The 142,691-nt window shown below is 46.2% G+C and overlaps 5 protein-coding genes across 18 annotated transcripts in view; 2 read left to right on the top strand and 3 right to left on the bottom strand.

Moving 5' to 3' along the window:
- The window catches only part of RNF115 (ring finger protein 115), a 79,726-nt gene extending 68,937 nt beyond the window's left edge, over window positions 1-10,789 (top strand). For 3 of the 4 annotated variants that reach the window (XM_080648136.1, XM_080648138.1, XM_080648137.1), the window contains 5 exons: window positions 1-16; window positions 1,391-1,463; window positions 2,571-2,664; window positions 5,665-5,780; window positions 6,427-10,789. The exon at window positions 1-16 is cut by the window's left edge and continues 53 nt beyond it. In XM_080648136.1, the coding sequence (XP_080504262.1) occupies window positions 1-16; window positions 1,391-1,463; window positions 2,571-2,664; window positions 5,665-5,780; window positions 6,427-6,558 (431 nt within the window). In that variant the 3' untranslated portion in view covers window positions 6,559-10,789. The remainder of the gene's footprint in view (window positions 17-1,390; window positions 1,464-2,570; window positions 2,665-5,664; window positions 5,781-6,426) is intronic. The other variant, XR_013959428.1, reaches the window with a different exon arrangement.
- A 1,001-nt stretch (window positions 10,790-11,790) lies between these two features.
- Window positions 11,791-30,099, bottom strand: CD160 (CD160 molecule). Of its 2 annotated transcripts, XM_080648140.1 has the most exons (5): window positions 30,008-30,099; window positions 20,815-21,008; window positions 19,839-20,165; window positions 15,917-16,069; window positions 11,791-12,898 (listed from the first exon to the last, which is right to left on the bottom strand). In XM_080648140.1, exons 2-5 carry the CDS (start codon window positions 20,879-20,881, stop codon window positions 12,891-12,893), a joined length of 555 nt encoding a protein of 184 aa, XP_080504266.1. In that variant the 5' UTR covers window positions 20,882-21,008; window positions 30,008-30,099; the 3' UTR covers window positions 11,791-12,890. The 2 variants fall into 2 exon arrangements, with proteins under 2 accessions (XP_080504266.1, XP_080504265.1); XM_080648139.1 differs by lacking the exons at window positions 11,791-12,898; window positions 30,008-30,099 and having other exon boundaries at window positions 15,801-16,069; window positions 20,815-21,002.
- Window positions 30,100-45,263: 15,164 nt separating this feature from the next.
- On the top strand, window positions 45,264-75,857 carry PDZK1 (PDZ domain containing 1). Of its 2 annotated transcripts, none has more exons than XM_080649066.1 (10): window positions 45,264-45,440; window positions 46,294-46,375; window positions 63,023-63,234; window positions 64,142-64,391; window positions 66,219-66,355; window positions 67,148-67,343; window positions 69,933-70,129; window positions 72,838-73,041; window positions 73,690-73,980; window positions 75,258-75,857. In XM_080649066.1, the coding sequence occupies exons 3-10, from the start codon at window positions 63,025-63,027 to the stop codon at window positions 75,309-75,311; spliced, it is 1,539 nt and encodes a 512-aa protein (XP_080505192.1). In that variant the 5' UTR covers window positions 45,264-45,440; window positions 46,294-46,375; window positions 63,023-63,024; the 3' UTR covers window positions 75,312-75,857. The 2 variants fall into 2 exon arrangements, with proteins under 2 accessions (XP_080505192.1, XP_080505193.1); XM_080649067.1 differs by having other exon boundaries at window positions 45,369-45,440; window positions 46,299-46,375.
- GPR89A (G protein-coupled receptor 89A) lies at window positions 72,590-126,686 on the bottom strand. Of its 9 annotated transcripts, XR_013959484.1 has the most exons (16): window positions 126,489-126,686; window positions 107,944-108,003; window positions 105,931-106,034; window positions 102,428-102,534; window positions 101,978-102,079; window positions 97,089-97,209; window positions 96,392-96,472; window positions 87,510-87,619; window positions 85,171-85,259; window positions 84,000-84,092; window positions 80,647-80,742; window positions 78,223-78,312; window positions 77,079-77,144; window positions 76,092-76,940; window positions 75,180-75,291; window positions 72,590-73,835 (listed from the first exon to the last, which is right to left on the bottom strand). XR_013959484.1 is itself a non-coding variant. In XM_080649070.1 (15 exons), exons 1-14 carry the CDS (start codon window positions 126,528-126,530, stop codon window positions 76,734-76,736), a joined length of 1,368 nt encoding a protein of 455 aa, XP_080505196.1. In that variant the 5' UTR covers window positions 126,531-126,686; the 3' UTR covers window positions 72,590-73,835; window positions 76,707-76,733. The 9 variants fall into 9 exon arrangements, 8 of the variants coding, with proteins under 8 accessions (XP_080505196.1, XP_080505197.1, XP_080505198.1 ...); XM_080649070.1 differs by lacking the exon at window positions 75,180-75,291 and having other exon boundaries at window positions 76,707-76,940; XM_080649071.1 differs by lacking the exon at window positions 72,590-73,835 and adding an exon at window positions 105,079-105,310 and having other exon boundaries at window positions 74,717-76,940; window positions 126,489-126,677.
- Window positions 126,687-135,754: 9,068 nt separating this feature from the next.
- GJA8 (gap junction protein alpha 8) lies at window positions 135,755-137,071 on the bottom strand (the record flags this gene model as incomplete). The annotated part of the gene is made up of 1 exon (XM_080647582.1): window positions 135,755-137,071. The coding sequence occupies one exon, from the start codon at window positions 137,069-137,071 to the stop codon at window positions 135,755-135,757; it is 1,317 nt and encodes a 438-aa protein (XP_080503708.1).
- Between the last annotated feature and the right edge of the window lie 5,620 nt (window positions 137,072-142,691).

Below are 142,691 nucleotides of genomic sequence, written 5' to 3'. Positions count from 1 at the left end.
GATCCCCTTTTACCTGGTAAGTAACTAATTGCCTTTTTTATTCTGCTGGAGTAGCATCATTTTAGCTACTTTAGTATCTGTGCCATGGTAAGAAAGAGGAAGAGCTGCATAGGTGAATACACAGATGCGATTGGCAGGCTGTCAGACTGCTATTATTTGCTGAGCCCAAACTTAATTAGAACTTTTAAAAAAACAACAACAAAACTTTATTCATTTTTAATCCTCACCCGAGGATATTTTTTCCATTGATATGTAGAGAGAGTGGAAGAGAGAGGGAAAGACAGAGAGAAATAGCGATGTGAAAGAAACACATCAGTTGGTTGCCTCCTGCACACCCCTGACCAGCGCCCGAGCTGGGGAGGATCCTACAACCGAGGTACATGCCCTTGACCAGAATTGAACCCGGGACCCTTTGGTCCATAGGTTGGCACTCTATCCTCTGAGCCAAACCAGCTAGGGTGAATTAGAACTTATTTTTTATTGTTCAGGCACACAAGGGTCATTCTGGTCCCCAGGTTGTGTAGGCATTGGATGTGTCTGATTCTGGAGTGTGCTGAGGTAGGGAATGAGTAGGGGGCAGTAGGTCCCTTCCAGGCTTGGTAACTATCTGATTTGTGGGTTTCTCCTAATCATATGGGAAGCTTTTATTCCTTAAGAATTTCTGAAATTGAAAACATAATGTTTTTTTTTTAAGTAAGAAGGTTCATCAGAAGAAATAAGACTATAATTACGTATGGTTGGTGTTGTCTCGACAATTATTTTGCTACTTCTGACTCTGCCCCCAAAAGCCTTTCTTTGCTTAGAGTGACCTCAGTTCATCCACACAGTTATTCCATTTTCTAACCTCTAGTTTCTCTAAACATATTCCCTCCATCAACCAGGGCCATGCACCAGCAGCTCCAAAGAGAGATACTGCCACATCTCTTTGGTATTGTTTTAAGTTGTGGTTCAGAGAGACTGCGATGGCCGCTTCTACTTGAAAGCTCCTCATTGTTCAGAACCACGGGTGAGGTCTGTTCCAGATTTTGTCCAGTCATGAGGGAAAAACTCTTAAAAAGCTGTTCCATCTATGTTTAATGTAAGTGGGCACAGAGAAGGTCAACTTTTCTTCAACAACAGGCAATGCATCCTTTTGTTCTTGTGTGTCATGTGGTATTTCAAGTGGCTTCACATTTTATTCCATTCAGTTTAGGAAAAATTCCTAGAGAATGGGGGACTATCTGGATAATCTGTTTGACCTTGGAAATACTGAGAACTTTTTGCCCCTTGATTTTAGAGAACTAGTGACTGTGCAGGTCTGAGAGAGCAGGATCCCTCTGCCAGTTTTCCTGTGGTGTAAGGCGGAGCCTGGTCACTTCATCTAATTCTGTCTGTCTCATCTCCTGTATAGGAGCGGGATGCTGCACTCCAACCCTGGGGACTATGCCTGGGGTCAAACAGGGCTTGATGCCATTGTCACCCAGGTGAGGAGCTGCCTGTTGAAGGTGTCTGTTCGGTGTGTCTCGTGGTTCCACAGACTTCCTGCTCTCCTTCTGCTACTTTCTGAAATGGCAGTCACTCTGTGTTCCCTCATATTTGAGCTTGTGGGTTTGCATTTTACTAATGATTTGCTAGTTTAGCTCAGTACCCATGTGTCTTCTAGATCTTAAGACCTTTTTTGAAGATCGCTTCACCTCCATAGGAAGAAAAGATTTTTCGCCCTGGCCGGTTAGCTCAGAGAACATCGTCGCCATACTCCGGGGTTGTGGGTTTGATCCCCGGTCAGGGCACATGGAATAATCACCCAGTGAATGCATAAATAAGTGAAACAACCAGTTACGTTTCTCTGTCTCTCCCTTCCTCTCAAAAAAAAAAAAAAAAAAAAAAAAAAAAATCAGTTAAAAAAAGCCTTTTCTTATAACAGTATTTTGAGTTTTTGGCCTCTTGTTCAGGTCTGTGAGGATCCTATTAACAAGTTACTTCACAAAAAAGGAAGGTCTAGTGCTGAAGCAGGGATTTCTGTCAGATGGAGCAAGTAGGGGAAGGAAGCAGAGAAAAAGGTATTCCCATACCATGGATAATTGTTTCCACTTGTTAATGTTAATTTTAATTTAATTGTTTTTTTCATTTCCCTTGTGGATTGCTGAGAATAGAAAGCATGTTGTTTATATCCAAATCTTATAGGCAGTATTTACCAATTTCTTGGCTTACCTTATGCTACTTTCCATACTCCCACCCTTTCCTTCCTTCCAGCAGAATGAATTTTTTGGATCAGTTAAGTATTGCTTTTTGTTAAGCTTTAGTTTTATTCATGATGTCACAACCCTTTTGCTGCTTCCAAAGTTGCTTTGTGCCCAAAGGTGGGCCTTGCAATGATAGGGTCTGTCTGTAGACTTACACAGATGTCACTCTGAAATTGTAAAGCATTATGAGTGTTATGGCGGCAGGAAAGAGGAAACCTGTGCCTCTCAGAGCCTTGTAGAAGTAAGAGCAACTAACATTTCTAATATCTGCACTGTTTGTTCTTGGCTAGAGCAACTCGTTACAAAGGGATAGTTAGATGTTCACCACTTCTTTTTCTTTTTTTGTAGCTTTTAGGACAGCTGGAAAACACGGGGCCTCCCCCAGCTGACAAGGAAAAGATCACATCTCTTCCAACAGTGACAGTAACTCAGGAACAAGTTGGTAGGTTCAATTTCTGTCATCTTCTGTTCAAAATTCCAGCACTTCCTGTACTAAGGATCTTCAAGTGAACCTATGGCACTCCTGCCATGGTGCCGTGTAAGGAAGGTGCCTATTCTTCATTAGGTACCATATGAGCAATCACCATGTGGTACAAAGATACATAAGACTTGATTTCTTAAAGAATTTACTAGGGGAAGCAAAACTCTCCAAATCTATAATAATAAAAGCATAATATACGAATTAGACCAGACAGCCGAACGATCTTCCTGACGAAGCCAGGGCCGAGGCAGCAGCTGTGGCTGCGAGGGCCAAGCCCCTTGAACGAATTTCATGCATTGGGCCTCTACTAATTAGATAATAGTGTAAAAAATACTGTTGAGCAGATGCTACTTACTGACTCTGGGGAGATAGGAAAAGATATAAATGAGAGGCTGGGAATTTTTTTCATATCAACTCTATAGTAGGTACATTAGAAACAGATATTCTATTTGTAAAAATTGGAGGAATTTTGATAAAGGACATTATTTTGGACTAGGAGTTTCTTTCCCCACATATTTAGAGTCAGATCTTAAAGGTAGGACGGGCCACCTTCGAGAGTCATTCTATTTCAGGAAAAGTATGAACCAATGTAAAAATGTTCACATGGCTATAGTGTCTGAATCAGATCTGACCTTATCAGACCTGAAATAGAATCTGGTGTGGGAGGTATGATTGGATAGGAAGGGTAGGCCTTGTTAGGCTGGACATTGAAGCTGTGGCAGAGTAGTGAGGGGTGAATATTCTGAGAGGAGGTAAGTTTTGTAGATCCTCAAATGGAGGGATAAGGGAATTTAAGTGGTCTGCAGAGTAGATTAATTTGGAGGTGGTGTCTAAAGTAGATTGGAAGGGGAAGAAGGCAGAAACAGGAATGTGAGGGGCTGTTGCAGTATCTAGGTGGGGTTCAGGTGATGGTGACAAGGCTGACAGGAAAGGGTAGATACAGAGGAGAAAGGCATTCATCACTGATTGCATAATCGATTGAAGGAGGGGAAAGGCTCAAAGATGATTCTAAGATTTTGCAACTACAGAGGTGGTGCTGGCATTATCAGGAATGTGGGATTGTTAACAGGCCCTGATTTGGTAAGGAGGTGATAGAATATTTTAATTTTGAATTTGTTGGTTTTTGAGGCACGAGCTGAGAATCTAAGTGAAGATGAGCTGGAGAGTGCTATGGAGAGTGCTATGGAGCTGGTATTAGGGGAAATGAGCAGGTACCAAAGTGTAGTATATATTTGTAGAGTTGAAGACCTGGGGTAGGGATCCTACCTGGGAGTCTGTTCCAGTAGACGAGGCATAAGATGTAAAAGCTAGAATTAGTCCACAGGTGGTAGGAACGGAGAGGAAGCAGTGTGTTTAAGTGGAAAGTCTTACTCCAACTGCCTTGAGTGCTGTGGCACACGGAGCGGATCCTGCAGGGGAAATAGACTGGCTGGTGCCCTCAGAGAAGGGGGCTTCCTGTCTCTGGACTTGGAGCCTGAGCTGCCCTAGAGCTTTGCAGTTCTGCAGCACCACCTCCTGGTACAGTTTTTAACTACAGCTTGTTCAGAGGGCTTTGGGCAGCTGTGTTGGAAGAGGATGCCTCATGTGGAAAATAGGGTAAACATGGCTTGAGATACTGAACAGGAACAGCTAAGACAACTGAGATGAGTCCCTTGATTGTGGTGGGCAGATTTCCAGTGTTAGGTCCTAAGAAGAAACTGCCAGAAGTCTTATCACACATTGGGAAGATGTTCCTGTTTTACCTAACAGTTAACCTAAGCCCTAGTTTATTTCTTCTATCCTTTTACATAGAAAAGTAGGTCTTACCAGAATAGGCCCATTCATCAATCCTCCTTTTTATATCCCAGTCTATTACCCGAACCCCATCCTATCTAATAAAAGAGTAATATGCAAATTGACTACCACTCCAAGACACAAGATGGCCACCACAAGATGGCCTGCAGGGGAGGGCAGTTAGTGGGCAGGTAGAGGTGACCAGGCCAGCAGAGGAGGGCAGTTGGAGGTGAGCAGGCCAGCAGAGAAGGGCAGTTGGGGGAGACCAGGCCAACAAGGGAGGGCAGTTGGGGAGGACCCAGGCCTGCAGGGGAGAGCAGTTGGCGGGGGGGAGGCCTGCAGGGGAGGACAGTTGTGGGTGATCAGGCAAGCAGGGAGGGCAGTTAGGGGTGACCAGGCTAGCAGAGAAGGGCAGTTGGGGAGACCAGTTCAGTAGGGGAGGGCAGTTGGGGGGTGACCAGGCCTCAGTGGAGGACAGTTGGAGGGACCCAGGCCTGTAGGGGAGGGCATTGGAGGGAACCAGGCCTGCAGGGGAGGGCAGTTGAGGGGGACCAGGTCTGCAGGGGAGGGCAGTTGTGGGCGATTGGGCCAGCAGAGAGGGCAGTTAGGGGTGACTGGGCTAGCAGAGGAGGGCAGTTGGGTGAGACCAGGCCAACAGGGGAGGGCAGCTAGGGGCAATTGGGCCAGCAGGGGAGGGCAGTTAGGGGCAATTGGGCCGGCAGGGGAGGGCAGCTAGGGGCAATTGGGCCAGCAGGGGAGGGCAGTTAGGGGCAATTGGGCCGGCCAGGGAGCAGTTAGGCATTGCTCAGGCTGGCAGGAGAGTGGTTAGGGCGTGATCAGGCTGGCAGGCAGAAGTGGTTAGGGGCAATCAGGCAGAGGCAGGTGAGCGGTTGGGAGCCAGCAGTCCTGGATTGTGGATCGGGCCTAAACGGGCGGTTGGACATCCCTCAAGGGGTCCCAGATTGGAGAGGGTGCAGGCTGGGCTGAGGGACCAACCCCGCCCCGTGCACAAATTTTGTGCACCGGGCCTCTAGTTTTGAAATAAAACTCATGCTACCTACCTGTCTCCACCTTGCATGCCTTTGTGTCTTTTCTTTATGCATTCCTTTGGTTGGTAAAGAAATTTGGCTCGTATTTTCTTCCTTCTTTTTGCTTGTTTACTTTAAAAGGCATTTCCTTCTCCAACAGATATGGGTTTAGAGTGTCCAGTATGCAAAGAAGATTACACAGCTGAAGAGGAAGTCCGGCAGTTACCCTGCAACCACTTCTTTCACAGCAGTTGTATTGTGCCGTGGTTGGAACTGGTGAGTACAGACAACACTTACCTGTGACAGGCATCTACGCCAGTCGCATCTTGTCGGGAATGCTGAAGCCTAAGAGTGTAGTTAATAGTTAATGAAGATTAGATTTTAGTCCCCGGCTAACTCTTAGTAACACCATTACTGTTTCTTAAATTACTGTCTGGCTATAAGTAGGGGTTAGCAAACCTATAGCCCACAGGTCACTGTGGCCCGCCATCTGTTTTTGTAAGTGAAGTTTTATTGGAACACAGCTATGCTTATTTGTTTACAAATGGTCTCTGGCTACTTTCATGTGGCATCACTGAGTAGTTGCGACACAGGTGGTATTTAGCCTGCAAAGCGTAAAATATTTACTCCCTGTCCCTTCACAAAAAAAGTTTTCTGGCCCCCGCTCTAGATCATCTCAGGTCACTGATTCTGGTTAGTTCTGTTGGTGGTATGTGTTGGCTGTTGTTACAAGCTCTCTCTGCGTTTAAAGTTCTGTTTGGGAGATGTCCTGGTGTTAGTATCTCAGAACCCAGTGTGCACTGTGTGAGAATGCAAAACCTTTTTGGTTTTCTACCGGCCAACTCTCAGGATTTTCTAGTGTTTAGTACCTGCAACTTCTCAGGTCAAGCTGTTTACATGGACTGATATCTTTCTGTTTCAGCACGATACATGTCCTATATGTAGGAAGAGCTTAAATGGTGAGGACTCTACTTGGCAAACCCAGAACTCTGAGGCCTCTGCAAGCAACAGATTTAGCAGTGACAACCAGCTACATGACCGATGGACTTTCTGAATCTAAAGACCACGTCTGAGCCAGGGCTGTGGTAGTCTTCTTACTACAGCTGTGAATTGTATCAAAACAAAATAGTCGGTGGATTTAGGAATCGTGTAAGAAACCCCAACCCATAATATTAATGCAGAGTGTTTTCTTTAAATTTCAAGTTAGCATCTATAGATGGAATTGTATCTAAAACCAAATGCCTCTTATTGCTGAATTCAGAGTGATAATTTTATAAGTGTGAAACTTAATTATGTGGGTTTCCCCTGCCAGAATAGAATTAGCTCCTTAAAGTCTAGCTAGGGTCCTGCTATCTGCCATGTTGCCCTGTAATGGATGTTTTCACCCCCTTGTCCAGCCTCCATCCTACCATTAGTGTATTTTATGGTAAATACAGTGGAACCAGAGCCCGAAAGTCCTACTGATGAAAGTCCTTCTGTTTTAATTATACAAAAGCATGTACTCTTGGCCACATTAGCTATGAATTAAGGTCAGATTAGTTCAGAAATCTAAGATTAATGACTGATTTTTCTTGAACCCTCAGCAAATCAAAGAAAAATTACATTTGGAAGGAGTAAATGGCTTATCATTATACTCTGATTTCTCTTTTAATTTTTAAAGACTACTTCAAAAACTGCAGTTTCTGCAGAAACCAGCTAACATGACTTAAGGGTCTTCTGTTGGTAGGAATCTAATCCTGGTTCCTTTTTGCAAAAGAGCAGAGCAGCATACAGGCAAAGAAGGACACATGTTTGAAAATCTTTGGTTTGACGTTTTTTAATGATCCCCATCTCGCTGTTTACTGTGTTTTGTCCTGGCGACTTTAAAATAATTTCCCTCACAGAAATAGAATGCCTTCATTGCTGCTTCTTTTCACTGTTTTTTAGTAATCCATTGGTATTTAGGAATTGAGATTTTTACATTGTCTTATTTTAATTTTTTAAGCCCTTTGATCATCTCTGAAACCTTTGTTAACTTGGTTCTGGATATCCTCGGAATCAAACTGATTATTGTGATTATGTCCAAAACAGCCTGGTCTAGGAGAGGTAGGCCTTACTTTTTTTTAGCCTGTGTCCCATCTACACGCATATGCTGTTAGGTGCATTTGAAAAAGATCAGCAATGTCTTTGGAATCTCAAAGTCTCAAAGGGAAATGATGGGTACTGTTGGTACACCCAAAAGGGTTACAGAGAGGCACTGTCAGTGTGGTCATAGTTTGGAATGATCAGAACAAGAAGGCCTCTTCTTGGTGAGTCTCTTTCTTGGCTCCTGTCTGTCTTAGTTTTTGTTGACTATCATGCACTATACTCTGATTTGGGGGGATTAGGGAAGGGGATTAGAGATATAGATGATATCTCTAATGGTAGATGATAGGGGAGGGAAGAGAGAAAATAGAAAAGTAGCCTGCTGAAGTAATAGCCTGCCTGTAAAAGTTGTGTCCATAAGGTCTGATTCAGGTTGGACCAAGAGGAAATAAAAGATTTTTTTATATGCCTCTCATGTCATACCTCTGTAGAGTTTGTTTCTTCGGAGAATGTGAGCTATTAACTAAGCCTATTGAAATCTAGCCTCCAAATAAACATTGCTTTTGAGGGGAGGTGAGAAGCTGGAGGGAGTGTGAGGTTTATTATGAATATTTAATGACCACTATTCAACTGTCTCAGAAGAATTGTGACAGCCTGGAAAATTTTGTCTGCCTGTTAAGTGCCTGGAGATGCCAGAACAGGCATTTGTGTTTTTACTTACAACCAGAGAACTAGAAAGGATCTGAGTAGCTTCCTAGAAGGATGGAAACAAAGTGCTGGAATAGGGATTTACTTTCTCAGTACACAGAGTAGCCAGTAACAGTCTCCATTATCTGAAAATTTCTTCACTTTTTTACTCTGATGGAGGACATGCTGTTCCCCAGACTCCTCCCACTTAATGAATCTGAAGTGCTTCTTCCTAGAATAGGAGGCATCTCAGACTTCAGGTTAATTTAGGTTAAGCAATATATTTGGGTTTTATAAAGCAGCAGAACTAATAGGATATGTGTGTGCTTGTGTGTATACATGTATAGCTTTATAATGAATTTGCTCAGGTGATATGGAGGCTAAGAGGTTCCAAGATCTTTCCAGGCTGTCAAAATTTTTCTGAGAGACAACAGTGGCATTCGAATTTGATTCCAAACACCTGATCATAGGTGATTTGATGGAGTACGTTCTAGTTGAAAAGCCGGATGATTGGAAACCCAAGGAGAGCTGATGCTTTTTTTATTTTGAGTTCAAAGGCAGGACAGGGCTGATGAACCAACTCAGGCAGCGAGGCAGGAGGAGCTCCTCCTTGCTAGCAGGACTGTCAGCCTTTTTGTTCTATTCAGGCTTTCAACTGATTGGATGAGGCTCCCCCATGTTAGGGCGGGAAATCTGCTTTATTCAGTCTACTGATGCAGGTATGAATCTTATAAAAAATACCCTCATAGACACACTCAGAAATAATGTTTGTCTAGGTATGTTGACATCTCATGGCTGAGTGAAGTTGACACAAATTAACCATCACAGAAAAAAATAGAAATGATGCACACAGTAGAATGATCCTTATCCCACTTAAATTTAGCCAAATTATGGGAATATATGTCTTGTTTAGAGACCTTAGTACTAGGGTTAAACAGTAGGAGCAACCTTCATGGGATGAGGACCAGTTTGCTGTGTGCATCATAGCTATTTTTTCTCTTCAATTTAAATCCACCTGGAAATCTGAGATACCTCCCATTCTAGGGAGAAACATTGCAGATTCATTGGCCTAACACCACAACATGTCTGGGGTTGAGACATGCAGAGTTTGTTTCTAGGAATGCCTTGCTCTTAGATAAGATGCAGTGCTTAAGGCAGAGGGCTACGTAACCCAGACTTTTCAGGTGTTTCATTCCTTTGTAACTGGAAGGCTTACAGACTCAGGAACCTGGAGCAGTAATAGGACTCGAAAGACGACAGCTTTCTCTGATTGTCAAAGAAAAGAGAAAACTGTTGCAATTTCAGATCTTGAGCCCTTAGATTTGAGGCTTTTATATTCATATTAAATGTAATATGAGTCCCAGCAGAGCTAAACATATTGTTTTTTTATTTATTCATGAATGTCTTTATCTTCCTTTGGTCCATTGTGATCTGAAACAGGAGGGAAGAAAACTAGCATGTAAGTCAGAGACATGTCCCAGAAACTGGTAGACTTGAAAATTGAGAGGTTATATAGGGCAACTCCTTTCTGACCTCTATTAGGTAGTTTCCAGATGGGTTAGTCTAAGTCATGTTCCTCTGGATTAATTCTGACTGGGCAGAACTGGGCAGTAGAGTGGGAAGGGCAAAGTGGTGCTTTTAGCTGGTAGAGCTTCGACATCTTGAAAGTTTCTAAGCTAATGAGTTTGGAGCAGAGAGAAGGAATAATCTTGGTACAAACATTACTTTTCCTTCAAAGTTCCTATTGTCAGTTCTCTGAAGAGTTGAGAAACTTGCAGAATCCAGAATGACATTTTGTCCCTATTGGTATAGCTCCTTGATTCTTTCCTTAAAGTACTAATTTATAAGAAAAAAGGATTATTCTAGGTGAAGGATATGGAAATGGCTATAAATCAAATAGCTTCCTTAGCTTATTATAAATTTTAGTTGTCAATATTTACTATATAACAGTTGAGCCAAGTACTTGTCAGATATTTCCTTGAGGTAGTACTCTTTGGTCCAATAATTAACTCTCAACTTAGTTAGAAGGTTTTTGGGGAACATTCTCCCTGCCCCCCCCCCCCCATAGGTATCACTTTGATTAAGTGGTTATTAGGAGAAAAAGTTTTTGTTTGTGTCTTTGTATTCGTATATATGTGTGTGTATGTATATATGTATATATTCACAGAGACACACACACACATACATGCACATTTTACTGTAGAAGAAAGGATGTGATTGATGGGCACTGAGGTGCAGGGAGCAGTGGCCCGGCAGAGGCCTGGACCCCCACAGCCGGTTGCTCTCACTGCACACCTTGGCTCCTGTGTTCCTGCGGTTCTGTTTTGGGACACTGTTGGCCTGGCAAGCGCCCTGTTATCTGGTGTGGTGAAGGGATTCAGTAGAAGTAAAAGTGTAGTCATTGATGAGGTTAAGAATAAAGGACTTTTGAGAAAAGGGTGTTTATCATCCATTGCTTCTGTATGATATTAAGTTGAACTCAAATATAATTTGTTTTTAAAATTTTTTCTTGATAAATTATTGTTGCCAATTGACTTCTCTCATGATTTGCGTGCTTCAGTTTCTTTCTTCTTGGTGTCTAGGTGCTGCTTCCTCAAGGAACTAATTAAATATATCAGTTTAACGAGGGGGGAATGAGTCTGTGTCTGTTAAAAACAATAATACAGCAGCATCTGGGGTTTTGGAGGTGAAGGGCACTTCAGGGTTGCTAGAGCTGATCTCGGCAGGCCACTGACATCTGTGAAAGACGACAGGCTTTAGGAGGAAAAGGAGGAGGGTGGTAACAGATGATGCTGGGGGAACCTCTGTTTGACCCCTGGTGGGGAGGTGGGAAGACCAGAGTGCTGTTTACAAGAATAAACCAGTGGGGATTTGGGAGTTAGGGGGACCAACTGGACAGACTTCTCTTACTGTGAGTTTCCAAAATGAACCTTGCTTGAGTTCTGGTACAGGGAGTTGGGGGAAAGACGTGATGGGGTAAACATTCCAAATGGCTATCCTATGGGAGGAAATTGTAGCTTGTAGTAATGTCAGAGTCTCAGCACTTGGTTGGGCACCATAGGCCGCTCCAGGGATTTAAAATAGAACGGGCAGAATGCATTGTGTACAACTGGAGAGGTTTTCCAGGGCCAAAGTAGAGCCCTTCTCTTATCCAAAGGACATACCTGCCAGACAACGGAGTTACATGCATCCAGCTCTACGATCTTACACATGAGAACTTAGTCTTGCTGATTACACTTAGAAGGGGTCCACGGAAGTGGAGTCCACATGTTGCCTTTCCTCTTTCAGCTAGGATACTTCTGTCTGTGAATTACGGGATGCAGGCTTGTGGTTCTTTACATTTTCTAATAAGATGTGCTATTTTTTAAGGTCCAAGAGTTACTAGTTTCCTTCCCAACGAGATGATAGTTGTATTTTCAGTATCTTGGTGAATAAATGCATAACAAAAAGCTGCTAAGATTTTAGTAATACTTATAAATCAATTCGTCTTTAGTGGTCACACCAGAATCGACATCCAGTTGAAACACAGTATTTACTTATTTGAAAGCTATATTTCAGAACTTCACTTGCCCAAGTACACATAGCTGGTATGTTGCAGAGCCAGGTCTTTTGACTCCATACCTCGTTTTTTTACCTTCATAAAACAAAATCCAAAATCCTTTGAGTTTGAGGTTCAAGACCATCACTAATAAGGGTCTTACCCATCTCTTTCAGCCTTCTGTCTGTGTTCCCACAAACCTTAGCTCCCACATTTGGCAGATCCTGGCCAAGGATTGCAGGTAAGGTGTTTCCTTTTGATGGTTTGCTATTTATATTTAGCTACAGTTAAATTGTCTGTGTTCGCACCTCTCTATTCATGTAGTTCTTCCTATCAGGCATGTGCTATCCCCCCCCCCACCCCCTCTTTGCTTAACTATGACAAGAGGTCATCTGTTTAAGGAGAAAGAGGATTTGTGAATTTAGGAGAAAAAAGGATGCAAATATTGTTTTGGGCATTTATATAAAAAGAGAAATGACCAGAGATGTTGATAAGTACTTCACTGAAGGTAGACAGTTGTGATCTGTGGCACATCTGGTCTGCACAAATCTTCCTCCATCAGTGCTACGTGGATTGCTGTCGAACACCAGCGCTCTCTTCATTACTCCAGGTTCATGCTGAGTCGAGACACTGGGTCTGGGTCTGTCTCTCTCCTCTCCTAACTCTCTCTTGCTTATTTCTTCTTCCTTCCCTTTAGTGGTAAACAACAATTTCTTCCCCAAAAATTGGTGTTCTCACTTGGTTTGACTTGCTTCTTTTACTGTGTTTGGGGTGGGGAGGGGAGGAAAAGTTCTTCTGGGGACCCAAAAACACACGTACGTATCCTGTGTCTGAGTGGGCACTGTACCCAGCCACTTGTGAGAGCTGCTCTTTACTTACTGTGACTGAGCTGGGAAGAAAGGCAGGCTTGCTCTGGCAGTGAGTAGGGGAGGTCAAGGGATCCACTCATTTGTCCATTTTATATTCCCTAGATTCTTGGAATGTTCCCCTGTGCCCTGTGTTATTTTCCTCTGTACATATTGTAATGTGAAAGATACCAAGGTAAACATATCTATCTTGCTGTGATTTTAAAAATGATTTCTTCTGGCAGGAAGCTCTTACAGAGCTGTAGGAAGAAAAAGGAAAGTTTGTATTACTGCCACACGACTTAGAATAGCAACAAAATACCTCATGTAAATTCATCCTGGGGTGTGTGTGTGATAGGCGCTCATGGCTAGAGAGGGAACAGAAAAGGAAAAATGGAATGCATGGTATGTGTTGTGTCTTACTACTAAAGTTGCATTTACAAATGTCACATTCTGCTGGAAGTGGGAAGGAAGCTAACCACCAATCTCTCCTTGCCGGAAGGTAGGGCAATCAAAGAAGTAGATGCCACTCACAGTTCAAAGTAGGTTTTCCATGTAAAGCACTGAATGGTTGGCATGGTGATAGGACAAGGGTACTCAGTGAAATTAGTCATGAACTGAGGAAGGTACAGACCTAGGAACCTCCCTCATCCTTTTTGTCATGTGTAAACATGCTAACTTGATCTATGTAATTCCTCTAGGCCTGAGAAAACATGTACTTTTTTTCCTACTGAATGCTGCCTCTTTAATAATTCTGGTAAGTCTTGTTGGGGGAGGGAGAATAAAGAAAAGGAATGAACTGTCAAAACTTGATTCTCTTCATCTGACTGGAGAAGGGAAAAGAGTTTAGAGATTTTTTACTCTGGCATAACTTGGGACTCAGGTAGTAAGTGTAGTAGATTGAATGACTAGACTTATTTCCTCTACTTTTTTTAGGGCATTTATTCTATATGAAGGAGTAAAATTTATTTTACTAACAGTAACCTAACCACCTGAGAGAATTTAGATTTAATCCTTTTCTATCTAATAAAAGAGTAATATTTAAATTGACCATCACTCCAACACACAAGATGGCTGCCTCTATGTGGTCAAAGATCCTGCCCCCATGTGGACACAAGATGACCGCCACAAGATGGTCAGCAGGGGAGGGCAGTTGGGAGGGACCAGGCCTGCAAGGGAGGGCAGTTGGGAGTGATCAGGCCTGCAGGGGAGGGCAGTTGGGGGGGACCAGGCCTGCAGGGGAGGGAAGTTGGGGGGGGGGGGACCCAGGCCTGCAGGGGAGAGCAGTTGGGGGGGACCAGGCCTGCAGGGGAGGGCAGTTAGGAGCAATCAGGCTGGCAGGGGAGCAGTTAGGCATCCATCAGGCTGTCAGGGGAGTGGTTAGGGGGTGATCAGGCTGGCAGGCAGAAGTGGTTAGGGGCAATCAGGAAGGCAGGCAGGCGAGCAGTTGGGAGCCAGCAGTCCTGGATTGTGAGAGGGATGTCCGACTCTCCATTTAGGCCCGATCCCCATTTAGGGTTCCAGATTGGAGAGGGTGCAGGCTGGGCTGAGGGACACCCCTCCCCCATGCACGAATTCCGTGCACCGGGCCTCTAGTATATAATAAAGAGCTAATGTGCTAATTAGACCAGATGCAGAATGACTAGAGGGTGGGGCTGGGAGGGCCTCCTCTTGCATGAATTTCGTGCATCAGGCCTCTAGTAAAGAATATGTCTACAAGGTCAGACTGCTTGATGGCTATTCACCAGCTGCTTCTTGGAAACTGGCACAGGCTTACTAGTACGTTTGGCAGGTCCTCACCAAGGATCACAAGTAGAGTCACATTTCTTTTGATGGTTAGTAGGTAAAGAGTTGGACTAAGGGAGTGTTAGGTCCTGTTTCTAGAAAGGTGAGGAGGCGGTCTCAGAATGGGGAGGTAAATGAAGGAATTGAGATTATAGTAGATAATTACTGAGGGCACAGGGTGTTAGTGAGAAGGACCTGTATTGATTCCTGTGAACCGGGCAACATTTCACCTCTTTGTACCCATTTTCCTGATGAGTAATCAGGAATCTGCCTGAAAGGGTGGTAGGAGGTTAGAATCACTGTGTAAAGCCTAGCCCATCATGCAGATTCTTCAAACAAATTTATTAAGAGCCTATATGTGCCTGGCACCTTTTTTGTTTGTTTTGTTAGGGTAAACAAGACAGTCCCAGCATTTATAGAGCTTACATTCTGTGACAACCAAGTGGTGGTTATTTATTGATTTGAAGAATGCCTAAATAAAATGGAATTAGAATGCAAGGACAGACAAAACCCTGCATCTGATTTATGCAAAAATGTAATGGCAAAGCATTGCAAGTTCGTCTATTAGGGAAAACCTTGATTCCTGTTGATAAAGGGTGCGCAGAGGCCTGGGCCAGAAGTGCTGAATATTCTCAGTCTGGCATCAGCCTTTGCTGAGCAGCTGCACTGTTCAAACCTCACCTCCGGACCAAGTCTGTCTCTGCCTGTAGAGGGCCCCCTGGGAAGGCACATGGGCATTTCTTTAATTATTGTCAGCTGAACTCAGGGCCATAGGCAGAGCCACGCCCTGGGAACATGCTTCCCCAAAAAGGCTGGACATGTTATCAGCTTGGCCTTCATATCAGCCCAGGTGTCATCCTAGCGGACTTTGATATGTAAATCCAGGCAAGCACCAGGAATGCTAGGGCCTACTCAAGAATGCAGATAAGCTCCTTTGATCCTAAGTTTTGGTGATACTTCCTGGTATTTGGGGATGTAAAATAAATGTGCTGTGTGTGCTCCGGGGTCCCCTGCCTCTCCATCAGAGAGGATGGCGTCCCACCTGGCTCCCAGCTTTGTTTCTATCTTTCTATCTGGTCTCTTTCTCTCTTTTATTTCTTAATCCCCAGCTCCTCCACTCAGAATCGGACCCGTTCCTTTTCCGTGCTGACGCGGAAAAGAGAGAACACCTCTACACTGCCCTTGTTCATTTTCACATGATAGCCTCAGCATGTAGCCCTCTGTTCATTAGTGAATACAGGCAGCTGTATTTAATGGCCTCTCCCACAGGCCTTTGCTAACAAGTCTGACCTCCTACCCAAAGGAGAGCCTGATTCATCCATGTTTCCCTAGTTAGTCCCTTTGGGTCAGTTTTGCTCTCATTGGTTCGATGTTTTCCTGTGGACAGTGGGGGGTTGCCAAGCATTTCCCTTCCCCACTCGGCTTCCTTTCCATCCTCTGGATCATAACATAGATGTCCTTGCTCGGGGTGTTTAAGCTTCATCTGAACATACCTTGAAGGACCATCAGGCTGGTGGCCAGCATCACCCAGACCTCTTGCAGGACGCTTGGACTGAGAGGGCCGTTACCGTGGAGAGGGCCATCACTATGGCTGGACTCCTGCTGTCCTGTTACTTTCAGTCCCGTCACTGTGTAGTTCCCTGTCTCTGGTTCAAAAGAGAATCGGGAGCAGGGAAGGGTTTCAGAAATTAATCAAAAACGTCCTTTTGCATCACCTCATCATCTTTTGGTCTCCAAGTATCTTAGCATAATTCATTGCCCAGATAAGTTTTTAAAAAAACTTTTGTGGGTGGTGATGATGATGATGATGATGTACATTAGCATCAGTAAGTAAATATGGAATCTACTGTTTGTCACACTGGGAATGCAAATAAGCCTGCCTTGAAGGAACTCTAAATTCATACCAGAGAGACAGACAGTTAAAATAGCTTAGTCACCTTGGACTTGGTCTCATCTAAAAGCTATCTGTGGGGTGGGTTAAGCAGTTCAGCCTAAGTTAAAATCTGGGCTTTGGAATAGATCTGGATTTTTTATCCCTCACTTACTACTAGCTGAGTGAATTTACACAAATTCCCTGTGAGCCCGAGTTGTCACATGACAAGAATAGTGGCTTTCTCAAAAGATCATGAAGATTAAGTGAAGTATCACTTAGCACAATGCCCGGCACAGGGAGCACTCAGTGAATGGTAGACATTGTTTATTGATACTGTTACCTGTCTGGCCTCATTTCATCTTCCAAAAGGAACCTTATTTCCACACTTGGTGAGTATCCACATGAGCTGACCGTGGTACTTATGTATTAGAACATGAATGCTAGGTTACAAGGAACAATGACTTTGTTGTACCCCCATTCTGTTATCTAAGGCTTGTGCCTGGGCTGTCCAATACTTACTTGTTCAGTGAATGAAAGGAGGTTCCACTAGTGAGTGAAGTTAACTGGAATAGTGCTAAATAGTAGTGCCAGGTTAAGTAACTTAGGTTTTGTATCAGAGACAATGAAAAGCCATTAAAACCAGATGGTGGTGCATCATGTACAAACTAAAGGCCCGGTGCATGAAATTCGTGCACTGGGGGGGAGGAGGGTCCCCTCAGCTCGGCCTGTGCCCTCCTGTGGTCCAGGAGCCCTCAGGGGATGTCTGACTGCTGCAGAGGTGGGAGAGGCTCCCGCCACCACTGCTGAGCTCACCAGCTGTGAGCCTTGCCTCTGGCTGAGCTGCGCTCCCCCTGTGGGAGTGCACTGACCATCAGGGGGTGGCTCCTACGTAGAGCATCTGCCCATCGTGGTCAGTGCGTGTCATAGCGACTGTTCGTTCTGCTGTCATGCTGAAACTGGCTCTCCGACATCCCCTGAGGGGTCCTGGATTGCGAGAAGGCGCAGGCCAGGCCGAGGGACCCCACCAATGCACGATCAGGGCCGGGGAGGGACGCAGGAGGTTGGCCAGCTGGGGAGGGACTGCGGGAGGGCTCCAGGGCATGTCCAGCCCATCTCAATCAGTCCTGATCGGCCGGACCCCAGCAGTAAGCTAACCTACTGGTCGGAGCGTCTGCCCGCTGGTGGTCAGAGTACATCATAGCAACTGGTCGACTGCTCAACTGTCTATCCCCTGGTGGTCAGTGCACATCATAGCAAGCAGTCGAGCAGCCTTAGCATATCATTAGCATGTTATGCTTTGATTGATTGAACGGCCTACCAGACGACCAGACACTTAGCATATTAGGCTTTTATTATATAGGATTAGCATTTTAGATGGCGGGTGGCAGCATGGATTGGAGGCAGAGACCATATTTTAGAGCTGATGGGCCATTTATTAGGCAACAACTCAGTGCCTGGCCCTGCGGTTGGTGGGAGATAAAGATGAGTAAGACAGTTGGATCTCAAGGGGCTCACCTGTTAGGAGGCTATTGGGATGTTTTAAGAGAGATGATGACCTGGAGAACACCAAAAAGAAAGGAATGAATGTGGCAAAGAACCAGTAGTACTTAGTAACTGAATGGGGGAAGGGAGTAATTGGGTGCTGGAAGGGAAAAAGGAGGGACCAAGGTTTAGACTAAAGTATGGACAGAAATACAGTCTCAGGAGGATGGGTTTGAGTTTGAGGAGATGGTAGGGCATTCAGGAGATGAAATCCAGTTGTCAGTGGAAATGTTAAACTGAAACTTAGGGAAGAGTTGAGAGCTGGAGAAGTTGATTTGTGGGTCAGCTGCAGGGAGGGGCAGGTAAGAGGGTGGATGAGAACTTGGGGGAGAGAGAGCGTGAAAAGATGGAGGGGGAATGAGTCGGGGAATGAATTCCCATGTTTGAGAGGAGGAAATACAAGCATAGAAGGAGAGCAAAGAAGTCAGAAAGGTAGAAAAAACTGGGGGAGCACAGCCACGGAAGTCAATGGAGATGGGAGTTGATCGGGGAGAATGGACGTGCTGAGTGCTGTAGCTAGGTCTAAGGAAGACATACCAGGAAGCAAGGAAGGGAAATACAACTCAACCTTGACTGAAGTAGAAGATTTGGATTGACCACTAACCACAGAAGAGGATGAAAATATTTGTTAAAAGGCTCTGGGCCAGGTTTCTGGTTTGGGGGTGTGTGTGTGATTTATACCTAGTTTTCTTAAAGTTAAAAAGTAATTATTTGGAAGTTCATAAAGAATAATAGCAGTGCCCTGGTATCCTCAGGCTTATTCCCCAGAGACCATCACTCTCAATTCTTTGAAATGTTTCAACATATTTCTAAATAATATGCTCATGTTACCACTTTTTGATGATAAAGTTTAGGTATTATCTATTGACTTTGATTGAAGTTGAGGATTTAAACCTGTCACAGGCCTCCTGAGAGCTGATCTACCAATCTATTTGTCCTATAAAGTTTCTTCCAGAGCCCTCTTTCTTTTGCTCTCTGCTGGACTAATTGCTCTTTTGGGTCCTTTTCATTCTAGAATTTCCTTATCATCTTTTCTGTTAGGTTCCTTGTTTCCGGGATCCCATTTTGTCCACTCTACTGATTCACTTTCTAGTTTTCCTAAAGCACATTCTCTGGTAGCTTCTTAATGAAGATCACATAGAAGACAAGTTTTGAGCCATTGCTTGTCTGATGGCGTCTTTACTCCTTCCTCACATTTAATTGGTGGCTTGGTTGGGCATAGACTTCTAGGTAGAATAGAATTTTCTCTCTGCAAGGCTTGCCCCTTTGGGCATGTAGGAACAGAGTCGCTCTCTGCTGGGCAGATGAGGAAGCTGTAGGTACAGCTGAGGCTGGAGTGGTCATATTCAACCTGTGCCAAAGTAGTAACAGCAGGGAGCAGAGTGGAGGAGATCTGTAGGGATGAGAGGCTTTGCTGCCTCAGTGAGATCAAGGCAGGAACTCGGCTTCTGCTGGCTTTCTGGTTTCTGGAAACGAACTCATAAAGGCCAGCTATACTTCTTGCTTTATTGTCTCCCTACCCCCACCCTCCCTAATCTATTGCAGCTGGAATGGGTTTCTGTTTCTTACAACTAAATGGTCTTTAAGACAGCCATCCATTTTATCTCAAATCTCTGTCCCAGCCTGAAGGCTCAGTGCCAGCGTTTAGATAGACAGCCACATCTCTGAGAGAGCCCCATTGGGGAGTGGGAGGCCTACATCCGCCTGCATTTACTGGCCTGGTCAGTGAGTGGCATCGGGTAAGTTGCTTTACCTACTCGTGACTCAGTGTCAATAAAAATGGGATGGCCACCTCAGTAAGATTTTTTGAAATTGAAGACAAAATGAGATTACCTACTTAGGAAAGCAGCGTTGGCCAGTGGGGGAGAGGGGAAAGGATTGGTAATGGGAAGGACTCTTCCTCGAGGAGACTGCCTGGTCAGGACCTGAAATACCTACTGTCCCCAGCTGTTGACGCTGCTGGGGTCCCGTCTGTGGTATTCGGGGTGTTAGGAACTCACCTGTGACTGAAACAGAGAAAAAATGACCTTGAAGGAGGATTTCTGGCTTCTGGCTTTTGGCACAACACTGGTAGGTCCCACTGGCCGATGGTGTGACTTCGTTTATGGTGAACACCAACTGAGATGATCTTTCACTGACACCATCCGTCTCAGGAGAGCGTTTCAGTCTCAGTTGCTCCAAGCTGGTCTCAGGAGAACAGTCCGAAGGCCTGTCCTTGCACAAAAACACTATGGCCCCCTCAGCCTCTTCATTCTTATGCCGCAAGGTACAGATTAAGCTTAGTCGCCTTCCTTGCTGGGAAGCTGAGTTGAGGATTTGCATGCATCCTGAAATGGGAAGAGAAGAATTAGCCGTGGGAGGCTGGGAACACATGGCAAATGAAATTCACTTTATTTCTAAGTGTTGAGGCAGAGATGGGGGCTGCCCCAGGCTAATAAATGCCATCCTCTTAGAAGAGTTGTCTATGAGTTACACCATGTCTGATGGAGACCTGCAGTCCCAGCTACTCATTTATGGAGGAATGGTTTGCGATTGATCTTTACTGTCCATCTGGAACCTATAGGCCTTTAACTTAAAGTGCTTGTTTAACATACCTCATCCTTGAAATAGCCCTACAGACAGGTGTTCCCATTTTACAGATGAACAAATAGGAAGCACAGAGTGGTTAAATGGGTTTTTGGAGTTGGCAATGTGGTACCTGGATTTCATGAATTTATCGAGTTTATGAGCCTGTAGGAACCTCAGAGGGAGGGCCAGTTTACCAGGCTCTTTGCAACACACAGCACAGATGCAATGTCTGATGGGTGCATGATAGGGTTCTAAGAAAGAAAAGGAAACTCTGTCACCCTTGCGTTAGCCTCAAGAAGAGCGGGTCCCTTCCTCACTAGGGAAAAACAGTGGGAGCCATCCCCCCCAGGAACCCAGGGTTCCCCCGGTGGCTGCTCTGCTCTGGACTTTGGGATGGGCTGTCCTCACCGCCAAGCTGGATGTCCACAATTGCCAGCAGAGTGGCCAGGGCCAAGCAGCCTCTGCCAGATGCCATCGGCGTCCTGCAGGTTGTCAGCAGCTCAGGGACTCGAAGCAAGTGGCTCTGCTGATGTCCTTGGCCTCGCTTTCCTGAAAGCGCAGAGGGAGCCCTGGTCAAGGCCCTGGCTTCTGTCGGCTCGACTCTGATGGAGGTGGAGGGGTGGTGGAGGAGAGAGACACGAAAAGCTGTATTTTCAGGTTTTTTTTTTTAAATTAAATTGGATTTCTGGGTCAAAGAATATGAACATTAAAATGTCTATATATTATCAAATTTCTCTTTAAAAAGTAGTTGAGATTCAGATGTTCAACAATAATATTTGAAAATCTACATTTCTTTATGTGCTGGCCAGCACTAGACATTATATCTTTTACATTTTGCCAATGTGAGGGATGAAAAATTAGTTTTATTTGGCATTCCCATGACTGGTGAGGATGAAGATCTCATCAGATGTTTATTGGTCATTAATATTTCCTTCTGTATTAATTGCTTGTTCATAGTATTAGCATTTTTTAAACTCAACTTTTAGAAATTTTTTTGTATTAGGGATATTAACTTGTCTGCCATTTTAAAATTTAACTTAAATTGTAATATATTTTTATTGATTTCAGAGAGGAAGGGAGAGGGAGAGAGAGAGAGATGCATCAGTGATGAGAGAGAATTATTGATTGGCTGCCTCCTTACACGCCCCACACTGGGGATTGCGCCCGCAACCCGGGCATGTGCCATGACCAGGAATCGAACCATAACTCCTGGTTCATTGGTTGACCATTTTTTTAAACAAATATTTCCTCACAATGTGTTGTCTCTTGACTTTTTTTTCCATAGGAACAATTTACATTTGTATCTTTTTAAAAAAAATCATCTATGTTTTCAGTGTTAAAGTTTCCCTCAGGCTCAGATTATAATTTTCTTCATATATATGTATGTATATATATTAAGTATTTTAAAATACTGATTTAAAAAATGTATTTTATTGATTTTTTACAGAGAGGAAGGGAGAGAGATAGAGAATGAGAAACATCGATCAGCTGCCTCCTGCACACTCCCAACTGGGGATGTGTCCACAACCAAGGCACATGCCCTTGACTGGAATCGAACCTGGGACCCTTCGGTCCGCAGGCCAACGCTCTATCCACTGAACCAAACTGGTTAGGGCTAAAATATTGATTTTTAAAGGGAGAGGGATAGAGAAAAAGAAACATCAGTCAGCTGCGCGCACGCGCACACGCACACGCACACACATGAACAGCCCACAACCTGGGCATGTGCCCTGATGGGGAATTGAACCGTAAACTTTTGATGCACAGGGCAATGCTCAGGCATCTGAGCCACACCGGCCAGGGCTCCAGGGCTCTTCCAATATTTTTATTGTTTTACCTTTTATGTTTATGGCTTCTAATCCTAGCTAAGAAAATTTATTGCCATATCAAGACAAACCCAAACTGAATAAAAACCAAGACCAAGAAAATACCTGAATTTTCATCAGTAGGGAAATGAGTGAATAAATTTTGACTCATCCATATAATAGAATATTATTAAAAAATGAGTTCTATTTTTTTTATGGACCTGAAGGGATGGGTGTCCATAATATACCATTATGTCAAAAAAGACATTTCTGAGCTATGTATATAAAAAATACATTTTTATTTTTAAAAATCCTCTGTAGATGTTTTAAAAATATATTTAAATACTTTTATAGTGTTTAACTTTTTGACTAGATAAGTACATTCACAGGGTTCAAGTTTCAGAGAGGGGTATGCAGTTAAAAGCTTCCTTGCAGTTCCCACCCCTGAGTGACCTACCACCCTTCCCCACAGCCGCCCAGCGTTGCCTGATTTTGTGGCTCCGTCTACAGATAACCTGTGCATATGTAAACAGTTCCATATGTGCCCCCTTTTAAAAAGCCAGTAATAAGGAAGAATGATGACATACAATACACTTTGTCCTACAGTTTGCTTTTTTCACTTGCCAATATTTTCTGGAGACCATTCCATATCAGTACATGAAACTTGCTGCACAGTAGTCTTAATTATGCAAATATATTGATATAGGTTCTTGTTAGTGAGCCTTTTGGGTATTTCCAATTTCTTACAAACCCTACCGCAGTGAATAACCATGTTCATACATCATCCTGCAAATGAGGAATCTCTGGGAGTGGCATTGCTTGCCCACGGGCATGTGCATTTGCTGTTTTGAGTGATGCTGCTATGTTGTCCTCCGGAGGCTGCATTCCAGTGCCTCCCCCCCAGCGGCCCGGAGAGTGGGTCCTGGGGTGTTCATGATGGATGTGTAGGAGCGCTTCTATATTCAAAAATTAGTTCTTCGTGATGGGAGGTGGAGATACTTTTCTGGTTCGTCATTTGTTTTTTTACGAATTTTTTTCATATCATTAAACTGGTCACCCTGTTCTTTTACTTTGATGGCTCTCAGGTTTTGTGACATGCTGTACAGGCCTTCTCTCCCGAAATTGAAAATACTCTCCTATGGTTTCTTCCAGTACTTTCATTTCTTCCTATCTTACGTTAACTAACATATTTTGGTCTTTATGAAATTTATTTTGGTGGAAAGCATGAGGTACATACCTAATGTAAATTTTTTCAAGCTAACCACCAGTGATTCCAGTACCTTTATTTGAGTAAAACTTCTTTTCATCATTCACTTGAGATGCGTTGTCATATACACTTGTGTATGCATGCCTATTTCTTTATATTTATTGAGTTTGTATACATGCCTGACAAATGTTAGTAGATTTATATTTTAATTCTTAGAAAATAATGTATAGACTTGATATTTTATTTTAAAATGTTTAATCATTTTTTGTAGATTTAGAATGGTTGCCACCCCAAAATATGTCCATTTGGAATATTGATTATTTTGGGCTGGTTAATTCTAAGGGAAATCTCCATTTGTAAAGGCGTTTCCTTCACTGGACCAGGCCTCCCTTCACTATCTGTGGATAGTGGAGAAGGCTTGCACTTAAATTTGCAAACAATCTAAACCTTGTTTACTGTGCTTTTCCCTAACGGACTCTAACCCAGCATCATCTTCTGTCTTTAGCTGGAGGTGGTATTAAAGGTGCAGGCTTGCACCACTGGGGGGAGTTAGTGTTCCTGGGCCTATCCCCGTATCCAGGAGTTGAGCATATCATTAAACTTTGTTTTTCCCCTGCTAATCTGTCTTGTGTTCATTTGGTTATTAGACCACCAGCCAGAAGAACCGTGAAGGGTAGAGGATGAAATTTACTCCTTGACAGTTGTATATAGGGTAGGGCAAAAGTAGGTTTACAGTCATGAGCACACAAAACAGTTTGTTGTTATTTATTAATTATTGTATTATTTTCCATATGAACAACTGTACGCCTACTTTTGCCCCACCCTATATGTTTATAGATTACAGAGTATGGAGTACAAAGGTACATAGCAAATTGTTTATATTTTTACCCTCAGAGATGTGTTGTGAGGGAAGTGTGAAAACCTATTATTTTTCATTATACCACTAGAGGCCTGGTGCATGAAATTCATGCATTGGGGGTGGGGGACAGGGTACCTCTCACAGTCCAGGACCCCTCGCTCCTTACCACCTGGCTCGCTGCTCCTTAGCACTGCCACAGAGGCTGGAGAGGCTCCCGCCACCACGACTGCCCTCGCCAGCTGTGAGCCCAGCTTCTGGCTGAGCGGCACCCCCCCTGTGGGAGCACACTGACCACCAGGGGGCAGCTCTTGTGTTGAGCGTCTGCCCCCCTGGAGGTCAGTGCGCATCATAGAGACTGGTCGTTCTGGTCCTTCTGCCGTAATGGTCACTTAGGCTTTTATTATATAGATTTTAAGTTATTTGACTTGCTAAGATGAGCTTGTAATACTTTGATAATTAAAAAATTGAATACAGCCCTAACCGGTTTGGCTCAGTGGATAGAGCATCGGCCTGCGGACTGAAAGGTCCCAGGTTTGATTCCGGTCAAGGGCATGTACCTTGGTTGCAGGCACATCCCCAGTAGGAGGTGTGCAGGAGGCAGCTGATCGATGTTTCTCTCTCATCTCATCGATGTTTCTAACTCTAGCCCTCTCCCTTCCTCTCTGTAAAAAATCAATAAAATATATTTTAAAAAATTGAATACAGAATATATATGTGTGTGTGTATGTATATATCTGTATCTACTTACCTTTCTGTCTGTCTACACACAACACATTTGGAAATGTCACAATGTAAGATATTCACCTTGAGAATGGTATGGGGAGTTTAGGGACCAAAGGGACTTACGGTATGTTTTTTATATACTACATATTTTTACAATGAAAGTTTTAAGAAAACCTAGTCACACTAATCTGAGGTTAAATTTAAAATGTGTCTGTTTGTGGGACAGAACTAAAATGCTGGATGTGAAAAGAATCAAGAAGGCAGTCAGAATTCAAGTTCTAAGGTAATGTCCTTAAAACTGAATGCATAGCCTTGGAGGCATTAAAGACTTTCAAAGAGGTGTGTGGGCACAATTAATTAAATGAATTAATTTTCAGATCCTTAACTTACAGTGGTATTTCTTCCTAAAATGGATTTGCATGAGAAGATACCTGTGCTGGAGGCCTCCTGCTGATTCTCCTTTCCCACCTTCACTTTCCCACATTAGAAACGGAAGGCAAGACCCCTCACTCATCCTGGCTCTTCTCTGGGACATTGTCATGGGGTATAAGGACCGTCAGGGAATCCCAGGGATGATTTGAATTATCAGGCCTAATGGAAGTTAAAAAAATCCATTTGTAAATCAAGTGGTTTCGAATTCTTTGTTTTTAACAAATTGAAGAGATGGCTAATGGAATTGTTAGCCAGGGATAGACTGGAATTTCCCCCCAGTGTCCATTTCCCCTCTGCCTCCCTTTTTGAGAAACCCTCCTGCCCACCTCCACTGTGTTTTAGCAGAGAACATGCCTGCCTGCCTGGAGACAACCTTTCCCAGCCTCCTTTATAATGAGGTGTACCTATGTGACTAAGTTCTTGTCAATGCAAATTCAAGTAAAAGGAAGTGGTACTGATAACATTGTAATTAACCTAGTTATTAATGTTAATAGAGCAAAAAAAAGTCAATATTCTGATCAAATCTTATATTCATTCCCACTAAAATCCCAAGTGAAATGGCAATGTATGAACATTAGTCAACATAATAGAGAAGTATATATCTCAAAATTCTAGCATCATTCAATGATAAAATATAAGGTCATTTCTATTAATACAAGGAGCCAGGTAAAGATGCTCCATACTACCTCTGTTATCTTACAGTGTTCTGGAAGTATTAGTCATTGCATTTAGACAAGAGGGTAAAGTGAGGGATATAAATATTGGAACTCTTGAGGCAGAATTACTATTACTTGTACATGATCTAACGTACACCTGGAAAACCCAAGAGAATTAAGGATATTAGACGAAAGGTGGAATATATGAATAGACAGTACACAAAAAAGGAAATGCAATGAAAAGTTGTTCAGTCTTACTGGTCAAATTTTTTTAAATTCAGAGTTCAGAATTTCAGAATTACCATCCAATAGACGAACAAAAATAAAAATGGATAAATCCAGTTCTAGTAAGGGTGTGAGGGAATAGGCACAGTCATTTACTCTGAATGAAAACGTACCCTATGCCTTTGAGCTCATGGTACAGAAGTAAAAGCAGGGTGTGCTGAAGTGTAGGTATGAGGACAGTCACTGCCGCAGTGATTAGAATACCAACAAATTGGGAAAACGGTGAAGGCCCATGGTTAGAGAATGGTTGAGTGAATTATGGCATATCCATAGTATGAATTATTATGTAAGCACAACTCACATAAAATAATGTATAAACATAGCAAAAATAAAATTTCATAAGGTATCTATAATAATAAAAGTGTAATATGCTAATTAGGCCAGACAGCCGAATGACCTTCTGGTCATCCTTCCGGATGACCTTCTGTACGAAGCCGGGGCTTCAAGGGCTGAGGCTAGCCACCACGGCTGCGAGGGCAAAGCCCCTTGCACGAATTTCGTGCATCGGGCCTCTAGTTCACTTATAAAATGAATACATAAAATAATTTTTCCTACATACAATTGATAGAAAATATGATAGAAAGAAAAATCCCACACATTATAGCAACAACAATAAAATACCCATAAAATGCCCAAGAATTTAAAATGGGTTTAAAATGTAACAAGATTGCTATATGGGACTATAGGATAAACAATATAAAGTGCTATTAAGGAACATAAAAGAAAATGTAAATGGAGACAATTGCTAATTTTCTCTATATTTACCTATAAATTTGTTAGAATCCTAATAAATCCTAGCAGCAGCCCAGTGGTCTGGCCCCTGATGCTCCCCTAACCTTGACCTTTTGCCCCCCTCCTTGTGGTCACACTGAATGCTGCACCATGTCTCCACTAGAACATCCTGCTGACTCTTGAGACAAAGCGTTGGAAGTTAGCGATACGCTTTTGGACTAAGCACATGGAGGCTTACTAGTACACGCAGTGTGACCAGCTTGAAATCACAGCTAGGATTCCAACTCCAAGTTATGCGGGTCTTTGAGAGTTCCATTTCCTTTGTCCCCCTTCTCACGCCTATCCAAGCCGTTCAGGTAGGGTTACAACACGAGGACTGTGATGATAATAATGAGGCCGTGAGTATCATAGGAGCCGGCAGGAGAAATCTGAATGAGGGATCTTGAAAGGCCGCGATATGGCCACGGAATTAGGCGTTGGCAGATATTTGTCGGCGCTGGGGGCCGGTGCCCATGAATACAGTGGTGACGGAAGGTGGGGAGTGGGCTGGGGAGATTCGCTTCCAGTCTCGGCTCCGCACTGGCTAGCTGTGAGCCCTGGGGGAGGTCAAGTCCCTCCTCTGGGGTTGTTCCAGGGTGGGAGGGGCGGGGGCAGGGACTGCTTTCAAAAGGAGGGCGGCACACAGGCTGGTGGGGAAAGGATGCTCCTCGAATCTGTGACCTTGGTGCCCGGCGGACCAGGCACTGCTGGTTCTGCACCCTGACCGCTAGAGGGCGCCACCTTCCAGTTGAAGCCGGAGATGCACCTCCACCCCTCCCCACAGTCCATCAGCCCCAAATTTGCAAAGTGTGATTCCTTGAGCCTCCGGGGGTTTGGGGGGTGAGGGTGGGGGTGGGAGGATGCGCTCGGGTCGGCCTTGCGCGCGGCTAGCTTGGGAAAACCTAAACTAGTGGTGGGGCGTGGGGAGTGCAAGATCAGGTCTGATGGGTTGATGAGTCCTGGAGAGAAGCTGTATTACAGTTGCAACTCGCCCTCTACGGCCCCAAGAGGCGGGGGAGGGAAGCCTGGGGACTTTCTGGCCTCTTCTCCCTCGTAAGTCGTGGCGAACCCCTCATCGGGCAAGAATGAGGGTGCACATTAGGCTGACATTCCCCCTTCTGCCCTCCCCGAGGCTAGGCTGGCTGCCCAGGTCGTCTCCTCGCCCCGACCTTTAAAGGGGAGGCACCTGGAATAAAATCCAACGTTACCGACCTCGCTCAGCCTCACATCCACGCGAATGTTGTGACAGTTAAATGGCGCCTAAAGCTGGGCCGGGGTTCCCGCGGAGTGTGCACTGCTGGTGGGACAGCACTGCGAGGAGGAGGCGCCCAAGCCAGACCAGCCTCGGGGCTGGGAGTTAGCAACCGGCTGCACAAACACCTGTCTGCGGATCTCCCACAAAATTAAAGGCGCCCAGGACCCGAGATGGGGCCGCCACTTTGTCACAACCCCGACTCCCTAGAGTAGAACCGTTTGTTGGTAACCCTTAGGGTCCGGAGGCCCTGGGGCCTCGTCTGCTCTGTCTCAGCTCCCTCTCAGCACCCCAGAGCAGGCCTCACCCTGACCTCAATGTGCCATGGGCCCTTTAGGTTGTCTGGTGACGCCTGTGGATCCTCTTCTCAGAATAACATTTAAAATGAATAAAACAAAGCACAGAGGATAACAGAGCTGGAAGAATGTGCGAGAGAGGACGGCGCGTGCTCCTTTAGACCCGCCATCAGCCCCGGAAGTGGACATTTCAGAGTGACGGCCGTCATGACATCTGCGGGGTCTGTCACAGCTGTAATGAGGTTTGATCTGTGATTTCTACTGATGGCCAGTTCTGTGGAGCCTTGTTGCCTGTATTCATAATGGAAGGACGGGCTTTCAAGTAGAGACCAGTGAACGTGAGGATGAATGTTTTCCCCAAATTCACAAGTCCCATGAACACACCCACGGCCCCAGGTAAGAAGCTCTGCTGGCAGCTTCCTCAGTTTGCAACGAGGGAGACTGAGGTCTCCTGATTCCTACCCAGGTCAAAGGTCTTCCCGCTAACGTGCGTAACTCTGAGCCTTGGGGAGAACTATCTGTACACCATTACTTTCACCCTGGAATTCCCAGGTTTACGCGGCCGAAAACATGCCAGTGGCCTGAACCCCCCTTGCTGGCATCACCCCCAGAGCACACATCTGGGGTGTGTACCGCCCTCAGAGGTGCCTCGCAAGGCCAGCTCCCAGCCCAGGCAGCCCAGTGGCTTGTCCCAGGCTTTGAGGAGTCCAGTGGAGAGCTGATCAATGCTGGTAACTTGCCTTTAGTAACTAGCTCCTTTTTAAAAATATATGTATTTTTATTGATTTCAGAGAGGAAGGGAGCGGGAGAAAGGGAGATGGAAACATCAACGATGAGAGAGACTCATTGATCGGCTGCCTCCTGCACTGTGGATCGAGCCCGCAACCCGGGCCTGTGCCCTGACCGGGAATCAAACCGTGACCTCCTGGTTCACAGGTCAACGATGCTCAACCACTGAGCCACGCCGGCCAGGCGGAACTATCTCCTTTTTGTCGATAAGAATGACCTTTGTGATTTGTCCCCCATGAGTACTGAACAACACAGAGTGGCCAGGAGATTTTAGAGCAGAAGGAAGGATTTTGGCTCCATCAGGTTGGTTACTCCCAGAGCTCACCCCGATTTCCCTCCCATAAACACCCCGTGTGGTTCTTTCCCACGTGAGGAAAGTGTCCGAATGCCTGAGTCCCTGACAAGCGTGAGCTTCTCTTTCCTCGGCCCTGAGAGAAGGGACCCCATGGAGCCTGTCTTTGCTTGAGCAGCTCTGTCACCGCCCACCCCGCTCCCGCTCCCGGGCCAGGCCCCGCGGCCCCGTTACCTGCCGACGAAGCTTTCCTGCTCTGGCTGGTGGCTCTGGTGGGAGCACTTGAATGCGCTCTCAGCTCTTGCCTGGTTCTTCGTCTTGTTAAAACCCCCTCTCACTTCCGGCCTTGCTCTGCCTTTATTACTGGTATCTATGATCTTTGAAAACCACAGAATGGGTTTTTGTGTTTTTTTAAGCAACCAGGGGTCTTCCTGCTTCTCTCTTCACCGCCACTGTGACGTTTTTTCTGTCCTCCCTCCTTCTCTGTTGCTTTCTCCTTTTCCTCTTCCTTTCTCTGTGTTAGAAATAGACGACGGGGCTGCGAGGGCTGAGAAAACCACCCTTGGAAACTGTCTTCTCACCTTGGGAGCCAGAGATTTTTCACGTGATAGTTCGTGGGGCTAAGACTGATAATGGAGTAACTAGAAGATATGAGGACATTCTGTGCTCTTAGTTCAAAGAAAGGTGCCAAGTCTTTTCCTGAGAGAAGGTTTTGCTTCCGAGTAGGACATAGAGGGCAGGGCATGATCCAAGGAGGACAGGGAGGCAGAAGGGTGGGGGGGGGGGCGCACCCAAATGGTCCTGTATGGAGCGTGAGCAGGGCATGACCTGTGACCCCTCACCCATGTCTGTTCTGTCCTCCTCCTTGGTAGTCAATGGCTGGGAGGTGGCGGGGACTCTTCCTGGGTTCTAGGATTGTACCCTTTGGTGGAACGAGTATTGATTTGGATCTAACTTCATGAGACCCGGCCGGGCTCAGTGCCGGCGGGGACCCAGCGCACCAGGGAGCAGACCCCTGTCGTGAGCGCCGACCCGTGCTGGGTCCCTGGGAGCCCGAGGGCTGTCCTGAAGGGGGCTGGGGAAATGCTCCTGCCCGACCTAGAGCCACTCTCCCCCTCGTGTGGAGGGGGCCTGCTCTGCGCTTCCCTGTGGCCCTTACACACGGCGCTCCGGCCCCTCCCAAGTGCTGTCGGGGGAGGCAGGCACGGGAACATCTGCTCTGCCAAACCATTCAGCTCCACCAGCGGAATAATCAGTCCAGGAGCCGGGGGAGGGAAACGCGTGTGGGGAAGGGGCGGGAGGGCTTTCACTCCATTTACACGGCCCTCACCATCCTGGTCCCGGGGCCAGGCCCCTGCAGGGCACGTGGCCGCATAGACATCAACTGCTAAGCGGGCTGGCATCTGGTAACCCGGGTCCTTATTGCTGCCCCTAAATGGTCACATGCGTGACTTCTGTTTCTCGTCACCCGGAGGCTGACTGCCATGAACATGAAGGGAGCTGAAGCCACAAGCGCTGTCGGTGCGGAGGGTGGGGCCGCTTGAGCACCTCAGGCGTATGTGTGTTCTCACTTGTGATTGCAAAACCCTCACAGTTTTGCAAAGACCTCAGGGCTCGAGACGGAACCACAGCGGCTTCTCAGCCTTGTGCAGCACCTGTCCATCTTGCCACAGTTGCAGACATGATTGTTGAAACGCTGCTTTTGATCATTCCTCGTTGAGCATGAGTGTTAGGGATCGTGTGGTTGGCATGACCGGGCTCTGCAGGAGAGCTCGCTTTGTGGAGAGAGGCCCCTCCCCAGCGACCAGGCAGAAGGCTCCCAGGGCCTGAGCACCCAGAAGCGAGAGAACGCGAGAAAGGAGGGGAGGACGGGGAGAGGGGAGGGGGCTGCGGTGTGTGCCAGACACTGTGAGGTCTCAGGGGACAGAGTGACTTTTGAGTTGAGCTTTGAAAGAAGGCAGGATTCCAGACGGCCAGGGTGAGCGTTTTTCTGACCTAAGAACAATATGTACCAACAGGTACAGGGACGCACTGGGCTTTTGGAAAGCAGTGCAACTACTGACGTGGCTGGGACAGAGGGTGCTGGTGGGTGTGCTGGAGGGGCAGCCGCTGGCCCCGAGCCCCCCAAGTATCCTGGCAGCCGTGGCTGTCTAGGTATCTGAGTCTGATGACACAGTTTAGAAATGGACATGTTGTTTTCAAGATCTTACGGGTAAATGTTCCACATTAAAAGGAACTCTGCTTGGATGTCAAATCATATATTAAAAAGTATTTTTATTGGGTTCAGAGAGGAAGGGAGAGGGAGAGAGATAGAAACATCAATGATGAGAGAGAACCATTGATCGGCTGCCTCCTGCACGCCCCACACTGGGGATGGAGCCCGCAACCTGGGCATGTGCCCTGACCGGAATCAAACCGTGACCTCCTGGTTCACAGGTCAACGCTCAACCACTGAGCCCCGCCGGCCGGGCTGACAGCCTGTTTTCATCTGACTGCTGTGGAACTGTGAGGGCTCAGCGGGAAGGACGGCACAGCTGGCCCATGCTGGCAGGTGCAGAGGCGTCTACGCCAGCAGCTCTCACCCCTGAGCGGGTATCGGAATCACTAGTGGTTGTTCACACACACGTTTCCGATCCACTAGGTTCCTGGCGGGTGTGCATTCCTAACAGCTTCCCATGTGCCTCGAAAGCCGTCTCTGCGCCCTCTGCTCTGCCCCCTGCAGTGGTGTGCGGCTCCTCCCCCACACCACCCCCTGCTCTCCGTTGAACACCCCCAGGTGTGGACACCTGCTCCTCGTGCTGCCCTCCCTCCGTAGCTTCCACGCGCCGCTCCTCACTCTGGCGAGGCCCACCGACACGCGTCTGGGCCGCACGGGAGTCGGGCCGCCTGGTCACGGACTCCCCCACTTACGTGGTCTTGGGCAAGGCACTGAGCTTCCCTGTGGACTGGGAAGAACAAACGCACTTACACAGTAGGACTGACGTTTAGCATGAAATGAAAACGTATGGAAAGCAGTGAGCATGGTGCTTGGCACATAGTAGGGACGGACTCCATGCTGGCTGTCACCGTTGCCTGGTCTTCCTGTCTGCACAGCCCATCCTGTCTCTGCGGGGAGTTAGTCCTTCCGGCTCAGCCCTCCTTTCCGGGCTGGGTGTCTCGGCTCCTCCAGCTCCTCTTTGTGGCACAGTTTCAACTTGCCCTTCATCCGGCCGCTCTTCCCGACCAGAATCTGTTGTGTCCACCTCCTTCGTGGGGCGGGACTGGCCTCGGCACAGTGAGTTTTGTGCGTTCCCTGCAGCCAGAGATCACGTTGCTTTTGTGACTGGTTCCCACTCCTCACTCACCACGCAGGCTTCCAGGCCACGTCTGCAGCCGAGAGCTGAGCTAGTGCCGTTGCCCATGGGGCCCCCCCCGGGCTGCCCCCCCTCCCCCCGTGGCTCTTGCTGTGTGTGTGTGTGTGTGGGTGTTGGTGGGGAAAGCACCTCTGATCCTTGGTTCAGTTTGGGGCGTACGGCGCCTGTGACTGATGGGGCAGTCGGGCTCCGTGAGGAAGCACATCGGAGGCCGGAGGAGGAGAGGCTGGGCTACCCTCCCTGCCGGCCTGGCCCCGCCCAGCTGCAGGTGTTTCCCCCGAGGGGTGAGTTGACCTGTGGCTCAGCCAAGAGTTTTCTGGAAGGAAACCAAGCCTCGGGCCAGAGGGCACTTGGAGCAAAGCTGTGTAGGCATTTCCATTCCCACTCCCAGCTGCGGCGCCCACGGGCCTGTGCCCGGGGTCATTGGCAAATCATCTGAGGAGGGAGTCAGGGCGGTTTACTGTGGAGAAGGGGCGGCAGCTTCAGGGGTTTGAGTATCAAGATGACAGGGCAGATCTGGGAAGAAGGCCTTTCTTAGGCTCAGTCCTCACTTCCTGTCTGTAGTGAATGGCTCACAAGGATTATTGACCTCAAGTTCCATCTTATTTATTTATTTATTATATTTTTATTGACTTCAGAGAGGAAGGGAGAGGGAGAGAGAGATAGAAACATCAATGATGAGAATCAATGATTGGCTGCCTCCTGCACGCCCCCTACTGGGGATCAAGCCTGCAACCCCGGGCATGTGTCCTTGAGTGGAATCAAACCCAGATTTTGGTCTGTGGGCCTATGCTCTATCCACTGAGCCAAACCGGCTAGGGCTTCCATCTTATTATTTTTATTTATTTATTTTTTAAATCTTTACTTTTTTTATTATTTAAAATATTACACATAGTAGTACATATATCTCCTTTTTTCCCCCATTGACCTTCCCCCAGCCTCCCCTACCCCCTGTCGCATGCCCTCATCCCCCCCCCACCCCAGTGTCTTGTGTCCATTGGTGTGCTTATATGCATGCATACAAGTCCTTTGGTTGATCTCTTTCCCTCCCTCCCCAGCACTCCCCAGCCTTCCCGCTGTAATTTGACAGTCTGTTCGGTGCTTTACTGCCTCTGTATCTATCTTTGTGTTCATCAGGTTATAATGTTCTTTATTATCCATAAATGAGTGAGATCATGTGGTATTTTTCTTTCATTGCCTGGCTTATTTCACTTAACATAATGCCCTCCAGGTCCATCCATGCTGCTGCAAATGGTAAGAATTCCTTCTTTTTTTATAGCAGCGTAGAATTCCATTGTGTAGCCGAAACCGGTTTGGCTCAGTGGATGGAGCGTCGGCCTGCGGACTGAAGGGTCCCGGGTTCGATTCCGGTCAAGGGCATGTACCTGGGTTGCGGGCACATCCCCAGTGGGAGGTGTGCAGGAGGCAGCTGGTCGATGTTTCTCTCTCATCGATGTTTCTAACTCTCTATCCCTCTCCCTTCCTCTCTATAAAATATCAATAAAATATATTTTAAAAAAAAACAACAAACCATTTGATTTAAAAAAAAAAAAAAAAAAAGAATTCCATTGTGTAGACGTACCACAGTTTTCTAATCCACTCATCTGCTGATGGGCACTTAGGCTGTTTCCAAATCTTAGCCATGGTGAATTGTGCTGCTATTGGGTGCATATATCCTTTCTGATTGGTGTTTCTGGTTTCTTGGGATATATTCCTAGAAGTGGGGCTTCCATCTTTTTAAATAGAAGGTGGAGAAAAAGCTGTCTGTCCAAATCCCTGTGGTTCCCGGAGAGTCTGTCCATCCCTGCTCATAGGAGACGCCAGATTCCCTGCCGCCCGGCCTCCCGCCGGTGCCCAGGCCCGGGCTGCTGCCCCCTGCTTCACACTGCCCTGTGCGGGGCGGGGGGGGGGAGGGGCGCGGGCAACCTGAGCGTCTCCAGGATGCACCCGCCTGATGGCAGAAATGCGTCAGGTGTGGCTCCGTCTGTCCTCTGGGCGGCCGCCCCTCACCACGCCCAGGCCACACTGCGCTGTGAGGACACACAGGGACAAGGCCCCTCTCCCCTCCCCAAGGCCACCCTGCCTCCCAGACACAGTCACAGGCACAGGGCCTGTGGCTGAGCCCCTCCTCCGCCGCCGCCTCCGCAGCCACTGCCCCTGCTGCCCCTGCTGGGCTCCATCCTTGGCCGAAGGGGTTAAGGAAAGGAGCCTCCCATGCTCCTGCCCTCTGCCTGCCCCCCCCCGCCCCCCCGCCCCCCCGCCCCCGCCCCTGCCCCTGCCCCCGCCCCTGCCCCTGCCCCATCCCGCCCCGCCCCTGCCCCCGCCCCTGCCCCATCCCGCCCCGCCCCTGCCCCCGCCCCTGCCCCATCCCGTCCCGTCTCCCCACACGGCGCCAGGAGTCCCAGCCTTCCCGGGCCTGATCGTTTTCACGTTTCATTCCAGCAAAACCGCAGCGTGAAGCCAGGGCTCCTGCAGGATGGCCGAGGAGGAGGGGGCTGGGCCTCAGGTGCACCTGCCACAGGCGGCACGCTCAACGTCCGCCCGAGAGGGAGGACCTTCTTCTTTTATTTTAAATGTATTTTTATTGATTTCAGAGAGGAAGAGAGAGGGCGAGAGAGAAAGAGAAACATCAATGATGAGAGAGAACCATTGATCCGCTGCCTCCCGCACACCCCGCTCTGGAGATGGAGCCTGCACCCTGGGCACGTGCCCTGACCGGGGTGGGTGGCCTTTCCTCCGCGCCCCAGGCCTCTAGGGTCCTCACCCGCCTGTAGGGACGAAAACCAGGAGATGGAGGCCTGATTCTTTGAATCAGAGACTCAACACTGTGCCCTCCAGGGCGTTTTCTTTCTTTCTTTTTTTTTTTATTCTTACAGTTTAATTTTTGTGCACACATTTGCTTAACAATCCCTGAAGGTCTAGGCCAGGTTCAGGTGACTGAGGAGCCTTTAGAAGTAGTAGTATTGCCTGGAACTAAGGAATGCTGAGAAGCCAGTCTGGAGCAAACTGGGAAATAACACCTAAAAGCAGGTTGGGAAATTCCGACCCAGTAGGTTATGATGTTTCCTCTCTCTGGTAGCCGGGCTGAGGCATACCTGGCTGCTAGACCACAGGAAAGGCCGAGAAAACGGGGTACAGACCACCCAAAACAAGCTCAGCCGATCCACCGCGTGTTACGGTACAGGTTTCCCAGTTCACGTCCCCTGCGGTACAATCCACCGCGTGTTACGGTACAGGTTTCCCAGTTCACGTCCCCTGTACTCAGTGGTGAGCTTACAAAACTTTTGTAAGATACGCCCGCTGTCAAAAACGGCATCACTGCCATGGTAAACCAGCAGCTATACGAGCCGGTGTCACATTTAAGCCGCGTCGAAAAAGACTGTTTGGCCACAGAGAGCAGCATTACGTCCAACATGCCAATCCATGTTCCGGTAGATCCTTTCTGCTTTTGGAAGTTGGCTAATTTCTCTGTGTATGATGTCCAAAATGTGTTCTTTCTGGAGAGTATCCTCATCTGATTCCTGGTTTCCATCCTGGGCTCTCCCTGCAGCCTTCCATGCTTGCTCGGCCTTCCTCGGCCCTGCGGCGCACTGCAACCTTCACTTCGCTCATGCAGCACAGACAGCCATTTTCCCAGGGTGTTTTCAACATGATCCGGGGAAGAAAAAGAGAATGTTTAGCAAAGGAGCCGCTGACGAGGGTGGGCTTGCAGGCACTCCTACCGCTGGGGGGGGGGGGCGCGGGGGGGGCATAGCTCGATTCTACCTGAAGGCAGCTCGATGGTCCATCCTCATTGTGACTGGGCTTCCGAGAAGAAATTGCACCGCTCCAGTGGACACTGAAAGCAAGCATCACCCCCCGCACCCCGCCCGCCCCATCCCCTCCTGCATTAGAGCAGGGGGGAAAGCAGGGGTGCACGGGTAGTTTGCTCTCCGAACAAGCGTGTCAGGGAGCCCAGCCGGTTTGGTTCAGCGGATGCGTTCCAGGGTTCCAGGGCAGGAGGACTAGGGAAACTGAGCAGGAAAGTTAAAACAAGGCCCAACAGTGTGGGCGACATGCAGCCAGCTTGTCACTAACAGCCCTATCTTCCCCAGCCCAGCACTCAGAGCAGATGGTTAAAAAAACCTCCCTGAGGAGAGAATGCAGAAAGGGAGAGGGGCGGGGAAAGGAAAACCCGGCAGTGCCACTCCCTAAGCGGAGCAGCCAGCAGCCTCAAGGCTTGCCAGGTGCTGCTCGGACTTCTGGGAAGGCTACATACAAAGTAGAAAGGGGCCTTGAGAATGAATCTGCACCAAAACAGTCAGCAGCGGGATTGTGAGGCCTGTGGACAGGAGGGTGTGTGACGCCCCGGACCCCCGCCCAGCCTGCTCTTCACATCAGTTGCTTGTTTTGCTTTTCCAATAAAGGGGCATGCATGCTTTCATAAATGGGCTTTTCACCATGCAGTCACGATCTCTCCTATAAATTCATTTATATGAGAAGACAAGGATCGAGGTTGGAAACAGCCCTCTCCCACGGACTCAGGGGCTGTCCGGTAACACCTCTCTGGTGTCAGTGAGAGGTGCCTGTCACAGATACAGCACTGGCCCCGAGGACTGAAGGGTCTGGGTTTGATTCTGGGCAAGAGTTCATTCCAGTCAAGGGCATGTACCTTGGTTGGAGGATCGATCTCCGGGCCTGTGCGGGGGGCCACCAATCAATGCGTCTCTCTCACATGGATGTTTCTCTGTCTCTCCCCCTCCCTTCCACGCTCTCTAAACATCAATGGGAAAATATCCTCGGGGGAGGATTAATAACAAGAATGCCAGGGGACACGGGGACCACTCGGAGGGAGGGGATACTTGGAGGCAGGGGTGTCTTGTAGATCATGCCACAGGCTTCGAACCACTGGGCTTGATTCTCTTTCACTGGCCGTGGCCCCAGCTTGGTCCTGGATGGGATGGTTCCCAGTCTCTTTGTGAGGGGTGGAGTCGGTCTGCAGTGTGGTCTTCACTGGCACTTTGTTCTCCTGTCCCCAAGCTTGTCCCTCGGGGGCCCTGAGAAGTTGACCCTTTACGACAGGGTTCAAACTTCTAGATACAGAGAACAAACTGATGGTTGCCAAATGGGAGGGGGATTGGGTGAAAAAGGTGAAGGGATTAAGACCTACAAATGGGTAGTTACAAAACAGTCATGGGGTGCAAAGTACAGAATAGGGAATATAGTCAATCCTAGTGCAATAACTATGTATGGACCAGGGGGTACTAGAGTTATTGGGGGAGTCACGTCATAAATCATCACTATGCTATTCACCTGAAGCTAATCCTATATAATAAAAGCCTAATATGCTAAGTGTCTGGTCGACTGGTCGGCTGTTCAACCAATCAAAGCATAATATGCTAATGATATGCTAAGGCCTCTCAACCGCTTGCTATGACATGCACTGACCACCAGGGGGCAGACGCTCCAACTGGTAGGTTGGCTTGCTGCTGGTATCCGGCCCATCAGGACTGGGCAAGACGGGCCAGACAGGCCCTGGAGTCCTCCCACAGTCCCTCCCTGGCTGGCCAACCTCCCGCATCCCTCCCTGGTCCTGATCGTGCACCGGTGGGGTCCCTCAGCCTGGCCTGTGCCCTCTCACAATCCTGGACCCTTCGGGGGATGTCGGAGAGCCAGTTTGGGCCCGATCCTGCAGGCCAGGCCAAGGGACACCACTGGTGCACAAATTTGTGCACCGGGCCTCTAGTATAAAATAATATTGAATGTCATTGGAAACACGGGCAGGAGGGGGGGCAAACGTCCCAAGGACCACCGAGTTTCTCAGAAAGAGGCAATAGAGACTAACCTGTATTCTGAGTGCCTGGACTGGTACCCACAGGAACCCGGCGCGGCCTGCTCCTGCCTGCGCCTCAGCTTTGCTCGTGGTGGAAAAGGATTGTGTATTCTGACACCTCAGCTGGGAAAAGGGAGAGGGAGGGAACACACCCGAAGTATCCTTTGCAGACAGCTTGCAAGTGTTATAATTCGCCGCTCTCCAGGGGTTCTCAGGCCGCCGCTGACCTGCTACCTGGTGGGTGAAAGACTAGATCAGCAGTCATGTAGGGCCACAGTGTGTGAAGCAGCAGAGGAGAGCGGCTTTGCCCGCCCCCACCCCGGCACAGCTGTAAGCCATGACCTCAGGTCTGCATGTGGACCCCGGCCTAATACATTTCTCCAGAGGCTGCAGACTACACAGCCGGCTTCTGCAGGTGGTGGGTGAGGCCGGAGCAGCAGGAGGGTGAGTGAAAGGGGAGACTCAGGACAGGGATGGAAAACCCCTGGAGCCTAGAGTGCCGGCTCTGAGTACGTTAACGAGCTGCTAAAAAACGAGGTGATGCTATGGTGATCAGATCTGAAGTTGGAGTGAAAATTGGGGGCTATCAGAGATGGATCTCAAATGTGAAGGTGGAGTCGGGGAACCTGTACCGAGCCAGGCAGACGATGGAGTGGGAAGGGCTGGCCTCGCAGTGAGAGCAGAATGTAAGCCACGGCTCTGCTATGAACTCGAGTGCCTTTGGCCAAGTCACTTTATCTCTCTGGATCTTTGTTTCACAGTCAAAAAGTGAGGAGGTACAACTCAACAAGAAATTGAGCTGCCGGATTCAAAAATGGGCAAAGGACGTGAGCAGACATTTCTCCAAAGAAGACATACAAACGGTAAATAAGCACATGAAAGGATGCTCCACCTTATTCATTTTTAGGAAAATGCAGCGTAAAGCCATCAGATGTCACCTATACCCATCAGGATGACTATTATTTAAAAAGACGCCACAGAAAAGAGTAAGTGTTGGTGAGGATGTGGAGAGACTGGACCCCGGTGCATTGCGGATAGGAATGTAAAATGGTGCAGCTACTGTGAAAACCAGCATGGCAGTTCCTCAAAAAATTAAATATAAAATTACCATGTGATCAGCAATTCCACTTCTGGATATATACCCCAAACCATTGATAGCAGAGACTCAAACTGATAGTTGTACACGCATGTTCATAGCAGCATTGTTCATAGTAACAAAAGGTGGAAGTAATCCATTTATTGCCAGATGAGTGGATAAATAGAACGTGTTGTATACATACAATGGAATATTATTCTGCCTTAAAAAGGGAGGAAATCTGATGCGTGCTACAACACGGATGAGCCTTGAAGACATTTCTAAGTGAAATGAGCCAGCCACAGAAGGACAAATATGCACGATTCCGCTTACCTGAGGTGAGTAGTCAAATCACAGGCAGAGAGGAGAATGGTGGTTGCCAGGGCCTGGAGGGGCAGACCATGCGCAGGGGCTGCTCAGTGAGGGTGGAGTTTCAGGTCGGGAAGATGAGAGAGTTCTGGGGATGGATGTGGTGCTGGGTGCATGGGACTGTACTGAATGCCTCTGCACTGTATACTCAGAAATAGTTAAGATGGTAAACGTCACCACATTAAAAAGCACTGAGGTAACGGGTGGGCACAAGTAGATTTACAGTTGTGAGTACATGAAACACAGTTCATTTTTTTTAAGTATATATTTTTTATTGATTTCAGAGAGGAAGGGAGAGGGAAAGAGAGATAGAAACATCAATGATGAGAGGGAATCATTGATCGGCTGCCTCCCGCACATCCCCTACTGGGAATCGAGCCTGCAACCCGGGCATGTACCCTTGACCGGAATCGAACCCGGGACCCTCCAGTCCACAGGCTGATGCTCCATCCACTGAGCCAAACCAGCTAGGGCACCACAGTTCATTCTTGTATTATTATGTATTAATTATTGTATCATTTATTAGTATTATTTGTCTTCTCATTATTATTATTTCATATCATTACTTATGACTTATCGTTTAGGTACTTATAACTGGTAATTTAACCTACTTTGCCCCCCCCACCCCTTTATAAGTGGAATCCCAGAATGAAAATAAACAACTGCACATAGCAACATGGATGAATCTCATACATATCATATTGATGAGATAAAACAGCCCAAGAGGAATATATCAGAGCCAATTATTGAAAAAAGAAAACACACACCACTCTTCCCTCTGTTCTTTGTCATGAATCAACTGTTTTATTTGAATGAATGCGTCTGTGTTGAGGCTTTCTAGAATATTCCATTGGTCCATTTGTCTGCTTTCTGTCCATCCCAGACTGTAGCAATTACTGCCACTCTACTGTCTTGTTACCCATTAGAGCAACTCGTTCCTTCTTCTTATTTTTCAGAACTAGCTCATCAAGGTCAACCACAAGCAAATAACCAAACAAACCCTGGGGGATTTTGATTGTAAATACACTGATCTGTCAATCCATTTGGAGAGAACTGACATCTTCACAGTGCTGAAGCTTCAATCCACGGATATGGTATAACCTCCATTTATTTTAGTTTTCTTTAGTTGCTCTCAATGATGTTTGATCGTTTTCTAAAAGTATGCTAGAGTATTGATCCCCTCAACCTTTGGTAGTCTGGGCAGAGCCTGGCCCGAAGCAGGTCACTCCCGCCTTGGACAGACAGCTGTTTACCCTCGTGAATTATACAACTGTGATTAACTTCTCTGTGGGACACGGTGGGAAACATTGGGAAGCACCGAGAAGTCTTTCCAGGTTTCTGTTTCTGACCATTTGCACAAAACACTGTGTTGTGAGTGGGCAAGAATGCCACCAAACACCCTGAACTCCTAAGTGGCCAAAGTGTACTTCTCCCGTTCACTTCTGCGAGCCTGCCTGTACCATACGTGCCCATAAACGAAGGGGCTTGTTCTTACAGAAACACTGCTAATGCCATTCTCTACTGAGCACTTTCCTGGTCCTGGGACGTGCACACGCCTTCTTCCTTAAGGCTTCAAGAAACACTATGAGGCCCCGGCTGGTGTGGCTCAGTGGATAGAGCGTCGGCCTGCGGACTGAAGGGTCTTGGGTTCGATTCCTGTCAAGGGCACATGCCCGGGTTGCGGGCTCGATCCCCAGTGGGGGACATGCAAGAGGCAGTCAATCAATGATTCCCTGTCATCATTGATGTTTCTATCTCTCTCCCCCCTCCCTTCCTCTCTGAAATCAATAAAAATGTATATAAAAATTTAAAAAAAAAACACTATGAGGTCGTTAGTAAGATTTGTATTTTACAGAAGAAAAAGCTGGAGCTTTGAGAGGCAAAGTGACTGCGAAATGGTGGATCCATTTCCTCCAACATGACAGACTAGATCATCTGAACACCCTCCCTCCACAAAGTTGGTAGAAATACCGGGTGAAATATAGAAAGCCATTTTTTAAAAATAGATAGTTACACTTGGAAGAAGCTTTCTTCACGGGGTCACTGTGGGACAGGAGAGGAGACCAGGAACGGGGACCGGGCAGAGCTGAGAGCCTTAAGCAGCCCATTCGCAGGGGAAGGATGTGGCGAGGAGCGTCAGTCGCTCACTCGTTAATTCGAGAACGTGCTGAAAGCTCGCTCTAAGCTGGACTTGTGTCCCCGGCATGTGGGCCACAGTGACAACACATGGATCTCCGCGCCGGGCGCCTTCTGTTTTGGTGAGAGAGACAGAAAACACTGAGTGAATGGCATCAGTGTGATAAAAGGGGGTCTGCTTATGGAAAAAACAGAACAAGGGAAACGGTCGGGGAGAGAGAGGACACCGCGAGGCTGGCCTGGACTCGGGAAGAAAAACAAACTCCGTCCTGCAAGTTCCCAGCCTCGACGTGCCTTTCGGAGGGGCTGGGGCTCTGGCTGACCGGAGTTCTTTGACGATCTGGAAACACTGAGGCAAGTAACTAACACATTGGCTCTGGGTTGTTAGTCCTTCCCTCCTCACCTTGGGGCCGGGAGAGCTGCTGCCTGACGAAAACAAAAGGAAACCCTCCAGCCGGGCTGCCAAGCGTTCCCACCGATAAGGCCCAGACGAACTGAGCTCACAATAAAAAACACAGAGCTGTGAGTGGCAGGTTTAGGATTCAGTACAGCGCTGCTGGACGCTGACGCCGCACCCAGAACTCTGATCTCGGTGCCTGCGCGCAAGCTACGTGAGACCGAGCTGTTCTCTGCAGTCACTGTCCGGCCTCACATCTGAGGGCAGTTTCTGTTTGACGGTTTCCTTTAAAAAAAAAAAAAAATGTTTTTATTGATTTTTAGAGAGAGAGGAAGGGAGAGGATGGAGAGATAGAAACATAGATGAGAGGGAACCATCAATTGGCTGCTTCCTGCACACCCCTCCTGGGGATCGAGCCTGAAACCGGGGCATACGCCCTGACCCAGAATCGAACTGGTGACCTCTTGGTTCCTGGGTTGATGCTCAACCCCTGAGCCACACCGTCTGGGCAGTTTGTTTCTTGACGGAGGGGCTGGCCAGGCTCCCAAGGCCGGTCCCACAGTCTGCTCACCGATGGCCTTCATCATATCCCCTCCGGATGGGAAGGGAGCTGAGGCTTGGGAAGGGGCCCATGTTCCCGTTTACCATACTGAGGCCGAGTCTGAGAAATCGCTCTCTCTCGCTCTTTTTTTAATCCTCACCCGAGGATATTTTCCCCATCGATTTTTAGAGAGAGTGAAAGGGAGAAGGAGAGACAGAGAGAAATACCAATGTGAGAGAGACACATCGATTGGTTGCCTCCCGCATGCCCCTGACCAAGGCCGGGGAACCTGCAACCCAGGTCTGTGCCCTTGACCAGAATCGAACCGGGGACCCTTTAGTCCACAGGCCAACACTCCATCCACTGAGCCAAACCGGCCAGGGCAGGGCTGCCTTTTCTGTGTGTGTGTGTGAGTCATACAACTTTTTTGTTTTTGTTTTAGAAGTTTCAAGAATAAATATTACTTATGCTCCTTAATTTAAAAATTATGGTGCTATTTACATGTAATAGAATCCATCTGTTTTAGGGGTACAGTTTGGTGAAATTCAATGATTGTAGACAATTGCATAGCCACCTCCACACTCAAGCTGTAGAACAGTTACCTCACTTCAAAGGTTCCCCTTCAGGTCCTTGCTTTTCGTTGTTACTACTCACCCGAGGATATTTTTTCCATTGATTTTTAGAGAGAGTGGGAGGGGAAGAGAAAGAGAGAGAGCGCAATATTGATGTGAGAGCGATGCATCGATTGGTTGCCTCCTGCACATGCCCTTGACCTGGAATCAAACCTGAGACCCTTTAGTGCATGGACCAACACTCCAACCACTGAGCTACACCAGCCAGGGCTAGGTTCTTGATTTTTTAAAAAATATATTTTATTGATTTTTCACAGAGAGGAAGGGAGAGGGATAGAGAGTTAGAAACATCGATGAGAGAGAAACATGTATCAGCTGCCTCCTGCACACTCCCCACTGGGGATGTGCCTGCAACCAAGGTACATGTCCTTGACTGGAATCGAACCTGGGACCTTTGAGTCCGCAGGCCGACGCTCTATCCACTGAGCCAAACCAGTTAGGGCTAGGCCCTTGATTTTAAGAGGGACATTGACAAATTGGCCAGGGTCCAGGGCGAGAAGTCCTGAAGTCACGGCATAGGCAGACCACCTTGAGGAATGAGGTTTATGGAGAATGTCCAGTCTTCCAGTATTTAAAGGCTGCGATGTATATAAAGAGTGAATTGGGGCAGCTCAGAGGGAGCCGTCAGGACCTGTGGGTGGGAGTGGGAGGTGTTTTGACTCAATATAAAAAAGAAATCTCTAGTCCTGGCTGGCGTGGCTCCGTTGGTGGGAGCGTCGTTCCGTACACTGAAAGACTGCAGGTTCCATCCCGGTCAGAGCACATTCCCAGGTTTCAGGTGTGGTCCCTGGTCTGGCCGTGCAGATGAATTACTTTAGGTCAAACACCTGGGAAGTGGTAGCGTCAGAATTTGCACCCAGGTGTCCTGATCTTAAGTCCAGATTTCCCGCTCTCCCCTTTGCTTTGGAAGGTTGCGGAGGCTCCGGGGCATAGGGTCCAGGTGGGGATGACCTGACCAGAGTCAGCTGCTCACATGGTCGTCATTTGTGAGCGTTTATTTACCCTCAGGCTTGGCCATGCCTTTGCTGGGGGCAGCCCAGGCCCAGCGAAGACCAGGGCCTTTCCGGTGTGGGTAGAGGGGGTTACCCCCTCCTCAGCCTGTGGCTCGCTTTGCCTCACTGCCTGGAGCCATCTCTTGCCCTGATTTCCAGTGTGGGCTGAGGATCCAGGTCAGCGAGGAGCTGGGAGCTGGGTTGGCCTGTGTGGGTGCTGCTGATCGGGATCAGCTGCTGGCCTGTCTGGGGCCTGGGGCTGAGAGGAGCTCATAGAAAGGCCTTCCACCTACCTGGCCGGGTTTGTCTGCGAGGCTCTGAGTGTGAAGGGGAGACAGCTGAGAATAGAACAGCTCTCAGGTGAGAGAGGGAGTGGGAGAGGGACAGCACTCTCAGGTGGGAGGGGGTGGGAGAGGGACAGCACTCTCAGGTGGGAGGGGTGGGAGAGGGACAGCTCTCAGGTGGGAGGGGGTGGGAGAGGGACAGCACTCTCAGGTGGGAGGGGGTGGGAGAGGGACAGCACTCTCAGGTGGGAGGGGTGGGAGAGGGACAGCTCTCAGGTGGGAGGGGTGGGAGAGGGACAGCTCTCAGGTGGGAGGGGTGGGAGAGGGACAGCTCTCAGGTGGGAGGGGTGGGAGAGGAGCAGACTCAGGTGGGAGAGAGTGTGTGGAACAAGAGGAAGAGCGCCTGGGCGATAGGAGCCATTTGCTGCTCGATTCCCAGGGAAGGAGCGAGAGAACTGCCACTGCCGGTGAGAAAGGCTGGGCCTGAGGGGCTTTGCTGCATTGACTGGCCTCCTGGCCTCCGGCCTCCTACGGGGGTGGCTGCACAGGTTCCTGCGCCCCAGCAAGACCTCAGTGGAGGATGGTGCTCAAGTGACCCTCAGCCCTGACCCTAGGATGGGAGGCTCCTGGGCGTGGGGTGTTAGCTGGATGTGACCAGGCATCTGCCGCGGGGGGGGGGGGGGGGACCCGAGGGGACCCGAGGAAGGCAGAGGCACCTCCTCCCGGTCCTTCCCCTCCTCTCTGCCCTCCTCTTGTCCGGGAGGAGCTGGTAGGCGGTGGCATCCCGACGGTTAGGCTGGTGGGTCAGTGCATGGGTTTGCCCAGCTCAGCGCCCAGCCAGCTGGCAGGAAGCAGGACAGAGGTCACTTGAACTCAGACCATGTGTCCCTGTTAAATACATCAGCTTTTAAATCAATCTTTGTTCAAAGTCCAGCGAGTTCCAGGCAGCAGCTCACCAGCAGAGTGGATTCCCCGGTGGACCCGGCAGCGAGCCCTTCCTCCCAGATCCAGGTAGGCACGGACTCTGCGTCCCCGACGAGGGGCTGGCCACCAGGGCCTGAGCCACCGTCTTCCTTCCCTTTCCCTTTTCTAAGTGGGGGCTGACCGTCCAGAGCAGAAGAGAGGCTGGTGGGGAAGGAGCCCGGAGCCGGGCCCGCGGGTGGGGGGGTGTGTGAGGGCTGCTCTGGATTCTCTGCTTGAGATGCTCCAGCTCTTGCACGGAGGGCTGCTTCCCAAGGGGCAGGCCCACTGGTCCTTGGAGAAAGCTTTCCCAGGCTGCGTGGAGGTTTGATGTGCGGCCAAGGGGAGGGAGACAACAGACCTCACAGGCCACGGGGAGATCCTCACGGCACCTTCCCGCTGGGCAAGGCTTGGGGGTTTGAGGTTTTCTTAAAGGACACAACCTAATGCAACTGGATAATAAAGAAAGGCATCGCTCTTCTCTTCAGTCCATTACGGCCTGAGACGTGGGGAACCAGAGGGTTTCTAGGCTGAATATTAAATGGAGATCTCCAGGCTCTACCCTTGGGAATGCCTAGTCCTTTGGGTTTTGTGTGGGTCTGAAAAATCTTGGTTTTATGAAGACTCACCCGGATGATTCCCGTGTGCGTGCAGGTGTGGGAGTGTCGTTCCTAAGCAGAGGGGTCAAGGGACTGCAGTGTGGCTTTGTCTGGCCTCAGGGCTCAGCCGCTGAGGAGAATCCGGTCCTGGCTGGCTCGGTGAGAAGGCATTCCTCTGGCCCCAGCCCCGGGAGGCTGCGCGCTCCCACTCCCCACCGGTAGTCCCAGGGCTGCCTGTCCAGGTCCTGGTGTCCAGTCACCTGGAGTCACATGCTCTTCCTGAAGCGAATGGCCCAGGGACTTTGAGTTTGTGTGTCATGACTAAGTAAATTGGTCTTATCTCGGATTCTTTTGCATGTTCTTTGCACCATAAACGAGGAAATTGCTAGTAATGCTGTCATGTCCATAGACAGCCGCCTCTCACCCGGGAAGGAACGTGGGGCGGAATCCCGATAACCTGGGCTGATGCCGCTGTTAGTGACAGGCCAGCAGACAAGCCGCTTAGCCAGCGGGAGCCTCAGTTTCATCGTCTGCCACAGGCTCACGTCCTTCGCTGAAGGCTGTACTGGAAGAAAAATTATAAATGTGTGTTTGAGCAGAAACACAAATGTGCTTACATTTCTTTTTTTTTTTAATTATCTTTATTGTTGAAAGTATTACAATTGCCCCCCACCATCACTGGCCCCCTCCATCCTGCCCCCGAAGCCTTCACCACACTATTGTCTGTGTCCATGGGTTATGCATATATGCATATAAGTTCTTTGGTTAATCTCTTCCCACCCCCATTCCTGCCTTCCTTCTGAGATTCGTCAGTCTATTCCATGCTTCTATGTCTCTGGATCTATTTTGTTTATCAGTTTATTTTGTTTGTTAGATTCCACAAAACATTTCTAATAATGTTTCCAAAGGCTCTGTGGACGAGTGGGAGAAACAGGCTAGTCAGAGACCTTGTCCCGTCTGTTCATCTCATCGAGCTTCTATTTACTCATCTATGATAAGGAGTTGAGACTTCACAGTCACTTCTGTTCTTTCCAGCCCACCAAGTAGAATAGATCCTTTGAAGACTGGCTCCTTCTCGTCACTTGGGTATGAATTACAATGCTAGCTCTCCAGTGTCCCCCTCCACCCCGTCACCGTATCCCTCATAAGTAGCCATCCTCAGAAACCATCTTGTTTACTTCCTAGATGCCACCTTTGCCAGGTGTTCAGCTTCAGGAGAGCAGGGATCTTGTCCGTTGTGTTACCTGCTGTCATCCCAGCTCCTAGGACACCGGCAAGAGGAGATGCTGAGATATTTGGGTAAATGGAAGGAACTGCAGGATAGAATCAGGATGTTTTCATAAGTTGCTCCCAAGGAGAGGAGGCTGAAGAATTCGGATACTCTCTCAGGTCATCTGCGGTCCCAAGTCTGATCATGCGGGAATAGCTGTCTCTATTTTACATCTTGATTAAATGATTTTCGCATTTGTTGCATAGGAATTTGATGAGAGTAGCAGGTTAGAGCTAAACACATTTTCCTTACATCTCGGCCGTGCCTCACCTTGGTCCTTCACGAGGGACTGCTCAGATCTCTCCTATCTCTGCCTGGTTGGAGTTGTGGCTACACGATTAAGGGTATGGGTGCTGCAACTGGAAGCCTGCATTCCTGAGCAGGCAGATTCTTCCTCTCTAAGTCTCCACTTCCTCACAGTCCAACAGGCATAATGGAACCTAGTTCCTAATGTTCCGAGGACTGGATGGGAGACTTTGTGCCTAGCACACCTGCAGTGTATTCTGATGATCTTCACACAGCTTTGTGAGGGGCATGATCCGGGGAAGGAAGGACCCTGGGAAGGAAGGAAGGACCCTGGGAAGGAAGGAAGGACCCTGGGAAGGAAGGAAGGAAGGAAGGAAGGAAGGAAGGAAGGAAGGAAGGAACCCACCCTGGGAAGGAAGGAAGGAAGAAAGAAAGGAAGGAAGGGAGGGAGGGAGGAAGGAAGGGAGGGAGGGAGGGAGGGAGGGAGGGAGGAAGGAAGGAAGGAAGGAAGAAAAGAAAGGAAGAGAGAAAGGAAGGAAGGAAGAAAGGAAGAAAGGAAGAAAGGAAGAAAGGAAGAGAGAAAGGAAGGAAGGAAGAAAGGAAGAAAGGAAGGAAGGAAGAGAGAAAGGAAGGAAGGAAGGAACCCACCCTGGGAAGGAAGGAAGGAAGGAAGGAACCAAGGAACCCTGGGAAGGAAGGAACTCTGGGAAAGAAGGAAGGAAGGAAGGAAGGAAGGAAGGAAGGAAGGAAGGAAGTAACGAACCCACCCTGGGAAGGAAGGAAGGAAGGAAGGAAGGAACGAACCCACCCTGGGAAGGAAGGAAGGAAGGAAGGAAGGAAGGAAGGAAGGAAGGAACCAAGGAACCAAGGAACCAAGGAACCCTGGGAAAGAAGGAAGGAAGGAAGGAAGGAAGGAAGGAAGGAAGGAAGGAAGGAAGGAAGGAAGGAATAAATCCTGGGAAAGAAGGAAGGAAGGAAGAAGGAAGGAAGGAAGGAAGGAAGGAAGGAAGGAAGGAAGGAATCCTGGGAAAGAAGGAAGGAAGGAAGGAAGGAAGGAAGGAAGGAAGGAAGGAATCCTGGGAAAGAAGGAAGGGAGGAAGGAAGGAAGGAAGGAAGGAAGGAAGGAAGGAAGGAAGGAATCCTGGGAAAGAAGGAAGGAACCCTGGGAAGGAAGGAACCTGGCAGTGGCAAGGAGCTTTGATAAACAGGAAAGGGCACCCACTAGCTTTTCTTTTCTTTTTAAATATATTTTTATTAATTCAGAGAGGAAGGGAGAGGGAGAGAGAGAGAAACATCAATGATGAGAGAGAATCACTGATCGGCTGCCTCCTGCACACCCTCTACTGGGGATCGAGACCACAACCAGGCATATGCCCTTGACCAGAATCGAACCCCGGACACTCAGTCCACAGGCCAAGGCTTTACCCACTGAGCAAAACCAGCCAGGGTGACCTGCTAGCTTTTTAATGACAGGGAGGGAGAGCTGCTCGTGGTCTGAGACCACCAGCTTCTAAGGCTCCAAGCCTCACGGACACTGAAGCTCCTCTGGAATGGACAGGACTGAGTCTGAGGCACTTTACAGTCTAACCGTCATCCTTGCCACATAAACCTGTTCTCCGGGTGCAGGGAGCCACTCGCCTGTGCCGCTTCTTTTGCCCGGGATGCCTTCCTCCTCGCAGCCTCACTGCCTGAGCTTCCTACAACATCGTCCTCCTGTTGGGAGGCTGGGGAGGTGGTGGGAGGAGCCCAGACTCAGTTGGGTTGGAATCCAGGTTCTGTTGCTTACCCTAATAGTCATGGGAAACCACCTTACTAGTAACTTTCCAGAGTCTTTGTTTGTTTTCTTCCTTATAAAATGGGCCATTAGGGTTAGGTGAGAACTCAAAGGTACCTCAGCTGGTGCTTGGAGCCTCATGGGAGCTCAATACATATGTATAACAATAACAGCAGGTTTACTTTTTTTCTTTTTCAATTACAGTTGACATGCAATATTATACTAGTTTCAGGCATACAACATAGTGATTAGATATTTATATAACTTACGAATGGAGTGATCACCCCGATAAATCCAGTTCCCATCTGGCATCATACATAGTTTTTACGATATTAACTATATTCCCTATGCTGTGCTTTACATCCCTGTGACTATTTTCATAACTGGCAATTGGTACTTAATCCCTTTCACCTTTTTCACTCATCTCCCAACCCTGGTGACCCTCACTTTGTTCTCTGTATCAATGAGTTTGTCTCTGTACAAAACATTTACGTTTCAACATTCAGCACCCACTGCGCTCTGGGCTCTGTGAGGGCAGGACGGTAACGAATCTGGATTGAGCCTCGGTACTTTCATACTGTGCTGGTCAGGAAAGGATTTGTAAATAATCTAAAATTTGAACTTGGCCTTGAGGATGGGTAGGTCTTGAATTCATTCACTTGTGAAAACGGTTTGCTTAGGGCCTACGCTGAGTGGGGGCAGGTCTCGGGCAGAGCAGGGGCCCGTGGGAAGGCAGGCTCGGTGCCTGCGGAGTAGAGCTGCACCAGGTAGGGCTGGGTCAGGCTGAGCCTCAAAACCAGAGCCAGGCTTCTGGGGGCCTTGCAGACGCCACCGTTCTGGGGCCACCCGTGCCCAGCCATGGGGAACCCACCGTGTCCTTCCACATGGCTGCCCATGCGAGCCCTCGAGCTGTTTGCAGACAAAGTCCCAAAGACAGCAGAATACCCTGGCGCTCTCAGCCCTGGGGAGGAAGGATCTGGTTACAGAAGTTCCTGCTTTCACGGAACATTCCGGATTTATGTGCCAGCTGGTGACCTTACACCCATGATGGCACAGGAGGCAAGTCCGTCTACGGGGAGAAATTTGATGACAAGAATTTCATCCTGAAGCACATCTGTCCATGGCAAACGCTGGACCCAGCACAAGGGCTCCCAATTTTTCTCTGCACCCCCAAGCCTGAGAGGGGGGGTGGCAAGAGTGTGGTCTTCGCCAGGTGAGCGACGGCAGGGAGGGGGTGGCAGCCAGGGAGCTGGGGTCCAGGAAAGGCAAGACCAGCAGCAGACCACCATTGCTCACTGTGGACGCCTCTAGTCAATCTGACTTGGGTTTTATGTTAACCACCGACCATTCCTTCTGTCGCTCAGGAGAGCACCCTGCACCCCATCTGCTTCGAACGTTCGGTCACCTTCATGCTCTTGCTGCAGCTCGTTGGGTTCCATACTGTCCTCACCATTTCGCAGTCCAGCTGGATCGCAGAGCTCAGTGTATGATTATGAAATAAAAAGTAAACGACAACAAAAAATGAGGGGGTAGAAATGTAATTCAAAGGATCTTGTAAGACAAGATGCCAGTTTAGGAGGGTACCTCTGTTCAGCCAGCTCTCGGGAGGGCCTGGGCATCTTCAGGCACCAGTTCTCTCAGGAGTGGACAGTGGTCCTTTCTCTGAGGCATCTCCGTTTCCACACAATGTTGACTCCATCCCTCTCCCAACGTACAGAACCCTTAGGTAAGCAAGTGAAGTGTGGAAGACTTTGAACTCCAGCCTGTAGTCCTGCCGTATAGGACATAGTGCTGTTCACATGTCCTACACGGTGGCCGGGGCAGATGTAGTACTAGAGAGCCAAATTAACTGAGGTAGACAGATTCCATCCCTTATCAGAAATCAGAAATAAGAATTGAATAACTTGCCCGGCATGACTCAGTGGTTGAGCGTCAACCTATGAACCAGGAGGTCATGGTTCAATTCCGGTCAGGGCACATGCCCAAGTTGCAGGCTTGATCCCTAGTGTAGGGTGTGCAGGAGGCAGTCAATCAATGATTCTCTCTCATCATTGATATTTCTGTTTCTCTCCCGTCCTCTCTGAAATCAATGAGGATATACTAAAAAAATAGAAAAAAATCTATATTAAAAAATTTGAATTACTCACTGGACCTATGATCACTCTTCTCCACATAATTCTCCATGAAATGCATTTCATTAATTTCCTGCATTTGAAATCTATTGGTTGGGAAGACCAAACAGTAACTATCATAGTGGGCAAGTACAGTTAGAAAATACATATTTTAGGGCCCCACTTATCCTATTTTTAAATTATTAATTCAAAATTAATACACTTGAGTGTTTGAATTTCCACTGGTCTTGCTTGATCAAAGGAGGAATCCAGGTGGCCTTAAAGATATAGGATCTGCTCTCGGTAAACTATTTCTGAAGAATCAAGTTGAGCTGCCTTCATCTCTCCCTTGCTGGCGACACCTTTAAGTGCCAGCTGAGCCCGCTGGGACTCCGGTCGTGCTGCTGGAGGGAGCAGCCTGTGCTGAGGCTGGTGCGGGGCAGGGAGCCCGGGGTGCCGGCTGCTGGCCGTGGGGAATTCCCGGCCGGTCTAGAGCTGCTGACAACATCCCCAGTCTCCACCGATTACGTTTTCCAACAAAAGTCTAGTGGTTGCCTGACCACGCTTCACACATGCACGCAGAGGCCGGCGGAGAAGCCTTCCCCCAAGGCCACGGTGTGCGCCTGTGCCTGCTCACGTGCCGGGAATGCTGCTTTCTCTTCGCTGAGGTTCCCGGGATTCCATCCATCAGCGGGGGCTTCAGTGCACAGTGAACAGCATGCAGGTTGGATGTGACCGAGGGCGCTTGCCCTCTCTCCCCCTCACGCCTCCATGAAGCAGAAATCATTTACTCCACGGTTCATCCCAGGTTGTACATTCCATAGACTCAGTAACTAGGGTTAAATATTATTCATCTACTGTTTTGCTACGTGTTGCTGTTTAGTGTTTTCCTGGCTCAAGGGCTGGTTACATAACTGCCTTTTGAGGAGAGGCTGTATTTTCTTTGTAGTCAGATACTGACTGCATCACTGATTCCTAATTCCTATTAGATAAGACGCTGGTGAGACCAGAGTACTCGTGACTAACAGCGGTGAATCACCGTCTGGTAGGGTAATCCTGTTACATCTGGACTTTGGGAGATCAGCAAGGAAGGTACTCCCTGGGCTGTCTCTCCCGATGGGAGTCACCGGGCCTGGCGATCGCTGGCTTACACAGCACCCGCCCTGTTTCCCACCTCCCAGCAGAATGCTGCTCATCCCACATCCTTTCTCTCATCTTTTGGAAATTCAGTGGTGCTGTCTTGTGAGTGAGCCTGTTCCCTAGTTCCTCCCTGGTGACCATGATTCATACATGGGCCAGATATCTCCATCTAAGGCAATTGCCCCTCACTTCATCTTCTCCACCCTTGTCTGTTCCGTGGTCCCTTTGCTGGGGGACCCTGGGCTCACATCTGCTAGGGCCCATCTCTTGCAGGTGTGGGGACTCTGGCCAGCTTCGTCTGAAGTTCTGTGAAAGCTCCTGGGATCCCAGACCTCCCTGACACAGCATTTGGTGCCATCTTTGCAATCCCCTAGCTCTCAGTCTTTACGATACTTCGGGGCTCAGGGAAATCTGAGTTTATTATTTGAGCTTTAAAATTTCATGTTGAACAAAATCGTCAGCTTTGGCCTTTTAGCAGCTAAAACGAACTTTGCGCCCTAGCTGGTTTGGCTCAGTGGATAGAGTGTTGGACTGCAGACTGAAGGGTCCCGGGTTCGATTCTGGTCAAGGGCACATGCCCAGGTTGTGGGCTGGATCCCCAGTAGAGGGCGTGCAGGAGGCAGCCAATCAATGATTCTCTCTCATCATTGATGTTTCTCTCTCTCCCTCTCCCTTCCTCTCTGAAATCAATAAAAATATATTTAAACAACAACAACAAAATGAACTTCGCAGAGGTTGTCTGAAGAGAGTAGACAGAACCCGGTAATTGAGGTGCTTGCCCACCCCTAGTCCATCATTCAATCTCTCCTTCTCAGCTTCGAGAAGAAACCAGGAGCGCTGCTCAAATGTTCTTTCAGAAAGCAGGCTCCCACGGCCGCAGCACTGCCCCAGAGGACAGGGAGATGGTGTGCGTGGACGGGCTCCATATTCCAGAGGTTGTGCTTCGATGCGTTACATGTTCTGTCTAAGGAACTTCACCTTGTCCGTGTGCATTTTCTGTTCTGGGCGTACTTCTGTCTTCAGCTCAAAATGAAGGAAGTCACTCATGTTCTCACAGCTAGCGCATAGTGACCCAGGATTAAAAACTGGGTTTAGACTTAACACTCTAGTTTTTTTTTTTTTTTTCATGTTCTTGACCTAGACGAGAAGGCTGGGGAAGATGGACAGAAAAATGCGAACTCCCTTCGCATCAGCCACGTACCCATCCGGCCGCTGCAGGCTTTTCCTTACCGGAAACTGCTCTGTTCTAAAGATCTTTAAGATGACTTTTCCCATGTGAGCCCTTAACTTTTGAAACTGTTCCCCCAACTCCCTCTTCTCCCCTCTCCCTGTGCACCAGTCCCTGAAACGCTTGTCGCTCCTGGCTTCTCTTACCTGCAATCCACACGGACCCACAGTCTCACGTTCCAGCGCTGTGCTCATGGTGCACGTAGAAACCCGCACCTCCAGCCTTCTGCATCTCAACGTGTCAAAACCCAACGTGGCATAGCAATGACCACTTTCTCCTTCTGTTCTTGTTGTACATTATGGTGAGAAAAGCCATGAGAAACCATGCCGTTTGGTCAGCTATAAATTCATGAGATCTATCTATCCATCTAATATAAAAATATATTTAATCTAAGTGGTTAGAATTTCTTTATTCAATTTGTGGACCCATTGTAGTGAAACCGTGCTTTGCTCTTGGAAATCCTTTAACTGCCACCCCAGTGTATAGCTGTTTAGTTTACATGGAGTTTCTTAAAATTCTGAAATAGCTGCCAGATTTTTAAAATGGGAGCATTTTGCTGGATTGAAGACTTAAATGTAAGACTCAAAACCATAAACCCCTGGAAGAAAACATAGGCAGTAAAATCTGATATTTCTTAGCCATATTATTTTCTGATATATCTCCTTGGGCAAGGGAAAGAAAATAAAAAAGGAACAAATGGGACTACATTGAACTAAAAAGATTTTGCACAGCAAAGAAAACTGTCAACAAAACAAAAATACAACCCACTATATGGAAGAATATATTCACCAATGACAAATCTGATAGGGGTCAATAGCCAAAATTTATAAAGAACTCATCCAACTCAACACAGAAAAAAACAATCTAATTAAAAAATGGGCAAAGGATCTGAATAGAAACTTCTCCAAAGGAGACACACAGATGGCCAATAGGCACATAAAAAGATGCTTAACGTCACTAATCATCAGAGAAATGCAAATTAAAACCACAATGAGATACCACCTCACACCAGTCAGAATGGCTATCATCAATAAATCAACAAACAAGTGTTGGCGAGGATGTGGAGAAAAGGGAGCCCTTGTACACTGCTGGTGGGAATGCAGATTTGTGCAGCCTTTGTGGAGAACAGTATGGAGTTTCCTCAAGAAATTAAAAATGAAACTGCCTTATCGACCCAGTGATTCTACTTCTGGGTATATAACTGAAGAAACCCAAAACACTAATTCACAATAATATATGCACCTCTATGTTCATTGCAGCGTTATCTACATTAATAAAAGAGTAAGATGCAAATTGACCATACCTTTGCAACGTCCACCAGCCAATCAGGAGTGAGTATACAAATTAACCCAACAAAGATGGCCTGCTAATTTGCATATGCAGGTGCCAAGCAGCCGGGGGCATTCCACACCACCCCAGCCGCTCCAGGCCTCTAGGCAGCGTGGGAAGGCAGAAAGGCGGCTCTGGGCCGGAGCAAAGGCAGTGCCAGCAGCCAGGGGAAGGAAGGCCCATTCTTGCATGAATCTTCGTGCATCAGGCCTCTAGTTTACAATAACCAAGATATGGAAGCAACGAAAGTGTCCATCAATAGATGAGTGGATAAAAACATGGTGGTACATATACTGTATACAATGAGTCATAAAAAAGAATGCAGTCTTACCACTTGCAACAGCATGGATGGACCTAGAGGGTATCATGCTAAGTGAATAAGTCAGTCAGAGAAAGATAAATACCTCATGGTTTCACTTATATGTGGAATCTAAAGAACAAAATAAACGAACAAACAAAATTGAAACAAACTCATAGATACAGAGACCAGACGATGGTTGCCAGCGGGCAGAGGGGCTTGGGGACTGGGTGAAAAAGGTGAAGGGATTAAGAAGTACAAATTGGTAGTTACAGACACAGGGATGTAAAGTGCAGCACAGGGAATTAGTCAATAACATGGTAATGACTATGTGTGGTGACTATGTACTGGAAGTATGAGGGAGAACACTTTATAAAGTATATGATTGTCTAACCGTTATGCTGGGTGCCTGAAATTAATACAAAATAATATTGAATGTAAAATGCAATTGAAAAAAATTAAAACGGGGACATTTTGCATCAATTTCTTGAGAAATCGGTCCCACCGGGCTCTTCCTCACAGGAACTGTGAGTTGCAGCTAACCCACAGTCCTCTCCTGGCGGCTTCACTGACTTACCAGTTTGAGCCCAGTGGCTATTTTGGTCCATATTCTCAAAGTTCCTGTTTTCCTGTTTGCAGGAAAGATGGAAGCTGAGGTAAGTGACCTTATTTTCCCAAATATATATATTTCAGAGAGGGAGAGAAAGATAGAAACATCAGTTATGAGAGAGAATCATTGATCCACTGCCTCCTGCACCTCCCCGCCTCCCCCCCACCCCCCCCCCCCCCGCCACTGCGGATCGAGCCCGCAACCCAGGCGTGTGCCCCGACTGGGAATCGAACTGTGACCTGTTGGTTCATAGGTTGACACTCAACCACTGAGCCATGCCAGCCAGGCCTTATTTTTCTCTTTATCTCATTTTCCTCCTGCCTAGCAGAAGTATTCCATCTCATCAAGCTAAAGCCATTTCCTTGCTCTCCATATCCTCATCCCTTACATACCAACATGCTGATGTTTTCTCAACATTAAGAATAAAACCATCCACCAACCCTGCTTTCCCTTCAAGCGACTAGCCCAGCTCTCTTGTTGATCTGTTTTAAGATGCGTCAGTATTCTTTGCCTCTGGTATTAACTCTCCACTGTTTATTAGTCCCTTATCCATCTTGGACTTCCATTTTCTAAGCTTAGTGGCACTTCCTGCTTTCGATATCATTTGGCTTTGTTAGCTATCCTACCCTGAAATTCGTCTTTTAGTTCCGACTCTGCTGTCGGTGATTCCTTCTCTGCGTCACCTTGTCGCTAAGTACAGGCGTTACCCAAGGCTCTCTCCTTGGCCCTCTTCCTGTCGTGGTCTCACTCGGACCCTTCGCCTTGCACAGCCGTGCAGACTCTAGTCCATCGTCTCCTGAGCTCCGGGCCCACCCTTCTGTCTGCCGGCAGGATGTGCTGCCAAGTTCTCTGATTTAAACCCATCTCATTCCTCATGACCACGCCACTGTGGGATGATATACCTTCCTGCCAGTCTCCAAGGCATGACGTGGTTTTCTTTCACGTCTTCCCTTTCCAACAGCCAGCCCAGTGGGTAGCATCACTCAGAAGCTCTAACAATCTCCTGGCTGGCATAACAGACGATCACAGACGGGGTGGCTTAACAACAGGGATTTCTGTTCTAGAGGTTGAAAGTCTTAAGATTTAGGTGTTGGTAGGTTTGGTGTCTCCTGAGGCCTCTCTTCGTCACTGTGTCCTCACATGGCCTTTCTCCGAGTAAATGGACTCTTGGTGTTTCTTTCTCTTATAAGGACGTCAGCCCGACTCTTATGATCTAATCCTATATGATAAAAGGGGAATATGCAAATCAACCGAACGGGAGAACGACCGGTCGCTATGACATGCACTAACCACCAGGGGGCAGATGCTCAACGCAGGAGCTGCCCCCTGGTGGTCAGTGCGCTCCCATGGGGGAACGCTGCTCAGCCAGAAGCCAGGCTCATGGCTGGCGAGCGCCTGGTGAGTACAGCAGCGGTGGCGGGAGCCTTTCCCGCCTTCTCGGCGGCGCTAAGGATGTCTGACTGTGGCTTAGGCTGTCAGTCGGACATCCCCCGAGGGCTCCCAGACTGCTAAAGGGCGCAGGCCGGGCTGAGGAACCACCCTCCCACTCCAGTGCACGAATGTCGTGCACCAGGCCTCTAGTTTTACCATAATTATCTCTATATAAGGCCCTGCCACCAAATACAGTCACATGGCGGATTAAGGCTTCCACATGTGAATTTTGGGAGGGACACAGTTCAGTCCGTAACAGAAAGGTCATCTAGGGCTTGACAGGCATCAAGATCGATTTGTAGAAAAAACTGGGCTCGGGAGTAAGTTCATGGAAAGTATGCAGTTGGCCCTACGGAGAAGCCGGCAGCAGGAGAAATGACTGCTGAGCGAGAATATTCTCGGAACTCGGAACCGAGGGGCGCCCAGAGCACAGCTGCTCAGACGGAGCTGCGGCCCCAGAGGCTTCACGGCCCAGGGACCTCCTCGTGCAGCAGAAGCCCCGAACCCGCAACAACACTGCACACAGGTGCATTCGGGGTGGGGGTGGGCCCGAGGCTCTGAGCTGCCTGGCCCGGGGCCTCCGCACCCAGGTCACGGCCGTGTAAGTAAGTGTGTTGAACATCTGCACGGTCCTGTCGGAGGCATCTCCTCATGGAGAAATCTGAGGGCACAGGGTGAAGAGGGACCCAGCCTGCCACGCAGTCCTCCCACTCGTGGCCTCTGCGCGCTCATGGCTGCCACAGCGGGTCAGCTGATCGAACGGAGGAGGGTTATTACCACAGCCTCTGCCTGGCCGGCCTCCAGGGCATCTTGGCCCCCGTCCATGCTGGAGCCCAACTCTGACCCGGTCACGCTCCGCTTACATGCCGTGGGTGGTGCCCGCTGACTATCAAACTGAGGCCCGATTCCCTGGGCTGGTATCCAAGGCCTTTACAGTCTAATCTGTCACCCGAGCCCCTCCTGTCGCTGTCCTTCAGCCTCAGTGGGTGTGAGCCCATCTTTGATCAAACCGAGGAGCTTCCCGCCGCCACGCGTGACGCCCACACGATTCTCTGTGTCTCAGACGTTCTCTTCCTACCTCTGTGCCTGCTGAAGTCATCGAGGTTTAATGGCCCGACGCCGTTTGTGGCTTCCCTCCACTTGTCTGATGTCACGGGTCTCGGGGCATCTGTACGCGGCTCACGGTGGTAGCTGTGTTGGTACTGAAGCTTCTCCCTCCTCCCTTTTGGACGAAAAAGGCCCTTGAGAATAGAGGTGGTGTTTTGCTTTATCCCATCAACCACTGAACAGTGTTTTGCATGCAAGTGTAAGGCGAACATGTGTGGCATTAACAGATGAAACCTGTTCATCGGTTGGTTGCCTCCCGACCCAGGTACGTGCCCTTGACTGGGAATGGGACGCAAGACCCTTCAGTGAGCAGTCCGAGGTTCTAACCACTGACCCACACCGGCCAGGGCGATCTTTGCCATTTTGTAGAGAGACGATTAAACTAGGCGTCAAGAGGGCTGGGCTCTGGTCCAGCTCCAGTCCTGGGTCTGACTAGTCCACATGCGGGGTCCTGAGTCAACTCTCAGCCCCCGTCCCCCACTGCGCCCCCCCATGACCCCCCGCAGCTCTGCAGAGGGGCCAGAGGCCTGAGCCCGGAGCGGCTCCTGGGGGCATCGAGACCCCACAAGTGAAACCAGACGGCAGAGGTCCAGCTGAGCTGGCCGAGGCTGAGAGGAAGTCCATTTCCCCTCGGTCCGTGCGCAGGGCCCCGCAGCGGGCTAGCTGGGGGGAGAGACGCCATCTCACTCAGTCCCGTGGGGGGCGGCTGCAGCGAGGCGCGCCTGCCCTGGGACCCTGCGTGTAAAACGGCTCTGTCCTGAGACAGTTGCCGTATGTGGAAACGCCCGATCCCAACATCACATTGTGAATGTTCATTAGCTCACGCAGCACAGGGGGCGGGCTAGGAATGAAGGGGTGTTCTTCCGTGATGCCTTGAGAAATACTTGAGAGCTCAAGGTCAGTGGGAACCTGAGGACAGAAACAGTTCCCAGTACAAAGGGGACCTGCGGGGAGAGCTGCAGGGTCTCGGGTTCCATTCCTGGGCAAGGGCATGTACCCGTGTGCGGGAGGCAACCCACACTGATGTCTCCCCTCTCTCTTCTCCCACAAAGCAATGGGAAAAATACCCTCAGGTGAGGATTAACAAAAAAAGGGCAAAGAAAACAAATGCTTTTAGGACTCCAGGAACCACTGCACAGCGAGGCTTTGGAGTTTTGATCAGCTTCCTCCACTGGTGCAGCTGAAGGTGCTAAGTATGTCTCCAACTTGGCGCGGGCACCAGCGTTAAGCCTTTAGTGGCTGAACTGGGGGAGGGCAGGTGTGGGCACAGGAGGAACGTGGGGCCCAGGCAGTCACCGTTTTCCAGCCGCACCAGCCCTGCTCTCAGGGTTGCTGTTGGTGGGAGTTGCCCAATTCGCTGAGCTTCAACCACCCATGTGAAAAGAAGCTTTGACCTCCAGCGCCCAAGGCTTCAGAGGCACAGGGCAGATCTGAGTGTCTAAGCCTTTAAACAAACAGATGGAAACAGCTTGAGGTTTCGCCCAGGAATAGTGACTCGTGTTTCCTTGTCTATCAGGCTTTCTCATCGCTATTGAGACATGAGAACACTTGACCTCTTCCCTCCTCCCCAAGCACAGGACTAGTTGTACTAGCAAGGCAGTGTCCCTGTCCCGCCCGGGAGAGATCAGTGGGTGTTTTTTTTTGGGGGGGGGGTGGTGGGGGGGCTTAGAAATAAGCATTTATAAGCTCCTCACAAACAGCTCTCGGTGAAACACGGCCTCCAAGGGCTTCACTTCGATGACGCGGCATGTTTGGGGTTTTGGAGGATTTGATGAGGTTTCTCTGTAATTACCTCCCAACGTCAGAGGGCTTTGCTTTTTCCCCTTCAAGGCTTCTCGGTGCTGTGACCTTGGGAGCCGACAGGGATGGAGAGTTAAGTTTGGATACAGATGAGGATTTGAGCTGAAAATGTCCCTGACGCTTGCAGCTAGCCACTCGGCAGGAAGGCTAGTAGAAGGTCAAAGTCGGAGGGGCCCACACAGCTGCTTGCATGTGGAACCCACTCTGGGATGCATTCCTCTCCCCTCACTCCCTGCTCCCCGCTTTCCGCCCAGAGCCGCATCTTCCTGGCGGTTGGTCCTGACTCTGCTTTCCAGGGTTCAGCCCTGACCAGTGCCCATGGCCGACCATGGCTCCCCTTCCCCTGACACTCAGTGCGAGCCTCCGCTCAGGCCTGGGCCCTGGGTAAGAGGTCGCTTAAAACATGGCCTGTTTGTTTATTGTTTCCTTGGCTCTTAGCCTTCATGCCACCGGCGGTGTGGCTGCCAGGCCCTGCCGTGACCACGTGAAAAGGCCCGGTCTCAGGCCGTGGGAGGCTGTCCGCCGGCTTGTACTGTACACAAAGGTCAGAGGTGGCTATCTCCGATCGGCACGGCGTGGCATCCAGGAGCCCGGAGCACTTCGCTGCCTCTTCTCCGTCCTTCACCCCCACGCACCGTCTGGTCCTCAGTTCCTGTCCCTCAGGAGGGCAGGGACCGCCAGCTTCCCCCTGGCAGGGAGCTGTGAGGAGGGCGCACGGGGCTTCCCTGCAGGCGGTGTAACCAGCAGGGTGCTGTCTGCTCTTGCGTGGGCAGCCTGGCCTCATTCTTACTCTCCGAGGAGCAAAGGCGCTTAAGCCAGGAGGGTTTGGGACGCTGCCAGGAGCCTTCCTCTTAACCACTGGAGCCAGAGCTGCAGCCGGTGGTCTCCACACGCGTCCTGTCCGCCTTGGCCCAGGACCTGGCTCCCGCTGGGGCCGTGGGAGGGAAGGATGGGTGGAAATGGAAGCTGCTTCAGGAGCGGGAATCTGACCTGGCCATGGGAATCCCTCTCTATTGGGCAACCCCGCTCTGCTCTGCCTAGAACGTTAGGGTTCCGGAAACTGACTTTCTACCTCATTTCCAGTGTCTCAGGCCAGCTCTGAGGCCGGCTGCTCTGCTTCTTAACTGAGTCTTCCTTGTCCTGTCCTGTCTCACCTAAGTCCAACGAATCCTTCAGGTCTTGGAAAAGTCTTCCTCAAGTAAGCCGTTCTTCACTCTCTCACCCACTCCCTACGCCCAAGGCCTTCTGTCCTATTCTCCCCTCTTACCTGTTTCTTTCCTAGCGGATCATTCGCCACGTGTCATTGTAAACATAGTTCTCCCCGACATGAGAGGCACCTGGGTCTGTCTTGTCTACAGATTTATCCTCAATGCCTAGAGCTCGCCAGGCACTTAAAATATTTGAATGAAAGGGGGCTTGTCTTTTCTGAAGCATTTTAGGTCACGGACCTAATTTTTTATGTCAGGGGACAAAGAAGAATTTGGTTTTGGAGCTATTGCAATGAAAGCATCTGTGTCTAGTACCCGCACAAACATATGCACCTGAAACTCAAGTAAAAAGGTTATCTTTGGGGAAATAGATTTGGAAATCATTAGTAAGTCCTGGAAGGAGGCCTCCTATCCCCCCAATGTTGCCACTCAAATGGTCTGGATGTGGTGTGATTAGAAGAGTAAAATTATAGGGGCTGGAGGACAGGGTTCTCACTCCAACTGGATTTTCTTTCCCACAGATTTACCCATTTATCTTTCACCACAGAAATGGCCTCCGCCTTCAGCCCCCGAGAGTGTAAGCTGTCCAAACAAGAAGGGCAGAGCTACGGCTTCTTCCTGCGGATCGAGAAGGACACCGACGGCCACCTGGTGCGGGTGGTGGAGGAGGGCAGCCCTGCCGCGCGGGCGGGGCTCCGGGATGGAGACAGAGTTCTCAGGATCAACGGCGTCTTTGTGGACAAGGAGGAACACAAACAGGTGTGTGTGGGGGGGGCATTTGTGGAAGCGCCTCCAGGACCTCTCCAGTCCCCAGTCTTCGCTGATTATTGTTTTGGGGTCAATAGGGATTTCCTGGCTGCCACTGGCAAGGCAGGACACCCTGATGGCTGTGCTTTCTGCCAGCGAATCAAGTCTCCCCCTCTAAACCGAGAGCTGTACACATTATTCCTAGATTTCAACAACGTCCGGTCTGAAATGCATTGCATATTGCCTAGCACAGGAACTAATTTCATATTCATTATTTTGTTAAATCCTCATCACAACCCAAGAGGTACATATTACCATTTCACAGATGAGAAGTGGAGGCTCAGATAACTTGTGTTCATGCAGCGAACATATGGGAGTGCCTGACCTTACCCCAGCTCTGCCTGCCTCCGTGCTGTCTTCATAGACCCGGGAGGACCTGTTGTGCTCTAAGGTGGCATTTACCCCTAGAAAGGACTGGCCCTTTTATAAAAAATATTTTATTAATTTTAGAAAGGAAGGGAGAGGGAGAGATAGAAACATCAATGATGAGAGCGAATCATTGATTGGCTGCCTCCTGCACGCCCCCTACTAGGGTCAAGCCCACAACCCCGGGCATGTGCCCTTGACCAGAATCGAACCCGGGACCCTTCAGTCCGCAGGCCGATGCTCTACCCACTGAGCCAAACCAGCTAGGGCAGGACCGGTCCTTTTAAGAGTCCCCTGGGTAGGGGCGGCCACACTCTGGATTCCTAATCTGCACAGGGCTCTCAGGAAGGCTGAGGTGGAGATGGCTGGGCATTGTGTACTGACTATTTGGGTGTCAGGGATCCGCTATCAGAATCCCCAGGGCCAGGTAATGAGCCAGCAACGCCCCTCTGGTGGTTAACAGGTTATTGGTTAAAGTTGTCCTTTCTCCTAGGTGGTGGATCTGGTCCGAAAGAGTGGGAATTCAGTGACTTTTCTAGTTCTGGATGGGGATTCCTATGAGAAAGCCATGGAAGAAAAGGTAGACTTGAAAGAGTTGGGTCAGAGTCAGAAGGGGCCACGTCTGAATGATAAGAAACTGGCCCCTGTGATGAACGGAGGCACCCAGGTGTGGACCCAGCCACGGCTCTGCTACCTGGTGAAGGAGGGGAGCAGCTTCGGCTTTTCTCTGAAGACCGTCCAGGGTAAGCTTGAGGGTGGGGCACAAACAGCCGACTTTCCCGGAAAATGATGTTGGCGATGAATGACTTCTTTGCCTTAACTTTTCAGTTGCTATGGATACCCAACAGCAGCTACACTCTCTCCCTCCTCTCCAGCCCTCCCTGGCTTTGCACAATTGTGCAATGAGGAATCAAGACATTGGACAGCAGCAGGGTTTGGGGGTGGCACTGGGTGCTCCTGACGCCCAGAGTTTGTTAGGCTGAGCCTTTGAGGCCAGAGGGTTAGAGCATTGATGCTTCTTTGGTATTCTTTTCTAGCTTCCTCAGGGTGAGGGTGGAGGGAAAATTGGGAAATAAGCAAGAAAAAGGAGGTTCTTCATAATAGCTACTTAAAAAAATGTTTGTTATTGATTTCAGAGAGGAAGGGAGCGAGAGAGATAGAAACATCAAGGATGAGAGAGAATCATTGATTGGCTGCCTCCTGCATGCCCCCAACTGGGGATCAAGCCCACAATGAGGGCATGTGCCCTGATCAGGTATTGAACTTCGACCTCCTGGTTCATGGGTTCATGCTCAACCACTGAGCCACACCGGCTTGGTCATAATAGCTACTTTTGAGTAAGAATACCTCTTTTCATCTCTTGGAGTACCCAGGTTGTCACTCATTTATTCGAGAAATTCTTGTTGAGGATACTGCAAAAACCCCCACCCTCCTATGACATTTAAGTAGTACCCCCAGCTGTGGCCCAGCCTCAGTGAGGTGTGCCCTTGACCCCTAGCTGAGAGGTACATAGTGATCTGAAAACCTCCAACCATCAGGAAGTCCTAGAAGTTCTGTTTCTGGAGTCTCAGAGGTGCAGGCTGACCTGTGTCCAGTTGACAGTGGTTTTATTAACCTGGTTTCTGTGGGATCAAGGCTGGAACCTTGTGGTTCCTCCTCTAATGCTGCTCCTCCCATGTTCTGGTCCTGGAGAGGCGCTGGTTGTGCATAACTTGGTAAGTGAAAAAGGGCAAATCCTAGAAAACCTGTAGCGAGAGATACAAACCAGAGAGAAGAGGCATTTCTCAAGCTTGCCTGTTACTGGGCAGCCTGGCATTTCTCGGGAGTCCGTGGTCAATAAAATGGTAAAAAACAGGTTCTATTCATTTGGCCCTTGGACCAGTGGGCATGGCGAATGGTTTAGATTAGCTTCACAAAGAACATGTTTTCTTCATGACGAAGATCTAAGGAGGAACAGGAGAATTGTGTTTAGGAAGGCAGAGTTTAAGTTAGTTACTGTTATTCCTTGCAAATAATGTATTTAGTCATTATAAAGCAACTCTTTACCTCGACTGAATATCAATATCTTGAGAAAATTGACAGAATTACTTTGACATCACACCACCTGCGAATCTGATGGCAGGCATGTATGCGCCCCTCCCTCCCGCGCCTCTGTCCCCTTCCGCCTGCGTCTGTGACATTCACGGTCTGGGATGGGTGATGACAGTGCTGATTGAAGAGGACGGAATGGAGTGGGTGTCTTCCAATTCCACAAATGCAAAGAGAGGAGGGGGTACGAGTCAGTGAGGCAGCACGGGTGGGGTTTGGTTCTTTCTGGTTCAAGAGGCAAGTGCCACCTGAGATTCCTTTTGTATTTAGTTGGGCTCAGAAATTCTGTTCAAATCAACAGAGACCAATTGAGTCATGGCTGTGGCAAGCTTTGCTAGGAGCTGTAGTTATAAAGCTAAATAGGAAGCTGAAGGCTATTTGAGTTAGCTCTAAAATGGGACCTTCTAATATTACATTTTTGGGAGAAAACCCGTTAACTGTTGTACTTCCTGTAACATCAGTCCTCCCCTACTCTCCTTCAGGTACAAAGGGGGTGTACATGACTGACATAACGCCGCAAGGTGTGGCTATGAAAGCGGGGGTCCTGGCTGACGATCACCTGATCGAAGTGAACGGAGAGAATGTGGAAGATGCCACTCATGAGGAAGTGGTTGAAAAGGTACTTTTCTTGCCTTCTCTTTCACTCGCTCTCATTGGAGGTGACAGGGAGCAGGAGTGGCAGCTTATCACGGGAGAAACGTAACGATGGGAAGCTGTCCTTTTGTGTGAAGAGCAAACAGACTCGCTGGTGGCTTAAGCAGAGTTTAGGATCTGAGAATAAGGCCTTTGAGAGATTCATGTTATTTTTGAAGATAAGTGATTTAACTTTAACTTTTAAATCTTATTGTACCTGATTGGGAGCACCCTCTGAATTGATAGTAAATTTAATGTTGACCCCATGTTACTAAACTTCTTTAATACAAGCTGCAAGACAGCCACTGTGGCGAGGAACATAGAGCTACAGCTGGGGAGTTGTGGAAGGCAGCTCCCCCAAATCCTAGGCCCCAGCACAGTCCTATGACCCCTGGAAAACAGTCCGGGGTCTTCCTTTAAGATCCTCTGGAACCTTCTCCTGGTAGAATAATCCTTCACAATCGAACTTTGCCTTTTTTTCTTTTCCAAACTCCTTTTGCGGCTTTCACCTACGTACCTCTCTGGGTTTTCTGAATTCCAGCTCTTCCTGGGGTTCAGTTAGCTTCTGTGTAGGGAGCTCATCCTTAACAAAGGCAAAAACAACAGCTGTGGGCGTGGAGGTGGATAAACACCAGCGAGGTGGCGAGTTAACAGCTGGAACTTACGTTTCACACCCTACGTTTTCTGTTGAACCTCGAGACCGTGTACAGAGACTTGCCTGTTTCCCAGCGAGGTTTCTGGAGTTGAGGTTGGTCCTCACCTGTGTGTGTCGTTGCAGGTGAGGAAGTCAGGAAGCCGTGTCACGTTCCTGCTGGTGGACAAGGAAACGGAGCAGCACCATAGAGAGCAGAATATCACGTTCAAGAGAGAAGCGGCCAGCTTGAAATTACTGCCCCGCCAGCCCCGGGTTGTTGAGATGAAGAAGGGCAGCAATGGCTATGGTTTCTACCTGAGGGCAGGCCCGGAGCAGAGAGGTGAGGCAGGAGGAGAGCAGGTACTTGGCAGAGTAATCACCCAGCTCTTCATCCCAGTCTGACCCAGAGCGCCATTAGGCCTGCACCCCAGCACGGAGCGGGGAGTGAGGAGCTGGAAAGCACAGCTAGGTCAGTTTCTTTCTTTTTAAAGAAAATTTATTGATTTCAGAGAGGAAGGAAGAGGGAGAGAGAGAAACATCAATGATGAGAGAGAATGATTGATCGGCTGCCCTCCTGCACACCCCCTCCTGGGGATCGAGTCCGCAACCTGGGCATGTGCCCTTGCCCAGAATCGAACCCGGGACCCTTCAGTCTGCAGGCTGACGCTCTATCCACTGACCAAAACGAGCCAGGGCGCTGGGTCAGTTTCCATGTCACCTGGGAGCCTGATCCTGGGCACCCCCGCAGGTTTCCATAGCAGGAGGATAAGGCAGAATTTTGGATCTGAGCAGTAGTGTGCTGCTAAATTGGCTCTGGGGTGGGGGCAGGCCCAAATTTATGGCATTTGTTGATGTGTGTGGTATAAATACCCCCACCGTGTCCAATTTCAAGCTACCAACATGGCACACAATGCAAAGTTGAGAAGTGTTGTGCACAGCTGGTGCTCATGAGCTGGTGAGGCAGCTGCAGCACACCGCCAGGTCTGAGGCACGGGTGTGGGTTGGGATCTCAGACTCAAACAGAAGCAGGAATCTTTCTGATTCCTTGTAACTCAACAAGTTAAGTACAAAGGTCCTCCTAGGGAAGGTGAATACATCAAAGAATGTAGGTTCAGGCCATGTAAACTGTCATACTCCTGGAGGTTTACTATTTTTATTTTATACTAGAGGCCCAGTGCACGAATTTGTGCACGAGTGGGGTCCGGCTGGCCCACAGACTCCCGGTCGAGGGGACAATTTGCATATTAGCCTTTTATTGTATAGGTTGTTTACATGAATTCATCAAATATTAATTTGGTTGATATTATATAAAAACATCCTCAGGGCCTTTGAGAATATCAAGTGAATCAGATGAATTCTTCAATCAAGGAGCCTCCTAGTTAGATGAGGTAACACATATGTCCATTACTGAAGGAATTCAAGGTTGGAGCAAGCTTTTCTCACTAGAAAGGTACTGGGAGGCCTCATAATACAGGAGCCACTTGAGCTTGGGCTTTGTAGTGTGAATAGAATTTGGACAAGAAAGGCTGTCACAGAAAGATAGGAATTGTGTGAACAAAGCAAGGAAACACAGGCACAGTGTGATTGACATCCAGTGTGAAGCACAGTGTGATTGACATCCAGTGTGAAGCACAGTGTGATTGACATCCAGTGTGAAGCACAGTGTGATTGACATCCAGTGTGAAGCACAGTGTGATTGACATCCAGTGTGAAGCACAGGGAACCAAGTTAGGAAGGTGGGTTGGAGAGGGACAATGAAGGATCTTTAATGCCCGGTGGAGGAGTTTGGACTTGATCCGATAGTCTGAGGAATTAAATGTTTTTTTGAGCAGTGCCAGAGAGAAGAAGAAAATTAAGCCTACCGTATCTTGGGGGCTTAATTATTTCTAATAATTCTGCAAGAATTGCTGAAGTTGAGGGCTTGGAGAAGATGCAGGAATCATATAAGGTTAAACTGGGATCAAATTCAGGTCTGTTTAGTTCCAAAGCCAGTGCTCAGGCTGTTGCACTGGGGAGTGACCTGGGCAGACACTGCATCCAGATGAACGTGAAGGAGAAGGCAAAGATTAGGGACAGGGAGAGCAGCTGGTCAGGCGCAGTAGAAGTTTAGGTAGAATTCAGGACAGGAACTAATTAATACAAACTGCATGTAGGGGAAGTGGGACTAAAGAAAAGTGTAGGATATTAAAGTGGCATCGAAGGACTTAGCAGTTGACCAGATACTGGGAGTGGGTGCTGAGGAAGAATCAGTTGTCAAGTGTCTGACGGGACAACGGTGCTCCCACCGACAGGTGACCAAGAGGAGGGGCCTGGGGAATAGATTACGTTGGGAGGGATCTGCGGGATATCCGGTTGGAGATGGCTAACAGCCAGCTGGAAAAGTGAAACGAAAACTTGTTAAAACTGTGTGAGGGCCAAAAACGTGGGAGCGATATGGAGGCATCTGGCGAAGATAGTTCAGGTTAGGAAAAGGCTACAGACACACCCTTAGCGTGCACACACAGGCACAGTCCCTCTGGGTTTCCTAGGGTTTGATTTCTTTGGTTTGTTCTTCACTCTTCCCTCCCCCTTTTTATGGCTTATCGTTTACCTAAGACATATGGATACAAGTATGCCCACCGACTTTCTGGGAACTTGCTGACCCTTAATGCTTAGCATGCTCCTTTGACAGAGTGAGTTTGAGACACTTTTAGTAAAACACGATTCTTTAAGACCCTTTCGTGCTTGATAGGCTGGGTTTGTTCCTGGAGTGAGACCTGAGCAGGGGATGAGACTGCACAGGGGGCTTACAGGCTTCCTCGAGGCCAGTGGGAGGGACAGTAGTTGTACTCAGCAGGCCTACTCTATTTTATTAGGGCCTTGTGCTCTGGCAGGAAATCCTAGTTTTTTAGGAGTCTTTCTGATAATTTATTGTTTTGGGGATGGTTAGGTCAATTCATCAAAGACATAGATTCTGGAAGTCCAGCAGAGGCGGCTGGCTTGAAGGCCAATGACCTGGTCATTGCTGTCAACGGCGAGTCTGTGGAATCCCTCAGTCATGACAGTGTGGTGGAAATGATCAGGAAGAGTGGAGATCAGACGTCACTGTTGGTAGTAGACAAAGAGACGGACAGCATGTATAGACTGGTAAGTAATACAAGGTCATATATTCCTGCATTAAGGTGGGGTCCACTCACTAATGCCCTCAAACGTTGGCTAAGTTACCTTATTTTTAGCCAATGCTGTTTGGCCCATGAATAGCTTGTTTCTATCACCATGGCTACTCCATTCGTGAGCCCATTGTGTCAGCGTTGGTCTTCATTGTCAGCTGATGAGAGAGTCTGGCTGATCTCAACTGGCTGGGTCATCGTCTCTATTTGGTTAAGTTACCACTTTGATCTTCAGCCTGGAAAGTGTATAACGACCATCATTAAGGCTGCTTTGAAGCTCAACGTGGCAGTGATATGAGAATGCCATGTGATTGGTAATTAAGTTTTAAGTCCTTAGACTCAAGATTTTGAAAGAATTTGCATATAATTGCAGAATTACTTTTGGTGGTCTGAAAAAAGCTATGAACAGTAGCCTGGAAATAGGCAGATGTAGCCCTAACTCTCCTAAGGAGGGAGCAATTGGGTTTTAAGCTATAGACCAGAAAGTTCCAGCCACCCCATGTAAAAGCCTAGACAGGGCTATTGAACAGCTTGTAATAATGTGAAAGGCTATTATATACAAGCAGCAGACTTATTTTTGAGGTGTTCTATGGGATGTAGCTTGATCAGATAGGGAAGTGGTCGGGAGCTAGCTTTTGGCTTAGAAGCTGCTGGGAACAGGATAAGCCATTTCTGCAGTGGCTCCCACTTGGTAGAAAAGGTCAAGCCAGAAGGTCACTGCCCTTGCTGTGGTAGAAGATTCTAGCATTGAGTCCTTTCCAACTTCTAATCTTATGACAGAATCAGTTAACTATCATTTTAATGTTTTGGTTAAAAAAGAGAGAACTGTGATCTATAAAGATGACTGTCCCCCTCTTCTTCCTCCCTCTTCTCCCCAAAGTAAGTTGCGTGGGCTGGCTGTTTGAGATACATCAGTGAATAAAGCAAACACCTAAGTCAGTTCCTGTAACATGCGAGACACCCCAATATTTGAATGAGAATAAATACAAACTCACTGTTTTATGTTATTGTACTTTGCCTAGGATTAGCTGCTACTGTCAGATAGTTGGTTTGCTTGTTTGGGTGGTGATGTCAAAGGCATTTTTGCATGTAAGGAGTGACTGATCATTTTCCACATTTTAAAGAGGGAGAGAAATGTAGAAAATTTGCAAGTGTATCACTGGAAGGACCGGAGTTAGCTGAACTGGGTAACTGAAAGGTTCTCAACGAGGTGCTACTCTCGTTTGGAAAGGAAGCCGCGGCCTTGTGGTTAGTGAGACAGATGGTAACCAGAGCCTCCAGATCTAATTTTAGCCAGGCTGCCGAACAGGGCGATTTAGGGGAGAGCACATTGTACCCACTTTCAATTGCTTCATTTTCCGCTCATCGCCTCACAAATGTCTTGGCACCTGTGGGCAGCAATTTAACTACTGATCTAGGATCTCAGCATACCCAAATCTAGCCTTTTAATTCTCTCAACTAAAACCCAGTCAGCTAAGCTCTTTTTCTTTTTTTAAATATATTTTTATTGATTTCAGAGAGGAAGGAAGAGATAGAAACATCAGTGATGAGAATCATTGATTGGCTGTCTCCTGCATGCCCTCACCCTCCACCCCCACGACTGGGGATCGAGCTTGTAACTTGAACATGTGCCCTGACCAGGAATTGCACTGTGACCTCCTGGTGCATAGGTCGACACTCAATCACTGAGCCACAACGGTTGGGCTAAGCCTATATATATATATATATATATATATATATATATATATATATATAAAATCAGTCATATGTTCCCTGTTTAATGCCTCTTCTATATTCAAGGCCATCACTGCCTTCTCTGCAGGGATGTTGTGGGAGCTGAAATGGACTAGGAATATATAAAGATAGTGAGAAGCTTGGCAAAACAGAAGTGTCGCCCTGGCCGGTTTGGCTCACTGGATAGAGCGTCGGCCTGGGGACTGAAGGGTCCCAGGTTCGATTCCGGTCAAGGGCATGTACCTTGGTTGTGGGCACATCCCAGTAGGAGGTGTGCAGGAGGCAGCTGATCGATGTTTCTCTCTCATCGATGTTTCTGACTCTCTATCCCTCCCCCTTCCTCTCTGTAAAAAATCAATAAAAAATATTAAAAAAAAAACAAAACAGAAGTGTCAGCTACTAGTTACAACAATAGCTAGTAAAATAGAGTACAATAGATCACAGTGCTGGAGAGGTAGTGGGGGAGAAACCATGTGACCATATGATTGCTGCCTCTGCCAATTCACTATTGTCCGCACTTGGATGTGATAGTGTCTTGTATCACTCTAAGTGTTTCAGGAGCTTGAAGTTCTTACTGAAGAGGAAGGCCAGATGGACCTAACCTGCATGAGCTGGAGGGCAAGTCGCTAATCCTCGACGGTTCAGTGCTTTGCTTACTATCACCAAGTCAGAAGAAACCAGCAGTTCCGTTAGGCGTATTTTTGGATCCTTGTACATCATTTTATTTTACGGATATGTGCATTTGTTTACATGTTTATACATGTTACTCCACAACCAAGCTCAATCTTCCTTTATCCCTTTCCTGGTTGCGGTAACGAGAAATTTTACAGCCCACAATCGTGTGTGTGGAAGAGTGGAACATGTATGGCACCTTATAAACTAAATCAGCACATTTAATAGTGTAATTATTCATATTTACAGTTTATGTTTTTCCCCCTTTATTTTCCAAAGGCTCATTTTTCTCCATTTCTCTACTATCAAAGTCAACAACTGCCTAACGGTTCTGTCAAGGAGGCTCCGGTTCCTGCGCCTGCGCCTCTGGCCAGCTCAAGTCCAGATCATAAGCCTAAACTGTGCAGGCTGGTGAAAGGTGACAATGGCTATGGCTTCCACTTAAATGCAATTCGGGGTCAGCCAGGCCCATTTGTCAAAGAGGTATGGTGACCTGGTTCCCGCAGCCCAGTGACCACAGCCACAACCAGGAGGGCGGGTTTCTCCCACTCACTGATGGCTTAGTAAACAGGGTACACTGAAGGCCTACGTTGAGTGTCTCGCTTAGGTTCAAATAACTGCTGTCATGGTCCCGGACCCTTTTAAGATAGCTTAGTACATCCTAAGCTCACATCCTTTATTTCTTAAACATCTGCTACACTCAGTTGTCTGTAGACGCTTTCAGATCAAGTAGAGCTGGCATGACTGTAGGTGACCGTCACCGTCAGCACTGACTGGGGGTGATGCTTGTTTCTGTGCATGCGGCATAATGCCTCTGCGCGGTAGGGACTGAGGGAGAGGACGGTCCCTAGAGCTCTCACGTTGGGCATGCAGAAGGGACCTATGATGTCTGATGCCTTTAACCCAGAAGACATACAACACGATAGTCAACCACTGTACCACCACCCGAGAATGGAAGCTGTGGCTTGCATAAGCAGAAAGCATTAGAGCACTGTCCTTAACTTCTGTACCTCAAGGAGAAGTAACACAGTGAGGAATCAATTCTCAAACACCTCATCTCCTCTGAAGGGAGCTAGTCTAACGTTCCCGTATCTGTGTCTGGACGTGAAAACTCCGACCCTCTGTTCGCAGGTGCAGGAGGGCAGCCCTGCCCAGCTGGCGGGGCTAGAGGATGAGGACGTCATCGTTGAGGTGAACGGGGTGAATGTGCTGGACGAACTCTATGAGAAGGTGGTGGACAGAATCCAGAGCAGTGGGAAGAATGTCACGCTCTTAGTCTGTGGAAAGAAGGCCTACGATTATTTCCAGGCTAAGAAAATCCCTATTGTTTCCTCCATGGCTGACCCACTGGATGTACCACTTGATTCCAAAGAAGAAACATGGGTGGAGTCAGAGCTCGACTCACACGTGGCAAAAGAACGAGTGAGTGGTGACACTTTTCTTTTCTTAAAAAAAAAAAAAATTTTTATTGATTTCAGAGAGGAAGGGAGAGGGAGAGAGAAACATCAATAGAGAGAATCATTGATCAACTGCCTCCTGCAGGCCCCCTGGGGACCAAGCCCGCAATCCGGGCATGTGCCCCAGCTGGAAATCGAGCTGTGACCTCCTGGTTCATAGGTTGATGCTCAACCACTGAGCCACCCCGCTGGGTAACACATGTCTATGGATTTACTCTCTCTGTGCCTTGGTTTCCTCCCCTATAAAACAAGGACACTTTGTAGGACTGTTACCAGGATTATATCGACTAAGACTATTGAAGTGGTTCGGATAGTGCCCTGTGCACACTACGCATAAAAGGAATGGTGGTGGTTAGACAGTGCCGTTTTTAAAATAACTGGTAGGTATTCAAGTTTTATTACTAGGGAAGAGCAAACATCATGCTGTCTGTATTTAGATTAGATAAATCCCATAGTAAATCTCAGTTTTTGTTGTCCATTTTCTTTTCATAGATGAACTTGAGGTCCAAGAGTGAACTGACCTATCCAAGTTCATAAAGGAAACATTTGGCAAAGCCAAGACTCTTAAAGTTTAATATTATTTTTCTTTCATTACCATAATGTAATTACTCTGATTGGTAATATAAAAATACTAATTTTTAAGGAACACCCCGTCGTAGTCTGGTTAGGCTGCTGTAACAAAATACCACACACTGGGCGGCTTTGTAAACAAAACATTTATTTCTCACAATTCTGGAGGCTGGAGGCCAAGCTCAAGGTGCCGGCAGACGGTGTCCGGGAAGGCCTCTCCCAGGTTGCAGACCCGAACTTCTTGTTCTGCCCCTTCAGGGTGGAAGGAGCTGGGGAGCGCTGGGGCCCTCTTTTCTAAGGGCACCAATCCCAGCTCTGCCCTCCTGACTCAATCACACCCAAAGGCCCTACGCTCCTGATTGTATCACCTTGGGGATAAGGGTTTCACCATATGAATTTGGGGGAGATACAAATATTCAGACCAAGGCACACAGAATAGCCACTGACCATATTGTAGACTTCTTAACAGAGAAAGTATTCTCGTTGTCTTTTAAGAATTCTGTAATATCTCGGCAGGCGGTCAGTTATAGAAAGGAAATTGGTTAGTTTCAGACAGCAGGCTGCAAGCAAAGCCAGGTGTAGCAGTCAGGTCACCTGGCTTCTAGTGATGACCCCAGCCCCTGGCTTCCGTCCCCGCTCCAGCACTCAGACTCTGCGCCTTCTTTCGCACAGGCCCACAGCACAGCCTCTCAGTCTTCTTCCAATTCTGAGGATACAAGGATGTGATGAGAACAATGGCTGTGGCTGAGCTGTTTCTGGGTATTTAATGGGAGCCCTTTCCAAGGAATGAGCGGCCACCATCTGCTGTCTCCGGTGAAGAACCCTCTGGAAACCGGTCCATCACGTGCAATTGTTTTCTGTCACTTGTCTCAGGGGTGGCTATTGCAGATGGCTTATTTACAGTCAACTTAGGAGAAGCTAAGGCGGGACCAGGTTCTTCTCATGTGATCTCTTTCAAGCTGCAACTTAACTATATTTCTCTGTAGGATGATATCCCTTACTTCTATGGGCTCCTTGAAACCAAAGATGATTCATAAATCTGTAAATGTGAAGCTGCTAATTAAAGGACTTGAGCTTCCTATTAAAATTATGCTTTTTAAAGAATGTGTGGTTACTAAAATAAATGCCATTAAAAATGTCTTTTGATTTGCTTGAACCTTCCCTGTTAGCTGATCTAACCTGAATTGTGTTTTTGGTAAGCATTTTATGCTTTAATTTTTGTTTTGCCTCTAGGAACCAAAAACAAAATAAAATTCAGAATAAGACCTTAGTAATAAATAGAGACTTCCTGGTAGTAAAATTAAGGATTTTCTTAAATGGCATTTCTGAGTGTTCTACAAATTTTCCAACATCTTCCTTTTACAGATGAAGAAATTGAGTCGTAGGAGAAAAAAGCGACTCATTCCAGTTGGCAGTTACTCATTGTCTTACCCACAGTATGAGGGCAGATGGGAAGAAAATAGGAGCCATCATTACTTAACTGAAAGTAGAGTAACTCACTCTTACCTGGTACGAAGTGAAAGGAAATCAGGAAAAATGGCACCCTTGACCTCTCTCTTGGTAGCATCTATTTCCATTGCACCCCATCCTAGCCCCAGGGAAGAAGAGACAGCTCTTGGTTATTTTAATGGGGTAAGGATTCGGGGAGGAGGGTGGGAAGCTAACTCATGTGAGATCATATAAGCAAACACGGAGCTGTCCTTGAAATAAAGCTAAGGCCAGACTTACAATCTCAGATTTTAATGACAGTCAGTCTCAGGGAAGCCAAAACCTTCTCCATGTGAACCTCGACTTCAACAGAAACCCCACACGCTTGGCCCAGCTCCCGCAGACTCCGCTTACCCCGGGTCCCAGTGTACTTCTCCCCGTCGCTTTGTGGCTCTTTCCCACGCCCCCTCCCAATGCTGCACCAGCCTCAAACGCACAGGAACCTCTCGGCTGAGCATCAGCTTCAGGTACCTGGCTCTCGTGCTCCAGCCAGTGCGACTCACGATCACTGTATCGTCGGAGAGGAAGGCATAAGCTGCAGGTGGAATATGCTACCACAGCATCTTGTTAAAAAATATTAGGCCTGGTCCCCTCCATTTTCCCTCGTTATATCTAAATGCTGACACCACTGGCCTGTTGGCAGTCTGCACAGCCGTGAGTTCAAGGTGTCATATGCTTCTCTGGGGCCTGCTTGTGAGCCAGGTAGAGGAACAGGATGCTGGAGAGAGCGCTGACCAGGAAGATCACGTCGAACCAGCGGTGGTAGAAGTTGAACTGCAGCTCCCCGAGGACTTCGGTGATGATGGTGCGGTACTCCAGGGGCATGCTCATTCGGATCAGCAGCACCGAGGAGACGAAGTACATGCCCTGGAAGTCAAACATGCCAATCCACACGTCACTTTGCATGTAGTGAGGGACGGGTCAAAGGGCGTGGTTGAATATTTAAAAGTATGACACTTCTGGTACTTTACAGGTGCGAAGATGAAGCTAGATTTTACCACTCACCATTATCTGTGCTAACAGCAGGACGATGACGTTGGAGGACTTGCTGCTAGAGATGGCGTAGAAGAACTGTCAGGAAAGGGAAGAGGTGAGGATGCAGCCCGGCTCTGTCCTGTGTCCAGAACGTTAAGGAGCGTGGCTGACAGTTAATCAAAGGTCTCACTCCCATGCCTTAATCCTGCGCAGAACAATTTGTAGGACTAAGGCTATAAAGAAGAGACTTAAGAGTGAAAAGGATTTAGTTGGTGGTTTTAAGTACGACATTGAAACACAAAAGGATTACAATGGCTGACTTTTAAGAGGCTCTGTGATCATCTGACTTGAACATCACTCGAAACCATTCAACAGGTTATCCCAGGCCCTTGTCATTGTTCCTGGGCTCAGAGCTCTTTACGCCTGGAGACCCTCTCTCTTCCCCTTCCTCAGCCTCTTCTCTCCTTTCACTCCAACAGCTGGGTCTGAAGTCCCTACCTCTTACCAGAGGATTTACCTTCCAGAAAGCCTTCCGATGCTGATCAGAAAACAGCTGAGCATTCTGCTTCTCCTACCTCCACATCTTCCTTACAGGTGACTCTCACAGCTATTCTAACCTCAAACACCCATCTCACTCATTCCTTCCAAGTATCTGCTGAACACCTACCATGTGCCAGGAGCTGTTCTAGATGCTGCTGACGTATCAGTCAACAAAACAGACTGTGGTCTCATTCTATGACCTTTGGTAAAAGTAGTTACCTGATTATATAAGTTCATCATCATCAATTCATGTATCAGTTTAACGTCTTAAAAATTCTGTTGTATGTCTTTTATTATTTATTTTAATACGTCTTTATTGATTTTTTTTTTTAGAGAGAAAGAGAGAGTGTGAGCGAGCGAGAGAAAAACAATGGTTGGTTGCCTCCCCCACGCACCCTTACCAGTGATCGAGCCTAAAACCTGGGCATGTGCCCTGACGGAATCGAACCAGTGACTTTCGGTGCACAGGACAACACTCCAACCAACTGAACCACGTGGGCCAGGGCTGTTGTCTTTTAAATATTTGTGACTGTTGTTTAAGATTTCAGAAGACAGAAATCTTAAATAGGTAAAATGATCTCACGGTGCACATGTCATTAAGGAATAATTACTTTGACTCTGTGATAGAACATACCTTGGTAAGAGTGATCAGCAGTCCTCTGATGGATGTGACAATGATTATTCCAACCAGAATGAAGGAAATGTGCTGGGACCAGAACTTCACCTGCCACCAAAATAGAAAGAATAAATCTGTTAAACCTCTGTTTAGAGATGTGAAGATTAAAAAGATGCATTCTGGCGCTGGCTGGTGTTGCTATGTGGTTAGAGCACTGACCCATGCACCAAAGGGGCACAGATTCAATTCCTGGTCAAGGGCACATACCTGGGTAGCAGGTTCAATCCTCAGCCCAGATAGGGGCACGTGTAGCAGGCAACCAATCCACACCGATGCTTCTCTCTCTCTCTCTCTCTCTCTCTCTCTCTCTCTCTCTCTCTCTCTCTCTCTCTCTCTCTTTTTCACTCCCCGTCCCCTGCCCTCCCTTCCATTCTCTCTAAAAAAAAAAAAAAAAAAAAAATCAATGGGAAGAATATTCTCTGGTGAGCATTAACAAAAACAAACAGAAAGAGGATGCCCTGATTGCTATGTGACTGTGAGAGGGAACGGCACGGGCCCTATCGGGTTAAAAAGAAGCAGGGAGGAGAGCAAGTGGCAGGGAAACACCTCCAGGGGGAGGAAGACCGCAGTGGCTCTTCGTTAGCAGACGGGATCAAGACGTAAGGACAAGTGCAGTGAAGTGATGAAAACAACACGAATAAATCAGAAGAAAACACACGCCTAACGTACAGCTTCAGTGTGATAGTGAGCAGCACAGACTAAAAGGAAACGAAACAGCAGATTGATGACGTGTATGATCTGTGAATGACAGTTCTCTGATCACCCAAAACGTTAAGGAACTTTTCTTTCCTAATAAAAGAATTAGACATTCTCGGCTATGGTCTAGGACCGTGGTCGGCAAACGGCTCGAGAGCCACATACGGCTCTTTGGCCCCTTGAGTGTGGCTCTTCCACAAAATACCACAGCCTGAGCAAGTCTATTTTGAAGAAGTGGCGTTAGAAGAAGTTTAAGTTTAAAAAATTTGGCTCTCAAAAGAAATTTCAGTCGTTGTACTGCTGATATTTGGCTCTGTTGACTAAGGAGTTTGCCGACCACTGGTCTAGGAAGTAGTCAACCTTCCTCTGAATCACATGACACCTTTTTCTCCTCTTGGACTGTTTCCTAGTGACAGGCAGCTTCGGGCCCTGTGCGTGATTCCGGGGGGCTGCTCTCACTACCACCTACCAGGTGTCGTTCGGAATTGTGAAGTGTGAGTGTAAGGGGAACTACAGGTGGAGTGCAGATACACACCAGCAACTGAACAGCCTCGAGAAGACTGATAAGAGCATTTCTGAAAACTCAGCCCAGTCAGAAATTTAAGAGAGAACACATCTGCCACACCAGTGAAGCACACTTCACAGCGTAATTCATGTAATTCTTGGAGGAAAGAGACCACGCTCCTTCAAAGGAAAAAGGATACACCACTGGTCTACCAAAATGTGTGTTTTGGCCCTGACTGGGTAGCTTAGTTGGTTAGAACATTATCACAATGAGCCAAGGTTGCGGGTTCAACCCCTGGTCAGGGCGCATACAAGAATCAACCAATGAATGCATAAGTAAGTGGACAACAAATCGATGCCCTCTCACCCTCCCTTCTTCACTCTCTAAAATCGATCAATCAATACAATTTTTTAAGTGTGCTCTAAGCTGTTCTTAAGGGCTAGAGCTCAATGTGCTCTGGTTCGTTTTTATATTAACCAGCCACCGGGGGTGTGTCCAGCTGAGATGGCCGCTGGGGGCAGCATGCCGCCTGTGGTGGGAATCACAGCACAGCTAAAGGGCCCTCAGGGGATAGGAACATAACACGGGTTTTATGATCAGCCAGAATTGTTGGCCATCTACACACCTGGAAAATATACTAGTTTACAAATAAAGATGTTACAGTTAAATTAGGACAAGAGGTACCCAGTGACGGTGGTATTCTAAAACAGGGAGAAGATGACAAAACATTGTGCACAGGTTACAGTTACCATCGGCAGCTCACAGTCCACCTTAATTAATTATCAAGGTAATTTTTTATAGCAGAAATCATCTAGTTCTAACACAGAATACCAATTAGTAGTTAATATTCCACCAGAGGAATCAAAGGCGAGCTGTGTGTTGGAAGATCTCACCGAGAGACGTATGTGAGCATGTGGTGGGGAGAGACTGGTGAGTCGTAGCTGGCTACAGAGGCGGAACTAGAAAAACCAGTAACCAGCATCCACGGCAGGAAGTCCCAGTCGTTACTATGTTTATGCCTTTTACAAATCTGGCATATGAATAAGTCAAAATATACGCAGGAGAATAGGAAGAACAATGACAGAACAAGTCCCCATAGTAAGGAGTTAGAATGTGAATTATAATTTATAGCAGATAAAAGAGAAAGAAACAACAAACCAGGATCTTGATACAACTCTTACGTCAAATTGGATCCCCAGATAATTCACAGTGATCTCAATGCCTCTTGTGACAGGATCAGTCTTCCCCACTCGGTCAAAAACGATATTAATGGTCGCCTGCAGAGACACACAACTTTACATTAGAGCATTTCAACAATCACCTACTATTTCAAAAAGGTGATCCAAAACAATGAATTAATCACCATAACATATCTTATTGCTGGATGTTCCTAAAAATGAAATTGGACTCTCAATCTAAATCAGATGTAAGAAATCTATTTTGGCTATCCACATAAAGACAAACCAAAGTCCCTATCTCCCTTTTCTGTAAAGAGAACAGGGGAATAGGCTATGGCACGTTCTCCTGAATTTGTCAGAGTAGGAGGTCGCACTGTGGGAGAGGAAGCCAGGGGAGGAGAATAAAGGAACTCCAGGGTCACTCCCCGTGGCGATTTCCTGAGTGCTCTAACAGCAATCACTAACCTAACAAAAAGAGAGCTACAGCTAACAAGGCAACAAAGCAGAGCAAACGGAGTTATGAAAAAAGCCAATTAATCCAAAAGAAGGCAGAAAAAAAGGGAAAAGGGAAGAAAACAGTTGAGACAAATAAAAAACATGTAGTATTATGGTTGTTTTAAAGCAAACCATATTAATAACCATATTACATGTAAATGGTCAAAACCAGGGGTTGGCAAATGCTGTAACTGTAGTATGAGAGTAGCCACAGATGATATGTAGACAAATAGGCTTGGCTGTGTTCTAATAAAACTTTATTTACAAAAGCAGGTGGTGGCTGGATTTCACCTGTGGGCTACAGATGGCTGACTGCTGGTCTAAACGTACCAATTAAATGGCAGAGATGGTCAGACTGGATAAAAAAGCAAGGCCCAACTAAAGGTTGCTTATAAGAAACCCACTTTAAATATAAAGTCCAAATAGGTTAAAAGGAAAAGAACTGAAAACTATATACTATGCCAACACTAATAAAAATAAAGCTGGAATGTCTATATTAATATCAGCAAAGTAGATTTCATAGCAAAAAATACTGCCAGAGAAGAAAGGGGTCCCTACATAATGATAAAAGGATCATTTCAGCACAGGGTTCATAATGACTCTAAAATGTGTATGTACCTAATAACAGAGCTTTAAAATACATGAAGCCAAAACTGATAGAACTATAAGAAAACAAACATTATTTTAAAATTGGCAAAAATTTGGATATATCATCAAAGAACATGAACAAATCAGCACATGACAAGTTGTTGAACATAATTAGGCGTTGGGAGTGTGAATTAAATACCATCTCATACCACAGAACAGCGGTCGCCCACGGTGAGGTCCCGAAGGTTGGCGACCGCGGTATTAGAATGCCCAAAGTTGGAAGGACTGACCCTCTGAGGCGCTGATGAGGATGTGGGGTAAATGGAACTCTCACACACTGAGGTGGGAATGTAATGGTTCAAGTTTGGCCATTTCTTCAAAAGCTAAACATACATCTGCCATATGACCCAGCTATTCCACACCTAAGTGTTCTCTCCCAAGGGAAAAGAGAGCATATGTCCATACACAGACTTGTACACACATGTTCACAGAGCTTTATCTGTAATATCCCCAAACTGGAAACAAACAGATCTCCACCAGCAGGAGGAGAGAAACAAATTGTGGTCGACCTAGACCTTGGAATCCGACTCAGCGATCACAAGGAATAAACTATCGATGCACACAGGAACGTGGATGGGACTTAAAATAATTATGCTGAGTCAAAGAGGCCAGGCAGAAAAAGTGTACATACTATAAGACTCCGTTTATAGGAAGTTCTAGAAATGGTAAGCCAGTGTACGATGACAGCAGGGCAGTGGCTGCCTGGGGACGGGGGTGGGGGCAGAGGCATCACGAAGGGTACAAGGAAACTCTGGGCAGTGGCAGTGGCACGGTCTCCATCTGGAGTGTGGGGATGGCTGCTGCACAGGCATGCACTTGTTAAAACGTACCAAACTGTACTTTAAACATGTGCATCTAGTCAATGTCAATTACATCTCAACAAAACTGTTAAAAAATATGCTCCCACTTGAGAGAGGGTGGGGGCTGAGTCCGAAAGGGGGAGGGCTAAGAAGGCCAAACGGGCGCTTACAAACAGCCACGAGGGTGTGGAGCACAGCACAGGGCATACAGCACGAACAGGGCAGTAACGACGCACGGTGCCCGGTGCGGACGGGACTTCCCGCGATTACTTCATGAACCACATAAACTATTACCCTTCACACCTGAAACTAACGTAAGACCGAATGTCAACTGTGATAGGAAGAAAACAGGATATGCTCCCTAAAGGCTGCGTCTCGGGAAAAAGCTTTCAGTAGCTTAGCTAATTGGACACTATCGTTACTTGTCCTTTCCCGCTGAAGAAATCAAGATTTTAAAATGTCATCTGAGTCCGTGGCTCAGTAGTTGAGTGTTGACCTATGAACCACGAGGCTATGGTTCAATTCCCGGTCAGGGCACAGGCCCGGGTTCCTGGCTCGATACCCAGTGTGGGGCGTGCAGGAGGCAGCAGATCAATGATTCTCTCTCATCATTGATGTTTCTCTCTTTTTTTCTCTTCCTCTCTCTCTCTCTCCCCCTTCTGTTCTAAAATCAATAAAAATAAATTTTAAAAAGTCATCTGAATAGGTACTGACACCAAACTATTTTAACATTAGATCCGTTAAATCCAGAATCTTCCTCTCATCGACACTGATCAAAATGAACACGCTCCTCTGTGCAAATACAGTGCCAGTGGAAGGTCACCAAACCAGAAACTCCCACCAGCCTCTTCTGTGACCGCACTGGGACCCACTAATACCTGCAGGTGAGCCACAGGTGAAGACGAGCAATCACAGAAAATGCCCGCACAGGGTGAACAGTAGGAGAGAGCCACACAAGAGTAAGAGCGGGAAACACACAGGCCGAATTTATCCGCAGAAGCACACTTCAGAACTTACTTTGGGCTAAGTGTTTAGGAATGCACAGATTATTAAAGGACAGGGGGTTTCTGCTCTGAGCTGCAGGTAGGAGTTGAATTACAGTCACATTCTCATGGGTAATATGGGAAGCAGAGTGGAAAGTAAGAAACGTTTTCATTTGCTTCATACACTTCATAATCTAAGACCTTACTGATTTCTGACACAAGAAAAATGCAACCTCCCTTTCCGGGGTGCCCTAAAAAGGAGAAGGAAAAGAGAGGCTCAGATATGGGAAGGATCGCCTTCTCTGTTGACTCAATTGGGTTTGAAAATTAGGTTGGAATTTAGTTCAATGCCTCCATCAAACCCACTTTCCTTTCTGCCATTACCAGGGAAAATTACCTGAACTCTGACAGGTGAAGATAATACACTTACCATGAAAATTTTCCAAACACAGTAAATAGAGAAAAAGTAACCCAGAAAATTAAAATATTTCCCCTTGAAAGTTTTGGAGTATTCTATTCTCTCCTGAGGGAAAACAAACACAAAACATGTGAGTCTCAGCAAAATGTAAGTTTATAAATAATAAAAATGCATTACTTGTTCAGGCTAACCAAAACCACACGTGGTAATAATAATACTAAAAAAGTAATAGTAGTGGGCAACATTTACTGAATACTGCTTTAAGCCAGAAAGTGAGACAAACATCTTCATGCATTATCTATTTTAATCTTCATAACTGAAGCTGAGAGGTTAAATAACTTCATAACTGAAGCTGAGAGGTTAAATAACTTCATAACGGAAGCTGAGAGGTTAAATAACTTATAACTGAAGCTGAGAGGTTAAATAACTTCATAACGGAAGCTGAGAGGTTAAATAACTTATAACTGAAGCTGAGAGGTTAAATAACTTCATAACGGAAGCTGAGAGGTTAAATAACTTATAACTGAAGCTGAGAGGTTAAATAACTTCATAACGGAAGCTGAGAGGTTAAATAACTTGCCCCAGGCCATTTAGCTAGTGAGGAGGGCAAGTTAGGCTCAGGTCTCCCTGTCCCCAAGGCTTCTGTTCACCTCTATCCTCTGGGGCTACTCCTGTGAAGTGATCCTCAAAAAGGACCAAAGTAGTTGGAACAACTTTAAGGAAGAGATTTCTGCATATTTAAATTGTGTTGCATTTTAGGTATAAATAGAAGAGTCACTTCTTGTCCTTAGATCACTTCTTGTTCTGAACCGTTAAAATGGGGCTGGGTCATGGCCGAAACGTGACTTACTGCTTTTACAATACAACTAACTTGTAAGGGAATAAAGAGCAATCAGGGGCGGGGGGGGGGGGGGGGGGGGTGGCGGGGTTGCCACCTTCCTCGCTGCTGCAAAGCCTCTTCTGACTACCCCACTGCTTTCCATTACTGAGAGCATTCCATTAGGGGTTTTGCTAGTGGAGCAGCAGTCACGGGGAGTGCAGACTTCCAATGCTTCGTGGCTAATAGTGAAGCTATGGAGCGTCTCTTGCCCTGACTGGCTATAGAGGACACTAAAGGCCTTTGAGTCTTGTTCTCACGTCGATCACATTGACAACAGCACACTTCCCTTCCCTTGCACTGTACCTTGGTAGCATGCAGATCAGCTGTTTCCAGAAAAAGCTGCCTGCTTAGTTCTTCCAAAGCATCCACTTCCTGCTGAATAAGAGTAAGATCTGGCACAGAGTGGGCATCAAGGTTTAAACCACATACAAGTTTCAAAAGACAGACATGAAGAAAGCATGTTTTTGGTTTCTCCTATAGTGTGGATTCTAGGAACTGCCTAGATTTTCAATTTCCGGCTACATCACTGTTACAGAAGTCCCCCATTTCTCCCCCGCCCTTGCTCCCCTGCACCCCGCCCCTGCTCCACCCCAGGCCTTCACCACACTATTGTCCCTGTCCATGGGCTGTGCACATAGCATACAAGTTCTTTGGTTATTCTCTCCCCGTCTCCCTCCACCCCCTTCCCCCTGAGATCTGTCAGTTCCATGCATCCATGCATCCGGATCTATTTTGCTCATCAGTTTATTTTGTTCATTAGATTCCACATAGGAGATCATGTGATACTTGTCTCAGCTGATTGGCTTATTTCACTCAGCATAATAGTCTCCAGGTCCCTCCATGCTGCCTCAAAGGGTAAGAGTTCATTCATTTTGTATAGCTGCATAGTATGCCATTGTGTGAATGTACCACAGCTTTTTAATCCGCTCACCTACTGATGGGCACCTGGGTTGTTTCAGCAAGGTCGTAGCTATTGTAAACAATGCTTCAGTAAATACAGGGGTGCAGACATTCTTTCTGATCAGTGTTTTGGGTTTCTTAGGCTATATTCCTAGAAATAGGATCACTGGGTCGATGCTCAACCACTGAGCCACACTAGCTGAGTTAATCTTTACTAACTTTTAATACAGCCTAGGATTTATAGACCTTCTTTCCTTCTTTAGAGACATGATCTTCTATTATCCGAACAACAAGCACATGAGATAGGTGTTATCATCCATTATGCGGACGAGGAAAGTAAAGCCCAGAGTCAAATAACTTGCTGAAAGTCACGCAGCTAACAGGCGTGGATGCACAGCCGGGCCTGCTCTTCCCATGACACTATGCCATGCCACTTTCCAGGCGAGCGAGGCCGTGCTATTCTTCTCTCGTTAGGAAAAAGGGCTCACAAGTTAGAGAATCCTGATGCTTTTGTTGAGTTGACTGTTACTAAGAGCTTCAAACTCAACTTTTGCTTTCATGGATTTTTATGTCATAAGAACAGTAAAGACGGCCCCTTCTGAAGCAGCACTGACTTTAATCTACATCTTCCTTCCGCTGTGATTTCCCCACGTTTCACAGATCAGCCCTACAGACCCTTCCTCAGCAGTGGCCGCTATTGGCACGATGCAGCCAACCGACAATTGAGTGTAACTAGTTAACGTGTCTGCCCTCTCATGATTAGGCGTAAGCTCCTTTGAGGAGGGAGGGGTATTCCTTCATCATTTCAGGAGATGTGAAATAACTGTTTCTTGATTAAATGATTTAAAGTAATCCTTTCTTTCCCTCTCCTCTCGTCACCCTACCTTTCTTTGGTCTAATTCTTACCTGCATTTGACTCCAGAAAGACATTTAATAATTTATAACAAGAACAGGCCACATCCTTTTCCTCCAGGTGAAGCAAAAGGGAATTTGTGCTTCCCCAGGCAGAGAAGCAGGATCATGCTACCTCAGTCCTGGGCCCCCAAAGTTTTGACCTAATAGCCTGAGAGTCACAAGGAGATTTGGTCCCTCAATTTGGGAATTAGTTTAACACTGTAATAGGCAGGGCCAAGAATAATCCATTAACCCAATCTCCTTGATTTTTAAACCAAAAAGTCACTGGAGATACACAGCTGCTTGAAATTTGTTTAGGAAACTGATTGCTTAAGAAATGGGCCCCTCTGGTCTTATATACAAACCGTCCCCTTAGGGAGCCGTTAGTGCTGGCGTCGTTGCTCAGAGCTGGGAAATGGGCCGTGTAGCGGAGAGAGCCAAGAAAGGGAGACCACAGTTCCGCTCTGTCTGTGCACAGACCACTGGGTGACAACTGCCTCTGGGTCTACTTTCTCTCTGTGAAATGGAAGACTCACTTTTTAGGACCCTTCAGCTCATGAAGTGATGATCATCTTGGGGTTGGAAAGATGGCTCTGTGCCTGGCCAGCTGGACTCTGGGTGCAGTCAGCTGCCTTGGGAGAGACTATCCCAATACCACTTTTGCCTCTTGCCCCTGGTCCGGAGTTGAGAAAGAGAATGCGTGGCGCCTTGGGTCCTACACTTCCAGGAGGACCACTCGTAAGTGACACCTATACGCGGCTGCTCGCTGTGCTGCGCACCTGAAACTACTATAATGCTGAGTGTCAAATGTAACTGGGGAAAGCATCAAGCAGAGGGATGGAGGATACTCTCACTTCCTGGAGCTGAAGTGGTAATGCTCTTTATCATCCCCCAGAATCCCGATGGCTTGTTATGCACCTCCCCCTTCTGGAACATGGTTCTCCGAGTCATTGCCATCCTGAAATGAAAAACAAACAAACAAAATTCCCAAATAACAAACCATCAAACAACTCGGCAAGGAAGCATAAACCCTCACAGTCATTCCCACCCACCTTCTAGTCTCTGACCTGCCTCTCCACCTGCTGAGATGCTCAGGGAAGGAGGCAGCTCGGGAGTTCCCCATTTCCCCACCTTAACGGCTGAGGGGAGACTACGCACCCCAGGGCGATGTGGCCTGGGTGAGGACCACGGAGTGGGGAGTAGGGAATACATGTGAGGACTGATCTGCCACTCAGAAGCTGTGAGACCTTAGGGTTTTCATTTCCTCATCTATGGATAGTTGTGAAGATCAATGAAATAATATGTGTGAATTCACGTGTTCAACTACAAAGTGCTATACACATATTAATAGTTATTACTGCTGTCATTTAAGGCCAAAATAGAATAACAGCTAACACACCTAACTAAAGGACCAGGTACAGGCTAGGAACTCAATAAAGGTTTCTTTCCAAAAGCAGACAAAAAAAAAAAAGAAAAAACCCAGCAGTCATACAAACCTGGACTCTTCTAAACAGCATCACTCTCCCTCTAACTCCAATGTCCTCCACTACTGAGTAAGTTAACAGGAAACTTACTCTGCCTTCCTCTTGTCCTCCGGGTCTATAGTGGGCCCTCTGCCTCAGCGGGAGCTGCTGGCATGTTTCAGCCCAACACTAAGGAAACTAGAAATGGCTCTGTGCGCCCTCTCTCCCACTGCCTCTCCCTCAATCCAGCATGGTAAGCTGAAGTCACTTTAAGTGGGTGAGACAGGCCTTCTTCCTTATGTACATACTTGCTCCAGCTTTCCCGACTATGAAAATGGGGAAACTATTTAAAGTACAGTATCAGAAACCAAGATGGCGGCATAAGTAAACACCTAAATTGCTGCCTCGCACAACAATTTCAAAACTACAACTAAAAGACAAAATGGACATCATCCAGAACCACAGGAAGGCTGGCTGAATGGAAATTCTACAACTAGAAGGAAAGAGAAAAGCACACAGAGACTCAGAGGAGCTGCAGGAGGCAGAGGTACTGAGATGCGCGTGCGGAGAGGACTGGCAACTGAGTGCGCGGCTGGCTTTCTGAAGTGGGAGGGAGACAAAAGCTTCTGACTGTGCTGAACTCCAGTTCTGGGTGAGACTCTGGAAACCCAGACTCATACAGGGTGAAACTGGACTGTCAGGAAAGAGAAAAGCACACTGAGACTCAGAGGAACTGCGGAAGGCAGAGGTACCGAGGCGCGCCCATGGAGAGGGTGGGCAACTGAGTACGTGGCTGGCTTTCTCAAGCGGGAGGGAGACAAAAGCTCCTGAGTGCACTGAACTCCAGTTCCGGGCGAGACCCTGGGGACCCAGACTCATTCGGGGAGAAAGTGGACTGTCTGGCAGTGAGCGGAACTCGAGGGCGGCTTTCTCTCAGAGGTGCTTGCAGCGATTACCACGGAACACTGAGACACAGGGGCCTATTAGGGCAGGGCTGACGGGAAACCAATGCTGTCTGCTCCGCCCTGAGACTCTGCCCCATCCAAGCTGAGCACAGAGGCTTTTGCAAGTCTTGTCTCATAAGGGTGTCTCCAGCACAGAAGTTCTCCCAGCGTAGACACAGCTGATCCTCATAGCCAATTGGCGTGGAGGTCAAATCTTCCCAGTGATAACAGCAACAATCAAGGCTTAACTACAACAAGACTGTGCACACAGCCCACAAAGGGGTGCACCAAGAGTGTCCACCTCAGGTAACTGGGGAGGCTGAGCCACTGCGCCCTACAGGACAGCTAGCACACAAAGCCACTCTGTCAACTCAGGGAAGCAGCCAAATGCAGAGACAAAGAAACAAATCACAAATGAAAGAAATGGAGGAAAGCAAACGACTGGATACAGAGTTCAAAACCATGGTTATAAGGTTTTTCAAGAATTTTCTAGAAAAGGCCGATAAATTTAGCGAGACCCTCGAGGATATGAAAAAGGACCAACTAGAAATTAAGCATACACTGACTGAAATAAAAAATATTATACAGAGATCTAACAGCAGACTAGAGGACTGCAAGAATCAAGTCAAAGATTTGAAATACAAAGAAGCAAAAAACACCCAACCGGAAAAGCAAAAAGAAAAAACAATCCAAAAATATGAAGATAGTGTAAGAAGCCTCTGGGACAACTTCAAGCATACCAACATCCGAATTATGGGGGTGCCAGAAGAAGAGAGAGAGCAAGATATTGAAAACCTATTTGAAGAAATAATGACAGAAAACTTCCCCCACTGGTGAAAGAAATAGACTTACAAGTCCAGGAAGCGCACAGAACCCCAAACAAGAGGAATCCAAAGAGGACCACACCAAGACACATCATAATTAAAATGCCAAGAGAAAAAGACAAAGAGAGACTATTAAAAGCAGCAAGAGAAAAACAGTTACCTACAAGGGAGCACCCATACGACTGTCAGCTGATTTCTCAACAGAAACTATGCAGGCCAGACGGGAATGGCAAGAAATATTCAAAGTGATGAATAGCAAGAACCTACAACCAAGATTACTCTACCCACCAAAGCTATCATTCAGAATTGAAGGTCAGATAAAGAGCTTCACAGACAAGAAAAAGCTAAAGGAGTTCACCACCACCAAACCAGTATTATATGAAATGCTGAAAGGTATTCTTTAAGAAGAGGAGGAAGAAGAAAAAGGTAAAGATAAAAATAATGAACAACAAATACATATCTATCACCAAGTGAATCTAAAAATCAAGTGAATAAAAAAATCTGATGAACAGAATAAAATGGTGAATATAATAGAATCAGGGGCATAGAAAGGGAGTGGACTGACCATTCTCGGGGGGGAAAGGGGTGTGGGGGTTGCGGGAAGAGACTGGACAAAAATCGTACACCTATGGATGAGGACGGGGCGGGAGGGGGGGGGGATAAGGGCAGAGGATGGGGTGGGAACCGGGTGGAGGGGAGCTATGGGGGAAAAAAGAGGAACAACTGTAATAATCTGAACAATAAAGATTTATTAAATTAAAAAAAAATAGACAAAAGGAAAAAAAAATACAGTATCAATGAGGGAGAGGCAGTGGGAGAGAGGTGCTCAGAGCCATTTCTAGTTTCCTTAGTCCCAGTGTTTACAGTACAACAAACATAGGTATTAAGAACAGGGTCTTTGGCCGTAGCCAGTGTGGCTCAGTGGATAGAGCCTTGGCCTGCGGACTGAAGGGTCCTGGGTGTGATTCCCATCAAGGGCACATTCCCATGGTTGTGGGCTCGATCCCCAGTAGGGGGCATGCAGGAGGCAGCTGATCAAGGATTCTCTTATCATTGATGTTTCTGTCTTTCCCTTCCTCTCTGAAATAGAATATATTTAAAAACAACAAAAACAGTCTTTGTGAGGAAAACTAAGATCATTTGTATATGAATGGGTCAAAGCCTACAGGCCTAAAATAAACCAGCATGAGTCTAATACAAGTAGCGTAGTAGAACTAAAGAAAAATTTAACTCAGAAAAATTTTGGGGAGACAGAAGTGCTGAGGAGGAAGAAGTAGGTTGGTATTTATGCAAATGTACCAATGGGACCAAATACCAAATGGTAGTTCTATGGGCAACATTAAGCTATTGGTTGAAATGGCATTAACAATAAAGAATATTAGGTGTGTTGGCCACGTTGACTTAGCTATTCCTCAAAACGGCCTTTGCCTGGAATGCACTATAGCTCCAACTTGGCTCCTTCTGCCTTTTCCCTAATTACACACCCACTGTAGTCAGCAATGCTGGAGATGTAATTAATGAGCAAGAAGCGGCTCAGACCTGGGGACATTCTGACTTGACAAGACTCATCCCCCAAAGTTTCCCCATTTTCATAGTCGTGAAAGCTGGAGCAAGTATGTACCTAAGGAAGAAGGTCTGTCTCACCCACTTAACAGCTTACCAAGCCGGACTGAGGGAGAGGCAGTGGGAGAGGGCACACCGAGCCATTTCTAGTTTCCTTGGTCCCAGCGTTTACAGCACAACAAACACAGTGACTGGCTGCGAGTGGGACTGGCTGGCAGCGTCGGGGACTGACACTGCATTGGGCCCACCGCACGCACGCAGAGGCAGGGCCGCTGGAAGTGAGAGCTGGCTGCACCCTGACAAGCGTGGCCTTGTTTTAACAATTCACTTTCACTTTTATCATTTGCCTCTAAACCAATTTTCCTTTTATCAAATATGTTGCATATAAAAAATAAATATTAATATATTAAAGAAAAAGGAACAACTAACCCCTGAGATGTGGTAAAAGGAATAAAAACCAATATGAGGTACTACAGACGCGGCTGACTTTGACCTTGAACTTTTCTTCACTGGCACCGCCACCACCACCATGATCATCATCACTACTGTCTCTCTGTAACAGGGGCAGGTCCAGAGCAAGAACATATCTATTATTAGCCGAATGCCTTTCAAACCCCACAATCTGGAGAAACGTAAGCTCTGGGCTGAGGTCTGGCGGTTGTCTTAAAGTGAAGAGGCTGAAAATGTTTCCTGTGGTTTAAATATGCTACCATACTGTTTCTGGTCTCCATTTCTGGTGGGAAGTCAGCAATTGCTTTTCTTTTCTTTCTTTAATTTATTATTAAATCCTTACCTGAGATATGTTTATTGATTTGAGAGAGAGGGGAAGAGAGAGAGAGGGAGGAGAGAGAGAGAGCGGGAAGAAGGGAGGTAGGGAGGAGAGAAACAGATGTGAGAGTATGTACCCTGACTAGGAACTGAACTTGCAACATTTTTGGTGTACGAACAACTAAGCCACCCTCACCTGGCCAGGCTATCTCTCTCTCTCTCTCTCTCTCTCTCTCTCTCTCTCTCTCTCTCTCTCTCTTTCTCTCCCCCCCTCCCTCCCTTCCTCCCTCCCTCCCATTTTAATAAAATTTTTAAAGTATATATATATATATATATATATATATATATAAATATATATTTTTGCTTTGAGAGAGAAACATTGATATGAGAGAGAAACATCAATTGGTTGCCCCCCGTATGCACTCCAACCTGGGACTGAACCCACAATCTGGGCATGCCCTGACCGGAAATGGGACCAGTGACTTTTCAGGGCCTGGGATGACGCTCAACCAACTGAGCCACACTGGCCAGGGCATGCTTTTCTTTTTTAATTAAACATTTTATTTTGATAAAATTATAGGTTCACATGTGGTTGCAAAATAATATAGAGAGACCCCATGCTTTCCCCAATGGAAACATCTTGCAAATTTAAAGTACAGTATCACAACCAGGGTGTAGACACTGACGCAGTCAAGGCACAGAACATCTCCATGACGACAAGGATCACGCATGCTGCCCCTGTACAGCCCGCTTCCCTCCTCCCACCTCCAGCCCCTCTCTAAACCCTGGCAACCACGACTGTTTTCCATTTCCATTTTGTCATTTCAAAAACGTGTGTAAGTAGAATCATACAGCATGTAACCTTGGTGGGTCGGCAAATCTGTGTCAAGGGCAGACCCCCTTCTAGTTTTCTTGGGCTGTCTGGTGTGTTTACTTGCATATGTATTTTTAATGGTGAGGCAGAGATTTGGGCAGAGTTTGTACGTAGATTCTAGATCTTATCCTTCTGCATTTCTCTGGCTTCCAAAAATTTCCTTTTAGAATTCCAGGCACTTTGCTGATTTGAACTCTATCAATCTGTATACGTGAGTGGAGGGTGGGCGGGGGCTGAAGAACACCCCACAGCAAATAAGCCACACACAGGCAGTTACCTGAGACCCTTCTCAAATTTCTGCCTGTCCATGTTTATTTTCCAGGGCTTTCAAATATTTGTTTTTAATAGTTTTTAGTTTTTATGACTTTCTATTGAAGGAATTGCTTGAAATCTTTATATAGTGCCATTCTTGGAAATTTCCTCTATGATGGTGTTTTAAAGTTTTATTTATTTTATTTTTATTGATTTCAGAGAGGAAGGGAGAGGGAGAAAGAGATAGAAACGTCATTGATCGGTTGCCTCTGGTGCGCCCCACACTGGGGTTGAGCCTGCAGCCTGGGCATGTGTCCTGAACGGGAATCAAACCGTGACCTCATGGTTCATAGGTGGACACTTAACCACTGAGCCACAATGGCTGGGCTCCTCTGCTATGGTCTGACAGCAGCTGTGGCTGGTGTTGACAATCCACAGGACAATATGTATCTTTTCCCAATCACTACACATTTTCAAAAGAGAGACTAAGTTATCCAGGATAGAGGCTTAGATTTTTCTTTCATAACTGTAGCTCGCATCTAACTTGTACATGGTGTAGACTCCCATTTCTTTTGTACGTCCCAAGCTGTGTGAACGACTGTGGGTAGAAAGGGGCCTACGGACTCGTGAGTCAGCCCTGGCATTCCACAAATGAGTACTGCGCAAGAGCACTTAGCAAGTTAACAGGAATGTGGTTAGTTCCAGTTCTTTCATTGTACCATGGTGTAGCTGCACAGCTATATCTTTTATCTTCTACAAACCATAATTTCAAAATTGTACTACCATTGTTTGTGAACAGAGACTATATTTCAGCTATATCATAGGTTACCAACCAAAAGCTTTAATATCTAAGTCAACAGAAGGACAAAGCAAAACGAATCACTAATTCTCTCAAGCAGAAGAAAGCTGAAAGGCTTGATCACTATATCTGAACTAGTTTGTTTTTATTTTTAATCCTCAGCTAAGGATATTTTTTCTATTAACTTTTAGATAGAGTGGAAGAGAGAGAGGAGGAGGAGAGAGAGGGAGGGAGGGAAGGAAGAGAGAGAGGAATGGAGAGAGAGGGAGGTAGAGAGAGAGAGAGAGAGAGAGAGAGAGAGAGAGAGAGAGAGAGAGAGAGAGACAAAAATATCAACATGAGAGAGACACATTGATTGGTTGCCTCCCACTCACACCCTGACCGGGGCCAGGGATCGAATCTGAAACCGAGGTATGTGCCCTTGACCAGGAATCGAACCCATGAGCCTTTGGTCTGTAGGTCGAGGCTCTAATCACTGAGCAACCAGCCAGGGCTGAACTAGTTTTTGATGAATGTTTCCTAAATAAAGCTCATCTCTTCAGTGTTCCATGTTAGAAGACAGTGTACCTTTTTCCTGTCTCCATTTTCAACCATTAGCTTTTTGTTTCTAACAGATGTTATTTTTCTTGTATGTCACCTCACTATGGCCCTCTGCTGTTAAATTGGAAGGCAGTCTGAGTTTGTGAAAACAGTTTTTCTATATTTTGGTAAATAACAAGGGCATTGTATGACCCCCCCAGGGCCCTAGTATTACCATGCTAGCTGTCTGTCTGCCCTGCTGGCTGCACTGGGTACATAGCTGTGGTAACTAGGTCAAGTTAGGCATCTGATTCATCTGAGAGCCACTCAAATTAATAAGACCTATAGCAGGGCCACAAACCACCCCAGATCCTTAGACAAGGTCAGTAGGGGTACATCAGAGCCAATGACTCACCATGACTAGTGATAAGGTGGCTTACAAGTACACATCCAAACTTGACATGGGTAATGTCTTTATATTCATTTTGGTATGAATAAAAGAAATATAGTAAAAGGGAGAATGTTCTTAGGAATCAAAATAGTATTGTTTCTATATAAGTGTCTCCTAATATTGCATACTGTTGCTTTTATTATTATGTTTTTTAAATCTGCATTCATACTCATTCATGTAAAATCAACTGTATAGAATAAATAAAAACAAAACATTTAAGTAAATAAATATATACATATGTGTATCTGCTTTCAATATCCTAGTAAGGATATATAGAAATGGAGGCAATTGGTTGGTGAATCTGGGCCTCTATCATTCGAATGTCTATTGTTATCTCTTACATTAAGGCTTCTTTGACTTGACCTTGGGTCTTACTATAAAAAGGTGTTGAAGGAAGGAAGATGAAATGCAAAACCACTCATGCAGTGTAAAACCTGTCACCATTGTTACATGGGCAATAATAACTTGAATAAAGACAGTGGACTAATAAGCTTCAGAAGGCAGAGACTGAGTATCCTGTTCACCTCTGTATTTCTATGTATATTCAGCATTCAGCACAGTGCCTGGAATAAACTAGGCTTTCTATAATTACTAAGTGAATGAATAAATGAAGGCAAAGCATTAAACCAAATGATTATTCTGCAGATTATTAAGTTCTATAGCTTTCCTTAGCTATGAATTATAACTCATTGTTCTAAGACCTTTACATGTCAGTGCATTATTATTATTTCCATTTTACAGATGAGGAAACCAAGACATGAGGAGAGAGAGTACCTAGTTTAAGGTCATTGTGAGTTGTAGGCCAAGGATTCAATTCAGACAGTCTGCGTGTAGAGCTTATGCTTTAACCCAGCAATGCCACTTTGAAAACATACATTTTAAACATGCCTTTAAAATAATAACAACAATAACAATAGTTGAAGACCTGAAGAATTTTTTAAAGTAGTTAAGAAAAAGGAAGTTGAAAAGGTTGAAGTCAGGCATGAAAAAGTTTGTAAACATTCAAGATAATAGACTTTTAAAACATCCAATGTAAAATACCTTCAAATATAAGTTATTCCAATCATTCAACTCAAGAGAATTGATCGAAAGTCAGGAAATATGACTGTATTTGAAAATTTTCTTTCACACAGGACTAGACACCGTCTTTGATCATACTTTAATTTATCATGGAAATGAGTAAGATGAAATGCCCTGTTAGCACCAACGCTTAGTAAAATTTCTTGTTGAGAAATTCTAACAGTTCAAGTTGTTTAATGTGCTGATACCTTACCTTTTCTTTTTGCTAATGATCATGTCCATGGTTTGGAGCAGGCGCCGTTCCAGGGCTAGGATGTCTACGTCAGTCACGTTCCTATAATAAGCACAAATGGCTAGCAATGTTTTGGGGTCCAGTCCTTGGGCATAATACAAGGCAGGTGGAGAAACACATACACCTCAGCTTTACCCAGCAATTCAAGAACCTGTCTTCTTCTAGAGAAAATGAAAATGAGCAAAAATGCTTTTGTTGTCACTGTCTATAGCTGATACCCCGGGGTCTCAGGACAATGGAAGGTAATTAGCTCTCTGTTAGTCTTTTTTAGCTTTCAGCCAGTGACATTTATGATGCACGTGTGAGCACATTTTTAACTTGGCATTGTCTGTTCCACTTTCGGGAGGAACTAATTTATTGGGATTAGCTCACATTACTGTCCACTGTGCCTTTAAAAAGGGGTGGGGTGAGTAAGGGGTGGAGAGGGTCAAATTGAAATTGTCATTAAAATAAATAAATGTAGGACAAATAAGGGCAAGTAATATAAGTAATAAGACTTACTTAGAAAGAGTCCTACGTCAATGCCCATAAGGACAGAGGAAAAGAATAAAAAGGCAGTGTCATAGGTCTAATATTTAAGCATTAACGATGGCGGCATGGTTTGACATTTGTGTTCAGGAAGTCGAGGGCAAAGGAAACATGACCAAGCTCTCATCACCTGAGGAAGTAGGACATGTACGTGTACGGGCAGTTGACAGCACCGAATCCGGAAAGAAGAGCCATCAGAGTCACGCCGATCACACCCACGCGGCTGATGAGCTGTTCTATGGACAGGATCCCTACAAACAGGCAAGCACGTTAGTGCCAAGGGATGGTGCTGAGGGCTTCCCCTGCGGTGCAAAAGGAACATCACTGAAGTGGCAACATTGCACAGAACTAACTCACAGAGGCCAGATGCTGTTACTATGTAGATAATCTATGCAAATATGTACGTCTACTGATTTTCCTCTCATCTCATATGCTTCCAGAATCATCTCTATTATTGGGTAATGGTAATGATAAAATAAGATTAGCAACAATAATTGTAAATAACACTATTGACTGTTTACTCAAGGTAGTATGAACTCTAACAAAGCAAAGAACTTTCAGTAAAAGTTTTGGCAAATTAAAAACAAAACAAAACAGAAACTGCACCGCCGGTGTGGCTCAGTGGTTGAGTATCAACCTATGAACCAAGAGGTCATGGTTTGATTCCCAGTCAGGACTCACGCCGGGGTTGCAGATTAGATGCCCAGTGGGGGGCGTGCAGGAGGCAGCTGATCAATGACTCTCATCACTGATGTTTCCATCTCTCTCTCCCTTCCTCTCTGAAATCAATAAAAATATATTAAAAAACAAACAAACAGAAACCAAGAAAAAACAAAAAGTAAGTGTGCTGGAAGAATAGAGATAGGAGGCAGCACTTTCCCACTGTTTCCCAGCTTCATCTGCGGCATGTACAGCCACCTGCGGCATGTATACTCCCCCTTACGTCATAAGCTCTTTAGCTAGCTTATCTGTTACTCATTTTTACCACCAATAAACATAATGCATCTAAAAATGGGCTGAATTTAAGGATGAATAAGTAATTCAAAGGCAAAGACATGAATTTCAGATGATAGACTGTATTCTAATTATCAATGACTTCCTTATTTGAGAATGCTGAAAATCAACTCAGTAGTTAAAATAAATGCTGCTGTTGATGTATTTGGGATAAACGAGAGAAAGCAATGCTGAAGAATAACTCAGAACATCTGGTTTCACAGGAAAAAAATAGTTTTCATTTGTTTTTCACTTTCTATATCAAGGATAGAATCCACTTCAGCCATTTACTTCTACAGCCAAGCGTTAGAGCTACATGTTTTCATGTAGGTCTGATAGTTTTAGTGTGATTTCCACAGCAATAAACCGCACTGGCTGTGGCACAGTCCGGGAAAGCTCTAAGCCAGCCTTGGGCAAACTACGGCCCGCGGGCCGGATCCGGCTGTTCTATCCGGTTCTCTTGCTCTCCCCTCCACTCCTTTACTTTGAATTTATATTAGTTCACACAAACACTCCATCCATGCTTTTGTTCCGGCCCTCCGGTCCAGTTTAAGAACCCATTGTGGCCCTCGAGTCAAAAAGTTTGCCCACCCCTGCTAAGCAGTGCAGGGCTGGCTGGTCCCCAGCCACTACCTAAACTTTTCTCCCAACTTACATCTCTTCAGGCCAAATAAATGAGACACCGGACATGTGGACAAAAGATAAAAATGCCCACTTACTGGCGCACAAAGGTAAGACGGAACGGAAACCATCTCCCTAGCTCCTCCTCTCAGTTCTTCGGGGTGTCCCACAGAGTTTAGAAAAAGGGATAGATTACGGCACAGCAGGTATGATGGCCTGCTCTTTCCTTGGGGCAATGTCTGGCTGCGCTGGTCACACAAGCCGACTGCTCACAGGGAAAGAGCGGGAGAAAGGCGTCCGTCACAGCTTTGGACTGAATGTGACCTTGTGCTGTCACTGTAAGCAGCCCTGGGGTCCTTTTACAGCTCTTGTCCCTCATTTCTAATATCACAAACTGGAAACAAATTTGCCTCTCTGTGGTTTATTTGATACTAGTGGCCTGATATTCGTGCACATTAAAAGGGGATTAATTAGAGGAAATATTTTAATATTGCTACTTGCCCTTTCTCTATAATAGAAGTGTCAGAGATGAAAGAAAATTAGTAATAAAGTGCTGTTGGCAACTTGTGATAAAAAAAAAAAAGAAAGAAAATTAGTAAAACATATATGAAAATCTTCTTCCTGTCAGAGTCTGGGGCACGCCGTGGGACCCTGAGTCAAGTCCCCACCCACCCACGGCGCCTCAAAATCGTGCGAGACCCAGACCCAGCCGGCCCCACCCCCGTTAAGCCCTGCCAGGCGGGGGAGCACAGCCTCAGGTCCCCTGGCCCAGCGCCGGGGGTGGGGGGGGTGGGGCACAACCTCAGGGCCCCTGTCAAGCCCTGCCTGATAGGGGGTGCAACCTCAGGTCCCCCATCAAGCCCCGCTGGGCAGGAGGTGCAGCCTCAGGTCCCCCAGTGCTGGGGTGGGGGGCGCAGCCTGAGGTCTCCCAGCCTTGCACCAGGGTGGGGAGTATGGCCTAAGGTCCCCTGTCAAGCCCCACCAGGTGGGGGGCACAGGCTCAGGTCCCCTGCCCCAGCCCAGCATCACGCAGCCTCAGGTCCCTGGTGATTGCTCCTTAAGGCTCGTTATAGGAACTCAGCCTCCACTGTGGGTGCAGCCATGTTGTGTTACGGAAAGCCCGCCTCCGCTGTGGGCACCACCATCTTTGTGAGTGTGACGGTCAATTTGCATATTCTCTATTTATTAGCTAGGATAGTTTATATGAGAGCTATCTTATCAGCATCTCCCTTCTCCAAATCTTCCCTACACTGACATGGGCACGCTTACCATATTATCACACCCTAAATTCCTATCCAGAGCGTTAGTTACTTTCCTGATAGAAAGATAAATAAGATGTAGTTTCTGACCTCAGGGAACTCATAGGTGAATGAGTTCATCTACTACCTTGGCAAGACTTAAACTTTTTTTCATTCACTGATTCAATAAACAGGTAATAAACACTTATGTGCTAGGTTGCTCGCTAGGCACTAGAGATACAAAGATAAATAAGATGTAGTTTATGACCTCAGCGAACTCATAGGTGAATGAGGAAGTCAGAAAACAAGTAATTATACATTTTATGTAAGTACATTGAGATGGGAGCAATTAGTATTCTCTAATGAAGGCCAAGGAAATCTTCTTAGAGGAACTGACAGAGTTGACTATTGAGAGAATAAATCGGCATTTCCCAGGTAGACAGAGGGGAGGGGCTGTCCAGGCTGATAGAACAGCTCCAGAAACTTCGAGTGGTTTGGGAGGACTGGAGAGAAAGTCAGGCCATGGAGGGTCTTGTATGCCATGTTGAGTTTGAATGTTTTTGGTAGGCTGGTGTTTCTTAACTTTTTGGCCTTCTTTAATGTTATTTAACAATTCAAAATAGTTTATAAAATATACAGTTGTTTATGATGTTGCCCATGCTTTTAAAATTTGCACATTTCCTCTGTTCCTCCAGCAGGAGAGTCTCATAACCTCTCTCTTCCAAATCCCTGGCACAGGAAACGAGGAGACACGGAAGGATGCATGGGGAGAGGCAGATTCTAGACCTGGCTCATTCATTATGCCAACCCCTTTCTAGCATGCTCCTTATACTACGGAACCTGGAGGAAAGCCAAAAGTTCCTTCCTAGATTTCCTCGAAGGTCTGAATGTTCCCGAGGCTGCATCAAATTCACCTGCCATGTGAAACCTCAAATGCATTCGTAACTACGTGGGAATAATAACAGCACCTGTGGGCTGGAGCGGCTGGGACACAGGTTCTATGGTCTGGTCCCTGATGTCACAGTCCTAAGTGGCAGGTGATGACTTCAGTGGGTTTTTTCAGGTTTAGTCCTGTGGTATTTCTACGATGCCTCTCTTCACATCTCTGCTTTCCTAGAAATTCTACAAACTCCCTAAATCCCAGTAATAAATCCCTTTCTGCTTTAAACTAGTTAGATTCTATTTTCTGCCATAAGAATCTGATAGAGCAGAAAAGTTAAGTGACTATATTATTTTAAAAAATATAATTTTATAGATTTCAGAGAGGAAGGGAGAGAGATAGAAACATCACACCCTGTACTGGGGATTAAGCCCACAACCTGGGCATGTGCCCTTGACTGGAATCGAACCTGGGACCCTTCCATCTGCAGGCCAACGCTCTAACCACTGAGTGAACTGGCCAGGGCCATATATATATATATATATATATATATATATATATATATACACACACACACATATACATATATATATTATATATATATAGTTTAAAAGCTCCAGTATGAAAGCTCTAGTATGTTTATTACAGGTGAGCTCTCTAATTGATTTTAGATCTGTATATGTATTTGTGAAGTAGTTCTGGAAGAATTTGTTAGTCAAGACATTTTTGTTTGTTTTTAGCAGAGAAATTATGACTGTTCATGACTGTTCCTGGATTTAAAATGAGCTTCCTTGTGTGAAGAGAGATACTGTTTCTTAGAAAATTTTCTATTTTCACTAATTGTGTTTTATGTCACTGCTCTTTCCCCAAACCCATATACCCGCTGAAGAGAATCTTTAGCCTCACTTTAGCAGTGGCCACTTACCTTTTGGGTCACAGACCCTTTTGGGAATCTGGTAAAAGCTTATGGACTTCCCACCTCCAAATATATTCCCATAATCTACATATAGTATCAGGAGATTGAAGTTAAAGACACCTTTGTCCACTCCTTACTCCCTTGAAGTGTATTCACTGCCCTAAGTTCAAAAGCTCCTATTCTGAGATGAAAAACCAGCATGTGACACCTCCTAGGATGAAGGGACAATTTGGTTCAAAACCAGAAAACTTTTAGAGACTTAATTTGCTCTATTTTTCACAATCAGAAGTTTTAAAAAATTATTTTTTTTTCAGTATCAGAAAATTATAAACAACCCATTCCTCTTCTATCCTCAACACATACACACTCACCGTGCTTTGGGCTGAGAATGGGAAATGGATCTCCCAGTTTCCAGAAGAAATACATAAAAGTCAGCCATAAGAGGCAGGAGAAGAGCAGTCGCTGTTTATGCACTAAGAGGGAGGAGACAAGGCTGAGGTTAAATAGATACAGGCTGAAGAGCTTGCTCTACTTAAAAGCTATGGGATAACACTAATTTACATTTGCCTGGCTTGTTCACTTGGCAAATGATGGATGGAACAATGTTATTTTTAGAGAAAGCATCCTTACCACTTTAGGAGAAATTTGGCTGAAATTAAGCTGTGGGTTGAGTTACGGGAGCTGATCTGATAGAAACAGAACCAGAACTGTGGCAGGACAAATACCCTAATCGTTCATTCAATATTTACTCTGTGCCAACCCTTTAAGATGCTGTGTGGGAGGTGGCCCCAAACCACAGCTCCTGAGGGTCAAACACTCACACAGCCGGATGTTGCTCACAATAAAATAGCCGATGTAGAAAGGCACCAGGAAGACCAGGATCAGCAGAATGACGCACAGGTTCAGTTTCCAGTGGAAGTAACGGGAGCTGCAAGACACCGCAGAGCCCGTCACGAGGAGGGAAGGGGCAGCAGCTGCCATTCTCGTTAGTCTCCCCGAGGATCTCTTGCTCTTTGAACTCAATACTGAATATACCCATCTAACTAGTCAACTAGGCTGTTACTACCTGCTCATTTATAGAGAGAAGAAAAAAAGTTCCGAAAGGTATATATAATCGTCTTAACCTCTTAAAATTTCACTTATTAAAATGAGAATGTTAGTGTTCTAGTTATATTCATAGACAATGTATTGCCGGAAGCTAATTCCAGCATGTCAGCAGGGCTGAATCATCTGGAAATGGCTGAGGGCATTTCCCCAAACCTGAAAAGGATGCATAAATTATTGCTTGCTGCCAGACAGCTGAGAGCATTTCAATCTAGATGTTATTGCCTCCTACTGGCCAAACACCTGAACAGCTGAAGGCAGTTCCTCCAATTTGACAATGGATTCTGTATACCAAACTTGGCCTTTGATATGTATATCTACCTTGCCTTAGGACAAGTTGTGTTAATAAAAAGCAAGGGGTCCAGAGAGACAGGAGAACTTGGTTTCTTTAGCTAACTTTTCTCTGGCTCCCCAAAATGCCTTCCAAAATTATGTTTCGTCTCTGGACTCTTGATTAATTTATACACAGTGCCTTCTCCAGATTCCTGAACCCTTCTAGATGCTGGATTAAGACCCCCAGCATGTATAATAATATATATGAATATATATTTTTACTGGCACAATGACTATTGTTTCACTCACCACTGGGAGTCTTATTCTAATATAAGAATTTAAAAAAATGTTAATTAGCTTAATGTGTGCTATAAAGACTCAGAAGTACTTCTTTTGTACCTTGTGGTACAGAACTAAACATTTGATTTGCATGACTTCATTACTGCATCTAAATACTTTATTTATTAAAATGTTTTAGAATTTTTATAATTTTATTGAGATATAATTCACCATTTAAAGTGTACAATTCGCCCAGCCGGTGTGGCTCAGTGGTTGAGCATCGATCATAAACCAAAAAGTCACAGTTCAATTCCTAGTCAGGGCAGATGCCTAGGTTGTGGGCTCGATCCCCAGTGTGATGTGTGTAGGAGGCAGCCAATCATTGATTCTCTCTCATCACTGATGTTTCTATTTCTCTCTCCTCTCTTCCTCTCTGAAATCAATAAAAATACTTAAAAATAAATTCAAGAAAAAAAATAAAGTCTACAATTCAATGGGTTTTAGTATATTCAGAGTTGTGTGAGCATCACAATTCATTTCAAGCATTTCCAACATTGCACAAGGAAATCCTATACCCATTAGCAGTCACTCCCCTTTCTCATCACCTTCCCCGCCCTAGGAAACTTTCTGTCCATACGGATTTGCTATTCTGAACATTTATTATAAATGGAATCGTGTAATATTTGGTCTTTAGTACTGGTTTCCTTCACTTAGCATAATTTTTGTTTGTTTGTTTGTTTGTTTTGTTGACCCTCACTCGAGGATATTCTTTCCATTGATTTTTTTTGGGAGAGTGGAAGGGAGGGAGGGGGAGAGAGAAACATTGATGAGACACATCAGTTGGTTGCCTTCCACTTTCATTCCGAGTGGGGTCGGGGATTGAACCTGCAACCCAGGGATGTGCCCTTGACAGGGAATTGAACCTCAGACCCTTCGGTGAATAGGCCAACACTCTAACCACTGAGCATACCAACCAGGGCCACTTAGCATAATGTTTCAAGGTTTATCCATACTGTAGCATCTATCAATACTTCATTTCTTTTTATGGCTGGATAATCTTCATTCCATTGTATAGATATATCACATTTTGTTTATCCATTCATTAGTTGGTGGACATTTTTAGCTATTATAAACGTGATGCTATGGACATTTGTATATAAGTTTTTGTGTGAACATATGTTTTTATTCTTATTAAATACTTAAAAGTGGAACTGCTGGGTCATATGATAACTCTGTATTTAATTTTTTAAGGACTAACACTGTTTTCCAAAGTGGCTGCACCATTTTAATTCTCCTTGCAGTGTATGAGGGTTCTAATTTCTTCGTAACTTTGTCCACACTTGTTATTGTCTTTTTTGTGTGTTAATCCTCATCCGAGGATACTTTTCCATTGATTTTTTAAGAGAGGGAGGGAAGAGACAGAGAGAGAAACATAGGTTGGTTGCCTCCCATATGTGCCCCCAACTAGCACCGGGGATTGAGCCTGCAACTGAAGTACGTGCCTGTGACCAGAATTGAATCTGAGACCCTTCAGTCTGCAGGCCAATGCTCTAACCACTGAGCAACCTGGCTAGGGCATTACTGTCTTTTTGATTATAGCCGCCCCGGTGGGTATCAAGTGGTATCACATTGTAGTTTCTTTCATCTGCTGTGGAGTATCTTTTCATGTGCTTATTGGCCGTTTCATCTTAGGAGAAATGCCTATCCAGATCCTTTGTCCATGTTTCATTGTGTTCTTTGCCCTTTTATTACTGAGTTGTAAGAACGTTTTATATACCCAGACAGAAGCCCCTTTTCAGATATGTGAGTCCCGTACACTGTGGACTCCTCCAGTCCAGGTCGGTTCAGGTTTGTTCCTTCAGTTGTCTGGTTTTGAGTTAGGACTGTAGCAAGTGCTATCACACTGCATTCCCAGATCACAGCCGCCCAGGTCTGACTTCTCTAAGGATGAATTAATTTGTAGCTTTGCAGCAAGAAACATTCCACCTTTATTTTCAACCTTGTTTCCAGTCATTCTTTTATTTTTTTAAAGAGTTTTAAGTAGATTTCTAGAGAGAGAAGAAGGGAGAGGGAGAGAGAAACATTTGTGTGAGAGTGGAACATTGATGGCTGCCTCCGTACTCAACACAGGCCTGGGTTGCGGGCTCAATCCACAGTGGGGGGCGTGCAGGAGACAGCCGATCCATGATTCCCTCTCATCATTGATGTTTCTATCTCTCTCTCCCTCTCCCTTCCTCCCTGAAATCAATAAGAATATATATTAGAAAAAAGAAAGAAACCCTTAACTAACCTGGAGGAGTTCTGACCCTCTCAGGTAGAGATTTTTCAGTCACTAGCACAATGTGGAAAGCCGTTACGGGAATTCGGTCAGAGAACAGCTGAGAAAAAATAAAACTTCAGGAGTGAAGCCTCAGTAGGATGAGGCTCTTAGAAACTTCTTCTCAATTAATACCTCAGAGCTACTGGTCAGACCTTGTTCCCTGCTATTTCACAATCTTGTCAAACCCGTTGCTAGGTGGTTGAAACCCATATTTGGTGTTGTTATAGTACTGAGACTAAACTACCCACATGGTGGATGTTTTCAGCTATGGGATCCAAGAAAGTCATCTACTGCAAAGAAAGGCGCACAGGTCTCTTCAAGAGGAGAGCCACTTACTACCTTACTCACCTGCTATTCAGCACTCCTAAGATTTCAAAGATGATGAGCTCAAACATGGTGCAAGAAAATGCAAAAGTCACGGAGAAGATCACCTGCACGACATACTGACGTACCTGTTAAAAGCCAAGCAGGGAGTAAGGGTCATTTTCTTGTTTGAAATACTGAATTGATCATCTTCTGGTTATAAGCCAGAAAACTTATTTTGAAGAAATTCTCATTAGAAAGAGGGCCACAAAAGTAACTTGCCTGGAGCTAAAGAAATAGATGAAAGTAGGTAATGGGAATGCAGACTGGTGCAGCCACGTGGAAAACAATATGGAGTTTCCTCAAAATATTATAGTGCAGTGAGGGCCTGGGGGAGGGGAAGGGAGCAGGGTACAGGGGGTCAATGGGGGGGGGAGGGGAAGGGGACATCTGTAATACTTTCCACAATAAAGATAAATTTAAAAAAATTAAAAATGGAACTCCTTTTTGACCCAGTGATCCCACTTCTGGGAATATATCTGAAGAAACACAAAACACTAATTGGAAAGAATATATGCACACCTTTGTTCACTGCAGCACTATTTGTAATAGCCAAGATTTGGAGGCAGCCGAAGTGCCCATCAGTAGATGAGTGGATAAAAAACTGTGGTGCCTTTACACAGTGGGATAGTACTCAGCCATACAAAGGAGGAAATCTTACTCTTTGCAACAGCATGGGTGGACCTGGAGAGCACTATGCTGAGTGAATAAGTCAGCAGAGAAAGACAAATATATGATTTCATTTATTTGTGGAATCTAATGACCAAAATAAACAAACAAAATAGAAACAGACTCATAGATACAGAGAACAACTGACAGCTGTCAGAGGGGAGAGGGGTTGGGGGGGGTGTGAAATAGATAAAGGGATAAAGCAATAGGAAGACCACCCCCCCCCCCCCACAAAACACCCTCATAGATACAACAGTATGATGATTACCAGAGAAAAGGGGGGCAGGGGCAGGTGGAAGAGGGTAAAGGGGGGTAAACAGTGACAGAAGTAGACGGGTGGTGAACACACAATACAATATACGATGTATTGTAGAATTGTATACTTGAAACCTATATAATTTTATTACCTAACATAACTTCAGTAAAATATATTAAAAATAAACTAGAAATTAAAAAAAAGGAAGCAGGTGTACTTCTGAATCATGGGTCACTATTACTATCCTCCTCCTGCGGAGGGAGACGTTAAGGCATAAGAAAGTGAAGTGACAGGGTCATAGTAGCACTTAGAATTCCTGATGACACTGACAATAAAAATGGCAGATTTATGTACAAAGGTTAGAGCTAAAAGGGTTTCTTCAATACTCTGCAGACCTTGGACCAGTTCTGGACCCTCCCCCAGGAGGTCTTAAAAGTCTTGAGCAGAATACAAACTCTAGAATCCCGGGCTCTTTCAGACAACAGCCCCATCTCACTAGGGAAGTTTAATGGAGAATACCCTAGGAATGACCTCAAAGTAGTCTGTAACCATGGAGCTTTTACTAAATCAGGAGGAATGATTAGGAAAAGTCCAGTCGAGGTTGGTATTTTTCTGAATTCAATGATTTTGGTATTAATTTAGGATGTAAGATTGATCCTTAATATTGAAGGTCAGATACCCAAATGAACAGAAACATTTATGAGACATAAGTTAAATTCTCTCCCAAAGAGTAACTGTTTGCTTTTGGTGTGCATATTGATGTCACCAAGGCGTGGCATTTCTTGTTCCTGGCTTCTTGGCTATATACATGACTTGCTTAAAAAAAAAAAAAAAAAAAAAAAAAAAAATAGCCAACTAAGCCTAATCATAGTCTCCAAGTTAAGAAGTACATAGGACTCATTTGACAAAAACTTCTATCTTGCAAGTGAACATGACCTTTTTTTTTTTTTGTTGCCTTTCTCTGTCTGGTTTATTTAACATGACCTTTTTTTAATGGAGGTATTCTTTCTGTCCCATTTTAAAACAATTTAAATTCATACAATATTAGCATCATCAAAATGATCTCTTCTCACCTCGTAGTCCTTAAACAGTTGGCGCATGAAGAAAAGCCACCCAAATCCAAAGAAAAGTATCTGAAGGAAAAAGAAAATAGAAAGTCAGTATACATATCTTTTGATAAATGCCTTATATAGAGTATTTTATGATAAAAGGTCTGCTAACTAGGTAATTTCAGATATTAAAGATGAGACCTACTCATAAAAGATCTATTTACTGAAATCCTCAACATTAGGAGTAGATATTAAAATACTCTTCAATCTTTGAAATTATCCATGTTTTAGAATGTGTTTTAACTTAGACAAAAATTAAAGTATATGTTTTTCCTGTAATCTTTTTTTTAAAGTTTTCTTTAAAAAATATATTTTATTGATTTCAGAGAGGAAGGGAAAGAGAGAGAGATAGAAACATCAATGATGAGAGAGAATCATTGATTGGCTACCTCCTGCACCATCCCCCCCTTACCCTTACTGGGGATGAGCCCGCAATCTGGGCATGCACCCTGACAGGGATCGAGCTGTGACCTCCTGGTTCATAGGTCAACGCTCAACCACTGAGCCACGGGCTTTCCTGTAATCTTAATGATAATCCTTTTATGAGCCAGAGAAGTTAGCAAATAAAAAAAGTCAGTGAAACTTGCTGTTTTACAGATGATCCCTGTTTACAACTACTTAAAAAAACACAACAAACAACTTGTGGGAAAGAAGTTAAGATTTAAAAAAAAGAAAAAAGGAAAGTAGTAGAAAGAGTGGTATCTTCTCTGTTTTCCTTCGTCTGTGCCATCCTCCTAAGCCCTGTAAAGTGTTTCCATCTCTGTGCCAGGAAAGCCAGGCGACTGCACGGTACCGCTTGGTTGGTTTGGTTCATCAGAGGCAGGAGCCACATGGCAGCTCTGTTCAGTGCTCGGAAGCTGGTTTGTTTTCCACTAGCCCCGTGGTCGGCAAACTGCGGCTTGCGAGCCACACGCAGCTCTTTGGCCCTTTGAGTGTGGCTCTTCCACAAAATACCACAGCCTGGGCGAGTCTATTTTGAAGAAGTGGCGTTAGAAGAAATTTAAGTTTAAAAAATTTGGCTCTCAAAAGAAATTTCAATCGTTGTACTGTTGATATTTGGCTCTGTTGGCTAATGAGTTTTCTTCTCTCTCTCTCTCTCTCCTCTTTTCTTATACTGGCTAGGAACTTTATTGGAGAATAAAACCCTTTATGCCTTCCCAATGAACTGAGGAGCAAGGGTGAACTCTTGGGCACAGTTTAACGGAGACTCCTCCTCCTCTTGCTGTGCTCCTGCTACCCACCAAAGTCCTAGTTTCAGCCACATGGGGCTGCCTTTGGCTCTTAGACACAACACTGCTTCATATCAAGACCTTGGCAGACTCTCCAGTCCCCAGCCCCCTCCTACGTGCCCTCCAGGTCTCCATGAATCTCTGGAAGGCTCCTCCCAAATAAAAACAAACTGCTCTTTTTATACGCTCCCTATTCTACCCTGATGTCCCCTATCAAAGCACTTACCATTCATGTTTTCAATGTCTAATTTAAATACATACATTTTTATTCAATATCCATTTATGGTTAAAAAAACTCTCAACGAAGTATCAAAATACCAAACTAAAAAGTTTTGCACAGTGAAGGAAATTATCAACAAAATGAAAAGACATCATACCAATGGGATAAGATACACCCAATTAGGGGTTAATATTAAAAAATATAAGGCACTTATAAAGTCTAATACCAAAAAACCCCATACAATCCAATTAAAAAATGGCAAAGGACCTGAATAGACATTTATCCCAAGAGTACATACAGATGGCCAATAGACATATGAAAACATGCTCAACATCATTAATCATCAGAGAAATGCAAATTAAAACCACAATGAGATACCAGCTTACACCAATCAGAATGATTACCATCAATAAATCAAGAAACAAGTGTCGTTGAGGATGTGGAAAAAAGGAAACCCTCATGCACATTGGTGGGATTGTAAATTGGTGGGGCCATTATGGAAAACAGTATGGAGAGTCCTCAAAAAAAAAATAAAAAAAAAAAAAATAGAGCTGCCCTACGACCAGCAATTTCACTTCTTGGTATTTATCTGAAGAAAACAAAAACACTAATTCCATAAGATAGATGTACCCCTATGTTCACTGTAGCATTACCAGTAATAGCCAAAATATGGAAGTTAAACTAGGTATCTATCGATAGATAAATGGATAAAGATGATTTCTCTCTCTCATATTACTCAACAATAAAAAGAATGAAATCTTGCCATTTTCAACATGGATGGACCTAAAGGGTATTATGCTAAGATAAAAAAGTCAGACAGAGACAAATACCATATGATTTCACTTACATGTGGAGTGAGGGAGCAATATGACAAGACACACTAGAGGGCATGGAAAGAGACCAGGAAGGAGGAGAAGGAATGGTCATGATTTCACTTACATGTGGAATCTAAACAAAAGAAAACAAATGAACAAACAAAAAAGAAACAGAGGCATAGTTATGGCTGCCAAAGGGGAGGGACGAGCGGGGATGGGAGACATTTTAAAAATCAAACACTATTGATGATAAAGTTGTATAAGCTGAATTAAAAAGAAGAAAAGAAAAACAAATAATGAATGTGCCAGGCCACACTAAGTACCCAATAAGTGTTGCTGTTAATATTCTTGCTACTTTTACTCAGGGATGGTGAGGCACAAAGTTTGAACAGGGAAAGGGGAAGTAAAAGAAAAACTAGGGAATTTCAGTCAACTACAAAATGACTAGAAAACCACAGAAAAAAAGACTATAGGCAAGGGTAAATTTTTAAAAACAGACCCACGCCTAAAACAAATTAAAAATATGTAAAAATAAGTTAAAAACTATGTAAAAAACAACTTAGAAATAATGTAACTATTAATGCCTGGATAAACATAAGGGGAGAGAAGATATAAAGTTGCTTCAATGTACTGATTAACTTATCTTTCATAACATGAGTCCAAAGAATATTAAAACTGGTAAGTCAACTAATAGATGTAAAAGAACACTTACGGGTTATATAAAGATATATAAAAGTACAAAGGATATTTAAACACAGAAAGAAATACTAGAACGAAAAGCATAAGCCTATATAATAAAACCCTAATATGCAAATTGACTGAACTGCGGAACGACTGGTCACTATGATGCGCACTGACCATCAGGGGGCAGACGCTCAACACAGGAGCTGCCCCATGGTGATCAGTGCAGTCCCACAGGGGGAGTGCAGCTCAGCCAAAAGCTGGGCTCACGGCTGGCGAGTGCAGCGGCGGTAGCCTCTCCTGCCTCCGTGGCAGCGCTAAGGAGCAGCAAGCCAAGCAGTAAGGAGCAGCGAGCAGGCGGGTGATAAGGAACGAGGGGTCCCAGACTGCGAGAGGGCAAAGGCCGGGCTGAGGGATCCCCTCCCCGGCCCCCCCCCCCCCCGCCAGTGCATGAACTTTGTGCACCAGGCCTCTAGTAGAATATAATTAACTAAAAGCTGGTGATAGAGGGGAGGAATGACAGGAGAGGTGGGAAGAGGGGGAAGCATGCTAACACTTATACTGCACATAGGAAAAAATAAGTACATACAGACACACACACTTGTTTTTATTTATTTTTATTTTTTAAATATATTTTATTGCTATTTCACAGAGAGGAAGGGAGAGGGATAGAGAGCTAGAAACATCGATGAGAGAGAAACATCGATCAGCTGCCTCCTGCACACCTCCCACTGAGGATGTGCTCGCAACCAAGGTACATGCCCTTGACCGGAATCGAACCCGGGACCTTTCAGTCCGCAGGCCGACGCTCTATCCACTGAGCCAAACCGGTTTCGGCTGTTTTTAGAGATTAGATTGTAAGTTCGGTGAGGACAAGGGTCATGTTTGTCATGTGAATCCTCAGTGCCCAGCACAATGCAGGCACATAGCAGGCTCTCCATAAATGTTTGCTGTGTTTGCTAAATGCTGGTTTGTTCTTTAGGAATATCTAACCTTAATTTGTGTGTGAGTAATAATTCCCGAGGTCCTGGTGATACAAAGATGAGCAAGATAGTCATTACCTTCAAGGAGCTCAAAGTATAGTGGCAAATACACTAAATCAGTAATGATAATGTAACATCGGACATGCAGTGAGGGAAATATACACATGCTGTGGTAAAAGAACATGAAAAAGGGAGACTAGACCAATCTGTAGTGGGTTAGGACAGATTTTCCTGGAGAAGATAATACCTTAGCTGAAGGAGGTTTTAATTTGGGTTAAAAACCTGGTATCATGTGCAAATTTGGGGATTATATGCATTTTCTCCAAAGAGAGGTTCTCAGGTATTCACCACATACTCAAAGTTTTCCATCACTCCAAAAATATTAAAAAACCACTCTGCTAAAGGATGAAAAAGGATTGGGCAGGCAAAAGCCAGGTGGTGGGGCAGGAGGACAGGGCTTTCTTTCCCGACAGCAAAGAGCACGATTAAAGACAAGAGGTAAGAGGCAGTATGACATATACTGGGAACGACACATGGCTTGGGATGGCCAGAAAGCAAAGTTCCAAGAACGAAGTGGTTGAAATGAGACGGGAGAGGCCCCGAAGGCCACACTAAGGACCTTGGGCTATAGTCTATAGGTGATGAGAGTCATTTCAGTGGGGAAAAACACGGCTGGGTTGGTCTTATATGGACCACCATGGTGGCTACACTGAAGATACATTTGAAAGAAACAATCCTGTAGAAAGAGAAACCGTACAGGAGGTTGTTGCGTACAGGAGGTTGTTGCGGATGAGAGAGGATAAAGATCTGAATTAAGACACTGGTGGAGAGGAGGCAACAGGTTTAAGTAGTACTTAGAAGGTAAAATCAGCAGGGAGAAATCAAGGCACCCAATTTATACCAAGAAGATTGGAGGAAGAAAAGGTTTGGGAATGGGGGGATGGGAAGATGAGCAGTTCACCTTTAGAAATGCTAAGTGCCTACGGGCCATCCAGGTCAACCTAAAGGACAGAGTGTGAGGGCAGGGCTGATGTACACCTCAGAGTTGAAACCACCCAAGTAGTGGAACCACCAGGAAGAGTATGTAGAGGGAGGGAGCAATATGACAAGAAGGCACTAGAGGGCAGGAATGGAAAGAGAGCAGGAAGAGGGAGAGGAATAACCGACAGCAGGAGGTGTGGCATCCTCGAACCAAAGGAATAAAGACGTGTTAAATGAAGCAGGACTGGAAAGTGTTCACAGGCTTCGGTAACTGGGAGGTCAGTGCTGACCTGAAGGAAAACAGACTGAATAGTGAGATGGAGGCAGGAACCAGACTAGCAGGCTGGGATGAGGCGACAGAGACCACAAGCACAAATCACCCGAGGGAGAGCCGAGGGTGAGAGAAAGCATCAGGCAGGAGCCTAGAGAGGAGTGCGGGATAAGGGAAGGTGTACCAGCCAAGAGGAAGAGAGCAGAGGAGTAGGAGGATGGACAAACACGAGGAACTGTTGGGACACGGGAGGACTGAGACAGGCCAGTGAGCGGGGACAAGCAGACTAGGGAAACAGACAGACAGTTAGTAAATCCTGTCTTCCCTAAACCAGGGACACTTGTGAGTAAACTAAAGGCCCGGTGCATGAAATTCATGCACTGGAGGGGGCGGTCCCTCAGCCCAGCCTGCACCCTCTCACAGTCTGGAACCCCTCGGAGGATGTCCAACTGACAGCTTAGCCTGACTTCTGGCTGAGTGGTGCTCCCCCTGTGGGAGCACACTGACCACCATGGGGCAGCTCCTGCATTGAGCATCTGCCCCCTGGTGGTCAGTGTGCATCATAGCGACTGGTCCACTGGTTGTTTGGTCGCTTAGGCTTTTATATATATATAGATGGACTGTATTTCTCCTCCCCAGCCAGAGGGTAAATAACTTACCTTTCTCAGGGAGACAGCAGATATCCAATTGGTGCCACTTGCCAATCACAACCAAGGACAGATGAAGTTAAGAGAACAAACCTCATTTTGATTCATCAGCATAAAGCTGGTGAACAGTCTATGGAGATCCTCCCCTAAATGCCCAGCCTTTAAAATCCCTCAAACCAAAGGTCTAGTGCACGCTCTCCCTCCCAGGCACACGCCTGCACCTTAACTCCCCCTTCCCCCACAGGCATGCATCTCCTAAACTAAGGGACCCCACGAGGCTTGTAACCAGGGCAGAAACGGGCAGTGGCAGTTCGCCCTGGGCAAACCCCCGAACCTGTCCAAGGACGTCTTAGTGAGCCAAAGCAGAGCAGCCTGGGCTCGCTTCCCCAGCCCTTCCTGTTCCACTGTGCCCAGCTTTCATGAACATCCTCCACAATTCACCTGGACTCGTGCTGGGCAATGTTCCCTGCACAAAGTCAAGAACCCGCACACGACCCTGTGGGCCTAGGCGGACCCGCCAGGGCCAGGTCCCCTTTCCGGTAACGGGCTGAGTTGATGATGTTATTAATTTATCATTGAGAGCAGTAGCTATCCTTTATTGATCATTTAGTATATTCCAGGAACTCTAAGTGCTTAGTGTTGTAATGCCATTAAATCAGAAAAACCTGATAAGGTAGGTTTGACTGCCCTCATTTCAGAGAAAGCTGAGGCTTACAGAAGTTAAAATCCATTTACAGTAAGTGTCAGAATCAGGATTCAATCTGAAGTCTGTGCGACAGATTCCAAAAGCTTGTGCTTATAACCATTTCCCAATTGGCTGCTCCAAGATCAAAGGCACAGGTGGAGAAAATGGTCTGAATAGGTGCAGGGAGCGCCTGATTTTCTGACATTGAAGAAAAGGAGTGGGGAATGGTTGTGGATATAGATAACTGCCTAGATTAAGAGGTAGGAAGTAGGAGGAGATCACACCTTTGACCTCACTTTTGTTGATAAAGTAGGTGGTAAGGTCATCTGCTAAGAGTACCAGAGGTGAGGATGGAAAAAAGGACTTTGAAGAGAGTGATAAAGACGCCAGAGAAATTATGAGGGGAATGGAACAAGTAGCTAATTGAGGTCAAGAAAAACACACCACGATTCAGTGTCCATAAACTCATGGCATTGGCAAGCTGCACAACTGCATGATTTTCTACATCAGCCTTCAGGCCCTGAATTAATAATGGACAAGCTACAGCAGTGACCCAAGTGTGGAGTTTTGTATGTAGGTAAAGAAACAAGAAGGTATGAGAAAGCAGTTTCGAAATATGAATCCAGACAGAGAAGAAAAGGGGTGAACAGATTAGGAGAAAATACCCCTAGACCACCCAGGAGACCCTTTGGCTATTATAAATTATTACGAGAGAAGACATTGAAATTGAGAGTTTAGAGGCCATGTTTATATGACTTATGAAGTCATGTCTGAAGTTGGGCGAGTTAGGCATTTAGGACTGGGAATGGTATGATGAAGATAGATGATAAAAAAGATAATATTTAACACTAAGAGCACCCTGAATGGATCTTTAAACAAGAAAAAGAAAACAAGCAAAAATGATAATAAATATGAAAGGATGGAAAATGGAAGACAAAGAAAAAGAAATCTATACTTTTAATATTTCTTTGTGGGCTCCTTTCACATTGACAAAAAAGCTTAAGACTTTTACCCAAATAGCCGAAACCGGTTTGGCTCAGTGGATAGAGCGTCGGCCTGCGGACTGAAGGGTCCCGGGTTTGATTCCGGTCAAGGGCATGTACCTTGGTTGCGGGCACATCCCCAGTGGGAGGTGTGCAGGAGGCAGCTGATCGATGTTTCTCTCTCATCGATGTTTCTAGCTCTCTATCCCTCTCCCTTCCTCTCTGTAAAATATCAATAAAATATATTTTTTTAAAAAAAAGACTTTTACCCAACTAATAAAAAAAAAAAAAGGCAACTGGAGAGTTAAGTCCAAGGTAAATATGAATTCTGATAAAATTATAGAGAATCTAAAAAACAAGCAGAAGGAAAAAAAGCATTTTCAAACAGTTTTGCAAATAAAAGGTGCACAGCTTCTTATTCAAAAAAGAGGGTTAATATTTAAAAAATTGTATAGTCTTGACCTTGGGACTTTGGAACTGGTAAGTCTTATGACTGCATAGAAGGCTCAAAATGTGCACTCCTACATTGAAAATTAGTTCCAGATTAAATAAAAAAGCCAGTTATTAAAGAACTAACTGAAAAAGAACCCTTTCTTGGATCATTTACCATTTTATTCACTTAACAAATATTTCTTAGTGTCTAATATGTGCCAGGAGCAGAATGGTAGACTGCTCTGAAGGAGTTTATAATCTACTGGAGGCCCGGTGGGGTGTGTCCCTCAGCCCAGCCTGCACCCTCTCCAATCTGGGACCCCTGGAGGGATGTTTAGGCCTAAACGGGCAGTCAAACATCCCTCTCACAATCCAGGACTGCTGGCTCCCAACTCCTCGCCTGCCTGCCTGATTGCCCCTAACCACTCCCCTGCCAGCCTGATTGATGCCTAACTGCTCCCCTGCCAGCCTGATTGCCCCTAACTGCCCTCCCTTGCAGGCCTGGTCCCTCCCAACTGCCCTCCCCTGCTGGCCTGGTCCCTCCCAACTGCCCTCCCTTGCTGGCCATCTTGTGGCGGCCATCTTGTGTCCACATGGGGGCAGCCATCTTGTGTGTTGGAGTGATGGTCAATCTGCATATTACTCTTTTATTAGATAGGATAGAGGCCTGGTGCACAGGTGGGATCCTGCTGGTTTGCCCTGAAGGGTGTCCTGGATCAGGGTGGGGGTTCCCTTGGGGCTTCGGGCAGCCTGGGCGAGGGGACTGTGGTGGTTTGCAGGCTGGCCACGCCCACCGGCGACCCAAGTGGAGGCCCTGGGATCTAGGATTTATTTATCTTCTATAATTGAAACTTCGTAGCCTTGAGTGGAGGCCAGGGCAGGCCAGGCTGGGCGGTAAGCTTGGCTTCCTCCATCGCCAGGGGCAACCCAAGCCTCCTGCTCTCTCCAGCTCCGTGGCTGCTGCCATTTTTGTTGGGATTTATTTATCTTCTATAATTGAAACTTTGTAGCCTTGAGCAGAGGCCAGGGCAGGCCTGGGCCGGCCAGGGCGGGAAGCTTCACTTCCTCCATTGCCGGGGAAACCAACCCAAGCCTCCTGCTTGCTCTGTGGCTGCAGCCATCTTGGTTGGGTTAATTTGCATACTTGCTCCTGATTGGCTTGTGGGCATGGCTTGTGGGCATAGCAGAGGTATGGTCAATTTGCATGTTTCTCTTTTATTAGTGTGGATGAAAGAGATACACAAGTAATTACAAAACAATGTGAAAATGTAATGTTACAAGGGAATTTGGTGAAGGGTACTATGGAAATATGTATAGTGACGTCTAGTCTAGTCTGGAAGAGGCTTCTTGGATGTTCATGCTGAAATCTGAAGGAATTAGCCAGGAGAAGGAAGTGGAGGGGTATGGGTGAAAGGTCCAGAAAGAGAGAACAAACTGGAAATCTGAAGGTTAAGGAAGTAGAGGGCTAAGTATAAGGTGAAGTGAAAAATGGTGAGAGCCAAGGCGGGAGAGGTAAGAGCCGTGTTTCCTCATAAGACTCAGCCATGTTAAGAATTTGAACTTTATCCTGTGACGTGGTGAACATCTCTACACCAAGATGTTACCTGAGGCTGACCAGCTTCATTAGTTTATGACCTGTAATTTCAGATTTTCATTCCAAATAAGTCTCTCAGTTCATATAAATCAGGAAAAATGAGGGGCAGGTGTTTCTAATCTCTCTAGACAGGTGCTTTTACTAAGTAACTATTTACTAGGCCTCTACTGTCAGCAACTGAGCTAGATGCTAGGGACTACAGCAGAGAACAAGAAAGAGAATATCCTGGACCTCATGGAGTTTACACTTAACAAAAACACAAACAATAGTGATAGATGCTAAGAAAAAAATAAAACAGGGAAATGAGCCCGCTGTCATGGCTCAGTGGTTGAGCAATGAAGTCTGAACCAGGAGATGACGGTTTGATTCCCAGTCAGGGCACATGCCCCGGTTGTGGGTTCAATCCCCAGTGTGGGGAGTGCAGGAGGCAGTGACCAACGAATCTCTCTCATCAGTGATGCTTCTATCTCTCTCTCCCCCTCTCCCTTCCTCTCTGAAATAAATAAAAATGCATTTAAAAGAATAAAAATAAACAGTGAAATGAGATAGTAGGTGGCTGGAATACAGACTACTTTGATTGGGGTTGGAGAGTCAGGTGAAGCCTTTCCAATGTGACATTTTTACTGATACCTAAATAAAGATGAAGTAGCCACATAAATATTTGGATATAGAACATTACATGCAATGAATTCTTTGGGTCTTTGTTTCTCATTTGTAAAGAACAGGTTTAAGAATTTAATACTGCATGTGAAATGCAATGTGTAAAAGTTAAAGTATTAGATGGCATAAAATATCAGAAAGCCACTTTCTTGGTTCAACTTATCAATCAATTACATTCATGTTAAAAGTCTTAGAGGTGGGGGGGCGGTCAATCAGGGAAAAAGGAGACATATGTAAAACTTTAGACAAAAAAAAAGTCTTAGAGGCTACATACAATGCCAATTTCCTCACTGACATCTTTATTTCTACATTGAGTAAAAAGAGCTATTTAAATATTGTCATTTTTCTTATATCTGACAAAATAGACTTTAAAACAAAAGCTATAACAGACAAAGAAGGTTACTGTGTAATACTAAAGGGATCGATCCAACAAGAGGATATAACCATGGTAAACATATATGCATCCAATATAAGAGCCCCTAATATATTAAAACACACACACACACTCTTAGAGGTCTTTAAGGGACAGATTGATAGCGATACAGTCATAGTAGGGGACTTTAATACCCCATTATCATCACTGGATAGATTTTATAGACAAAAACCCAACAAGGAAACAGTGACATTAATAACACACTAGATCAGATAGATGTAATTGATATTTACAGAACATGTCATCCCAAAGCAGCAGAATATACATTCTTCTTAAGTGCACATGGAACATTCTCAAAGACAGACCACATGTAAGGACACAAAATAAGTTTAAGGAAGTTTGAAATCATATCATCTTCTCAGATCACAATGGTATGAAATTAGAAATCAACTACAATAAGAACTCTCAAAAACATTCAAACACATGGAAGCTAAATATCATGTCGTTAAATAATGAATGGGTTAGCAATGACATAAAGGAGCAAATTAAAAACTTCCTGGAAACAATGAAAATGAACACAAAACAATCCAAAATCTTTGGGATACAGCGAAAGCAGTCCTGAGAAGGAAGTTCATAGCATTACAGGTCTATCTCAAGAAATAAGAAATATTTCCAATAAATTATCTAACACTAGAACTAAAAGCTCAGAGGAAGCAGAAGGAAGAAAATAATAAAGATCAGAGCAGAAATAAATGACCAAGAGATTAAAAAAATAATACAAAAGATCAATGAAATCAAGAACTGGCCCCTGGAAAAGATAAATAAGATTGATGAACCTTTAGTCAGACTCATGAAGAAACAGAGGACCCAAATAAATAAAATCAGAAATGAAAGAGGCGAAGTAACAACAGAAATACAAAGAATTGTAAGAAAATACTGTGAACAACTAAATGCCAAAAATTTAGAAACTTGGGTGAAATGGACAAATTCCTAGAAACATAAAATATTCCAAAACTCAATCAGGAAGAATCATAAAATCCGAATAGACCAATAACAATTAATGTAATTGAAGCAGTAATAAAAAAAAACAATACCCAGCAAACAAAAGTCCTGGACTGGATGGCCTCACAGGGGAGTCTTACCAAACGTTCAAAGAAGAACTAACACCTGTCCTCTTGGACTATTCCAAACAATTCAAGAGGAAGAAAGACTTCCAAGCTCTTTTTACAAGGCCAACATTATTCTAAATCCAAAACCAGATAAAGACACCACAAAGGAAGAAAATTATAGGCCAATATACCTGATGAACATAGATACTAAAATCCTCAAAAAAATTAGCAAATGGGATCCATCAATACATTAAAAAGATCATACACCATGATCAAGTGGGATTTATTCTGAGGATGCAAGGCTGGTACAATATTCACAAATTAATAAAAGTGATACATTACATAAACAAAATGAAGGATAAAAATCACATGATCATATCAATGTATGTAGAAAAGCATTCGACAAAATTCAACACTTGTTTATAAAAATCTCAGCAAAGTGGGAATGCAGGGATCATACCTCAATATAATGAAGGCTATATATTACAAACCTACAGCAAACATCACACTCAATGGGCAAAAACTAAAAGTGTTTCCCTTAAGATCAAGAACAAGATAGGGATGTCCGCTTTCACCACTCTTATTCAACACAGTACTGGAAGTCCCAGCCATAGTGATCAGAGAAGAAGAAGAAGAAATAAAAGGCATCCAAATTGGAAAGAAGGAAGCAAAACTGTCATTGATATTGTACATAGAAAACCCAAAGTCTCCACCAAAAAATACTAGATTTAATAAATGAATTTGGCATAGTAACAGAATACAAAATAAACATCCAAAACATTGATGGCATTTTTATACACCAATAATGAACTCTCAGAAAGGGAAACCAAAAAGACAATCCCATTTACCACTGCAACAACAAAAATATATACCTAGGAATAAACTTAACCAAGGAGGTCAAAGACCTGTACTATAGGGAAACTATAGGACATTGGAAAAATAAGTAGAGGAAGATACAAATAAATGGAAACTGTGTGCATGAATAGCAAGAATTAACATCATTAAAATGTCCATACTACCCAAAGCAATCTATTGATTCAACACAATACCTATTAAAATACCAATGGCCTATTTCACAGATCTAGAACAGTTATTCCAAAAATTTACATGGAACCTAAAAAGACCCCGAATAGCTTCAGCAATCTTGAGAAAGAAGAATAAAGTTGGAGAGATCTCAATACCAGATATTAAAGTGTACTACAAAGCCAGTGTGATCAAAACAGCCTGGTATTGGCACAAGAACAGGTATACAGATCAATGGAAAAGAACAGAGACCCCAGATTATCAACCCACACCATTATGGTCAATTAAGATTTGAGAAAAGAGGCAAGAGTATACAAGGAGTAAAGACAGTGTCTTCAATAAATGGTGTTGGGAAAATCAGACAGGTATATGCAAAAATAAGAAACTAGACCACCCACTTACACCATACACAAGAATAAACTCAAAATGAATAAAAAACTTAAATGTAAGTCACGAAACCATAAAAATTCTAGAAGAAAACATAGGTAGAACAATCTCAGATATCTCATGTAGCAGGATTTTTGACCACATATCTCCTAGGGCAGTGGTCGGCAAACTGCGGCTCACGAGCCGCATGTGGCTCGCGAGCCGCAGTTTGCCGACCACTGTCCTAGGGCAGGAGAAACAAAGGAAAAAATAAACTAATGGGACTACATCAAAGTAAAAAGCTTCTGCACAGCCAAAGAATCAACAAAATGAAAAAGAAAAGTACTATATAGGAGAATATATTTGGCAATGATACATTTGGTAAGGTGTTAATATCCAAAATATATAAAGAATTCATACAACTCAACACCAGGAAGATAAATAATCTAATTAAAAATGGACTTGAATAGACACTTCTCCAAAGAGGACATACAGATGGCCAACAGACATATGAAAAAATGCTTAGCCTCACTAATCATCAGAGAGATGCAAATTAAAACTATAATGAGGTATCACCGCACACCTGCCAAATGGCTACCATCAGTAAATAATAAACAAGCGCTGGTGAGGATGTGGAGAAAAAGGAACCCTAGTGCACTGCTGGTGGGAATGCAGACTGGTGCAGCCACCATGAAAAACAGTGTAGAGTTTCCTCAAAAAATTAAAAATGGAACTGCGTTTGACCCAGTGATCCCACTTCTGGGAATATATCCTAAAATCCTGAAACACCAATCAGAAAGAATATATGCACCCCTATGTTCAGACCAGTGTTATCTACAATAGCGAAGATCTGGAAACAGCCCAAGTGCCCACCAGTAGATGAGTGGATAAAAAAGCTGTGGTACATTTACACAATGGAATATTATGTGCCTATCAAAAAGAAGGATCTTTTATCCTTGAGGTTGTATAAATGGATCTGGAGACTATTATGCTAAGCGGAATAAACCAGTCAGAGAAAGACAAATATGACAGGATCTCACTTATATTGGAATCTATTGAACAAAATAAACCGATGAACAAAATAGTGCAGAGACATGGATGCATGGAACAGACTGACAGATCTCAGATTGGGTGGGGGTGGGGCAGACTGGGAGAGATTAACCAAATAATATATGTGTGTACTGTATATGCATAGCCAATGGACACAGACAATAGTGTGATGAAGGCCTGGGTTCGTGTGAGGGTTGGGTGGATGAGGGAAAAGGAGGGGAAATGGGGGGCATCTGTAATACAGTCAACAATAAAAGAAAATATTATAAACAACTACATGCTAATAAATTGGACAATCTGGATGAAACAGACAAATTCCTTGAAACATACAATGTTCCAAAACTGAATCAGGAAGAATGAGAGAATGTAGACAGTTTGCAACTAGTGTAATTATAGCAGTAATTAGAAAATTTCCAACAGACAGAAGTCCTGGACCAAATGGCTTCACAGGTGAATTTAACCAAACTTTCAGAGAAGCACTAACACGTTATTCTTCTCAAATTATTCAAAAAAATTCAAGAGAAGGGAAGACTCCCACACTCAGTTTACAAGGCAAGCATTATCCTAATTACCAAACCTAATAAAGACACTACAAAAAAAAATTATAGGCCAATATCCTGATAAACATAGATGTTGAAATCCTCAACAAAATGTTAACAAACCAGATCCAGCAATATATTAAAAAGATCATATACCATTATGAAGTGGCATTTATTTGGGGGATGCAAGGTTGGTACAATATCTGCAAATCAATAAATGTAAAACATCACATAAACAAAATGAAAGATTAAAAACCACATGATCATATCAATAGATGCAGAAAAAGCATTTGATAAAATCCAGCATCCATTTATGATAAAAACTCTCAGCAAAGTGGGAATAGAGGGGACATATATGACAAACCTACAGCCAACATCATATTTCATGGGCAAAAACTACAAGCATTTCTCTTAAGATCAGGAACAAGACAGAAGTGTTCACTTTCTTCACTCTTATTCAACATAAGTACTGAAAGTCCTAGCCACTGCAATCAGACAAGAGGAAGAAATAAAAGCCACCCAAATAGAAAGGAAGAAGTAAAACTGTCATTATTTGCAGGTGACACAATACTGTATGTAGGGAACCCTGAAGATTCCACCAAATAAACTACCAGGACTTATAAGTGAATTCAGTATAATAGCAGGGTACAAAATGAATACCCAGAAATCAGTTGCATTTTTATACACCAATAATGAACTATCAGAAAGGCAAATGAAATAAAAAATCCTATTTACAATTACATCAATAAAATAAAATAAAATAAAATAAAATAAAATAAAATAAAATAAAATAAAAGCAAAGCCTGGCCTGGTGGCTCCGTTTGTTGGATCGTCACCCTATACACCAAAAGGCTGCGGGTTCAATTCCCCCGGTCAGGGCGCATACCTACGTTGCGCAGTTGGATGTTTCTAGTTCACATTGATGTTCCTCTCGCTCTTAAAATCAAGAAAAACATATCCCTGGGTGAGGATTAAAACAAACAAACAAAAACCTAAGAATAAATTTAACCTAAGCTGTAAGAGACTTATACTCAGAAAATTGTAAGACATTGTAGAAAGAAATTGAAGAAAATACAAATAAGTGGAAGCATATATCTTGTTCATAGATAGGAAGAATTAACATCATTAAAATGTCCATACTGCCCTAAGCAATCTATAGATTCAATGCAATGCCTATGAAAATACCAATGGTATATTTCACAAAACTAGAACAAATATTCCAAAAATTTATATGGAACCACAAAAGACCCTGAATAACCACAGCAATCTTGAGAAAGAACAAATCTGGAAGAATCCTATTACCTGATATCAAACTATACTACAAGGCCATAGTAATCAAAATAGCATGATACTGGCAGAAAAACAGACATATATAATGGAACAGAATAGAGGCAAGAACATACAATGGGGTAAAGACAATCTATTCAATAAATGGTGCTGGGAAAATTGAACAGATATGTGCAAAAAAATGAAACTAGCCCCATCTTAAACCATACACAAGCATAAACTCAATATGGATAAAAAACTACAATGTAAGACTTGAAGCCGTAAAAATCCTAGAAGAAAACATAGGCAGTAAGATCTCAGACATTTCTGGTAGCGACATTTTTTTTTTATACATTGCCTCGGGCAAAGGAAACAAAAGAAAAACATAAACAAATGGGACAATATCCATTAAAGTTTTTGCACAGCAGAGAAAACCATCAACAAAATGGACAACCCACTGAACGGAAGAATATATTTACCAATGATACATCTGATAAGGGGTTAATATCCAAAATTTATGAGGAACTTGTGAAACTCAACACCAAAAAACAAACAATGCAATTAAAAATGGGCAAAGGAGCTGAATAGACACTTCTCCAAAGAGGACACACAGATGGCCAACACACATACAAAAAGATACTCAACATCACTAATCATCAGAGAAATGGACATTAAAGCCACAATGAGACATCACTCACACCTGTCAGAATGGCTATCCTCAATAAACCCACAAACAATTGCTCTCGATGATTCCCTCCTGCACTGTTGGTGGGAATGCTGATTGGTTGGTGAAGCCACTGTGGAAAGCAGTATGGAGTTAACCCAGTGGTCGGGAAACCGCGTCTCGCGAGCCACATGTGGCTCTTTGGCCCCTTGAGTGTGGCTCTTCCACAAAATACCACGGCCTGGGAGAGTCTGTTTTGAAGAAGTGGCGTTAGAAGTTTAAGTTTAAAATATTTGGCTCTCAAAAGAAATTTCGATCGTTGTACTGTTGATATTTGGTTCTGTTGGCTAATGACTTTGCCGACTACTGAGTTAACCCCCAAAAATTAAAAATGAAACTACCTTATGATTCCACTTCTGGGAATTTATCTGAAGAAGCCTGAAACATTAATTCAAAAGAATATATGCAACCCTATGTTCATTGCAGCGTTATTTACAATAGCCAAGATCTGGAAGTAGCCCAAGTCCATCAGTAGATGAGTGGATAACATAAAACAGCTGTGATACATCTACACAATGGAATAGTACTCGGCTCTAAAAAGAAGGAAGTCTTACCTTTTGCAACAGCAGGGAGGGACGTATACAGCACCGTGCTAAGCAAAATAAGCCAATCACAGAAAGACAAATGCCATACGATCTCACTCATATGTGGAATCGAATGAACAAAATAAACTAACAAGCAAAATAGAAAAAACTCATAGAGAACGAACAGGTTAACAGCTGTCAGAGGGAAGGGGGTCGTTGAAAAAAATGAAGGGATTAGTCCAGAGGTCCTCAAACTTTTTAAACAGGGGGCCAGTTCACTGTCCCTCAGACCGTTGGAGGGCCGGAATATAGTTTAAAAAAAACAACCTATGAACAAATTCCTATGCGCACTGCGGCCTGGGACAAGTCGGCTGCTAAGCAGGACAGCGGTGGGCCGCATGTGGCCCGTGGGCCGTAGTTTGAGGACCCCTGGAAGCAAACAACAACAACAACAAAAACCCCAACGAAACAAACCAAAACACCCTCATAGACACAGACAACAGTATGGTGATTACCAGAGGGAAAGTGGGTGAGGTAAGGTAGACGGGGGTACAGGGGGAAGAAATGGTGATGGAAAGAGGCTCGACTTAGGGTGATGAATACACAATATTCAGATGATATATTATAGAATTGTATACCTGGAACATATATAATTTTATTAACCAATGTCACCCCAATAAATTCAATAAGAGTGTGAAAAAAATAAAAAGTAGTTTAAATTACTGGAAAACGAGGGAGGGGAAGATGTGTGAGCTTCTCCAAATGTTAAGAGTTGGCCAACAATAGTTACTGGGTGCTTGCACTTGAGGGGGGTTCAGCTTTGAACTAGACAGGACCCGAAAAGCACGGCAGCGAAGAGAGGGCGAATGCCGAACTCCTGCACCAAGAAAACCTAGCACTTTGAAGCTCTCTCGAGGGACAGCGGCAAAGGCGTCCCCCCACCCCGGGATTCAGCGTTTGACAACGCACCAGCACAGCCCACGTGTCCCCGGGAGCCGGCTCCGATTGGCCCGCCGCGCACGGCGCCGGAACCACACTTCCCCAATTCATGGGTCAGGGGTGCAGTCAGAAGTTTCGGGGACCGCTCCCTTCTCTCGAGGCACGGGCTCTGCGCGCTGAGGCCACCCGACCCCTTCCAAAACTGGACAACAAAGTGGGGGGAAGGGATAGTGGATGGGGGCTGGGTGGGGTGCGACTGCCGCAGGCCGCCTCCCGACAAGGGCGGACAACCGGACGCAGCAAATCCCAAACCCTCCCCGAGCTCCGCGAACGGTCGAGGCGGTGCAGGCGGCAAGAAGACGACTCTGTGGTCGGAAAAGTGACGCCGGGGTCCCGGGCAGGAGGCGTGGCTCACCTGGGAGGTAATCATGATGCTGGAGTCTATTAGGAAACTCATGGCGATGTGAGGGGAGAGCGCGTGCCTCCATTGCCCATGCCCGAGACCGCAGCAGCTGGGGCTGCCAGCCCCTTACATCTGTGGCCTTCGCCCGGGGCGTCGGCAGGGACTGAGGCCGTTCAGCCTGACGCCATCAAACTGCGCCCCGAGCCAGCCAATCAAGGACGACACCGACTGCTTCTCAGTCCAGGAGTGGGCGGGACGGACGCGGGTTGCCTAGGAGACGAGGGCGGGGCCAGGCAGACACCATTCTGGAGGCGGGGCTTGATTGGAGGTAGCCTGGCTTGGAGAGATAAGATATTGTGGTCTGAAAATCCAGAAGAGGAGGTACTGCAAGGTAGTATTTTCATCTGTGAGGCTGAAGGAGGTGGGGCCTGGCCTAACACCTTATTTTAAGTGGTAATTCCTTTTTGTAATGGTCACAGGGGTCTTAGCTAATAAGATGAAGTTAATAATGATTATTATAATGAGACCATAAGCCAGGCATTGTGTTCTAAATGTTACACCTTATACTTGGCTCCACAAACAACGGCACAAATAAGGTGAGGGAAGAGTGGAAAGGCAGGTGAGATTTTTAGCAAATATAGCTAACCAAGTAAATTTCTGATGTGATAACAACAACAAAACCCTCCATCTCCAGCAAGGGAGTGATAATGTCGTACTAGGTACCCATCAGAATGATGTGTTAATGTACAAACGAAATATGTGCATAGATCAATATGGGTGAAAATCTCTCATGTGCCCTGACTGGGAATCGAACCGTGACCTACTGGCTCATAGGTCAACGCTCAACTACTGAGCAACGCTAGCCAGGCTACAACCTCATTTTGGATATGCTGACCTTGGTGCTCACCTGGCAGGCACTTAGGATGTCCTGTCCTGGACCTTGATTGGTTCAACTAAGTTAGAGTTCACTCTGAATCGAGTGCCTGGCTGTTTTTCAGGCCGGATTCCTGAGGAATGAAGCTTTAAATAGTTATGTATCCCTGTGCAAGCAACTTAACTCTCTGCACCTTATTTTCCTCACCTTAAAAAGAGGGATAAGTAATAGTAGCTTCTTTCATAAAGTTATTACTAGGAATAAATAAGTAATATACTTAAAACTTTAAGAAAACTAAGTGCTTTCTAGTAAGTATGCAATGATTTTACCCATTATTACTATTATGAATTTCAATTCAGAGTTTTCCTTTATTATTAATCAGTTTAAATGTATATTTAAAATTTGTGGTTGCCAATTATTCACATTGAAATAAACAGACTGATAAAAAGAGACATATGCAATACTTTCAACAATAAAGAATTTTAAAAAAAGGAAATAAAAAGACTGGTGATTGTATACCTCCTAAAGTTGGAAAGACTCAGAGGCATTATTTAAAATATATAACATTAAATTTTTTCCCATTTATTAAAACACAGAGGATTCCCTACTAATATGATTCTTATACAGAATTAATTTGATCCATATAATTTGTGAATAAAAGGGAAGAATAATAGAAAATTGAATATATAAATTGAAAGTCACACATAAAAGTAAAAGATGTGCATGCCCTTCCATAAGAACTTTCTGAACTTCTCAACACTTAACTTTGGGTGTCCCACCCTCTGGGCCTGGGCGGGGCTCAAAGCTCTCCCTGCCTCCCCACCGTTTCTTGCTCCAGGACTAACCTCTGCTCAGGACACTACCAGTGGGAATTTTTCCTTATTTTAGAGAAGCCCCCACCTTTATCACTAAGTGTGATTTACCACCATGGCTGCGGTCAGATGGTCACAAAGGAGCCCAATACTGGCGTATTTTTAAAAAATATATATATATTTTTATTGATTTCAGAGAGGAAGGAAGAGGGAGAGAGAGGATCATCAATGATGAGAGAGAATCATTGATCTGCTGCCTCCTGCTCGCCCCACACTGGGGGTCAAGCCCGCAACTCAGACATGTGCCCTGACTGGGAATCAAACCCTGACCTCCTGGTTCTTAGATCGATGCTCAACAACTGAGCCATGCCGGCTGGCTTTTCTGGTGTATTTTTTAAGTCTGGGATATTCATTCTTATTTGTGGTTACTCAGTTCCGCACCCGTACCCAGGCACACATACTATTTCATTTTCCCCAAAATGGGTTCAGTGCGCAACATATTTTGCCATATACTTAGAAATATACCATGAGCATTTTCTCATGCTGAAGATTTTACAACATTTTTATTGACTCCGTGACATCCATCATATGATTACCATGATTTATTTCACTAGTCTGCTTTTTCTGTTTGCTTGGTTGTTACAATAAAATAATACTGTGGTGAAAAATTTAGTTCACAAAAAACAGTCATCCAAGTCTTCAAACTTCTCTGGGCAAGGGGCAGTCATTGTGTCTATGATATAGGAAATATTAACTTAATACTCCATTACATATCCATTAAGTCAGACTTACAAATTGCATTCAGGTCTTTTATGTTTTTGTATTCTATTTATTTGTCAAGCATCGAAGGAGGCTTATTAAAGTCTCTTACTACTACTGTTTTTCTTTTCACATCGCCTTACATTTCTGAGGGCTACATATGGTCCAATTCCTACATTTTCAGTACAAAATGATTCATATGTCTTTGTTGCATGTTATATTTTATATCAATAAAATTAAATATTTTGGTTTGGTTTAATGATTTTTTTCTCTTATTTTGTGTATCTGGTTTTCATCCCCCCTCCTTTTTCTATATTGACTGTATGTTTCTTATTTTTCCCCTTAGTACTTTGGAAGGCATGCATTTTGTTTTAAAATAACCCTTGCAGTTTTTCTAAGTATTAACATGGAGACTAAAATAATATCTTTGTACATTAAGAATACTGGGGCCTTCTACTTTCTCATATTTCTCCTCCCTGACTCCCTCCACCTCACATAGTTCCCAAGTTTATGTTAGTATAACCTGGAGTTTTAAACCTCAATTTAAAAAAATTACAATGTGTTAAGAATTATTTATGACACGTGTATTCTGTTTGTAACTATACATACTATAGTTTTGTTTGATTGATTTTATACTTAATACCTTCAGTATTCATCACCAGCCTTTTTCATATTTTACCTTCTTGAATTCTGTCTTTTTTTTTTTTAATAGTATCTCAATCTAATGTTTAGGTATGTGGATATGCTTATTTTTAAAAATATATGTCTTTATTGATTTTTAGAGAAAGAGGAAAGGAGAGGGATAGATAGAAACATCTATGAGAGAAACATCATTGATCAGCTACCGCCTACATGCCCTCTACTGGGGATCAAGCCCACAATCGCAACCAGGGCATGTGCCCTGACTGGGAATTGAACCAGTGACCTCTTGGTTCATGGGTCGGTGATCAACCACTAAGCCCACACCGGCCGGGCTTGAATTATTTTTTAAAATTATTTCTCCTTTGGTTAAATACATTTTTCTTTAAAGAAGGTTTTGCAGGTATGTTGAGTTTTTGCATAGTTGAGAATGCCTTTCAATTTCCTTCACTTATGAATGAAATACGGCTTATTGTGGAGTTCTTGACTTAAACATTTAATCCTCAGTAGTCTACAGATGTTCTAGTCTTTTCTGAAATGTAATATGTTGTGGAAAAGTGTGAAGCCAGCCTGCTATTTTCTTCCTTTGAGGGTAACTTAATAAACACCCTTCCTAACTCCACATTGGGAGGGATGGCTGTAATAGAGAGCCCTGAAGTTTGGGTTTCTTGTCCTTACCTTGCTTCTCTTTTCCTTTAGAGCTATGACTAATCCCCCGACCAACAGTGGCCTCGGAGAGGGAGGGAAATCTCTAATCCCTAGCCTTTCAGGCCAAATGCACAACCCTCCCCTTAAGTCTCTGAATCCCAGCTGAGTCTAAGGTGTCTTAGTATTGATACTGTGCTGAATGCTAGTAATTATATCACACAGAACAATATGTGATGGTAATGATAGCTAATAGTTACCAAGCGTTTACTCTGTGCTAGGTACTATTCTAGGACTAACTCGAACTCACTAACTCCGTCCCTAACCTGCTTCCATATGGCAGATACCATTGTTCCCTTAACTTTTGGAAACATGTTGAGCACATTGGGACTTGGGATTCCAGGCTCAAGAGAATGAGCTTCAGAAGAGAAAGAAATTAATTCTCTCTTCTTCCTTTTTAAGGCTCGCCTTCCAAATCCTTTTTTTCTGTTTCTCATTTTAGAATCTTTTTCAGGATTTGACATCAGAATAGCCATTCTCTTGAGCGGAATCCTCAACTCCTACTGACAGGATATGATCCTACTCTGTGTTCACAACTGGGCAAAAATGTGAAAGCATAAGTGTCCATTAGCAGTACACAAACCACGGCAGGGGTTGTTTTCTTATATTTTGAAAATTGTAGAATAGTGCCTTTATACTTGCAAATAAAAGCGTAGCTAGATTTTCTTTTTTCCTGGTCCATGGGGAATTTCTTTGAATTCTTAACTCTGCCAGCTCCCTTTCCAACTCAGTTTATCATCTTATTATCGTGTGTTTCATCTCCTGTTTTATAGAGCTCATGTGTTCTTTAAAAATTTTGAGAGCACAAAACAGATTTTAAACTTTTTTTTCTGAAGTAAATATCTTTTGAAATCACACTATTCTTTTACTTTGGTGTCCACTGGTTGTTTTCTTCTCTGAAACCTTTCATAGACTCCAGGCTGTCACAACCTCTTTGTTGTTATTTTCCTTGTCTGTTACTCATAGGTCCCCGTATATGTGTGGGCCCTAACTAGATACAGTAATTAGGTCAACAGGATTTTTAAAAAGTCAAGGAGGGTCTTTGACCACTAGGTAAGTCCCTAGAATATTTATTTTATTTTCTTTTTTATCTAATTTATTGGGGTGACACTGGTTAACAAAATTATACAGGTTTCAGTTGCACAATTCCACAGCACATCCTCTGTACACTGTATTGTGGGTTCACCACCCCAAGTCAAATCTTCATCCATCACCATTTATCCTGCTTTTACCCTCTTTTACCCACTCCCTCCCCAGCAATCACCACAGCGTTGTCCATGTCCATGAGTTCTTTCTTAAAAACAAAAACAAAATCAAAAACTTAAGGGGAAGACTACTAGTTTGTAATTCAAGAAGGATACAGAGTTGTTCCAGAGGTGAGATTCTGACTTAGGAGCTATTATAGATGCCCATAATTGTTGTAATTTGCCATTATGTCTGCTTTAAAGATGTGACTGAGGATTTTTTTGTTTTGTTACATCATATTCTGTTGGTTCAGCTCACCTACATTTATTTGATCTCATCTATTTTCTGTTAGTTTTATTAGTCTAATTCAATTCAGGAGGTGACTCATTTTTTCTTCCTTCCATCTATAGATCTGACCAGTGTAGAGATGACAACTGTAGCAAATGTAAAAGATAGAAAAATGTAACTGGAAATCTTGGATGAATTAGAAAAACTGGTTCATAGGTCGACACTCAACCACTGAGTGACACCGGCCGGGCTGAACTTCATTCCTCTTTATGGGAAAAACTGATCCCCAGGCCTCACGGACCTTTAGGAATATTTGTTTAATTCTGAGTTGGATGCTTCACCTGTGTGGCAAGTGACAAAGTCATGGTGAAAGCAGATAGGCCTTTTTATAATTCCCCCACAGCTACGCATGGGGGGTCACAGAGCCAGGCGTGAAACTTTCTAACTGAACTTGAGTAACTCTGTCCCTCTTGGTCACAGATCTCCCCTGACGGGGGTGTTATGACTGCTATTAGTCAATAGCCCCTTTCCTCTGGAGGGAGGGGCGCTTGTATGTCTTGCTGTCCAATACTTTTTATTGGTAGGTCCATGTGTCCTAAAGAGTTATTATAACAAGGGAAGGACAAGGAGTGGGACTTGACGCTGGAGCTTATGGAGCCCAGTGGATTATAATCCTGAGTCAGTCATAATTATTTGCCTCAGAGGGAGAAACAGAGAGACCCAGCTGTGTAGAGGGAGCAGGGCCTCCATGGACACATAGCTGCCTGGGAATGGAAGCTGGCAGCTTAAGGTGGGGCACGAAGGGACATTTTTCAGAGGATGAAAGTAATTGTCAATCTGTCCCCAGACATCTCTCAAGGTCAAAGAGTCTCAGGTTCCTACTAATCATATGGTGTTAAGGTTCTGTTTGAGTCTTCTCTGGGAAAACTGATCTCTGGAGTGTCTATTCCACAACGGAAAACTCTCACCAGGTAACTGCAAGGCAGGTGGGAGGGTCAGATGGAAAGCACCCACCTGCCCTTCTGCCCAGTCTCCCTGCTATTGGAGGGACCTCCCAGGAAGTGGCACCACTCAGCAGGCTCCAGGTTGGCAGCCAAATGCTATCTCTAGTTCGTAGACAGAAAACGGAGGTACAGAGAGGTTACGGGATGATAACGTAGCTCCTACAGGGCAGAACTAGAAAAAACAAATCCTGGTCCCGTGATGCCTGTGTCTGTTTCTTCCAAAAGTCAACTTCCATGGTGGCAGGGTGGGTAGAGACAGGGAAGCAGGATGCTGCTTCATCCAAGGAAATGCACTCACCCACACACGTGTCACCCAGCAGAGAGGAGACCAGCAACTGTCACCACTAAACTGCTTCTACACAGCACCCGCAGTTTCCACTCGGAGCAGTTTTTCTCTTTTGAATTAAGTCCTAGTTGAGATAGACACATTATCCTTCATCCTGGTAAGGATCAAGCTGTTCCCAGGCTCTGACTTGATGTTTTCTTAAAATTGGCCTTCAAGAGCAAAATGGTAGGGGCGATAGTGTAGCCGGTTGGGGCCTGTGATGCATGGTCTGGTTCTCAGGCCCGGGATTTGCTACTTCTCTCACCAGACAGAAGAAGGTGTGGAATAGTGTTGGTTGCAAGGGGAAGATTCAAGCAGTAGCCAGAAAGTCACGTCTGTGAGATAAAAATCCCTGCTCTGTTCGTTGCTTGAGTAATTAATTATCAAACAATCAGACCTTAGAACGAATTTAATCTTTAGACCCCTCTGCTTTGGAAAGGGCACCAGGAAACGGGCACATGGTCCTGGGGAGGAATGGTTTTGGGGGAGGCTTCACTCTGGAGCGAATATCTTAAAAGGGAACCATGGCAACCAGAGGGCAGCACAAGGGGTTTAGGACGGTGCTGGTTGTGGGGAAGATAGAAGGAAGGCAGTTTTTCTAGGGACCTTTATAGCAGTGGTTCTCAACCTTTCTAATGCCGCGACCCTTTAATACAGTTCCTCATTTTGCTAGTGTTATGAATCGTAATGTAAATATCTGTGTTTTCCGATGGTCTTAGGCTCTACAGCAGCGGTTCTCAACAGGTTGAGAACCGCTAGCAGGGTCGCCTAAGACCATCAGAAAACACAGATATTTACATTACGATTCATAACAGTAGCAAAATTACAGTTATGAAGTAGCAACGCAAATAATTTTTGGTTGGGGGTCACCACAACATGAGGAACTGTATTAAAGGGTCGCGGCATTAGAAAGGTTGAGAACCACTGCTGGTGTCCCCTGATGGTGTCCTGTCTAGATCCCTGCCATGTCAAATTGGTTTCTACCCGCCTACCTTAGCCTCCTACTGCATGAAGCATCACTTTGGTTTAGATGAACCATCTTGGTGACCACTGACTTGCTCCCTCTGCCCTGGGCATGGATTGGCGCTGGTACAATGGCGCCCTGTGTGAAATATGTACGTGTACCTGAGGCTTTTCCCTGACCGGACTCTATGCTTGAGGGTTATTGGTTGTGGGGATGAAGGACAGGAGACCTTAGAGAACCCGCTTGTTCCCTTCGGTCTCTACATCGCTTCCAGGGATAAAACCTGGCCTGGGACTGAATTTTGGGGCCCTGGCTGTTTGGACTCACACTTTGTAAGAGACTCTCCCTAGTGCCACTCTGATGGGCCAATTGGTGCCGGGGAGCTGAGCCTCCTTAAGGCAGGTCCGTGGGCAGGCAACCTCTGGCTCCCAGCAGGGCTGGGCACTGAGGTTGGAAGAGGAAAGGAAAGAAAGGGCCTTCTTTGCTTCAGGGAAGAAAACTAACAGCAGGCCTGAAAGCCTCTTTAGTTCCCAGGGAGAGGGTTTGGGGCCTTGCTTGCTTTCTCTGATGGACTCAGAGCAGAATTCCCAACAATGTGAGGGGTGTAATTGTGTCAGAACCCAGGGGCTACAGCGACTCAAAAGAAAGGACACTGAGAACTCTGGGTATCTCTTCGGCTGATGATTTCTTTTCTTTCTTTTTTTAAAATATATTTTTTATTGATTTCAGAAGGAAGGGAGAGGGAGAGAGAAATAGAAACATCAATGATGAGAGAGAATCATTGATGGGCTGCCTCCTGCACACTCCACTCTGGGGATCGAGCCCGCGACCCGGGCATGTGCCCTGACCGGGAATCGAACTGTGACCTCCTGGTTCATTGGTTGACCTCAACCACTGAGCCCCGAGGGCTGGGATCTTAGACTGATGATTTCAACTGAAGACTCAAAAATGGTGCAGAGGGGTTCGGAAGCCACAGAAACAAGTGGAAACCATAAAAAATATATGACCAATAGCACAGGAAAGCTGGGCTCCCTCATGTATGCTGACCTTGCAGGGGGGTGCCCCACAATTTGGCTTACACACGATTGGTCTGATCCACATGGGCATATTTAAAATTTAGTGGGCAACATTAAAAATATTGGAAATTTCACTTAAATGTCTGCGTTTCTGGCTTCTCTTGAAATATCAGACAGCCTGGTAGCCGCCGCCTGGAAGCCACTGCCTGGACGGGCGGGCAGCTGCCCTCTGCCCCCCAGTGTTCACAGCCCTAGCCTCCAGGCCATGAGGACAGGCCCACCTCACCAACCCAGTCGCCTGCCTGTGTCCTAGAGGGGTTGCCGTTGGAACCTGATACAGGGTCACATGGTGTCTGCTAGGGAAGGGCTGGGTGACAAAGTCCGGCTGAGTGAGCTTGAGACAACGCTAGTGAAAAGGCCTGAGGTGATCTCCAGTCTGATCAGAAGGCTTTCTATGGAGAAATGGGGACCAAGGCAGAGTCCCGCAGCCTTGGGGCAGAGGGCAGGGCAGCCATAGGAGCCTGGGAACTTGGCTGGGACGGTGGGTTTATCTTGCACACGGGAAAGACAGCTCACTAACTGCAGCGCGCACTGCCCCACCAGGCACGGGTGTGAGGGGAGGGGCAGAGACAACTCCTGTGGGCATTTTTCCTTGCACCTGGCCCACAGGCCAGCGCCCGTGTTTTCTTTCTTCCGTTGGCGCCACCTCATACGGTCAGATCATCTGACCGGGCCCTGCTGCTGGCTTTGCTCAACCTGCTCAGGGGTCTGGTGTCCTCCCCAGCCAGCTCTGGCCCCGGGGAAGGTGCCTTCTCGGCCGGCAGCCTTTGTTTCGCCACCTTCTCGGCCGGTAGCTCTTCTTCCTCCCCCGGCTTCCCCACCCTGGAGGCCTCGTCCGCCCCCTCGGGCCCTGCCAGGGTCTCCCGCCCGTCTGTGCTCACTCTCTCTGCTTCCTGCCTCTCTGCCACCGCAACCCGCTCGGGGTCTGCTCCTTCCTCCCCCGCTTGCTCGTCCCCCTCCCATCCCCGGGCTCCCACCTGCGCGTAGGAAGGCAGCGCCTCCGGGTAAGCCCCGGGCAGGCCCCCCAGGGGCCCCGCGCCCCTCCTCTCCTCGAACTGACGGAAGGGCTGGGCGGACAGCGGGCCGGGCTCCCCCAGGCCGGCCTCGGCCAAAGGGAAATAGTGCGACACGATCTTCTCTTCCTCGAGGAGCTGGTAGCCCTTGGCCTTCTGCACGGAGGACACGGCGATGGAGTGCAGGGGCGTCTCGGGCACCTCCCCCGGGGGCTGCTCCACGGGCCCCCGGAAGGCAGAGCGGACCCGCTTCAGGCCCAGGTGGCTCATCTCCAGGATGTTGAGGACGAGGGACACGGAGGCCACGCACAGCATGAACAGGATGAAGATGGTTTTCTCCGTGGGCCGCGACACGAAGCAGTCCACCACGTTGGGGCAGGGCCAGCGGCTGCAGCGGTAGAGGGGCGGGATGCGGAACCCGTACAGCAGGTAGTGGCCCGCCACGAAGCCCACCTCGAACAGGCTCTTGCAGACGATGTGGCCCACGTAGGTCCGCAGCAGGGTGCCCTCCAGCCGGAACCGCCGGGCGCCCCTGCCGCCGCCGCCGCCGCCGCCGCCCTTCTGGCTGCCGCCCTGCTCGGCGCCCGCCCCCCTCCCGCCCGCGGGGCCCGGCTCCTGCGCCTCGCGCGCCGCGCGCTTCTCCTCCGCGCGCGCCTGGTGCACCGCGTGGCCCACGTACACGAGCGACGGCGCGGACACGAAGATGATCTGCAGCACCCACAGGCGGACGTGCGAGATGGGGAAGGCCGCGTCGTAGCAGACGTTCTCGCAGCCCGGCTGCTGCGTGTTGCACACGAAGTCGGCCTGCTCGTCGCCCCACACGAGCTCGGCGGCCGTGCCCAGGATGAGGATGCGGAAGATGAAGAGCACCGTGAGCCACACGCGGCCTACGACCGTGGAGTGCTCGCTCACCTCCTCCAGGATGTTCCCCAGGAAGCTCCAGTCGCCCATCGCTCACCACCTGCAGGGGAGGGGGCAAGAGTGAGCTGCCGGGAGGCGGGGAGGGACGACCCGAGTGCAGGGGCCCTCTCCTCTCGGAGCTGCTGCAGCATCCCCGTGAGAACAGCATCTATTAGAGCTTCCTCCGTGCAGAGCAGGGCCAGGGGACCAAGGGGCCTCAGAGAATCTGCTTCTAGCAGCTCCCGTATCTGTAAATTGGGTTTAATGCAATACCAGTTCTCATTCACTTCATGAGCCACCTAAAAGGATAAATGTGCCTGGCCTGCGTGGCTCCGTGGTTGAGCATCACGTGGAATGAAGCAGGAGGTCACCGGTTGGATAATCGGTCAGGGTACATGCCGGGGTTGCAGGCTTGATCCCCAGTAGGGGGTGTGCAGGAGGCAGAAGATCAACGATTCTCATCATTGCTGTTTCTATCTCTCTCTCTCCCTTCCTCTCTGAAATCAATAAAAATAAAATATTTTAAAAAGGATAAATGTGGGTATAATTCCCTGAACTTCACCCAAAATACAGACTCATTGTGGACCGCAGATAGAAATCCATGGTTACGTGGAATTAAATCAAGATCACAGGCAGAACTAAGGCGCATGAGGCAGAATGCTAAGGTCCACATGCCACGAGCGGCTGGGCCCACAACAGAACTTACGGAGGTAGGACATAGCCCGAGCTCTTACTTTTGACCGAGTCGAGCTATGCAATGATCGTCCTTTAGGAGGAAACGGTATTTACTGAGTACTTTGGATAGACCTTCGACATGCTATTCTTTCATTTACTCTGAGGCTCCGCGCGGGTGTGGCCCCACCTGCTTATTCACAGCTGTAGACTCAGTGCTTGTCACAGAACCCAGCAAAGAACAGAGCACCAGAGTGATTGCTGACAGACTCTGTCCAACACAGCAGGAAACAGCGGCGCAGAGCGCTTACACGGAAGTCTGGGAGAAACTGAACCGCGGCAGTTTTGGCTGCCGATTCCAAGGTGGTCTTTTCCAGGACAGCCCGCAAAGGCACCACCTGGGATCAGAGCGACGCGGTTCTCTGACTCCCGTATTCCAAATTTATCTTTCCTTTCCTCCAGGTTGAAACCTGGAGACCCTTCTTAACAGCTTTACAAACCGAGAACAGCATCTTACAATTGTCATTACTACCCGGGTAAAGCCGAGGAGCGGAGAGAGTGCTTTGTAAGGGGTCATGCTCTGGAGTACAGAAGGCCCGCGAGGACAGTTAGCGTCCCGCAGAGTGAAAGGCGTTAGGGTCTGGAGCGTGGTGATTTAACAGAGCTGAAAACTGACCTGTACCAACAAAAACACCACCATTAAACACGATAATATACAATGCCCTAGCAACAGCAACAACTCATGTGCACAGGGTTGAAGTGACAGCGGTGATATGTGCACACGGGGTCATTCACCCCGGGCAGCCCTGGTGTGCAAGCCAGTGGCCTCTGCAGGACGAAGACCAAACTCCCACCTGCATCTCGGACAGACGCCCCTCCAGCGTGGCCGTCTCTGGAGTGGCAGCATTTGCTCATCACCGCCCTTCGCCAGGGCAGGAGCCTCTCTGAGACGTGCTGCGCTGGGCTTCCCGCCCTACAGGATCAGAGGTCACATGGGGCCAAAGCAATATGCCCACGACTTTTAAGGACAGTAATATTGTTCAACACCTGAGTGAGTGATGAAAAGTGGTATCTTAAGTGAGGTGTGATTTTCAGCTTGAGGAGAAGACAAACCAAATGGCATCTTAAAGCCTCCTTCCAACCTGTGCTTCGGAGCCTGGCCGACCAGCATTGGTTGCCAACCCTGACTGCAGGCGTGAGCGATGCCCAACTTAGACTCTCAGGGCACACACATCAGCGATCTGCTGCTTGTTGGGGAGCAGAGGGCTTTGTTCTTCTGGGAGCCCCAGACACCCCCAATTAGGTGAGGCCTCCAGCAGCAGCGTCTTTCCTCCCGGAGGGTGAGACAGCTGTGGCTCCCCAGGCATGACTGGCGCTGGGAAGAGCTCCTGGTGGGAATGGGGCAGTGAGAGCGAGAGAGGGTCCTCTCCTCAGCACGCAGTTCAGAATCTCAGTTGCATGAGTCTAGTTATGCTTCTGAGCACACTCCTCAGAGTTAATCCAGTGCTTGCCCTGTGAAGAGTGGCAGCCATTCACATCCTCCTCCAAAAAAACCCTCTAAACAAAAAGAACAAAACAAAACAAAACAAATGGGAAACATCGCAATCAGGTAAGCAGCCCCAGTGTAAATCCTATTGGCGGTAGAGCAAAAAACAAATAAATATACATATAAATTAATTAAATAAATAAAACAGGAATTTCTCACCAAATAATTAATTCTAACGTTCATGTTAAAACTACAATTGCATTTTACTCTTATGAGATCAAGTCTGGCATTGACGCACTCTGCTAGTAAATCTAGCATTGCTAATGTTTTATCCCCATTGATACATCGACTCAGCTTTGAAATCTCACTTATATTGCACCATGTTAGTCCTGCGGGATTTCTGTGTCTATTTCACTCACGTGCCCACATGAAAGCAAGCGGCAAGCACATGCTCTCGGGACTGTAGGTGAACCGTCTTGTTTCCCCCCTTTAGGATCCAAGCTCTGGGAGAGCAGGTACATGTTGTCTTCATCTTCCGTGAACCATCATGACACAGAGCTAAGACCATCACAGAGTGGGAGCTCCACAGACACCAGTGGTGGGACCAACAGCGATGACCTGAAATCCGGAATTCTCAGTCCCCATGCGCATGTCATATCAGTATTCCTTAGCGCCTAGGGAACGCAAGCCCCCTTTGCTGCAGGGAGCAGTGGGAGATGGCAAACAAACAGCGAAGGATGATAAATCGATCCCAAAGTTGCTGTCTGGAGACAGGGTTTTGGATAAGATCACACATGAGCGTCATGACACATGAAGACCTACCTGACCACCCAACTGGTAATTTCTAAACTCAAGCCAGACAAGCTGCCTCTTCCACACCCCACCCTGCGATGCTAGGGTTATTTGAGTGTGTTTTTGTTTTTAACGTCTAGTTACAACATGTAAAAAGGAAGGAGAGGAACTATAACTTGGGACCGAATCTTTTCAATTCCATGTCGTTGAAGCAGGCCCAGTGTGCTGTTAAGGCCGGAAGCCTCGGAGGGGCTCCGGGCGCGTGCCTTAGGGTCCTGATGTCTGACAGCACAAATTATATGTGAAGGAAGTCAGAGCGAGCAGCTCCACTGGAGCCGAGGGAAAGCTGAAAGAGTATTTCTCTTCTTCAAAGATGCAATTCTCTGTTTTCGTTTGCTTGTGAACATTTAGTGAACAGATTACAGATGGAAACGGAACCATGGAATTCAGGCTTCCCGCCCCAGGCCATCCACCAGAGCATCCGGCCAGGGATCCTGGTTCTCCTTAGCGATTAAAAGCACACCTCAGGGTTGGGTAGCCCTTATCTAGTTATGAATGATATACTTTCACGCATCGTATTTCAGTCTGCATAACATCCTGTGAACTAGGTCAGTGATTCCCAGACCTGGATTGCACAGACTAGTACAATAACAACAACAAAATAGGGTGGCCAGCATAGGGCGGCCAACTTCTTATTTTGCCGAGCAAGGACGTAAAAATGAGAAACGTATTAAATCATTAACTATGACGACAGTCTGTTTTCACCATCATTCCATAAAAGGAGAACGTTAATACCACAAAACTAGAAATGATATAATTTCAGAATGAAAGTCAGGCCTTTAAATCAAACGCATTTAACGAGGTGGAAAGTTTACGATGCTGTTTGCTACTCCGTTCTCACCTTTCTGTCATAGGCTGCTGAAAAATGCATCGGGACCAGCACTGACAGTCCACAGGTGGATGCTGGAGAACTAGTGGACTAGGCATTCGCCACTCCCATGACCAGGTAGGGAGACAGACGAGGAGGTAAAAGTCTCCCACGCTGGCTCAGCCAGTGAGGACAGAAGGGGGGGTCTGGGCCATGGCTTTCCAGTGACAAGCCCAGGGCTATTTCCAGTCCAGCACAGATGTCTCCTGGCTTTGAAGAGGCAGACCAACACCTCCACATCTGTATTAACAAGTTCCCCAGAGGATTAGATGGCCACTTACTATGCCGGCTGGTAAGGGACTGTGACTGTGCCTCCATTCATGTTTCTAGAGCATTCTCTTAGCCAGCAGCTCCTGTGAGAGATAACGGGACCTACCCCCAGGCGGAGTTTTACAGTCTTTAGCCAGACCCCTTCCTGTGATCCGTGAGGCACCCCAACATCTGAAATGCTGAGCACAAAGCCTCCCCTGCCCCCGGCACTCCGTAGTGATCACTGGCACTGCCATTGCAGAGGCTGAGTGAGAAAGTGCAAAACCGTTTCATAACATCGAATACTCGCCCCTGGATTCCTGGGGGCCTGTTCATTCATTCTGCAAACTGGAAAGACCTTAACCCGTCAAACTGTAGTTAGATTTTGGACATCTCTGAGCCCCCCTCACCCCCATTCCTACATTCCTTTTCTTTCCACACCTCTGCCAACTCTTCGGCCAATTCCAAGAGGGTTTTTGGAATGGAACTCTCCGTCCAGCCATCCCAACCCAAGACCCCACCTTAGCGGCAATCTTTTCCCTTTTGGAGAAGCCCAGGAATGGCCCTTCATTAGTCTGGGAAAGAAGTGGGGGCGGGGGAGGGAAGGGGGGGGGATGGGAAGGCTACAAACTAATATCACTCAAAGCAAACTTGCCAATGAGAGGAGGGTCCCCTGGAGAAATGTGCGCCCTCCTTCTCCCTTGGCGCCCAGCAGCAAAATGGCAACTTGGGCCGCGTTCCTTTGGCGCCTAAAAGCCTACCTCCCACTTCCCTCCCCACCCCATGCGCTGCACGACTGAGCAGATGTGACTGGATTGGCCCTGATGGGTAGGTTTTACTGTCTAGCAAGGTTTTAAGCTCCCAGCCAGACAGCTTTTATGAAGGGAGGGATGTTTGGAAAACAATAGGAGAGAGAGAATGGGAGAGCTGTGTTGGGCACTGAGGGGAGGGGGGTGGGAAAGCTGACATGGGAAAGCTTAGAGGGGCTTCTGTAGCCTCCAAAAGTTTCCTTTTTAAAAAATATATACCTATTTTTATTGATTTCAGAGAGGAAGGGAGAGGGAGAGAGAGATAGAAACATCAGTGATGAGAGAGAATCATCTGTCAGCTGCCTCCTGCACACCCCGCACACCCCACACTGGGATCAAGCCTGCAACCTGGGCATGGGCCTTGACTAGGAATCGAACAGTGACCTCCTGGTTCATGGGTCGACGCTCAATCACTGAGCCACACTGGCCGGGCGTGCTCCCAAAATTTCTTTTAGGGGCAGGCAGACCCTCTAGAGCAGGGTCCTCTGGCTTCTTTCTCTCCAGGGGCACAAGTCCGGGGTATTTTCTCAGTGTCTCACATCAGCTTAGAGAGTCTGGGGATGGAGGGATGGTGAGAGGTCACCTGTGTGCATCCCTGTGCTCTGAGCCAGACTGTGCCAAAGCCGCCCAGAGAGGCTGGTGTTTTTCAAGGACGATGTTTCAGCCTCCGTTGGTGGTTTGCTCTCGTGTCTCAGAACTTTCAGTAGGGCGGCCTCCCTGTTAGAATTCTGGCAG

The sequence above is a fragment of the Plecotus auritus genome (assembly GCF_963455305.1).
Source record: "Plecotus auritus genome assembly, chromosome: 12".
NCBI classification, from domain to species: Eukaryota; Metazoa; Chordata; class Mammalia; order Chiroptera; family Vespertilionidae; genus Plecotus; species Plecotus auritus.
This window is presented reverse-complemented; position numbering and strand designations above follow the sequence as displayed.

Coding starts and splice junctions, on each gene's coding strand:
- CD160 (XM_080648139.1), bottom strand. CDS start 20,881: ATGGCATCTGGCAGAGGCTGCTTGGCCCTGGCCACTCTGCTGGCAATT. Junction 20,166..20,814: donor TGTGGACATCCAGCTTGGCG/GTGAGGACAGCC, acceptor TTCCCATTTCAG/GATGCATGCAAATCCTCAAC. Junction 16,070..19,838: donor TTTCTCTGTTTCAGTCACAG/GTGAGTTCCTAA, acceptor CTTTTGAACCAG/AGACAGGGAACTACACAGTG.
- PDZK1 (XM_080649066.1), top strand. CDS start 63,025: ATGGCCTCCGCCTTCAGCCCCCGAGAGTGTAAGCTGTCCAAACAAGAA. Junction 64,392..66,218: donor TTCTCTGAAGACCGTCCAGG/GTAAGCTTGAGG, acceptor ACTCTCCTTCAG/GTACAAAGGGGGTGTACATG. Junction 70,130..72,837: donor CGGACAGCATGTATAGACTG/GTAAGTAATACA, acceptor TATTTTCCAAAG/GCTCATTTTTCTCCATTTCT.
- GPR89A (XM_080649070.1), bottom strand. CDS start 126,530: ATGAGTTTCCTAATAGACTCCAGCATCATGATTACCTCCCAG. Junction 108,004..126,488: donor GCATCATGATTACCTCCCAG/GTGAGCCACGCC, acceptor TTTTTCCTTCAG/ATACTTTTCTTTGGATTTGG. Junction 96,473..97,088: donor TACATGTCCTACTTCCTCAG/GTGATGAGAGCT, acceptor TGCTTATTATAG/GAACGTGACTGACGTAGACA.